General features: G+C 39.5%; 7 protein-coding genes across 8 annotated transcripts in view; 2 read left to right on the plus strand and 5 right to left on the minus strand.

Moving 5' to 3' along the window:
* si:ch211-200p22.4 (phosphatidylinositol-binding clathrin assembly protein) overlaps positions 1-36,914 on the minus strand; it is a 118,337-nt gene extending 81,423 nt beyond the window's left edge. The window contains exons 1-2 of one of the 2 annotated variants that reach the window (XM_033983587.2): positions 35,762-36,914; positions 6,678-6,820 (exon numbers count right to left, since the gene is read on the minus strand). In XM_033983587.2, coding sequence (XP_033839478.1) covers positions 6,678-6,820; positions 35,762-35,891 — 273 coding nt within the window. In that variant the 5' untranslated portion in view covers positions 35,892-36,914. The remainder of the gene's footprint in view (positions 1-6,677; positions 6,821-35,761) is intronic. The other variant, XM_055229097.1, reaches the window with a different exon arrangement.
* Positions 36,915-43,272: 6,358 nt separating this feature from the next.
* On the minus strand, positions 43,273-53,306 carry zgc:162171 (uncharacterized protein LOC565931 homolog). Its single transcript, XM_033983665.2, has 4 exons — positions 52,722-53,306; positions 46,788-46,918; positions 45,490-45,639; positions 43,273-43,488 (listed from the first exon to the last, which is right to left on the minus strand). Exons 1-4 carry the CDS (start codon positions 52,912-52,914, stop codon positions 43,291-43,293), a joined length of 672 nt encoding a protein of 223 aa, XP_033839556.1. The 5' UTR covers positions 52,915-53,306; the 3' UTR covers positions 43,273-43,290.
* A 3,736-nt stretch (positions 53,307-57,042) lies between these two features.
* LOC117386322 (ras-related protein Rab-39B) lies at positions 57,043-68,896 on the plus strand. The gene is made up of 4 exons (XM_033983667.2): positions 57,043-57,471; positions 60,476-60,889; positions 62,814-62,994; positions 64,729-68,896. The coding sequence occupies exons 2-4, from the start codon at positions 60,675-60,677 to the stop codon at positions 64,972-64,974; spliced, it is 642 nt and encodes a 213-aa protein (XP_033839558.1). The 5' UTR covers positions 57,043-57,471; positions 60,476-60,674; the 3' UTR covers positions 64,975-68,896.
* A 2,403-nt stretch (positions 68,897-71,299) lies between these two features.
* vbp1 (von Hippel-Lindau binding protein 1) lies at positions 71,300-78,225 on the minus strand. The gene is made up of 6 exons (XM_033983668.2): positions 78,090-78,225; positions 75,493-75,617; positions 74,865-74,931; positions 74,557-74,655; positions 73,584-73,722; positions 71,300-72,262 (listed from the first exon to the last, which is right to left on the minus strand). Exons 1-6 carry the CDS (start codon positions 78,168-78,170, stop codon positions 72,186-72,188), a joined length of 588 nt encoding a protein of 195 aa, XP_033839559.1. The 5' UTR covers positions 78,171-78,225; the 3' UTR covers positions 71,300-72,185.
* Positions 78,226-81,544: 3,319 nt separating this feature from the next.
* LOC129457142 (uncharacterized) lies at positions 81,545-84,303 on the minus strand. The gene is made up of 3 exons (XM_055229242.1): positions 83,973-84,303; positions 82,649-82,823; positions 81,545-82,062 (listed from the first exon to the last, which is right to left on the minus strand). Exons 1-3 carry the CDS (start codon positions 84,021-84,023, stop codon positions 81,545-81,547), a joined length of 744 nt encoding a protein of 247 aa, XP_055085217.1. The 5' UTR covers positions 84,024-84,303.
* A 5,408-nt stretch (positions 84,304-89,711) lies between these two features.
* On the minus strand, positions 89,712-106,499 carry LOC117386495 (E3 ubiquitin-protein ligase TRIM39-like). Its single transcript, XM_033983868.2, has 10 exons — positions 106,460-106,499; positions 105,224-105,378; positions 101,391-101,458; positions 98,013-98,603; positions 97,405-97,500; positions 96,668-96,901; positions 93,422-93,569; positions 93,285-93,311; positions 91,621-91,796; positions 89,712-90,931 (listed from the first exon to the last, which is right to left on the minus strand). Exons 4-10 carry the CDS (start codon positions 98,598-98,600, stop codon positions 90,560-90,562), a joined length of 1,641 nt encoding a protein of 546 aa, XP_033839759.1. The 5' UTR covers positions 98,601-98,603; positions 101,391-101,458; positions 105,224-105,378; positions 106,460-106,499; the 3' UTR covers positions 89,712-90,559.
* Positions 106,500-129,990: 23,491 nt separating this feature from the next.
* On the plus strand, positions 129,991-142,983 carry LOC117386697 (zinc-binding protein A33). The gene is made up of 10 exons (XM_055229098.1): positions 129,991-130,046; positions 133,184-133,418; positions 134,174-134,555; positions 137,208-137,303; positions 137,466-137,699; positions 138,496-138,643; positions 138,731-138,757; positions 139,264-139,328; positions 140,259-140,381; positions 140,527-142,983. Exons 2-10 carry the CDS (start codon positions 133,192-133,194, stop codon positions 140,911-140,913), a joined length of 1,689 nt encoding a protein of 562 aa, XP_055085073.1. The 5' UTR covers positions 129,991-130,046; positions 133,184-133,191; the 3' UTR covers positions 140,914-142,983.
* The last annotated feature ends 1,196 nt before the right edge of the window (positions 142,984-144,179 follow it).

The following is a 144,179-nucleotide window of genomic DNA, read 5'->3' on the forward strand; positions in this document are numbered from 1 at the left end:
TACATCTATTTACAGCCCAATTTCCTCTGACTTATCGAACTTGGCACACTAATGATATCAAATTTATATCTAACCTATTCTCTGATCTGAGTGAGGTATTCAATTCAACCTACCAAAAATGAGACAAATTAAGAACTTTGTCTGAAAGAGCTTTTCCTCATTCCCCATTCTGCCACATGATAATTTATTAGACAGCATTCTCTCATTTTCACCAGCCAAAAGAAATTAATTGGCCCGACTGACTTCTCTGTATCAGGCAACGCAGGAGACGTTATCTCTTTCACTTCCAAGAGTCATTCCACTTCATTGGAAACAGCAATCTCCATCTACTTTCGTCAGATGAATTAGAGAGTTATGTATTCTTCTAAATTAGACAAAATTAGATTAGACACTTTAAAAGAGAACCACGCAGCAGTTTTGAGAGACCTGGACTCCATCTTTGAATTATTTTATTACAAATATGTCTTAAGGGAATATCAACTCATTTTACCTGTACATTGTTGATTTATTGTTTTTTTGCTTGTTTCTTCTTGGTTTTTATTATCACTGTGCTATTATCACTATATTATTACAAAAAATATATATATATAAAAAAAATCAAATAAAAAATATAATACAAATAATACAAAATAATACAACAACAATAATAATACATTTATTTTTAATATTACCAATCATTATTTTTATCATTATTATCATTATCATTATTATTATTATTAATCCCTGCATTGCTTCTGTTTTTGTTTACTTGTATCATTATTGTATTATAAAAATGATGACACTACAATTGTAAATTTAAATATATTGGGTTGAACATGTGACTGATGTAAGGATATGTCTTGCTGGTCAGATGTACATTTTTGCAAATAAAAGAATGAAATATCCAAAATATCACTGTTATAAAATCACTTTTGTTTATTTACTGACAGAGAAAATGTTGGACTTGGTGTCAGTTTTTGTTTCATGTGAATAGGTCCAGTGATTGCAGAAATATTAACCATAAACCAGGTCAACACATCTGCACGTACATTGATTGGGTTGTGAAGTCACTCTGGAGGGGGAGTGACTTAGCACAGAGAGCGACTTAACACAGGGAGCAAGGGGACATGGCACGCAGAGCGAACATAGCATTTTCAACACAATCCAAGGTATCGTGGTGATCTATGGGGTAGTGACTGCTGACACATAACATATTTAAAAGTGTGAAATCCCGTCTTTAATAAAAATAGTAGTGAATACTCTGCTACCACTGTAGGTTGAGGGATTATCAGAAGATTAGTGCAGCTTTACATTCTCAAAAGAACACCGCGTTGGTTTGGTAACATTCATACGGGGCTTTACTTCGAACGTAATGAACAATTTTATTAGCTCCGAGCCTAAAAATAGCTCCGTCCTGATGGTGAGCCAAAGACATTATGTGCTCTGAGGAAATGCCAACAAAACTGCCACTTCAAATTTAAATATACAGTGTTTTATTTATCAAAGGTTTTCAGAATTTCTGTTTTAACAAGCTGTTTCAAATGCATAGTAAATAAGTCTGACACATCCAGACTCAAATCCTAATATAACCAGTGCCCAGACTACCGGTACACGTTGTTGTAGCTCGCCAGGCAAGAAATACGTGACAGTAGCTCGTTCGTTAGAGCATTTGTCCATTGATCTGAAGGTTGCCAGTTCGAATACCGTCAGATCCATTGACCCACAGTTTGGCAGTGCGATTCCAGCTCCCACAGACGAATGTTGTCATTGTGTCCTTGTGCAAGACGCTAAACCCACCTCGCCCCCCAGTGTCTGCGTATGTGTGTGTGAATGTCAAAGTAGTTCCTTGATGTAAAGCGCTTTGAGAGTCTTGAAGGTGGAAAAGCACCATTTTATTTATGTGTTTGTTTGTTTAATAGGGACAAGTATGTTCATTAGACGTGTAACATTTACAGCCAAGGATAATTTGCGATATCAGTCCCTAGAAGGGCTTTTGCAAATGAGAAAACACACAGGGTTTAATTTATGAATTCACAAAGGCAAATGCAGGTCCTCACTGATGATTTATCAGTGATCACATGGCTACACTTTAAGACACGTTTAAGTTCATGTTTAAAACCATTCCAGTCAAGGTCCAGTTTCAGCTCAGGGCTATACATTTTATTACAGAAAAAGGTGACCATTTAGTCTACAAAAGTATCATGGGATAGTAACACAGCATTGGCAGAGATGGATTAATGATGTTATAGTAACTAACTGTCTGGGATTGTATCATGCCATTGTTTTCTGATTTATATTTGATTCTTTGTCTTGAAATTGCACCATGACAGACAATCAAGTATCTGGGATAGCGTCAGGAAGCCGATTTCCCATGATCCTTTGGGAGCTCCTGAACAGCGATGTGACGTTCATGAACAAGTCGGCTCTTTTGAACGATTCCTTAATGTCAATGACTGGAACCGGATCGTATTTTTTAAAAGAACCGACTCTTTCTCTTTCAAATTTTTAGGCATAATAGAAGTTAGTTCTAAATTATTATTATTATAGTGCAACATTTTCTTTAGATTTTCATCATTTCTAAGGGTAAACAAACTCCCACTGTCAGTTTGAACCATGTTAAACAGGTCATTTCTGTCTGTGATTAGTTTGTAGATAAAAATGAGTTTTCAAATTGGATTCTGTCATATAAATACAGAAAGCTCCAGTTTTTTTGATCCCATAAAAGATCCGAAAGTCCCATCACTACTTCTGAATATTATTATTATTACCTGAGAAAATACTATGTTATATGAATACATTATATTTTAGTCTCATTTTTTGTCTTACTTTGCAGCTTTTAAATAAAAATCTCTTGTCTGATTCTTAGTGTATTTTCAAAAGAAACAGAAAAAGATTTGAAAACTATAAGGAAACAACTACCTTGCACTATCCCAGACATTTGTTTCTGCATCACGGTGTAATATCACAGGGACAGAAAGTACTCAAATGGGCGGAGCTAAAAGTTGAAACTAAAACATGTTCCTGACTCATGGTTTGAAATCAGGTACAAGCTCTTTAAGCACGGGTATTTTTAGGATCCTGTTTTTGGAAAATCCCATTTTCACAACAAGCGCGAGAAACTTCAAAGTGTCTGACAGTCACGGCTCCAGTCGGGAATACCTCCAAACCACAGCAATGACCTACTTAGAACGAGATACACCAGGAAATATATGAGCGAAAACTACACAGACTTCTACGCACACATCTAAAAATACTGGGGATAAATATGTTTAAAGACATAGTTTAGATTATGCAATTAACTAAAATATCGTTAACGTTCATATGACAGGTTTTTATGCTTGTTTCTTTGTGAGACACTACCTGTTGTAAATATTCATCATAGATTTAGATCAGTTAAGTGACAGTTTGCGTGTATTTTTGTTCTTTTCTTCTCAACGTTTTCCCCCACAGATGACATAGGGGGGATTCAGTTTTAGAACTCGTGAATACGTGATAAATATTTACACTATTCCACACAAAAAAACAAAAAAAAACAAGAAAACCTGCTGTATCTGCCTGAAGTTGTGTTTCAAAGCGTTGGGAGAGTTGCTGTTTAACTTTTGACATCATTTCCGATTTTGTAGTGAAAATAACGGTGCAGCAAAGAGTTCACGAGAAGCAAACGCATTTTTAGGGAAGTTTATGTTCACGGTGTAAAATCAGAAGCTACAAAGGAAGTTATGTAAGACTTGAATGAGAGAAACAATGGCTCAACAGGAGCACGGGAACGGGGGGAGTGGCACAACGCAACGAGCGACTCTTTTCAAAAGGAACGATATGGAAAGTTTTCATTTTAAATTCCATAAACATGATGCAACTGTGTCCCCAGATCCGAGGTCAACATGTTCAAATCAAATCTAGCTTTTAATGATAACAACTGTAAGGCTGATTTAGTCTTAATTACAAAAACACTGAACTTGACGGACCATTTATTTGTTATAATTTGGTGTTGTCGAGACAATTATCCAATCAGAAAGCAGAATGAGCCTCACATAAGTCTCTCTTTTGTGTTGTCAGGTTCAAAGCTGAAATCCAGTTGGTTTAAACCTAAAATGCATCTCTCTGATCTGAATCGTCAATACCTAAACCCCAGCACCTAAACCCCAGCACCTGCAGCTAGGCCTGTCACAATAACACATTTTGAAGTTCAATATATCGCTGAAGTAAATATAGACAATAAACGATAATATTAAACCTAATTCATGCCACTGACAAAGACCCAAGACCAGATTTAAACCACAAAAACTATTCTAAATCTACAATATCCTTAAAAAAACATGAGCTGCAAGAAATAACCAGCAGAATGAAACACTTTAGTACTTAGTTTGTATCTGTAATGAGTCATAGAGGTTAATAATTCAACCTTTTACATCTTAAATCTTATATAGCCAAAAAAGAACCAAAGATTTCTCAGTAGTGCAAACAAAAACGCATGATAAACTTTCATATATTGCACCATAAGTTCATATAGTGATTACTCTGACATGGATGGATCAGTGCTAGTGCAGCCTTTGCAACTCAGTGAGTGAATTCTGGAGATTTTGAGGTTCTTTCACATGAGGCTTGTCCATAAACAGAATGAGACAAAACTTGTATGTGTCTATCTGCAGGTTAAGGCTCTGGAGATACAGGTTCAGTTGTGATTTTGTTCCTGTTTGAAAACAGTAAGAGCGCAGACAACATTCAGTTCCTTTAAAAATTGCACGATATCCAACTATCTGGCTATTTCTTCGTTTTATTTTTAAAGCGGTCATCGAGTTGCTTAAAAATTAACCACAAAACATGAAGTACTTTCTAACACAAGACAAAATAGAAGAATTAATCACTTTTTGCCACTTCCAAATGAACTAACCCAGTCCCCAAGTCTTCATAAAATCAGCAGCGGGATTTTTCATTTTCAATTACAAAGTCTGAAATCCACCGAGGGAGCCATTTTTATGCAGACGCTTTGATCCATATTTTTACTTCATTTATTTGATTCCTCTGCACTTGTTTTGACTATCCCCGTCCTCCATCTTGGCTCTCGTCCCTCTGAGCTATAATTAATTTCAGTGCGGGTGAAAAATCAATTAATAAGAGAACAAGTAACAGTGATAGCTGCATATATAAATAATATGAATGTGTAATGTATTTAGGGAGGAGTGGGTTTAAGGCAGCAGGAGATATACAGAGAGATACATTTTTTCCGCCTTTCGCTCAAATAAAATATATATATTTTTTAGGTTCAGGGTGATGTTATGGATCAAATTAATATCTCAGTGTTTTGGGATAGTCACAATTTATTTAATAGTCGCCTAGTCTAGATTATTTTTTTCAATTAGTCGACACAAATAATAATTTCTATTGTGAATTTAGATTTAGACATTTCAAAACACGCTTTCAACCAAATAAAGATTGAAACATGGTGACTGAAAAATTCAACATAGAGAATATTTAGAAATAAAGTGTATTATTAATCAAAATGGTAAATTATTACATTTTTATATAGAGTTTTGCCACTTTCAAGACACTCGACGCACTTTACATCAAGGAACCACTCACCCATTCACACACACATTCATACTCCTGTGTACGCAGACGCTGGAGGTGAGATGGGTTAAGTGTCTTGCCCAAGGACACAACGACAGCATTGATCTGTGGGAGCTGGAATCGCACTACCAACCTGTGGGTCAGTGCCGCTCAACTAATGATGTTTATGTCAAGAGCAGGATTCGAACCGCCAACCTTCGGATCAGTGGTTAAATTAACTGCGCTACTGAATTCTTTTTGACATTTTGATTTATAATGTCACCATCTTTGTTATTAAAGGTCTTCGTATTTGTTTTAGAGTCTGCATGGACCAGACAACGAGTACAAAATATAACAACAATTTTTTTTTATACGTGATCAACATATTGTTCAATAAATGGATGGAACAACACATTTTGGGATCAGTATTTATCATGTTTTTTTTTTTCCTTTGTACTAGTGGAGCATTTTTTTTTTTTTTTTTTTTAACTATGATGTGATTTAAGCTGTGGAGAGTTGAATAAATAATTACCGAACTCTGCCGTACATGAGGGGTGAGTGCTGATCAGAGTGATGAATCTTAAACACTAGCTCGTGTGAATAATCTAGCTAAAGTCTAAACTGCAGATATAAGTTGCATTTTTTGTTTAGTTTTTGTTGTATTTTGGTCGTACCTCGTTGCCATACTTCGTGAGGTGGCGAGCGATGATCAGAGCCTTTAGCACTAGCTCTCTCTGTTTCTCTCTCTTTATGATCGTGGTTTGTGAAAATGTTTGTAAATAAAGTCTAAACTGCGGGTAAAAGCTGTAGTTTTTTTGTTTAGTTTTTGTTGTATTTTGTCTGTACCTTGTTGCCGTATCTCATGTGGCGGTGAGCGGTGATCAGAGCCTTTAGCACTAGCCCTCCTGTGGTTTGTGAAAATATTCGTAAATAAAGTCTAAAGCGCAGATATAGGTTGTCGTTTTTGTTTTTGCTGTTTTTTGTCCGTACCTTGTTGCCGTCCATCAGGCTCTGAGTGTTTATCAGAGCCTTTAGCACTAGCTCTTTCTCTTTATGAATGTGTTTTGTGAATGTGCAAATGATCTAAACACTATCTAAACTACAGATATATGTTGCAGTCGTCTTTAGTTTTCGTTGTATTTTGTCCATACCTCGTTGCCGTACATCATGATGTGGTGAGTGGTGATCAGAGCCTTAAACACTACGACCCAGCTGGAGTTGGCCGTCCGCTCAAACAGAGTGTCTGCGAGCTGCGGGATGTTCACGTTCATCTCATTGGTGCAGTGGATCAGGTCTGCAACAGAAAACACAAAAAGGGTGAGGTGAAATAAACACCACAATGTTCCAAAGCCAAGAAGAGTACGGCTGCACGATAAGGAGAAAAATAACTAATTGGGATTTATCTGATGTGGAGAGAAAGTGCGATTTAATATGATTCTGTTCACGTTTTAAACACGTCTAGAAGAACTGACAAAAACACTGAAATCTGAACTAACAAACTAATCCAGAAAATTTGAAGTTGGCAGTTTTTATGCAGAATAAGACGGGAGATTTTGTTGTTTGTGGAGGAAATTATTGCACCCAAATTGCAGTGTTTGCGATTTGCTAATTGGCTCTGTGCACAGCAGCGCCCGACGACCTCACTGTTAGCGCCACTACTTCCTGGCCAGTTTTATCTCTATGAGGCTTTTGCAGAGTCACACAAAAATAAATACATATGTAAAGATCAGGCAGTGGACAGGGAGCTGTGGGTGGATGTCATGAACACTTCACCACTGGACTCTTCTGCGTTTAGAAAGAGACATGTTTCTGTCTCAATTTGATGCTAGCTTTGAGACATAATACATATTAAAACAACACTGCAAACTGAAGTATTCTGCATATAAAAATAATCAGATAGCCTTTATTTGAATTCATTTGACTTTTAATGTTTTCGGATTTAATAAACGTGATTGTTAGCTTTGGGACACAGTGAGCTAGCTAGCGTTTTGCCTATTGCGTCCATTCAAATTGTAACTTCACTTCGCTTTGTAGCTCTACGGAAAAGGTTGCGTTCACGTTGATGATGTCATGATTTCAGACCTATATAATGCTATAGATATTTCTTTCAAAAACAGTCAATCAATCTCTTAAATTTATGATCCATAAACGTTTGGGATCAGCTCCAACAAACGTGTCATATTAATCTCACGTCTTAAAGTCGTTTCAACTGACAGCAATCACGTCTTTGGGTGGAATAATGGGACCACTTTGTGAAGCTAAAGTAAAACAATTCTTTGACATTTGTTTATTTATACTGACAGAGAAGACGTTGAACTTCGTGACAGTTTTAGTTCCATGTGGATAAGCCCAGAAATTACAGAGATATTAACCGTAAAACCGGGTCAACACATCTGCAGTCTGACAGTTAAACAGCAAATCCCACCGTCGAGTTCTGACCTGTCTCCAGCTCAGTTTAAACTATAGGGACTCTCGTGTTTTGATGTTTGCATATTTCATCAGATACTATAAACTGTAGGTTCATTAAGTCCTCCCCGATGGTTTAGAACGAAGCTTTTTTCTCCCACAGCCTTGACTGAAGAAAACACCATGAACAAAGAGAAAGAGAAACGCTTCAACAGAACAGAGGCAGCACAAGGACAAAAGACATATTTATATAAGTCCAGTTTGAATAAAGCGAAGGACGAGCGCTGAAAGTTAACTAACCCCCACTGCTCCTCTGCTACTCCCCTCTTTATTTCACTTTACCAGGCAAAACTATAAGATCGAATTCTTATTAACAATGTTGGCCTCTCTCCTCCTTGTTCTATCTCCTCTCTCCTTTGCTTGTCCCTTTCTTCTTTCTATATCACGTCACACAGCTTCTTTTCCCTTTTCTTCTTCTCAGCCTCCTTTTGCCCTTTTCCCTCCTCTTCCTTTCAATCTCTCCTCCTCCCCCTCATTCTACACCCCTTCCATCCATCCCCTCTTCTCCCACCTCCTCTCTCATCCACCATTCCCTCCTTCTCTCTCTTGTCATCTCTCCTTCCTCTTTCCTCCTCCCCTTCATTTCTCCTGTCTCGCCTCCATCCTTCTCATCTTTCCTCTCTTCCCCTCTCCTCCACCTTTCCCCCCTCCTCTCTCTTCCCTCATCTCTTGTCATCTCTCCTTCCTCCTCTCACCCTCCATCTCTCCTAGCTGTCTTGCTCTCTCCTTCTCATCTTTCCTCTCTCTCCCCCACTCTCCCACCTTTCCCTCCTCCTCTCTTCCCTCATCTCTTGTCATCTCTCCTTCCTCCTCTCACCCTCCATCTCTCCTAGCTGTCTTGCCTCTCTCCTTCTCATCTTTCCTCTCTCTCCCCCACTCTCCCACCTTTCCCTCCTCCACTCTCTTCCCTCATCTCTCACCCTAATCCTCTCTCTTGCCATCTCTCCTTCCCCTTTCCTCCTCTCTCTCCCTCCTCCCCTTCACCTCTCGTAGCTGTCTCTCCTCCTCCTTTTCCTCACCTCTTCCTTCTCTCCCCCCTCCCCTCTTTCCTCACCCCCTCTCCCCTTTTTCTCCCTTGGGACAAAGTTCGTGTAAGTTGAGATGTCGTTCATTTACTGAAGTAATAAAAGCTGGAACTTTCTGCCTCTTGCAGACTCTTGACTCCCAGAGGACCTCACACCGCTCAAAGCCACAACCAATGACTTAACTATGAAATATTGCCCTACATCTTATAAAATCTCAACACATTTTATTATTTCATGGAGCCATTCGCCCAGTAACGCAAAGGTTAACGGTTCAATCCCTACTACCAGGTGCTATGATACAAAACTATAACAACAAAGGTGCATCTGGAAAACTCCCTTTTTATGTCAATACTGGTATCTAAAAAGTGAGGATCCCCACTCCCCCGATTTAGCCAAGTCGTGCTAAAATAAACCAATAGTTAAATACCACGCGGTTGACAGCAAGTTACAGATGGATAAGACCTTTACTACGATGCAAGTACTTCACCGGAGGAAGCGTCTGTGTTTAGAAAAGCAGGGGTGTGTGTCTCGAAGCGAATGGCAACTGAAATTAAAATGAATTATTGATGTTAAAATAGAGCAAAAATCTGAATTTTCTTGCATACAAAACAATCGGATTATCATACATTTTTAATACGTTTTTTATGTTTCATTTTGAGATTTTGATTAAGTGGCAATGGTCAGTTGTACTGTCTCTGTCAAATACAAAAATTACATCTCTAGGAGAGTTAAAAATCAAACCATAATGTAAACAGGACCATAAACGCTCGTATTGATCACGGGCTCCTGAAAATATTTAAATCATTTTTCTATTTTCTGGCATTGTTTGCTAATGTGTGCATTATGTCACCATGGTAACTGCAGAACATTCTACCATAGACATAAATGTAGACCCCCAGCGTCATGTCACTACAAAATATCAATACAAGAGCAACCCAGTATTCACTATTAGAGTCAGTGTTGTGCCTCAGAAATGCTTTCACTTCCAGATTACTTGTTACACTTCTTCCTTGAAAATAAATTGAAATGTTTTGGTGCATTTTCGCCACCGGAGGGAGAGAGTTCAGAGTTCAGTTTGTGCCTCCTCCACTTAAACCGACTGGAGCCATTTGTATGACTTTAGGAACAGCAATTTCCATAGATCTCGTCCAAATAGTTTCAGACACGGGATTTTTCACCAACTCAGAACATTCGCTGTGTTTTTTTATACAGTTCAGCTCATCAGCTAAATGTTATATGCAGCCTTAATTATGCTGGAACAACATGTACTCTATTAGCAATGTACCACATTTTTTTCTGTCTTAAAAAATGAAAAAGAACTAGTTCATTTGAAAGGGTTTGCAGTGGTCCAGTTATCCCTCATTTACCTTATGCATTCAGAGCTTCCTAATTATTCACCACGATGAGTTTGTAAGCACTGTTCACAACTCTTAGAGACCAGCCATGACAGTATAGCTAACACATTTTGAAATGAAGAAAATATAGCTAATAAACAATAATACTGAAACATATTCGATAAAAAAACAAAACAAAAAACAAAACATGAACTGGAATATATAAAGAGCAGAAAACATTTGCATTTACACTGCATCTGTAATGATTCATAGTTCAGTTCAGACTCTGACCCTCTACAGCTCAAACCTCATCATAGTAAATAAAAATAACAAACTATTCTCCACTAGCTAAAAGAAAAAGTACCCACAATTAATATTCCTCCCCAAAAAGTATTGTTCCATTTATCATGTATTAAACACACAAACTGTATAAAGAAGTGGACTACATGAGTGTGACGTCAACCATAGTGCTTGGCTTCAGTCAAATGAAGCAGCTAATAGCAGTTAACAGTTAGCTCATCGAGGCTAACTGCTAAATGCTATTAGGATTTCCAACCACAAGTATCATAGCAACAAAAGAGCCAATACGGAGCACAGCTGGTGAAGGTAACACCGTTTTCCGCTTAACATCGCTGTGAATCAAACCTGTTGCTAACGCTAGCGGGAGCGACCTCAGGGAAAGACGGCAGCTGATTTGTCTCTTATTATTATGTTTATATCTTCAATAATGGAGACAATAGCGAAATGAAAATACCAGGAAGAGCGCAGCAATACAAACATTTTAAGACCAAAATGACAAGCCGGACAGCAGCAGTTACAAAGAGAGGGGTAATAGGTTTGTAATGTAAGAATGAGCCGAAAACACGCCCATGAGCACTCCCGATTTGGAACGCAGAGGCTAGCAGGTTAGCTCTGTCCATTTATTTCTATGACTGAACGATAAGTCGATATAGTAATGATCACGACAGGCCTATATCTAATAACAGCCAGTATGCTAACAAGCAGTTCCTGATTATCGAGACAATAAGACGCTTCTTAATGAGCGGCAGACAGCACACAGAAGACCTATTTTGACCTCAAGAGCTGCTTATACATTTTGCTCAAATACATGGAAATTGTATAAACCTTATTATTGTGAGCCACGCATTGTGTAACACATCGAATCATAACAGACCCTGTGATTCGCAAACCTTAGCGGAGCAAAATTAGCATCTCTCCTCCAGATTTCTGTAAATATCTCCACTCTTTCCCCCAGTCTATCCCTGTGTCAGATTGACGTCTTACTTCTCCTCTCTCTCTTGCTCCTTTGTTCCTCTCTGCGGGGTGTTCGGAGCCTCTGTCACCTGGTAAATACAGAAACACTCCTCATTAGATTACAGAGAGCCGCGCGAGAGGGTCCCACGGGGCGACTCTACCCCCATAATCAGGCCTGTTGGTGGGTACGGGCGCAGAGAGGAGGGGTGGTATGTGTGGAGCCTGTTTAACAAACTGTGTGTGACGGAGGGACTCGGCTTGTGTGGGGCTATTTCAGGCATGACAGGTCAACATAAAGACTAGGTCTGAACGAACTGGGAAATATATCCAATTGTGTTTTTGCTGACAAACATTTTAGATTTGTGGTTTTAATAATGGCAGTTTGTTCGAAGTTCACATTCGAAACATGTCGAGAAGAAATGACAAAAAGACTGAAATCTGAACTTAGAAATCAGAACATGTTCGTGCAGATGCAAACCAGAGGATCAGCAGTTTTTATGCAGACATGAGATTTTGTTGTTTGTGGAGGAAATTATGCTACTTCAAAATGGCAGCCTTTTTTTTTTCAGTTTGCTCATTGTGTCCACTCAAATTGCGATTTCAACTTGCCATAATGCCATACTGTGGAACATTCTCGCTAAAGCTATTACATCTTAGCGTACATCTGCAGCATTTATTTTACTGTATTCATTGTAATGTTGTTGCGATACTAAAATTTTAAATTCCAATTCAATACTAAAGGAATAGACTTGATACCCAATACGGATTCTGAAGCCACGATGATAATAAAAACAAAAACTCTTTTAGACAATAGAATGTGATTTTCAATATTAAATGGTAGTACTTTCTTTTATTTTCCATGTGTCCTTATATGTGTGTAATCCCTCAGTCGTCCAGTAGGTTCCGCAGTGGTCTGTGGGCGTCTATGTGTCTTAAACTTGTTCTGATAAAGCTCAGAATCATTCTAAAGCTATTCAGGAAAGCTTCATTTCTGTCCTGTTAGCGTGACTTTTTTTAGTATCGATACCTGCTCAAATGAGTATCTAGTATTCTAGTTTTAGTATCTGATTTTTTGGTACTTTTGACAGCCCTAAATCCTCGCCAGTGTGGTCCAGTGTGCATCCTTTCAATCCACAATCATGTCTCTTGTCACATCTTATTGTCCGCTCCTGATTAGCACAATTAGCATTAGCAGCAGTTCCAAAATGGCTGAGTGTGTTCACCTGGCTGCATCTCTCCTCCTCCTCCTCCTCTCAGGCTCTGCTCATGTTTTTTTATTAGCTGTGCAGTGGAACAAGAAGAGCAAGGCTGATGAGGTCTGTGGGGACGGGCGTGCGTGTGGACAAAGAGCGTGCGTGTGGACAAAGAGCGTGCGCAAGGCTGGATGGCTGGGCTGGGCAGTCAGTGTTGTCACGATACTGTAATTTCAAGCTTGATTTTGATGCTAAGGATTAGACTTAATGCTCTATACCAATTCTGATAGACAATAGAATGAGATTTCCAACATTAAATGGCAGTACTTTCTTTTATATTCCATGTGTCTTATATCTGTGTAATCTCTCATTGGTCCAGGTAGTTTCCATAGTGGGTAATGGTTGCATACGAGTCTATGTGGTTGTATAATTGTTCTGATACAAGACTCTTTCGAATAATTGCTCATAGGGTTGTCAAAAGTATTGAAAATCAGACACTAATTGACAGTAAAACTAGTATCGAAACTAGATACTAATTTGAGCAGGTATCGATACTAAAATGTCCCATTCACAGGACAGAAATGAACCTTTCCTGAATAGATTTAGAATGATCTTGAGCTGTATCAGAACAAGTATAAGACACAGACTAGTATACAGACATGGACTAGTATACGCCCAATTCTTTCCTAGCTTTTGACTGTAAGAAATTTGACTTCCTGGTTGGACACAGGCAGCAGATGAGACGTACGTAGATGTAATTCCATAACCACTATAGCAACCATAATGCTAACAAGCTAAAACATGTCTAAATTGCACCATATATATGTTAATAGATTAATAAAAATAAATGAAAACACCTTTATTTTGTTAAACTGTCAGAAAAATGCCTTCCTTGTGCGTAATCTGTCTGTATTTTGGAGGAGTTTTCTGTGTTGATGACATTCGTAGAGGAATTCTGTTTTAGAACTCAGTGCTACTTCCTGTTTTTTTTGTTTCTTCTCATCGTTTTTTCCACAAACTGCCACTTAAATACATATTCACCACAGGTACTACTCCATCAAATCAAGTCAGAATTTGAAAAAACCTGCCATATGCACTTTAAATGAATAATTATATAGCTGGCCACTTTAACATTTGATTATAACCTTCACCTGTATAATTCCATTGAAAGAGCCGAACAATGCATTTTCATTTTAGCTTCCTGTTTGGGATTTGCAAAATGACAATTCTTTCCCAGCCCAGGTTCAGTCTCATTGGTTTAAAATGGCTTCAAATGGCAGCTAGCTTTCAGTCAAAAATCTGCACGCACATTTTCCTGACAATAGTCGTCGATTTGAAGCGGTGAAAGCTGAAATCTCTCTCCATTCAGTGGCAGCAGTTTCACTTCTATGTAATCTACGAATCCAAAGCACTTAAGAGCCATTGGAATGAGGCACAGCACTTTTATGGGAGAACTAAACACATTTTGACAATAGTAAAATAGTGAAATATGCCTCTGAAACATGCAATACAAAAGGATAGTTAGAGTGTATTGTCTTATGTTACTACAAATTGTAAACAACAATTGTGAAAAAAAAAAAATCTAAGTAAAATAAAAGAATTAGGGGTGCACAATAACTCAAATCTAAAATGCAACTTAAACTGATGCTACTAAACTGAATAAAAGCAAATATTATTGTTTTTATATGAAAATAAAACTTGTGAATCCTGTGTTAAAGGTGTGCTATGTAACTTTTCTGGTGGAGAGTCTGCCACAAGCTTGTCTCCATGGAGATGTGACCTTTTCTTATCACCAGGTCAAACTGGAGGTCAGATACATAAAGATAGGGAATAGTTTTGAGAGCTTTTGCCACGCCCCCTTTTTAGTCGACCAGTCAATCGGCAGGATGTGTTTAGTCACCAACAATTTCTTTAGCCAAATACATGTGTTTAATGCCATTCTGTGGAACATTCAGAGCAAAGCAATTGCATCCATAGAGACGAGCAGGTGGTAGACCATCAGAAAAATTGCATAGTGTACCTTTAAGACCTCTACAAACTGCAATGCCTGGGGTTCCTGGATTAGTTTAGTTCTGATTTCAGTCTCCATGATTTTATGAAGATGTGAGTCTGGTCATCAGTGAATCTCCAGAGTTAAGATGGGCATGATTGACAAGTGGATTAGCCAATCAAGAACACGCATGGCCCGTCCGTTTCAAAACAAATATGGTTGCTTACAAGTGAAACGAAGGAGCTCATTGGTCACCCATCATTTACAAACAAAACATTCTTTTTTCCAAGTGTCAATGGAGAAACAAATCTGATTGGATGATCATGTTTGGTTCTGGCTCAAAGCTTGACTGATGGAGTGAGGACCAGACTGATATCCCTCTGTAAAAAACATGTGCACTGTGTGAATTGAATCCTTTTTAAAATATAAATCACACTCTGATTCGCCATTGTATATTACGCAAAATAGTTAATAAGCAAATTTTTTATGTAATTCTTGTATATTAAACTATTCTAACACAAACTTCAGATCTCATATTAAAGCAGATCTATTGCCCTTTCAGAGTTTTAAACCATGTTATACTTGTTTCCCTTCACCATTTACTCATCTAAAGTTGTATTTGGAATGATTTGTGTATTTTTGAGTAATCTTTAATCGCTTATTTTCAAGACGCTGTACTGCCCATCGACCTGTTTTGGCACAGCACATGGCCACTGCTCTGTACTTAGTTTTATTTTCTTAATCGGTGATAAACGTAGGATTCAGCAGCATCGTGTAGTTATTTTGGTACTAATGGTAAAAAGAAATCTGTTATTCGCTAGTGTGATGTGCAGATATCGGATATATAGGAGAGGCAGACAGCTACACGGCTTTTTGTGGTGATGACGTTTATGGCAACGTCAGCTCCCAACTATATACTAGGCACAAACGGGAAAAAAAAGGGTTTCTGTAAATTATTCCTTGTATAAAGTGTTATTACATCTCCATGGGGCATGTTCGACCTCTATGGAGATAAGTGCTTCTATAGTGGTCCATGTGAGTCCAAGTAATCATGAGCAGAACACTGTAATAAGAGGCAGACTCTGTTTCATTGTCCAGGTGTTGAAAGCTGCACTATGTAACTTTCTAGTACAGCTCTGCCCACTTGTCTCCATTTTTAATTGAAAATACCTTGAAAAATAAGTTCTGTGAGCTGGACCGCCTCTCCACTGATTTAGCTTGGCCTGGGAGGATTATTTTTCTCCATGTACATAGATATAGTTAATGCCATATTGTAAAACATTTAGCAAATCAATAATAACTATAACCATGGAGACAATTAGGTGGCAGAACTTACACCCGAAAAGTTACTATTTTCAGCTTTTTTAACAGTTAATATGTGATTTTTTTTGGCAATAAGTACACGTGTAAATGATTACTTTCAAAATATATGTGTTCAATGCCATACTGAGGAACATTCCAGGGAAAGCAATATCATCTCCATAGAGACGAGCATGACCAGAAAAGTTACATATTGCACTTTAAAACCCTTTTTTTTTTTAAAAAACAAAAGGTAGTTATATTGACAGGCAGAGAATGGTGTGGGTCAAAATAACCTGTCGTCTTATCGTTTTCTTCATTTGACCCATTCTTCAGTTTTTTCAATTCTCATTTTGGAACAGAAAGAAAGTAGAAAGTTCAAAAAGGCTTTAAACTCAAACTGCAAGACTGCCCTAGTCTGATATCATTGTAATATTATGTTTTAATAATAGGATTCTACCATTACATTACAACATTATAAACGTGTCCAAAGACTGAAATGAACACACTAAAACATTTTAAGCAGTTTTTAAGCAGAATAAAACCCCATTGAGACACAGGGAGGGCATCTGACACACAGGGACATTTCAGAACATGTTTGTACAGATCTAAACTACAGGTTGACAGTAGCAGAATAGCACAGGAGATGATGGTACTTCAAAAACTGCAGCCTTCGGGATGTGCCAATAGCTTCCATTCAAACTGTGATTTTGATAAGCGCAGCTCTATAACAAACTCTCATTTTAGTCGATAGAACGTCACTTTCAACATAAAATAGTGGCTGTTTCTTTTAATATTACAATGTGACGTTATAGTTCTGATACGGGATTCAGCTTCCTGTTTATAGGGGACATTTTGAGGATTTAAGACCATTAAAACAATGCTATATTTTGTTTTGAACCATTTATTGCCATGGCGACAGTGGTTATTTTCCACCATTCTGAAACACAGGGATATATTTATTCAATAAAAGTTCCATTTTGTCCTATGTGATTTTTTTCAATAGCGGCAATTCGCTCTAAAAGGCCTTACACATGCATAGAATTTTGAATATGTAAATTAATTTCACAAGCTAACTAAACTTAATCACGTCTAAACCTGTTCAACTTTAACATTTTGAAAGTTACAGCTTGGAAAACATGGGCTGACTTCAGTTTGACACCTTCACAATGAAAAAGACTGACTTATTACAATGTTCTGCCCTTTATTTCTTTGAATTACATGGACCCTTATAGAAGCACTTATGTCCAAAGAGCTCCAACATCCCCCATGGAGACTTAACAACACATTATACAAGGAATAATTTACAGAAACCACTTTTTTTTTCCTTTTGCACATTATAAATCCATCTGAGAGAAGAAATCTTAACCCTTAAAACAAATCCAAGACTGAAATCAGAACTTTAAAGGAATCCAAGAACCCCATGCATTTGAGAACATGTTTGTAGACGTCTAAACAACAAGAATAGCAGCTTTTACGCAGAATAAGATCCCATGAGGACACAGGGAGGGCATCTGACACACAGGGAGGTTTAGGTATCAAAGAGAACATTATATTACCCAATTAGACGCAGCTTTCGTGATTAGTTTTGAACATCTGTTTCTTGACATTCTAATCCGAAGACGGACCTAACGTGGCTTCCTGCGGGACGTGTCGGGTTTGTTCGTGTAATCTGAGTGTGTCGGTTTATACTGGAGAAGATCTGAAGAGGATTCTCCCATCGATGCTCCGTTTCAATTTAACTCCGCTTGATGAACAGAAAAAGTGAGGGAAGAGTACTGCTGGGTTTCAGATGACATCACAACATTATATACGCCAATGATATTTAAAGGTGTACAGTATAACCACTGACTTACGGCCACAATAGCAAAATAAAAACCCAAGGATCATATAGAGCAGGTTAATACGAGGCTCACTGCAGTATCGTAAAGTGAACTGGAGCCAGAGTGGATGGAGCCGGAAGCGCGCCCATGGTCACTTCCTATTTGGAGGACAGCGGCCAGCAGGTTAGCTACTGTATGTCCATTTATATACACAGCCTATGAAGGCCACATGGTAATATAAAAGAAAGTACTTCCATTTTACGTTGAAGATCACGTTCTATTGTGCAAATAAAGAATGGTATCAGAATCGGTATCAAGTATCGAGTCTATTTCTTTAAATGGAGTTTGAAATTTTAGTACTGCGACAACACTTCCTCAAATACAGACCCTTTCGAGTTTGAAAATACAGGGTTGGACCAGACATTGACCTTATATCTTCCTCCGCTCTGAGTCTATAGCTCCCGGTCTTAAATCAAAGTTTTTACTTATTCGTCACTCCTCTCTCTCTCTCTACCACCTTCACCAATTTCCCTGGAGATTTCAGCATCTTCACAAGGTTGGATTGGATTGGATTGTGGAAGAGCACTTTCTTCCATCATGTTAACGCAACTCCATTTCTGTCAAAACAGGAGACAGGACTTGAACACAGGTAGCAAACTGAGGAAAAAACGCGTAGCCAATCTCTCCGCGGAGACGAGCGCTAAAAATAACCGGGACAGAAAAGCACCGAATGTTCCCAAACACAAACATTACAAAGGGAAAGCTGCTTCAGACGTCACAGCTAACGGCGCTAAGCTAATGTCACGCAGATGTAGCACTTAAAGAGGAGTGGGAAGACACATATCCCCCTGTTTAAGAGTTTTAAAGGGGACATAGTGTGCAAAAACAACTGTTCGTCGTTTCTCTTCTCATTTAGCTACTCAAAGTTGGATTTAGAGTTCAGCGAAATTTTCCAACTTTAAAAGTGTATATTGTGGTATTTTCTGATCTATGTTATAATATTGTTTCCTCATCAAAAACAAACCTGGAATTATGTTTTTATTTTTTAACTCACAAACCCTGCATATTTAGGCTTAGTTTGTCTCTCAAACCGAAAAAAAACCCACTCTGTTCCACCTTGTGATGTCATCATGTGGTAATACAGGAAGTGCTTCACTGCGTTTTTAAACTCCACACACCTTCACTAGAATCATTTCGGCTCTGGAATTTCCCATCTTTACTTAACAAAAGGTAAACGGTAGCTGTTAACTTGAAAACTACCACTTCATGACATCACAAGGTGGAACGGAGCGTTTTGAGCTTGAGATATGTAGACAAACTAATAAACTCAAACATATGTGAATGAAACAACACAAGGGTTATGTTTTAGAAGAGGCAACAACATTATAACAAGGCAAAAGATTCACAAGAGTCATTCACAAAATTTTTGCATAATAGGGCGTTTAAAATGTCCAAATTATAACAACGATCAACGGGTGTCATAGATTATAACTGTACAGCAGACACAAGCACAATATGTCTACTTTAAGCTCTCCCATGAGTCAAACGCTGAATAAATAATGCAGATAAACAGGTTAAGTGATTGCTAGCTAGCCATTTCTACAGCGCTGCAAGATTTGTCACACTCCAAATCATAATTGGAATTTCTGGAGATGGGGCCTCCGCTCACAATAAAAATGCCATCCCTGTTTCTCAATGCATTCGTTTCGCAATAAAAAAAAAAAAAACACTTCTCAATGAATAAATGCAAGATATGTATTTTATGCCATATTGAGGAACATTCCAGACCATGCAATATCATCTCCATGGAGAAAAACGTGACTAAAAAAAGTTATATTTTGCACCTTAAAACACCCCGACTGTGTTAAGAGTCCGTTTCTAGTCGGGAGTCTGTTTAAAGCATTTCTGTACATTAAACGCTGCTTCACGACTGAATCAATTGCCGCAGACAAAGTTGTTCCGATTACTTTGGCCATAATGGAGGAAAATGAGGAATTAAGTAGCTCCAGTCTCGATGCAATAACATGTCCAGAGTAATAAAGGCAGTGGCCACAGGCTGCAGCTACAGCCCCAGTGATGAATGGCTCTAAATACACTATACCGCAGCCACTGTTCTGGACTCGCTCCATGTTCAGTGCAGATGTGGGTGATGCTGCTGAGTTTGACGATACCACAACATTCTATAGGACAATGATACTTAAAATGGACTTTTTAGAGTTTTCTGCCATGTTATACCCATGCCCTGTCATCAAAAATATGCCAGAAGAGCTTTTATTTGTACTTACAGTGGAGGAGGGTCTAAGGACAGGGGATGTTCTGGGACGCTTCTCAATTTGCTTCTTTTCTGTTGATTAATTTGCTCGTCTGTTTCCCTTTCATTGTTGATTTTCTAATTTTCTGTTGCGGTTAAATCAATTCTCATCTTCAGCCCTAAGAGGCGACTGCCGTTTTGATTTTGGGCTTTAAAAAATTGAAACTGAATTAAATTAGTTAGCAGTACGAGCCTGTATGAGATTCAATCCACGAGCGCACAAGTCACACATGCTCCCACACGAACATTTCCCCAAAATTATACAAAGCATGATATGAAACAATATAATGAAACTACTGCACATCACGTCAGATTTGTGAAGTTGTAGTAGAGGGATGCACGCTGATTGTGGAGAACAAAGGGAGGTGGGACTCATTAAAAACAACACTGAAACTAATTGTTTAATCCTTTTTTTTTGGCAAATGTAGAATTTTCAAAACAATAAAAGGAAACACTGTGATCTAAATATGTGTTAATAGAAGTGTACCTCCTCTTTAATACAGGGGGCAGATAAAATGAATATTGTAATACAGACAATGTGTACAGATCTCTACAAAGACAAGCCCACTTGAAGTAACAATGTTTTTGAGTATATTGTTGAGTGTATTTTAACACACTCACTACTGATGGCTCCAAAAGTTATCATCCAATTCTTCTTATCAGCAAATGTCTCTTTAAAATTTGTCAACTTTTGGGATGCTATTAAATAAATCTGTCACAATAACACATTTTAAAGAACAATATATCGCTACAGAGAAATACCAGGCTAAACATTTATACCTCGTTATGCCACTGACACAATACAGCTCAAATTACAACAAAAATAACAAAAATGAAATGAAAATGTACACAGGATTAAAAACTGAACTCCAAGATATAAATCGATAGTTATTATAGTGACAGTCTTCTTTTAAAAAGCAGTTTTGCCAATATCTTCCTCAGTCCTTGTGTAATTCTTATATATTGACAATATGAAAATTATAGACAAGACAATTTTCTAACTTCATAACTTATGTATATACTAAACTTATACTAAACTTTAAAATCACAATCTTATAGACAGAACTAGGCCGGGTTCTTTCCTCAGGCCTATCTGCGCTCTGCAGTCAGGGAGCAGTGGTTCAAATGTGCAGATAATTCATGACTCGCCTACGTTTAAAAAGACAACACCCACAAATGCTTTATCCGAGTCTGAATCTATGGTAACCAAAAGTACAAGGAAATACCCAGAGCACAGTATGTCAGCGAAAACTGCACTCTTACAGTTTTCAAAAAGGAACGATCACGACTGAACCTGGGCTGTCAGAGTCTTATCCTGCAGAGAGACGACGCATACAAGTTTTTCTTAGTGTCTTGACTAAGTAGAGATATAAGGAGCACTTGAGGTCAAAATAAGTCTGCTGTGTTCCGTCTCCATCTAATTAGGGAAAAAAAACATATTGTTGGATAATTAGGAAGCGCACGTTAGCATGGTAGTTGTTGTTGGCAATACTGTCAGGGCAAAACTCTGCTCTGGTTGCTTTAGAGTTGTAAAAAAGCGCTTTTAAACTCATCTCAGTGAGTAATTAGGATGCTCAGAATGCATAACGTAGGTGTGGAATAACTTTTGACAACTGCAAACCGTTTAAAATGAACTAGTTCTGTTCATTTCACTGTAAAAATCATTAACATTAGAAAGAAGACTGAAATCTGAACCACTAATACAAGAATCTCATGCCTTTCGGTACATGTTTGTAGAGATCTAAGCAACAGGTTTTATACAAATTTTGCAATAGGTCAAAAATCCTCCAACTAAGGTCATCCTTCTGACCAAGAATAGCTCAAGGTCTGGAGATGGTCCCACTCCTCCTAACAGGTTTAACCCAGAGAGGCCGAAGGATGGGTCCTGGTTGCCAGGCTTCAGCAACTCAACTCGCATAAGAGCGTCTGAAAAAAACGGCCAAATCCTGCAGGACATTGGCACAGCTGGATTTTCTGGTGTTTTTATGAAAGTAGCGCTCCTTTGGTAACACAGACCTGCCCACTCCCGTCTCTCACGCTCAAATGGAACCTCCACAGAGCGCAGATGGCTCTAAATAAGAAGATCTGTCACTTAAATTCAGGACTTTCAAGGATTACTCTAAAATCAATACATTTTAGGTGGAAAATACCTCTGGCCAAACCCATGGACAGTATTTTTCACCAACAGCAGCTCTTAAATTCCGGGGAAAAACCAATGGACCTGGCATGGATGAGTCAAAAGCAGAGAACACGTTTGCCTATTTGGACAGTGTACTTTTAGAACAAGACCGCCGTATATTTGATTGTTTGCAGAAGAAATTATGTGATAAATCAACCCCAGATATGCATTCTCTGTCTTTCAACTCAGAATAATCACATCTTTGGGGTTGGATATTAGCACTACTTTCTGAAGCTGCAATGAAAAAAATTTTGACTTTTGTTTATTTACGCTGACAGAGAAGACGTTGAACTTTGTGTCAGTTTTTGTTTCATGTGGACAGGCCCAGTGATTACAGAGATATTAACCATAAAAACCAGGTCAACACATCTGCAATCTGACAGTTTCACAGCAAATTCCACCATAGAATTCTGACCTGACTCCAGCTCAGGTTCCACTACAGGGATTATAAAAGTTTCACTCACAATTCAATGGTTTTATTCCCATGGCCTGTATTGATGAAATTTGTATGTGTTTTTCTATAGAGACGCGCCAAGGACAGAAGTACAATAAAGTGTCTGTCAAAGTGCCCTCCTCCTCCTCCCCCTCCCCCTCATCCTCCTCCACCTCCGCTGCCGAGCTCTAAACTTCCAACAGACTGAGAGGGACGACAGCAAAGTGAAGCCAATGACAAACTGCACATACAAACAAAAACATGTTTACATGCGCAGGGAAATCTTTTGTCCGAGTACACAGAAGGTCAAAAGTCAAAAGGTGAAAGAACCGAATAGGTGCGAACTGGTAGCTATGAGACCTTGAGGGCCGTCCAGTAATTTAGCTTTAAAATGAGTGAGTACACGTCGAAACGCTTGTATATTATTTTAGTCTAATGCACAGGTTTTGTGTGTTAAACATGTGTGAATGAAACAAAACACAACTCCAGGTCTGTTTGTGATGAGAACATTATAACAGAGCTCATACAACAGCGTAAATCCATCAGTAAAAGTACTCTAGTGTCCCTGTAACAGCAAAAAAAAGAGTGGTAACTTTGACTGCTTGGCCAAACGCCTTTTTCAGCAGTGATTTGGATCTTTATGGTTGTCCATAAAAATAGCGGTGTCTTTTTCCAGGGCAGGATGAGTCAGGTGGGGTTAATGGAGGTGGACAGCCCCAATCGTGATGACACTAAACGGTGTTAAATGCAGAGACTCAGCCATCAGGCCATGAAAGACACAGCTGCTCCCAAATCAAACAGGAGACTCGCAGCTTATAGGCATCACACATTATAGAGCTAAACGATTTGGGAAAACTATCCAATGGAGATTTTCCTAACAAGCATTGCGATTAGATCCACAGTTTATGTTTTAAAGCAGACCTATTCAGCAAAATCGATTTTTCACAGCTGTTAACCATGATATAGTCGCTTCCTCTTCTCATTTACCCTTTTGAAGTTGTATTTGGAGTTTTTTATACATGTTTGAGCAATCTTTAATTGCTTATTTTCAAGATGCCATAATATCGACCTACCCCCGTTTTCACCACCAGCCGCGCACAGCCACTCCTCTGTACTTACTTCATTTTCCAATTTTATTTTCTTAATCTGTGATACGTGTAGGATTCGACAGCGTTGCATAGTCATTCTGGAACAAATGAAAAAAAATCCACTGCTCGCTTGTGTGATCTACAGCTGTCCTTCAGAGGTGCCGACTCTCTGTTGTGATGTTTACGGCGACGTCAGCTCCCATTGGGCACTGCAGTTTTCCAACGCAGAAGTCAGCGACCTTGTTTCTTTTATTAAGTCATTTTATATGAATATTGTGATTGAAAAATGCGCAAATTAATACATAACGATCCACCTGTGTCACAGATTATAACTATAGAAAAGTTCACATTTTAAACAAGTCCAGAAGAATTGACAAAAAAAACAGAACAGTTATCAGTTTTTATGCAGAATAAGACAGGAGATTTTGTTTGTGGAGGAAATTATGGTACTGGAAAAAAATTGCAGCCTTTTTGATTTGCTAATAGCGTGTTTTTGTGTTTTGTTCACACATGTTTGAATAACCCTTTAAAGTATCAAAACGACTGTAGCAAAGGTGTATGGATTTTAAAAACACAATTGAGCACTTCCTGTATTACCTCATGACATCACAAGGTGGACTAGAGTACAGTATTTGCAGTTTGAGAGAAGAACTCAACCTAAATATGCAGGGTTTGTGTGTTAAACGTGTGAATGAAACAAAACACAACTCCAGGTCTATTTCAAAAAATAAGTGTAACATGGGCCTTTTAAACTGTCAGCTCAGACCATGCTTAGATGGAGTGATAAAAACAGACACTAGTTTTTGATGAAGTTGTAAGTCTTTATGAGTTGAGGGAATAAACCGTAATATCTTTAATCCCTTTGGCATTTCATATTGTATTTTATGTTTTCCAATACTGCTTTGTACAGTGTTCTCTTTTAAACTAATGCTATTTCCTGAAGTGTATTGTGTTGAGAGCAGGTCGGTCAGTGTTGGGAGACTATAGCACACATGATAAAATGATATGAGCCATCAGCAGGTTAAATGCTGACTGCTGCGTTCAGTGTCTGCAGAGCCCAAAGCCGTAAACTAAAGTCTCGTGTACAGGGCGGTCTTTTGGGCGGTAATAAACATCTCCACGGGTGTTCGGATGCACACGCACAGGAGGCCTGCAGGGGGCGCTAATGGGGGGGAGGAGAGGCTGCCAAACGATTCCCTCTGATACTAGATTAAAGAGGAGGTATTACGCAAGATTGATTTTTTTTTTGCTCATCAAAAACACGCCTGAAGAGGTTTTATAGGTCATCCTTGCATGTGTGAGTAGTTTAGCGATCTCTCCTTATTTGAACCCTTCTTACGGTGAGGAGTAAGGTTCTGTGCAAGGCTCCGCCCACACGACAATTCTCCAGAAATATACAAAAACATGATGCAAAACTGTACACAACAACTTGACAAACCTGATGCGATGTACTGTTTTGTTAGTGGGATGCACACCGATCGTAATGTGATGGCGCTCTGAAAGGGGAGCGACTTAGTGCGGAGAGCAAAGGGATGGGAGACTCAGAAAATGAACATGAAACCTATAAAACATGCAAATATAGGATTTTCAAAATAACAAAAGGAAACACGGTGATCTAAATATGTTATGTGTTAGCAATAAATACCCCAGAGAAGTGTAATACCCCCTCTTTAAAGATTATTTATCAGATCATCATAGTGGTGGTAGAGCAAATGAAAGCTGTTATGGTGGACATTGCAAGTATCAGTGATGGGAATATCGAGGAAAAGAGATAGGAGGAACTAGAGAATAGCTTTTTTATGATGCTAAAACCATGATGATAATCAAAAACACTCTTTATTTAGACAATGAAATGTGATTTTCAACATTAAATCATAGTACTTTTTATATTCCCATGTGTCCTTATATGTGTGTAATTCCTCAGTCGTCCAGTAGGTTCCATAGTGGTCCATGGGTGTATACTCATCTATGTGTCTTATATTTGTTCTGATACAGCTCAAGATCATTCTAAAGCGTCTCAGGAAAGGTAAATTTTTGCCTGGGGATTAGGGATGGGACAATATTAAATTTTAGACTCACGATTATCATGGTCAAAATAATCGTGATTAACGATATTATCGTATATCGTCCCATCCCTACTGGGGATGTGACTTTTTTATTGATATGTGTTCAAGTAAGTATCTAGTTTTAGTATTGACAAGTATCTGATTTTCCATACTTATGACAACACTAATAGAGAAATCCCAGGAACTCAGAGAAGAGTTGCAGAAATCCTGGAAGGTGAAGGGATGCCCGTGGTCATCGGAGCACTCGGAGCAGTAACCCATAAACTGGAGGAGTGGCAATAGCAGATCCCAGAAAAAAACTCGGGCATCTCAGTCCAGAAAAGTACAATACTTGGAAGCAAAAATACTCAACAGTTTTAGCCACTTTTCGTAGTTTTCCTCAAACGATAAGGAAAACGTGAAGCTTTAACATGGTGCGTCCAAAGTGGTGCAATAATAATAAAGCCCAGACAGTGTCCCTGAGAGTGGATGGGGAGACCACTCAAACTGATGTATGGGCTTTTTATGAGCGCTGGGACAGAGCCAACGAAGAACAAGCTGCACACGGCATAGACATAGGACACGAGTTAGAGAGTGTTAAAATAACTCCAGAACATCATTAGATTAAGAGGAATTACACAGATTAGAGATAAGAGGAGAGTGACGATTATTTGTGTAATTCCTCATTCTTACAAATAGGGTTCTGTTAAATGAACAAAGTTTTAAGTTTGAATATGTTACGCAACTCAACTGCTGCTGTCAGACTCTTCATTTTGATCCTAAATTGTCCGTATTAACCGGCTCTACATGATCCTGGGATTTTTAGCATGCTATTGTGTCTGTAAAGCATATGAACATTAATAATGGACAAATTAGGCACCTTGACGCTAGCGTTAGCAACAGGTTTGATTGACAGCGTAGCTAAGTGCCCGCTCCCTGCTAAACCAGTGCTGCGGACAGGAAGTGGCATTACCTTCAACAGTCTCGCTCCGGATTGGCTCTTTGGTTGCTATGATACTCGCGGTCACAATTCCAAACATGATACTCTAAGGTTCTGACTAGATTATTTTAGTAGTCGACTTGTCAGCAATTATATGTATTACACAGAGAGATTTTTGAAATACATTTTAGCCAAATAAAGCTTGACATATGCTGAGTGAGATCAAAAATATTTGTGAGTAAAGCTCTTTATTCAGGGGTTGAGATCGATAAAATGCATTATAATTAGATACAGAAAGCATAGTGATCTGATTTTGTCACAAAGTGCTGCTTTTATAAAGGAGAAAAACATGAAATGGACTTGTTTACAATAAAAAGTAACGTAAGCCAGTTTTAATATAGAAGGATGCTGAGGTTTGAGTTGCCAGGAAACAGGAGGTCTACAGGAAGAGCAGAGGAAAGATTTATGATGTAGTGAAAGTTAACGGTTTATAAAGCACGTTATTCTATCTAATAATGTCTAAAAAGAAAGTTACCAAACAGAGAGTGGTCAGGAGGACATAAATAAGGCTGCGAGATTAGTCACAATCAAATCGAAATAGTAATTTGAATGAAGTACCAACATATCCTGCATAAACAACAAGGTTTCCTGTCTTATTCTGCATAAAAAAACTGCTAACTTTATAGTTTAGATTTTTAAAAACATGTTATTCTTATACAAGTTTGTCAGTTCAGATTAATCTTTTTGTTCTTCTGACGTGTTTAAAATGTGAACTTTGAACAGAATCTGAATATTAAAGCATAAAAATGTGATATTTTTCCCAAATCGTCCAACATAAATAAACTTATACAGGATTCCTCAAAATAGTTCATTCACAAAATTGACTTTTCAAACTGGAGTTGAGTCACATATTTAACCTGTGCCCTCCATTTTGTCTGATCACCTTTGGGTCTGTGCCAGTCTAATGCCCGCTCAGCTGATTCATCATTTACATTTAAGAGAGGACGAAAAACAAGGACATGCACCCGAGCTCTCCTCCTCTGACCGGTGCCAAGGCTGTGCCCATAAATCCCCCTGGTTTTACTTACGCCAATGAATTTAAACAAGGAGGCGGAGTAAACCAGGCCGAAACCAGGACCAAAAAAGGACTGAACCAAGAGTACACCAGGAAGAAGCAGGAATAAACAAGAGCTAAGACTAAACAGACTAAACCAGGAATGAACTAGGACTAAACCAAGATTAAAACCAGGATTGAGCCGGGTCTCAACCAGACCAAAGCCAGGACTGAACCAGTTCTAAACCAGGACTAAACTGAAACCAGGACTAAACCAGGAGTAACAAAGCTAAACCAGGAGTGAACTAGGACTAAACCAGTTCTAAACCAGGACTAAACTGGAAACCAGGACGAAACCAGGACGAAACCAGGACGAAACCAGCACGAAACCAGCACGAAACCAGCACGAAACCAGCACGAAACCAGCACGAAACCAGCACGAAACCAGCACGAAACCAGCACGAAACCAGGACTGAACCAGTTCTAAACCAGGACTAAATTGAAACCAGGACTAAAACAGGAGTAACAAAGCTAAACCAGGAGTAAACTAGGACTAAACCAGTTCTAAACCAGGACTAAACTGGAAACTAGGACTTAACCAGGACTTAACCAGGACTTAACCAGGACTTAACCAGGACTTAACCAGGACTTAACCAGGACATAACCAGGACTTAACTGAAACCAGGACTAAACCAGGAGTAACAAAGCTAAACCAGGAGTAAACTAGGACTAAACCAGTTCTAAAACAGGACTAAACCAGGAGTAACAAAGCTAAACCAGGAGTAAACCAGTTCTAAACCAGGACTAAACTGGAAACCAGGACTTAACCAGGACTTAACCAGGACTTAACCAGGACTTAACCAGGACTTAACCAGGACTTAACCAGGACTTAACCAGGACTTACCTGAAACCAGGACTAAACCAGGAGTAACAAAGTTAAACCAGGAGTAAACTAGGACTAAACCAGTTCTAAAACAGGACTAAACTGAAACCAGGACTAAACCAGGAGTAACAAAGCTAAACCAGGAGTAAACTAGGACTAAACCAGTTCTAAACCAGGACTAAACTGGAAACTAGGAGGAAACCAGGAGTAACAAAGTTAAACCAGGACGAAACCAGGACTTACCCAGCACAAAACCAGGACTTAACCAGGACCTGTACCCGAGCTCTCCTCCTGCGCCTGGTGCCAAGGCTGTGTCCATAAATTGGCCTGGTTTCATGTCTCCATTTTACTCTGGCCAATGAATTTAAATAAGAAAGAGGCGGACAGTGTGGGCGATGTCTGCGTTTGTTATCTGGCTGGTTGACTGGTTCACTGAGTAATGATCGTGCTCAATGCCATCTGGCTCCACTGCTTTCCTAACCAACTCTCAAATGAACTCTCCGCTCCAGTGACGAACCGTATCCTGTGTGTCCTCTCTGATAAAGCTAACAATGCGCCAGACAATATGGTCGCCAATGGCCTTTGTACATGACAAAGACAACACAGATAAATCAACACACAACACTCAACCGAAACTAAGAATACTTTTTAAATATTACCCCCATAGACTGTATAAAGAACTGGACTAAGTGAATGTGATGTCAACCACAACATTCGGCTCCAGTCAAATGAAGCTCATCAAGGCTAGCAGTTATAGCGGCGAATATGGAGACAAGTTCCGTATTTGGAATTTTGACCACAAGTATCATAGCAACCAAAGAGCCAATCCAGAGCGAGGCTGTTGAAAGTAATGCCCTTTCCCGCCCGCATTATGGTTTAGCCAATCAAACTTGTTGCTAACGCTAGTGGGAGCGACCTCGGGGAAAGAAGGTGCCTGATTTATCTTTTATTAATGTTCATATATTGATATACGGACACAATACCAAAATAAATACACCAGGATCAATTTAATACGAACATTTTAAGATCAAAATGATGAGCCAGACAGCAGCAGTTACAGAGAGAGGGTCGACAGTTTTTCAATAGAAAGTGAATCGATGGAGCTGGAAGCACGCCCATGCTCACTTCCTATTTGGAACGCAGGGGTTAGCAGGTTAGCTATGTCCATGTATATATACAGTCTATACCATGTGTTCTTCTGATCAAATATTCAGGGATGGTCCTATTTTCATTTAGCTCAGCCTTTCATAAAATGTTTTACACTACTACTACTTAATCGACTAAACGACTAAAGGTCTACAGCTCTAGTAGTAGTAGTAGTAATAGTAGTAGTAGTAGTGTTTTTGTGAGTAAATGTTGAGTAGGTGTATCTCTTATCGATGAATGATTAACCCATTGTTATCGTAGAACACACAGATCTGTGGAATTCAGAGGCAAATATGAAGCAGAGAAATCAATGGATCAAACAAACAACAGCTCTCCTCAAATCACCCTCACTGTCTGCGAGCACTGGGACTAAACCAGGACTAGACCAGAACTCAACCAGGACTGAACCAGGACTGAACCAGGACTAAACCAGGACTAAACCAGGACTAAACCAGGACTAAACCAGGACTAAACCAGGACTAAACCAGGACTAAACCAGGACTAAACCAGGACTAAACCAGGACTAAACCAGGACTAAACCAGGACTAAACCAGGAGTAGAGCAGGACTGAACCAGGACTAAACCAGGACTAAACCAGGACTAAACCAGGACGAAACCAGGACGAAACCAGGACGAAACCAGGACTAAACCAGGACTAAACCAGGACTAAACCAGGACTAGAGCAGAACTCAACCAGGACTGAACCAGGACTGAACCAGGACTAAACCAGGACAAAACCAGGACGAAACCAGGATGAAACCAGGACGAAACCAGGATTAAACCAGGAGTAGAGCAGGAGTAGAGCAGGACTGAACCAGGACTAAACTAGGGCTAAACTAGGGCTAAACCAGGTCTAAACCAGAATTTAGCCAGGACTGAACCAGGACTAAACCAGGACTAAACTAGGGCTAAACCAGGTCTAAACCAAAAATAAACCAGGACTAAACCACAACTAAAACAATGACTATACCAAGACTAAAACCAGGACTAAACCAGGACTAAACCTGAACTAAAACCAGGGATAAAACCAGGGCTAGACCAAGACTAAAACAAGGCAAAGTAAAACCAGGACTTAAACTGGTCTAAACCAGAACTAAACCAGGAGTAAAACAAGGACCAGACCAGGACTCTATTTACATTACTAGCACTAAATTATTAATCAAGCTTGTCAAAATAACAAACGCATCCGAAATAAATCTTTTTTACTTTTCCAAAAAACATTTCAGTCGGCCGGAGAACCTTGTGTTTTTATAATGATTTTCTTGTGATTGTGATTCGTGCATTAGCCGCTATTGTAATATTCATATTATTGCCATAACTGGACTGTTTCATATCCGTGTTCCTGCCCTGGTTTTCAGTGATCGGCCCCAAACCAAAAGTTAAACCCAGACGTTTGAGAGTGGGCTGGCTCCTCCTCAGAGCCCTGGACTTTGCTGCTCACACAAAAAAGAAAAATCAATATCGTGCAATGATTTAGGCCGCGCTACTGCAAAGTGAATGAGCTGAGAGGAGTCTGAGCCAGGTTCACCAAGAGGGGCGTACAACGAGGACTTCTGTAGCACCACAGCACCTGATGGAGAGGCCAGCGGGTCACACACATGTAGTCCTGGTTTAGTCCTGGTTTAGTCCTGGTTTAGTCCTGGTTTAGTCCTGGTTTAGTCCTGGTTTAGTCCTGGTTTAGTCCTGGTTTAGTCCTGGTTTAGTCCTGGTTTAGTCCTGGTTTAGTCCTGGTTTAGTCCTGGTTTAGTCCTGGTTTAGTGACTTCTGTATGTGAGCATCTGATGGAGAAGGCACTGGGTCAGAAAAGCATAGTTCTGGTTCAGTCCTGGTTCAACACTGGGTTAACCTTGGTTTAGTCCCGGTTCGGTTCCGGTTCAGGCCCGGCTCAGACCCTGGTTCAGCTCTGTTTTAGTCCTGGTTTAGTAATGGTTCACTTCCAGTTGAAACCTGGTTTAGCTCTGGTTCAATGCTTCAGACCCTGGCTCAGACCCTGGCTCAGACCCTGGCTCAGACCCTGGCTCAGACCCTGGCTCAGACCCTGGCTCAGACCCTGGCTCAGACCCTGGCTCAGACCCTGGCTCAGACCCTGGCTCAGACCCTGGCTCAGACCCTGGCTCAGACCCTGGCTCAGACCCTGGCTCAGACCCTGGCTCAGACCCTGGCTCAGACCCTGGCTCAGACCCGGTTCAATACTGGCTCAGCTCTGTTTTAGTCCTGGTTTAGTAACGGTTCAGTTCCAGTTGAAACCTGGCTCAGCCCTGGCTCAATGCTTCAGACCTGGCTCAGCCCTGGCTCAGTCCTGGTTCAGACCCTCACGTACACTCTTTCATAACAGCTGGGGTGTGTGTCTTACCGGATTCGTTTGCTCCATTGTGGAGTGAGCAACAGGAACTTGTTGTGTAGCTGTGAATTCTCATTGATTTAATAGAGACTGAACTGAACACTTAAACTGCAGCTGGCTCTTTGACAGGATCCCAGCTTTATTTTAGTTTCATCTCTTTTATCAGATGCTTTTATTGGACTATGAATGCAACACTTTTCGATGGATTTAAATAGAAAACCATTTGAACTATTTACTTTCACTACTGAGGCTGAACAGCCTTGCCTGAAATGTTGCGCAGCATGATATTAAAAGGCGCTGTACCTGAATTTTAAAGAGTTTGCAGTGGTCCAGACTTACTCCTCACTTACTTTAGCATTCTAATTATTCACCATGATGAGCTTGTAAGTGATTTTCATAACTATCAGAGACCAGAGAAGATAAGATAACTTGAAAAACATGTTCAAAATGAGAAAGTTCTAAAACAAATAAATGAAATTACACCACGGAGAATTCTTTTCAAAAGTTTGGCACAAATTACACTTGAGAAGCACATTTTTTGACCCTCCACACAAAAAAGCAACAAAATAAAGATGTTTTCATTTATTTATATTTGTTAAAGTAATATTTCTGTGTACATTGAGGGGTTTTGGCCCAGTGTACTGCATGGTTGCTAGGTAACGGCTCTGGAATTCCCTAGTCTGATCTCATGATTTTCAATCAGGAAGTAAAATTATAAACTTAAAGAAAATGCCAAATTGGGTAGAAATATGTAACAATGACTAGTCCAGTGTGTCATAGTCACTTTAAGTCTACAGGGAGGAACACACAAGAGTTAGTGAGCCCTGTTTGTTTTTCTTATAACTCAGACAAAAAAAAGAACATAATCATATCATTTTGGGCTGTGTTTTTAGCCTGACTTTTATTTTTTAAAAGGCCTTTATAAGTAAAAAATGAGCAATTTAGACCCTCAAAATGTCTTGTAACTGTTAATTTCCATCACTGTACTGAACAAACACTATGTGGTCATTTGCCAAGTGGGATTTGTCAAAATTTTCTGGATTCTTTTTTATTATTATTTTAACTGGAGAGCAAAAAGTTTCTCTGGGGCCAATTTTGTTTCTCTTATAACTCGACCATAAAATAATCTGTATTTTCAGCCTGACTTCAGACTGACACCACGTTTACCTTACATTTATATGTTTAACAGTTAATACCCCATAGAAGCAAAATACCCCGTCTTAAACACTACTGTGTATTTAAATGGGATTTTGTGTCTCGGGACTCTGATGCTGCCCAACCACACAAACACATTGAGGGAGACAGGACTGCAGAACTACACCTACAAATAACCTACAATGCATGGTGTAGTCCTGGTTCAGTCCTGGTTCAGTCCTGGTTCAGTCCTGGTTCAGTCCTGGTTCAGTCCTGGTTCAGTCCTGGTTCAGTCCTGGTTCAGTCCTGGTTCAGTCCTGGTTCAGTCCTGGTTCAGTCCTGGTTCAGCCCTGGTTCAGCCCTGGTTCAGCCCTGGTTATTATGACATTCATGGTTCAGCCCTGGATTAGTACTGTTGTAGTCTTGATTTGGTCTTGGTTTAGTCCCGGTTTAAACCTGGTTAAACCCTGGTTTTCTAGTTTAGCCTTGGTTTAACCTTTTTTTAGTCTCGTCCTGTTTTAATTCGTGTCTAGTCCCAGTTTAGTCCCAGTTTAGTCCCAGTTTAGTCCCAGTTATTACAACCTTTCCACTGACAACCAGCCAACTAGCTCTCAAACATTATTGGTACTATTAACCAGACTTCTCGTGGACACACCATTACAAAACATAGTAAAACATTAATTTCAACGATTACCCAACTTTTTTGACAAACCTATTCTGACTGTGAGCAACTATTTCACTTTCAAAGAGAATGCATTATGTGAAGCCACCTTAACGTTTAACCATGTCATAACAGTGTGCCCTCATCATGTTTGAGTAACCCTGTACTGTCCTGTATTTGAAACGTGAGAACTCAGAAAATTCTTGCGTTCACCTACTCTCTATTCCTGCCCACATCCCCTGTTCTTATTATTTAAAAAATGTCACATAACCATTTTTCAACTATAAAAACATGTAAATTAAAAAAAACAAAACCACAGCTGGTTGCTACAGTGAAATGCCACTATGAGGAGGAGGGACTTGTCAGCTCTGCAGTTTTGAACAGGAAATCCATAGACCTATTTCTATTAGCAAGCAGTTATAGATCAGTACTGTGGTTTACAATGCACACAGTATAAAACTATGATCTGCTTACGATATAGTTCAATGCAAAATAGCTGGAAAATCATAATAAGTCTTCTTTAAAAGGTCCTATATTACACAAAAAGCATTCTTGTGAGCTTTAAGCCATGCTATAACGTTGTTGCCTCCTCAAAAACATACCCAGACTTGTGTTTTTCATTCACACATTAGTTTATCTACATCTCTAAACCTCAAAACACTCTGATCCACCTTGCGATGTCATTTAGTGGCAGTTTTATCGCTTTAACCACTAAATTTTCACCTTCAGTTCAGTAGATATCAGCAATTCCAGGTCTGAAATCGCCCAAATGATTCTCTATTCTGAAGTGAAGCGGTGCATGGAGTTTCAAACCACAGTGGAGCACGTCCTGTATCACCACATGACATCACAAGGTGGACCAGAGATCAGAACTGATGGTAAATCTGCAGGATGTCATTTAGTGGAAGTTTTACCGCTTTAATAACAAAATTTTCACCTTTAGTTCAGTAGAGATTGACAATTCCAGGTCTGAAATCACTCAAATGATTCTGTATTTTGAAGTGAAGTGGTGCATGGAGTTTCAAACCACAGTCAAGCACATCCTGTATCACCACATGACATCACAAGGTGGACCAGAGATCAGAACTCAGCCTAAATCTGCAGGATGTCATTTAGTGGCAGTTTTACCACTTTAACCACTACATTTTCACCTTCAGTTCAGTAGAGATTAGCAATTCCAGCTCTGAAATCACCCAAATGATTCTCTATTCTGAACTGACGCAGTGCATGGAGTTTCAAACCACAGTGAAGCACGTCCTGTCTCACCACATGACATCACAAGGTGGACCAGAGATCAGAACTGATGGTAAACCTTCAGGGTTTGCGTGTTAAAACATGTGTGAATGAAACAAAACACAGCTCCAGGTATGCTTTTTTTGCAACAAGCTGAAATTACCCAAATGATTCTGTATTCTGGAGTTTCAAACTACAGAGAAGCACGTCCTGTATCACCACATGACATCACAAGGTGGACCAGAGAGAAGGACTAATGATAAATCTGCAGGGTTTGCGTGTTAAAACATGTGTGAATGAAACAAAACACAGCTCCAGGTCTGGTTTTTTGCAACATAGATCAGAAAACAGGCTCATATAGGCTCTTTAAGGACATTTTGCATGACAGAAACAGCCTACTCACAGTCTAGGTGCTTCTTCTTGGGCCCGCTGACTTCGTGAGTAGTCGCCTTGCACACTGCTTTGCTGATGGCGGAGCCGGTCATGCTGTGCTGAGCTGCAGCGATCCGGTCCGTGAGGGATTGGCCTGACATATTTCTCCTTTCTTTCGCCTTATTTCGCTTTCGTTTGGCCTTTTGCAATCAGCTAAAACAGCCCAATAATCCCTCTGATCGATACTTTTGACTCCTGTGCAAAGCGAGCGAAAATAATTCCCCAAGTGCGTCCAAAAATCTATGCAATTCAATGTAAAAAATACGTGTAACTGATCTGCAGTTTCCCTGGTGACTGTGGAGGATTCTAACTGCCAAACTAAAGCTAGCTAGTTGATGTTAGCTACAAAAGCAACTGTTTTCTTTGCACAAATAGTTAAGAGTTCCCAAGTAAATCTTATAAATACTTAAATTGACTTTTTGGCCACAATTTAACATAGCTATTTGGCTGGTTTGTAACTTTTGAAACGTCAAGGCAAAGAAAATACGTGAAAATATTGAAGAAAATTCCCAAAATTGAGTTGCAAAACAGTTGAGTTCCTCCGCGTTGAAGTTCTAAGCCAAAAAGATTGCGAGATTTCACAAGTAACGCGATAAAAACGAGCAAAAGTCTTGTAAAAAGTAGTTAAAAATTGAGCAGCGCATTGTCTGAAAAGTTTAAAAGGGTTTTAAGTGTTGACAGCCGGGACAGGTGGCTTTTTAACCCCGCGAAAACTGACGCAAAGACGGGGTGGGTGCTCGTTAGCAGCGCGGCTAGCAGCTCCAGCCTCCAGACAGACAGCGGGGCAACGTCAAGGCTGTGACCGAGCAGAGAAGCCGGCAGACGGGGTAAGTTCAGCCAGACGGTCCCCCCTCCTTTCCGTGTTTCTTCTTCTTCTTCCTTTGGGTGCTGTGGTTGGAGGTGCTGGCCCGGGGGCTGGGGGGGGAGAGGCAGGGCACAGTCTTCCCCGGGACGGAGGTGTGGTTGTGCGGCTGTCAGAGGGGGTCCACGCTCCGGTGCGGTGGCGGTGTCTGGGTGAAGTCTAGCCCGTGTGGGAGCTCCGTGAGTCGGACAGTGGCGGGTGCCTGGTGCCTGCTGCCTCTGCCGGAGCCGGACAAAATGGCAGCGTGAAAAATCAGCTGATCTCACAACTGTGCGGCTTCACGGGCTCTGCTGCGGTCGGAAATGACAGTTTTGGGTAATAACAGCTGCTTTTATCCAAGTATTTGTCCATGTTTTGGCTGTTGGGTGTATTTACTTTAAACTACTTGTCTGTAGAGCTTGTTTTATCTATGGATTGCACATTTTTTTGGGTAAGGTTCTACATAGGCATGATTTAAATAAAAAACTTCCAAGATGTGTAGGTATTTGTACATTTTACAGAGGATACATGGGTAATAACAGCTGCTTTTATGCAAGTATTCGTCCATGTTTTGGTTATTAGGAGTATTTATTTTAAACTAATTGTCTGTAGACCCTGTGTTATCTATAAATTCCACATCTTTTATGAGTAAGGCTGTACATAGGTATAATGTAAGTGAAAAACGTTCAAGATTTGTAGGTATTTGCACATTTTACAGTGTGTACTTTTTACTTTTACTTTTCTACATTTGAGAGCAGTATTTGTACTTTCTACTCCACTACTTTTTAACTAGATTGAAAGGTAAAAAGTACTTTTCGTATGATTTGAGGGGTTATTTGTACCATTTTCGTGGAAACAGTCTGAAGAAATTTTCAAGTTCAAGCTTCAACTTTGAGCAAACATAAATAACTACACAAAATTCATGAGAAAAATTGCGTTGTTCATTTGTTAAAGTGTAAAATACAGTGATAATGATTAAAAAAGATACATATTTTGGTATCATTTCTCTGTAAGGAGGTTTCCCAGGCATGTCCCACTAGAAGGAGGCCCCAGGGAAGTTAATTTAATTGTTAATTTTCTTATGAATATTGTGCATTTATTTTTGTTTTGTGCTAAGCCGAAGCTTGAATTCGAAAACTTTAATCATGATGTTTTCCACGAACGAGGTAAAAATAACCCCTCAAATCATATGAAAAGTACTTTTAACCTTTCAGTCCTGTTCAAAAATGTAGTGGAGTAGAAAGTACAGATACTGCTCTCAAATATAGTGAAGTAAAAGTAAAAAGTATCCACTGTAAAATGTACTTAAGTAAAGTACAGACACCTGCTTTCAAATGTGGTGATATCAGGGATGTAGCACCAAATTCTGAGCCTTAGTCTGCAGTAAATATTGTCTTATGAAAAACAGTTTCTTCCCCTCTGCTGTTTGTCTCATGAACACTTTATAATATCTGTATCATTGACACTTTAGAATATCTGCACAAAACTGGACACTTTACAACACCGATCACCTTAATAAGCCACGTTTGCACTGTTGTTATGCTGTTGTTGTTGTATATATGTACCTTTAAGTATTTTATTTCATTTTTAAGCATATCTTTTTAACTGTATACAGGCCCTTATTTGTACTTATTCAGTGTTTTTATGTTGCACTTTATCACCAAAGAAAGCTCCTAGTTTGTGAGCTGTGTTCTCTGACAATGGCAATAAAAAGTCGTCTGATTCTGATTCTGAAAATGCATATTACAGACTTGGTGAGGGGCCTCTCCCTGCACTGGGCCCTGGGTAAACTCTCCTCAGGCTGACCTTCTCGTGAGTAGTGTACATTTTGTGTCGACCTCTCAAAAGACATTTGTCATTTCTTTCACCTTAATCTTGGGACAGTGAAGTATACACAGTAGAGTATTTTCTTGCTTGACGACTTAAATGATTTGTGCGTAAAAGTACACACAGTGAGCACAGGTGACAGAGGAGCCATCCATCAGCCCCATGTGTAGAGTGTGTGTATGTGTGTGTTATAATGTAAAGTAAAGCCAGTCATAAATCAGAGCAGTTTGTCCTTCAGGAAGAGGCTCCGTGATGACAGCTAATCTAATATAATATAATGAAAACTGCACAGGTTTTATCTCTATAGATGTCTACAGACTGAGAGACTTATGGCACGGAACAATATCAGAATTTTATGGGTTAACCGATATAAAAAGTAAAATTCATTATAATTTGCATTTTAATTTGTTTTGACCTGGTTTATGGTTAATGTCTCTGGGCCTATCCCGTAGACTGTATGTATAAATGGACATAGCTAAACGACTAGCCACCACATTGTAAAAAGGAAGTGATCATGGGTCGAGTTTCCGGCTCTATTGACCCTGGTTCCAGTTTATTTTCCACTGAAAAACTATTGCTCCTCTCTCTACATGATCCTGGTATTTTTATTTCACCATTGTGTCAGTAAATTAAGATATGAACACTAATAACAGACAAATCAGGTGCTTTCTTTCCCCAAGGTCATGCTCGCTAGCATTCGTAACAGGTTTAATTGACGCCTTTGCTCAGCGCAGACTCCCCGCTAAAGCAGTGGGAAGGGCCGTTACCTTCAGCAGCTTCGCCCCAGATTGGCTCTTTGGTTCCCTAAATATGTAACTCGCAAAAACTGGTGCAAGGTTCTTCTCATTCAGTGTCTGTGTTCACTGGTGTGTGAATGTGTGTGTGAATGTGTGTGTGAAGTGTGAATGTGTGTGTGAATGTGTGTGTGAATGGGTGAGTGGTGCCTTTGATAATAGACAAAATGCATAGTAGTAGCAAAGTAGTAGCTTCAGAGTATCATTCCTACAATATAATCATTATGGTACTATATGGTTATTAATGTAGCGTGTCCTTGGAACATTACACATTCTTTTATATGTTTGTTATGTAAAAATATAGGCTGGTCAATACAATACAGTACAGTGCAATCTATAATCAATATTACTCTCTGTGTTGTAATGAACAGAGCATTTTGAGACCTTTATTAAGCTTATTCAACTACATTTTTTAATCTGATCTGTAACCTTCTTAAATGTAAGTTACAGATCAGATCACATGTGTTTAAATCCAGGCTCCAAACAGTTCTGTTTAACTGTGTGTATGACTGAAAGGTTTTTATTCTGCCTCTTCTCTTTTAATGTTAATTTTATGATGATTATTTATGTTTTGATTAGCTGTATTGTGATTATTATTAAATTTAATGTCTTTCTTATTCTGTAAAGCACTTTGAATTACTTTGTGTACCAATTGTGCTGTACAAATAAACTTGCCTTGCCTTTTTCAAGACATTTTTAACCAATAAAAACACCTGTACTCGAATAACAGTAAGACTATTTAAATGTAATACTGTGGAACATTTTAGACAAAGCAAAAACATCTCCATGGAGACAAGCAGGTGGCAGACTCCTATCGAAAAAGTGACACAGTGCACATTTAAAAATACTACGCTTATTTCAACAGTTTATATTTTTTGCAACCTGCCACATGAAGTCTACTTTGTCCCACGGTCCTTGAACACACCCCAGAGCCTTGGATTGTCTGTGAGGCGTCCGGATTTCACTCAAGCGGCATCTTTAGGTCATAATTTGGATCTATTTCTGTCATTACACAGATTATCTCCACTCTTTAAGATCATTTGAGCAAAGACACATGATTTTGTTTGCTGAATAAGGACAAACGTGAGGTATTTCTTACATATCTCTCCTCCTCTTTTGCAGGACGTGCCCGAGGAGCCCTCAGACGCCGTGTCCTCGTTTGACTCGGGCGCGTGGGGGGAACACGGTGTGCAGATGTGGGAGAGACGCGCGCTCCCGAGGCTATACGAGCACGCTCCCAGCAGACGGGAACCATTTAGACACACGGATGCCCTGCCAGACTGGAGGAAGTGCCTTATTGGGTGAGCATTTTCAGACAATAGTGGTTCAGACAGAAGTGGATCCAACTCCCCAACCTCACAACACAAGTACTACAGGAATGAGTTTGATACACAGTCAACTATTACCATTCATATGTCCCAAAATGTATTATTTACCACTACTATTTAAGCTTTGTGTTCAAATACTTAATGCTACTTACTTAATTTGAAAGCATTCCAGTGATCAATATTTAAATACCCATAATTCCCTGTGGATCCTGTGTCCTTAATGAAGTTTGAATGAATAAATAAACGCTGTATTAACAGATAAATAGGTAAACACAGCCTGCAGCATGTTTTTAATGGGCTGTTTTAGTGTCTATGGAGAGACAGAGGCAGCGCCAGACTGAACATGGTGCATGATGGGAGCGTGTAGAGGAGAGGGAGGGTCATGCGAGGACACGAGGAAGAGGAGAGCGATGAAGAGGAGACTATACACGTGTGGGCCATGTATGAAATGGTTCACGATGAGACTACGACCGCTGTGGGGTTCGATGTAGCGCGCTGCACACATTACGAGTTATTTTGCTTAATAAATCTTGTGTGAAGATGAAATGACTGAAAGCACCAGGCGTAAGGAGTGAGGATTGTATTGAAAGTAATAGCGTTGGTGGGAGGGGCCGTTGGCGCGGATCGGCAGCCTCGCTTCTGTCAGTCTGCCCCAGGACGGGTGTGGCTACGATATTAACTTACCACCACTGAGTATGAAGTGAATGAATAAAGCACAAACATTGCAAACGATATTATCATTATCGCTAGTAATAGTAGTACTGTAGTAGTAGTGGTAGTGGTAGTAGCAAAGATAAGAGAAGTAGAAGCAGTTTAGTAACTACAGTCTGTAAAAAGTAAAGTATATTTAGACCATCCCTAAAAAAATCAAACAATTGCTCAACACTGTACAAATATGAGTTAAAAAGTACTTCACGCTGACTAAATGTCTCTAACATACAACATACAACATTGTGTATTTTATAATTCGAACCTAATACAATCTGGCAGTCAAAACATTTAATGGCTAAATTCAGGTATTTTCAAAGAACAGACATCAAAAAATAAAACTGAATCACATCTGAAGGAGCATTGCAAAAAAAAAACGCCCTAATGTTCAAAGCTTTTGTCACTTGTAATGTAATTCTATAATGTAAATCTATGGCGCCCTCTGGTGTCGAACAGGTGATACTTCCACACAGCGTAAAGTGCAGTGTAAGGAGGACCTCTAGTGGTCAAACAGAGAAACGTCTGCACTGTATAATTCAACCACAGAGATGTAATAAATGTATAAGGATTATCTCTGTATTTGCATATTTCTACATATTTAAATTAATTTCCACAAGCACAACTGAAGCACAGACCTGGTTACTCTGCAAAGTGTTGATGAATTAACACAAAATAGAGTGTGGTCATGAAAATAGGCAGTTTGAATTGACAGCAGTTGATTTATTTTAAATACTTAAAAACAGCTATACATTTAAAATATAAGTTATGTGTTAAAATGTCCATGTTTCTCTAACTATCACACATTTGTTAATATGAGACTGTAATTACATCTTGTATAAAAGAAACATGTTTGTTATATTAAAGTACATTTAACAGGTTATATTCCTAATTATGACTTTGGTGGGATTGTGCCTGTGCTAAATATTTATCATAGTTTTACATCAGTTAAGTGACAGTTTGTGGAAAAATGTTGAAAAGAAAAGTACAAAAATACAGGAAGAGGCGCTGAGTTTTAAAGTAATCCTTCTGTCTATGTCGTCAACACTGAAAACTCCATCCAAAATACAGAGAGTTTACACGCAAGGAAGGCATTTTTCTGACTTTTTAAACCTTCATTCAACAAAATAAAGGTTTCGTAATTTATTTTTATTAGTCTAATCATAACTTTTGTGTAATATAGACTGTTTGTCCCTTCTTAACATTATGGTTGCTCGGTAACATACATCTATGTCATATCTGCTTCCTCTGTCCAACCCATAGACTGTTTATATAAATGGACAAAGCAAACCCACAAGAGGCTGTGTTCCAAATAGGAAATGATCATGGGTTGCACTTCCAGCTCCATCAGCTCTGGCTCCAATTCACTTTCTATTGAAAAACTGTCTCCCCTCTCACTGTAACTGCTGCTGTCAGACTCGTCATTTTGGTCTTGAAATGTTCATATTAACCCGTTGTATGTGATTCTGTTGTTTTTACGTCGCTATTTTGTCCGTGGTTCAAGATATGAACATGAATAACAGACAAATCAGGCGCCTTCTTTCCCAGAGGTTGCTCCCACTAGCCTTAGCAACAGGTTTGATTGGCAGCGTTGCTAAGCCCCTGCTCCTTGCTAAACCAGTGGGTGAGAAGGGGCGTTACCTTCAACAGTCTCGCTCAGGATTGGCTCTTTGGTTGCTATGATACCCCCGGTCGGAATTTCAAATGTGGAACTTGGCTCTAAATCGGCCGCTATAACTGCTCTAGCCTCGATGAGCTTCATTTGGAGCTGAACGCTTCACCAAAATTTCAAAACTAGAAAAGACAAGGCAGAAACTTTTGTTAAATCCACTATGTTTTAGAGAAATGCGCAGTCTAATCTGTCAAATGCACTTTAATGTTTCTGTTTTTCTTGTTGTTGTTATAATTTCAAACAGCATCCATTGGGAATAAATACACCTGATAAATACATTAAAAGAGTTTGAAAAAAGTCGAAAGAACCAGAATAAAGTTCCCGAGCGTAGCTTTAATCGTCCAAGTCGGTGGCTTTGAGGGAAGGGCATCCGGAGCAGCTGCTGTGCCTCCTCTCTTGGGAGTGATAGTCGAACTGTGGCAGCACCAGCACAGCGCCCTCTGGTGGTGGGTCAGAGTTAAGACCGTCCTCCTGCAGTGACATGATGTGCTTCACCAAACAGGACATGGCGCTGTCGATGTTTGTGTTGTCCTGGAAACAAAGGAAAAAACAACATGTCAAACTGGATTAAATTTTTTTTTTTAAAGATGTTTATGTTGAGAGCGGGATTCAAACTGCCAACTTTCAAATTAGTGGATGGATACTCTACCTACTGTCGTTTTTACATGTTTTAAAATCTCTAACTTCATGTATTTTTATATCTCCGTGTCTCACTTCCAGCTGACAGAGGAATTCATGAACACATCAGGAGAAATTCTAGTTTTACATCAAAATTAGTGCTGTCGTTTAGAGCCGATAAATGAAATACATGTGTAAATGTACAGCTCCCTGCTCCTTCACAAACACAGTGTGGGGTCTGTGCTCAAAACAAAGAACAACGAGACAATAGTGACGACTGCTCCCAATGTCAGAACAGACGAGTACAGAGAGGGAGACAAGTCAGAACAGACGAGTACAGAGCTGGAGACAGGTCAGAACAGACGAGTACAGAGCTGGAGACGGGTCAGAACAGACGAGTACAGAGCTGGAGACGGGTCAGAACAGACGAGTACAGAGCTGGAGACAAGTCAGAACAGACGAGTACAGAGCTGGAGACAAGTCAGAGCTGGAGACAGGTCAGAAGAGATGAGCTGGAAACAGGTCAGAGCTGGAGACAGGTCAGAGTTGGAGACAGGTCAGAGTTGGAGACAGGTCAGAGCTGGAGACAGGTCAGAGCTGGAGACAGGTCAGAGCTGGAGACAGGTCAGAACAGACGAGCTACAGACAGGTCAGAGCTCTGTAGAGTTTGCTGTTTAACTGTCAGATTACAGATGTGCTGACCTGGTTTATGGTTAATATCTCTGTATTTCCATAAATAAACTACAGTGTTTTATAAAAGTGACATCTGCTTGTCTCCATGGAGATGTTATTGCTTTAGCTGGAAGGTTCCACAGTGCATGTGCATCTATTCAAGTATAAATGTTTCTTTGTTTTTAGATTTTAAGAAAAACATTCACACTAACTGTGAGTGGGGTGGCCTCTCCACAGATCTGGAGTGTCGTTTGTGCATGTACAAAACTATAATGTTTGTGACATTTGAGAACAATAGCAGGGTCGTTAAGGGCTGAATAGGGTAGTTTCATCTGAAACTGGAGACAATAGATGTTTACAGTTTCAGTGTCTTTAGCTCCTCCCCCCAGACAGATATAAGACAGTGTCCAGCAGTGAATCTGACCAGAACTGAAGAAGTGACTTGGATGAGCAGAAAAATGTACAACTTACAACTTTTTATCCAGTTGACAGATTTAAACTTCGTCTTTTGCTGTGGATCAGACCTGGACGACTGAGGGTTTACACAGACGTCTTTGTGACTTTATCTCTTTATGAGCTGGAATAGAAGTTTGCCTAAACTTTAGTTTACACTTTTGCTCTGGAGTAAATATGTTTACAACACGATTACATCATAAACTCATTGTTTATTTGTTGTTTTGATGTGTGTGAATTTTTACATTTTCTGTGAGAAAATCCGGCGACAGAAAACATCACAGAATGAAGTCATGAATGTTTCTCTTGAAAGATCATTTTGTCCACTTTTATGTACAAAAACAATTATTGTTCTATTTTTACTGGTGTCTTTTCTGTAAGTAGTTAAAAGGAAACAGGAGGGTTTTAAGTTTGATCTATAAAAAGAAACAAGATGTGAAAATGAGCGGTTTGGTTCAAAATTCTGAGACAAAGGCGATGTGTTCTCAGGGGAATGAGACGTGAGCGAGGCTGAGGACGTGTGTGGGAGTCTGTTTTGTGTCGTACGGTCACGTTTAATAAGACTTTTTATAAATGAGACCCCAGATCAGTAACTCGGCCTGGTGCTCGTCCCACAGAAGAAGTTACAGAGTGCCCCTTTAAAGGTTATAAGATTAATATGAGAAGAGCCAGTGCCACACAAATAATGATCAGGTTCAACATTTGTGGATCATAAGTTTGGAGATTTCTTTAAAATTATGACATCATCACCGTGACCTATGAACCCTGTGTGTGAGGGTGACGTTAGACCTTTGCAGAAGTCTCAAACCAGCCCACGAAGCCGTACTGCTGCGAAAAGCTCTCCAGTTTGGGCACTTTGGAGCAGAGCCCGAGACGACGCTGGTCACTTTTATTGGCCAGAAGAACCGCAGGAACAGGACGGCCGTTACTCAGCGCCACCTGCAGGACAAACACGGGACAGTCCATGAAAAATAATTTAAAAATCACAGATAACAGTATTAAGTTTATGATCTTTAACTGATTTTAGAACAATGTTAACTGTCTTTGCCCCATTTGAGACTCTTCTTCAAACTGAGCGTGCCCAGATACTTTGGCTCAAGTGCTGTAGTTGCTATAGTAACCGTACTGCGGACAAATGTCGTTTTTGACATTCATTCGATCAAATTTACTCTTGGAATATAAACTGTTTTACTGATAAATACTTGTTCAAAGTTCATGAGGATTCTGTATTCAAACTGTTGATTGACGTTAGAAAAAGGAGCAGGGCTGAGTTTGAAAATAAAATGGTTCTGGTTAAAGACGGTCATTTTAGTTTCTATTTTAGTTTATTTTTTTACAAATAAACACTGAAATTGTTTAACTTTGACGTGAATATATTTAGCGACACATAAGAAACTTGTTTAAAAATGAAAAAGGTGCCAAATCGGGCAGTGACAGTAAAGCATAGGTTCTATTTATGCGTTTTAGACATCTGATACAGGCGCCATTTTGAGGACTTTTGACATTTTAAAAGATGGAATATTTTTGTTTTGATTACTATAGCAACAGTCCTAATTGCTCAATCAGCTCTCATGGACACACAAACTTTTTATTCATAAAAGTAAAAAAAAAAAAAAACAGGTAGACTGCATAACTTATTATATCTGCCAATATGTTCCACAGTATGGCTTTAAACTCTCAAAACAAGACAGTGACATGACAAGGCCAAGTTACAAGTCAGATCTGTGGAGAGCGAACCTGCTAACACTAATGTCAGTTATACAAAAAATATACAAAATAAAATAAAATAAATAAATACAAAATAAATAAAATAAATAAATAAAAATAATAAAATAAATCAATAAAATAAAATAAAGTTAATGTTCTGATGGTATAAAAAAAACAACAAAAAAAAAACAGTACTGTGCAAGATACATGAGTTTAATCCCATACTGTGGAACCTTCCAGACAAGGCAATATCATCTCCATGGAAACAAGCTGATGATCTACACTCTACCAGAAACGTTCCATAGTGTATCTTTAAATTTCAACGAGTCAAATATTAAAAAAAAACCAAGAGAAAAGTGAGGTTTGGAGTCACTTTGTACCTTGGAGTCGAGATCTCCCTTCCATTTGAGCACAGCCTGAAACGTGGAGAGCCGCGTCATGTCGAAGACCACTAGCGCCCCCACTGCCTCGCGGTAGTAAACGCGCGTCATGTGTCCATAGCGCTCCTGACCTGTGCAGAGGAGCAAACAGAGGAATTAGGCTGAATGTTTTTTTTAACGAGCTCAAACGCAAATACAGAGGAGACATGTTGGACAGTAGACTTCGATACTTTAAACTCAAACTATTGTCTATAGAAGAAAATGACCAAAAAGCTGCAAAAACAGACGCTAAAAAAGTGCTCTAGCTCTCACTTTTGGTTAAAAACAAACCAAACTTGTAGCCATCTGTAAATATTGTATTGTGTGGTGTGTTGTGTGTGTGTTTGAATGTGGAATGTGTCTAAAGATTGTGCTTTTAAACTGTTTTTGAACCGTTTAGTCCATTTTCTGGGTCGGATATCGGTTTCCAAATATCAATTCAGCCGATCCTGTGGTTGAACATATACATAAATAAACAAGTTCATGTATAAAGTGACGTTTCTGCTCTTTGTTCTCTTTGTTGGGTCGTTCTACAGTCTGTTTTTGTGTCATACTTGAATCTCAGACAAACACAAATACATTCCAAGATTTCTACAAATTGCAAAAATGTGATTTCATTATTGTTGTTTGGAAAATCCCCCTAAACACAAGTGCATCATGAGCTTTTATGATCTGACCTGTGACGTGACCTGATTGCATCACCTTCTTCTTCTTTTTGATGGAACTGGCTAAATTTAATGCCATATTGTGGAACGTTTCAAGCAAAGCAATAACAATAACCAAGCAGGAGATGGACCCTCCACCAGAAAAGTGACACAGTGTAGCTTTGGCGCTGCAGGTTTGGTTGGGTTGAGGTCACGGTCCAGTCGACTGTGTGACATGAATCAGCTCCATTCTCTGGCCACATATTGAGATCATGAGGAGGAAGTTAGCGCACTGAGATACATTGACTCATAGCTAAACGGGCTGATGCTAAAAAGCTAACAGGCTAACAGGCTAACGCTAATTACAACAGAGAAGCTCCAGACCAGACCCAGTGTTCATGATTTAGCAAAAAACGTCCTTCTACTTCTGCAAAAGTCGTTCAGAGGAGAGACTGCAGCTGATGTGTTGTTAGTGCAATAACAGCTCCAGTTACAGACAGAAAACATACTGTAACTTTATGATTATTAACAATATAAATTAAAGCTACAGTATGTCACTTTCTGGAGATGGAAAGTCACCTGCAGGATTCCATGGAAACAGAAAGTTAAAACCTTACTTTGGCTCATTTTCTATGGAAATATATGCATTTTATGTCGTCCTGTGGAATATTTCCATGGAAACAAGCAAATAGAGGCCCTCCACCAGACCAAATAAGAGTCAGGTTTGTGGAGATGCAAGCCAGCACAACCAACCTGAAATTAATGTGCTTTTAGTCTATTGCTTTTAGGCTAAAAAGTTACATTTTGTGGCTTTAAAGAAGTATACTTTGGTATTACTGTTTTCCTTGCAAAGCCATAACAGCAGGTCAAGCAGAAATGTTACATAGTGCACATTTAATTTCCTTCATTCATGCAGGTTATTACAGCCACACTGTCTATATGGTTTTAAAATGTCTCACTCGTTTTTGCATCTACAAAACCATTTATAAACTCATTCATTATTATTTTTGTAAGTTATAATGGGATAAAATACTGCATTTGACACGTTTATAGTTTTTGTTCCTTCTCTGACTGTTTGCTGTTGATATAATGGAATAAGTGGAAGATTTTTTTGTTTTTTTGCGGTGTGCACAGTTAAAGTCAAGGATCTAAAAATACTAACTTCATTTTGAGTGTTTAGGTGACGGACTGTGACTTCAAACATCTCAACTCAATTTGGACTTGAACCAGTTGTTAAGTTAGGCCCCTGCTTTGAAGTTTAACCTGGTTTATAGTTTAGTCTGGGTTTATTCTGGGTTTAGTCCTGGTTTAGTCCTGGCTTAGTCCTGGCTTAGTCCTGGTCTAGTCCTGGTTTCACTTAAGTTTACTCTTGGTTTAGTTCAGGTTTACTCCACCAATAGTCCTGCTTAAGTCTTGTTACTGTATTTACAATGTGCATTTTAGTTTATTAGTGTAGTCTGGTTTTAGTGTTAGTTTAGTCCTGGTTTCACCTTAGTTTAACCTTGGTTTAGCCCATATTTAGTCAAGGTTTAGTCCTGGATTAGTCCATGTTTAGTCCTGGTTTAGCCCATATTTAGTCCTGGTTTAGTCCATGTTTGTCCTGGTTAAGCCCATATTTAGTCCATGTTTAGTCCTGGTTTAGTCCATGTTTAGTCCTGGTTTAGCCCATATTTAGTCCATGTTTAGTCCTGGCTTAGCCCATATTTAGTCCTGGTTTAGTTCTGATTTAGTCCTGGTTTACTCCTGGTTTAGTCCCGGTTTAGTTCTGGTTTCATTTTGGTTTAGTTCAGGTTTAGTTCTGGTTTATTTCTGGTTTAGTCCTGGTTTAGTCCTGGTTTACTCCTGGTTTAGTCCCGGTTTAGTTCTGGTTTCATTTTGGTTTAGTTCAGGGTTAGTTCTGGTTTATATCTAGTTTAGTCCTGGTTTAGCCCTGGTTTAGTCTTGATGTAGTCCTGGTTTAGTTCCAGTCTAGTCCTGGTTTAGTTCCGGTTTAGTCCTGATTTAGTCCTGGTTTAGTTCAGGGTTAGTTCTAGTTTAGTCCTGGTCTAGTCCGGGTTTAGTCCTGGTTTACTCCTGGTTTAGCCCTAGTTAAGTCCTGGTTTAGTCCCAGTTTAGTCTTGTTGTAGTCTTGGTTTAGGTCTAGTTTCATTTAAGTTTACCCTTGGTTTAGTTCAGGTTTACTCCACTAATAGTCCTACTTAAGTCTTGTTACTATATTCACAATGTGCACTTTAGTTTATTAGTGTAGTTTGGGTTTAGTCCTGGTTTAGTCTTAGTTTAGTCCTAGTTTAGTCCTGTCTCAGTGTGGTTCTAGAGGGCACTTCTTGTTCGCTGTAAATGACCCAACGCGAGACACATTACATCACATTGAATAACTGTCCGTCTAATCACTTCCCCGTGACCTCCTGAGCCGCTGCGTTGCCAAATAAAAACATTAAATCCCATTCACTGTCTGTAATTATCCAAATTAGATCGAGAGAGCGAGTTCATCTTTTCAGTGTGCGCTTTGTGTCCAGCTCCTCTGACCTCCGCCCTGACCCGTCCCTATGTAAATGCTGCTGTTATCAGGAGGAGGCGTTGCTCAAAGGCACGCAGGCAGGGCACATAAAGCCTTCAGTGTGCGGTATGTAAACACTCGCCTTGTTTGCATAGCCGGCTGCACCGTGTTGACACTGCAATAGCGATACGCACTATCTCGACAAAGTGGTTTTAAGCTTCCTGTTCTGTTCGATTTTCTATAGATATTTTGCAGTGACGTCAGGCTGGGGGGGTTTGCATTTGTGTCTATGGAGGAATGTTAAGGAGCTATCACGGTGACACAGTGCATACATTAGCAAACACTGCCTGATAAGGGTCTAGATTGTCTGAGAAACTACAAAATTAAGATTAAAGAGGAGGTATTTTACTTCTACGGGGGGTTAACCGCGAACACATAACATATTTAAATCACCATGTTTCCTTTTATTGTTTTGAAAATGTTATACGGCGTGGCCCAAAAGTCACTGACACTTTTAAATCTTCAATAGCTCCTATAATTTTTAAGTTATACTCGCCAACTAAACTGAACTTTCTGAGATTTTTGGCAATATATACGGTTATAATTGTTCACTTACACTTGAACTTATCACTACTTAAATCAGGGGAAGTAAAAATGACCTAATTTTTTTCCGTTTCACCCTGAATAGCCCGATCCAACACGCTTTACATCACATTTAAAGCATTTCCGGGCTTATTTCTCTTATTTGATCCTCGATATTACGTTTTAAGTCGTTTATTGTCTGAGGTTTATTCACAAACACCTTTTCTTTATGATCGCCCCACAGAAATCAGGACTAGTCAGGTCTGTGGAGATCACATACTGCCCTGTCTTTGAAAACCACTTATTATTCCTTTAATGGCATTTACGCTCGGGACATCTCTGGTATTAAAATGTCGACGGTAAAACTCGCTGGGTTTGTGAATTTGACCCATGTGACTCAAAGTACCACTGTACAATGAGGGTTCGTTTCTCGGTGCTGGATTTGCTCAGATTAATGTCGGAAGGGTCGTTTTGACGCTCTAAGTCCCTCCTTTCTATGCCCCCTGCACTAAGTCACTCCCCCTTCAGAGCGCTATCAAAACACAATCAGTGCTTATCCCGCTAATGAAACTACTGCACATCGCATCAGGTTTGTGAAGTTGTAGTGTGTTGTTTTATATCCTGCTTTTGTATATTTATAGCTTTGCACAAGCTCACACTGCTAACCATAAGGAGCATTCAAATAGGGCCCAAGAGAGATCGCTAGATTACTCAAACATGCATGGATGACGTCTAAAACCTCTTCAGGCGTGTTTTTGATAAAAGAACATTATAATATGGTGAAAAGACATCAATTTTGCTCTCACGCCACTCCTGAAGCCACTGATTGATGCGAGTGTGGCTGCCAATCTGCACCATCTGCCCTTCAACTCCAATAACTCCAATAAAACTGGGAAAAGTGCCTTGCTCAACGACATAATTATAGTAACATCGTAAATACACTGTTAGTTGAGAAGAGGATACGACCAGTACAAATCGCTTTTGAGAAGATTAAAGCTGCACCGACAAACTTTTTTGGTGGCGGGTACACTTCACGCTATCTGCCCGTCACCGTGGAGATGTTATGATGTGCTTTGCCAAGAAACTTCCTGAGTACGGCATCTGTCTCCATGGATACAAGTAGGTAGCGGCTCTAGACCAAGTTACAGGTCAGAGCTGTGGAGAGGTGACCCCGCTCACAATAAGAAAAAACACCCTTAGGCCTAATTAAATACCATAAATGTTAGTCAGATACGATTAATGCTGTACTGTGGAACATTTCAGGCAACGCAACAACATATCCATGGAGAAATATGAAGTATTAGTATGAGTATATTGGAGAATTTTTGTTTACCCCAATTCAAATTACTATCAGAGGTGAGTAGAGTAGCCAAAAATTGTAAACAACTAAGAGTAACGCTACTTCAGTATTACTACAGTACTACAACAGTACAAAGTAGTGCTCGGAGAAATGACTAAAGTAAGAGTAAACACATCCATCCATCCATTTTCTTCTGCATTATCCAGGGCATTAGTCTAAGCAAGGATTCCCAGACTTCCCTGACCCCAGACACGTCCTCCAGCTCCTCCATTGGGACCCCAAGGCGTTCCCAGGCCAGAGAGACATAGTCCCTCCAGCGTGTCCAGGACCTCCTCCCTGTGGGACATTCCCGGATCCGGAAAAGAGGCCGGGCATTTGTCACTGACCTCCTCACCCTATCTCTAAGGGAGCACCCAGCCACCCTGCAGAGGAAACTCATTTGAACCGATTGTGTCTGTGATCTTATCCTTTCCGTTACGGTTTGAGTAAAAAAGTAACAATAACTTTACGACTAACTGTAAGGACGTGACAGCTGATTTATAATTAATAATATAAGTGAATGTAGTTGGAAGGATGTTAAATTATGCACAAAAGCTGGACTTTTCAAAGGATAGACACAAAAATGAGCCAAAGTAAATCATGTCTGAAGGAGCTGCAAGAAACACAAATGTTCAGATCATTTCATATTGTTACATAAAGCTTTTGTCATTTGTAGAAGAGGAACCACAACTTTTACTCAAGAGTACTGTTACTACTTCAATAACACTTAAGAAGTAAAAATATGCAGTTAAAAAGTGCAATCCTTTAGGAGATTATCACTGCATATGTCCAGAAAAAAGGTTGTACATATATTTTTTTTGTCCTAAACTCACCAGCAATGTCCCAAAGCTGCAGCCTAATCACCGTCTTATGATCCCAATTGAGCACTTTGAGAGCGAAGTCCACGCCGATGGTCGCGCGGTAATGCTGGGAGAAAACCTGATGCACGTAGCGCTTTATGATTGAAGTCTTCCCCACTCCCAGGTCCCCGATCACCAACACTTTGAGAAGCCGCTCCTGCTGCATCTCTGCGCGGCTCCAGAGCTCTCCGATGCGCGGTGGATGGAGCTGTGCCAAAAGGTGCCCCTACTCCAAATAAAACTGTACGTGCGTTTTAATTATACCACCACAATCCCGCGCGTAATTCCACAGTTATTCCAGGTAAAAATCGATGCATTACTTGTTGTTACTGCGCGTTGCATCATAGGAAGTTGAACAATACACCGAAAGGAGAACTCAACGTGTCAAACGCTGTCGTGGCAAAAGAAAAAAAACACTTCTTAGGTCCTTATCTTGTTGGTTTGTGGTTTTTCTGGCGTCCTCTTGTCTTGTTCGCGCTCTGTCACGGCTCTAAACACGATACAAAGCTGAACATGCCCGTGCGTAAAAGTGCCAAACTTGGATGAAACTCTTGTCAGCGGTTTTGGGGCAGATGAACTGGTGTCTGTGAGAACCACGCCCCCTTCAGGACAGATTGGAGTTTAGAGTGGCTGCTGCCTGACTCGAGATGTTGGCTTTTTTTTTTTTTTTTTTTGGCTAAAATGATAATTAATTGTGAATACGATGCTCGTGCGTAAAAGTGCCAAACTTGGATTAAAGCCTTGTCAGCGGTTTTGGACAAATTAACTGGTGTCTGTGAGAACCACACCCCCTAAACTCCAATCCCTCCAATACAGGAGAGATTAGAGTTGAGGATGGCTGCTGTATCACTCCAGATGTTGACTTCTTTAGGCTAAAATGATAATAAATTGCGAAATCAGTCAATGGCATGGACACTAAACTGATATGTTACACAATACATGCTGAGAGGTTTCAGCTGTTTGCATCATGAGGATAAACCAGGAGCCAAATGTGGATTTTTGGTCTCTTTTATTCAATATTATTGATTCTATTGATTTAATGGAGGCCTAAGACTATTCTGCAGTGGTGGATAAAGTACTCAATATTGTTAGGTAAGTAAAAGTACAGATACAAAGAGAAAAAAGTAAACGTATCACATCCAAAAATCTAATATTTTAAGAGTAAAAAGTATTTTACACAAGTCTTTATTTATTTATTTATTTATTCTTTATTTGTCAGGGACCATATACAAAAGCATTACCTCCTGCTTGTTAATGCAGTGATACTGATTAAAAATGATACATATTTTGCTCAACAGTAACAATATGAATCATTTTCTTATTTTTTCTTATAAATATTGTGTATTATTTACCTGCTCTGTGAAGTAAAAGTAAAAAGTATCCGCTGCTAAATGTACTCAAGTAGATTTTTTTGATGTCTGTATTTTATTTCAATACAGCACTTTACTAATTGTACTAATTGTGCTGTTTTGTAGGTTTTATGATGCATAGACAGTTTAGAGACGAGTTAGTATTTGGTATTTCTAGGATGAACGTTAAAAACAGCGAGTTCCAGATAATTCACAATAAAATGCTTTGACTATTAGGAAATATAGTGTTCAGCTGACGTGCTCAAACACTTAAACCTGTTCCAGTGGTAGTAAATAATAATACACTCATTTGCTCAAGTTCTTTGTCACAGCAGCTGCAGTTTGTAGTTTGACCACATGAGGGCGTAGTAAGATACAATCTGTTGAACAATGAGGCTGGGTTCGTGGCACTATAGTGAGACAAAGATACAATTTCCTCAAAATGAGACAAGATTTGAACATAATTCCCAATAAATAAAATAAATTGCGCATTTCTGATTTTGATTTCACTTTTTTTTTTTAATTTATTGTAGTTAATATTCGGTTGCAAATCTAGTTCTTCTTCTTCTTCTTCTTCTTCTTCTTCTTCTTCTTCTTCTTCTTCTTCTTCTTCTTCTTCTTCTTCTTCTTCTTCTTCTTCTTCTTCTTCTTCTTCTTCTTCTTCTTCTTCTTCTTCTTCTTCTTCTTCTTCTTCTTCTTCTTCTTCTTTTTATTTTTATTTTTATTATTTTTATTTATTTATTTTATGTAACTCACCAACACGTGACCCTTTTTTGTCCAGTCCAAATCTTGTGCCCACACTCTTAAAACCTGGTAATGAATCAATCATAATTTATTAATACAAAACATTAAACTTTTAGGAGGCTTGATTTGTTTACCTGAGTAATAAGTAACAGGGTGCTCTTACTTGAGTAATATATTGTACAGTGTGCAAATGAGTTAAACATGTGTTATATATTAAATATATGACATTTTTATGTAATGTACTTTACTTGAGTAAACATTTTTGGCTGCTCTACCACCTCTTCACCCGTAATCATAAAAGGCACGAGTTAAAGTGGATGTGAGCCCCGCCCAAAGCAGCTGTGGGACAGATGGACTGAACCATGTGAACAGAGACAATATTGATCATTCTGCTGTATTCAAACTGGAACCTGAGCCTGACGTATGTGTGACAATGTGGACTGGACATTTTGTATGTTTCCTCCTGGTTCAGCCCTGGTTTAGTCCTGGTTCAGTCCCGGTTTAGTCCTGGTTTAGTCTTGGTTTAGTTCTGGTTTAGTCCTAGTTTAGTCCTGGTTTAGTCCTGGTTCAGTCTTGGTTCAGTCCTGGTTTAGTCCTGGTTTAGTCTTGGTTTAGTCCTGGTTTAGTCCTGGTTTAGTCCTGGTTTAGTCCTGGTTCAGTCCTGGTTTAGTCCTGGTTTAGTCCTGGTTTACTCTTGGTTCAGTCCTGGTTTAATCCTGGTTTACTCTTGGTTCAGTCCTGGTTTAATCCTGGTTTAGTCCTGGTCAGTTTTATTAATGCCAAAGGCCTATAATTTATTAAATAGATGTAAAAAATATAGTCCATGGCTCAGGATGACTGCAAAATCTAAATAAAACAAATAGTAATAGCAAACAAATAAGTAAACAAACTAAGACATGCTATGTTCACAGTTTTAAAGGCTCACGATGTAACTTTCCCAGTGACCCAGTGGTGTGTGGGGTCCGTCACCATGGAGATGTTAATTCTATGTTAAATAATACAGTGTTGAACAAGCATCAAACAAACATTTACTCAACTGCAGGTGCTTTTATTGTGAGCGGTGTCGTCTCTCCACAGATGTGACCAGTAACTTGGCCTCGTAGCGTTTCCTGCTTGTCTTTATGGAGATAGAAGTTTAAAGTGGATGTAACAGTTTGGATTATTCCACTAAAACACGGATAAGATGACCGTTACCTATAGCAACCGTAGTGTACAGCAGGGCAAAACTCCTCTAATGCACACACACATTGTTAGGAAAAGTGATATTGTTTAAATCACGTTTAAAGGATCTGAATAAAAGTTTTCTAAATGGTGTTTGACTTTTGGATATATTTGGATATTGGGCATTTTTCAACTTTTCTTTGCAAATTGCTACTTGATTGGTATAAAAACCTAAGTCATCCTAAAAATTAATTTCTATTTACAACAAATATTAGCTTATCTCACCAAATTAAGTCAAAAGTGGAGAATCATCAAAACCTGTAGCATCTCCATGGAGACAAGATGGCGCGCCCTCGACAAAAATGTTCCATAGCGCACCTTTAAGTGAGCTTTGGAACAATGGAGTTTAAAGCTGGGATTCAAACTCCAGCCTGAATAAGTGTGTTTCAAACTGTCATCTTACAGACCTGCGTTTGAGAAAGAGTGAGTTCAGTTGTGCGTAAAACCGTGCGTAAAAATGGCATCTAATTACCATATTTAGCAACAGCCAGTCTCAAACGGTGTTCCTTTTCATTTCTAACATTAAGTGCAATGGTATGGTCGGTTTAGTCAAATAACCCCAAATCTACCCAAACTACAAATCCCATATCTGTGTCCGAGTCTGCGCAGTGGCCTCTGAGCGCCAAACACGAACAAAAAACGCGCACCAAGTTTTCATAGAATCGTTTACAGATTTAAAATAACTGCGTCTGTTTTTTTAAAACTTAACTGTCTTGTGGTATAACTTTGAAAAATAATTAAAATGGATGAGAAAACGCCGCCAAAGCGCATTAAAACGTAACCAAAGCGCATTAAAACGTAACCAAAGCGCATTAAAACGTATCCAAAGCGCGTTAAAACATCACTGGAATCGATTATAGTTTGATTTTGATATTATTACTTTACACCATTAGGCTTTGCTGAATGGTGGCACATTGCTAAAACCCCAGACACAGCCGCTTTCCTCGTAGTTGCTGTCTGGGTGCGCCTCTCCGCGGTGCGTTACGGTAGTGGTACTGATGTGGGATGAGTCAGGCTAATGATGCTCCCGCTGCCATTTCATCTGCAGCAGCCGTAGCCGCGGACAGAGCGCGATCTTCGGCATGACTTCACGGGATTCCCCCCCTACACCGACCGCCCGGGCTCCACAAACCCCGCGCATCGCTCCGTTTTGCGCGTAAAGACGTGCGTTGGCGCGTTTATTCCCGGGATCGCACCTGCTTCGGAACGACAGCGGTGACTGCCCGGGCCTAGCGCAGCCTGTTGTTTTCGCTCCTCGTCCACTCCCTCTTTTCTCTTTTCGGCTTTGTCACGGTTTGGGGGAGGTGGGGGGACTGGTTTGTGCAGAGGTTTTTTACGGGAAAACGACAGTGCCATGACGGAGCCCGTGTCCATAGAGCGCTAAAGAGGAGGAACAGAGCGCAAACCACGTAAGAGCTGTGCACATTTCGGACACAATAGCAGCGTTTACAGTTTGGTGGCTGGGATTATAGCGTGCTGTGGTACGGAGGGGATTACGGGGAACGCGTGGGCTTTGGGCACGGGGGCTATGATGAAGCTCAACGTTAAGAGACATGTTGTACTGAAGGCTACTGCCCACTGACCACTCCAACTGCGTTTAGAGCATAGGTCAAAGGCAAGCAGCTATTTTAACCACGGATTCTATGAAATATTAACCACATCCTGACTGTACTACGAGTGGAACAATTATCTCAGTGAATCTATCAAAGTTTAGTGCCCTCCAACAGCCTAATGAGCGCACGAGACGCTTTAAGAATACAAATCAAGAGCAGATAATCAATACAGGCTGTCATTAAAATACCAATATGTATAATAAGAGGGACAATAGAAGCTGGGATTCAAACTCCAGCCTGAATAAGTGTGTTTCAAACTGTCAATTTACAGGTCAGTGTTTGAGAAAGAGTGAGTCCAGTTGTGCGTAAATCCGTGCGTAAAAATGGCAGCTAATTACCATATTTAGCAACAGCCAGGATCAAACGGTGTTCATTTCTAGTGGTTTGTGTTTGTGGTCATTTTAGATAGGCTTTTCAAAAGTAGGACACGTTATAGATTGAATTAAGAACAGATTTTCATGTTTTCTAAAATGTATTCTTAAATTAAACTATTTTCTGATCCATGTTCTAATATTGTTTCCTCCTCACAAACAGACCTGGAGTTGTGTTTTGTTTCATTCACACATGTTTAACACACAAATCCTGCATATTTAGGTTGAGTTCTTCTTCTCTCAAACTGTAAAACACACTGTTGCACCTTGTGATGTCATCGTGTGGTAATACAGGAAGTGCTCCACTGTGTTTTTAAACTTTGTGCACCTTCACTAGAATCATTTGGATGATTTCAGCGCTGGAATTGCCAATCTCTACAAAACTAAATATTAACATAGCTGGAAAACTACCACTTCATGACATCACAAGGTGGAACAGAGCATTTTGAGCTGTAGAGATGTAGTGTGAACATGTGTGAATGAAACAAAACAGAAGTCCAGGTGTGTTTTTGAGGAGGAAATGACATTCTAACATGGTTTAAAGCTCACAAGGGTCCATTTTGTGTAACACATACACATTTAAATTCAGTTTTGCGTCATGTTTTTGTATATTTATGGAGAATTGTCATGTGGGAGCATGGGTGACGTAGGCTTGTGGGTGGAGCCTTGTACAGAATCTTACAGCTGACCGTAAAAAGCGTTTGAATAGGTCCTGAGAGACAGCTAAAAACATGTGTGGATGTCATCAAAAGCCAGACATGTTTTTGATGAGGGAACAACATTATAACATGGTAGAAAGCAAAAAAAATCGATTTTGAATTCATTTCAATTTATCCCCAAGCAAACATCATTTCCCAGACGTTGCAGTAAAAGTTTATATAAACCCACGTGCAGGTAGACGCCAAATGATTGTGTTAACTTGTGTGTTACGAGATATTTATGAATTTAAGGATAAACGTAAATAGATTTGATTCACAGGGGACTGAGCTAATGTTTGCACGACCACGCGATGCAACCTGACTCCACACGGACACATGGGGAGGGAGGTGGAGCGATGGAGCGATGGAGGGATGGAGGGATTGGTAGTAGAAGCCAGAAGAGAGGAGAGAAGGGGGAGGAGAGGGGAAAAGAGCAGAGAGGTCAAAGAGATTAAGTCGAGATTTACATTTTTTGTTCTAGCACTGCTTTTTTGGAATTATAAAAGATATAAGTCACCGACACATAGCATAACCTCGTATTTTTATTTGGGATTTTTACTATTTTTGTTCTCCTCTCCTCACATAAAAGGCATGACTCCACATTTTGACAGTAGGCGGTAAAGTGTGCGCATTGATTTGAGCTTACAGACTGGGGAGAGATCAATGAGGGGTAGAAAGGAGGTGAAAAAGAAGCGAAAGACAGAAGAGACACAGGGAAGAGGAGGGGTAAAGAGGCTTTTCACCTGCTTGTCTACTGCTTGTCAATCTACGTTCCTACCCTCAACTCTGGTCAGGAGCTTTGGGTAATAACTGAAACGACAAGATGGCGGATAAAAGCTGTCAAAATGAGTTTCTTCTGCAGAGTGACTGGTTCCTTCCCTTAGAGGAGGAAGTGTCTCGGGTGAGGGAAGTCTGAGGGTGCCTGCTTTGACCTCTGTCCTCGTGATTTGTCCCAGAAAAGCAGGAGAAAATGGATATATTCATTCTACTGATAACAAATATAACGTTGATTTATTCAGAATCACACAAAAACTTCACAAGCCAACTATCCAATCAGAAAGCAGATTAAGCTCTTTATGTTGTGTTGCCAAATACTACGACTGAATCCGTTCGTACTAAACCAAAAAAGGGCTCTCAAGGGTCAGAGGGGGTTGTAATTACTTTAAAGAGGGGGTATTCTGCAAAATTTACTTTTTTTTAAGCTTTCTACCAAGTTATAATGTCGCTCCCTCATCAAAAACATGCCTGAAGAGCTTTTATATGTCATCCGTGCATGTTTGAGTAGGACATGATTCGAACCTGCCTCATGGTTAGCGGTATAAGCCAGTACAAGGCTCCGCCCACAAGTCTACGTCACTCGTGCTCCCACACTACCATTTTCCATAAATATACAAAAGCATGATACAAAACGATACACTACAACTTCACAAACCTGATGTGACGTGCAGTAGTTTCATAAGCAGGGTGCGGGCTGATTGTGTTAGCGCTCTGAAGGGGGAGTGACTTAGCGCAGAGCAAGGGAAGGGGGACTCAGAGGATCTAAAACAAGACTGAAACTAATTACACGCGTTAATACATTGTTGTTTTAGTCGAATTTAGCATTTTCAAAACTATAATTGGCAACTTTGTGGTTTAAATATGTTACGTGTTAGCAGGTAATACCCCGTAAAAGTGTAATACCCCCTCTTTAAAACAACTTTTACCTTTAAATGTACTTTTTTTGTTTTCCAGACCCATTTGCCATCCCACCTGGACTCACCTGGACACACCTGAACAGTAGTCGGACACACCTGAACACACCTGGACACACCTAAACACAACTGGACACACCTGAACACACCTGGACACACCTGAACACAACTGGACACACCTGAACACACCAGAGCAGTAGTCGGACACACCTGGACACACCTGGACCCATCACCTGGACATGGAGGCGATCTGGCTGTATCAGTTCCGGCTGATTGTGATTGGCGATTCGACCGTGGGGAAGTCGTGTCTGATTCGCCGGTTCACGGAGGGGCGGTTCGCTCAGGTGTCCGACCCCACAGTGGGCGTGGACTTCTTCTCCCGCCTGGTGGAGATCGAACCCGGGAAAAGGATCAAGCTGCAGATCTGGGACACGGCCGGACAGGAGCGCTTCAGGTCAGAGGGCGTGGCAGTGTTTAAAGGGCCCGTACGATGCTTTGTTTCTTTCACACGTTTAACTCACAAACCAATTTCCAATCTCTACTGAACTAAAGGTAAAAGCAGCTGTTAACTTGAAAACTACCACTTCATGACTCTCTAGTTTTAGTGTTGATTAGTATCTTGTTTTTGATGTTTTTGACAGCCTGAGCCCAGTCTATGAAAATGAAAGAAAATGACACTATAATTTGGTATTGATTTTCCTGACAGTTGTAACTCGTCGTCTTTGTCGTCTGTGACTCCATCTCATTTTCTGTTTTGGCAGCACAATGTTCTGAGTCCTCATTATGTTTCTGTTAATCTCTACCCCACACCCTCTCCTCTGTGTGTGTGTCTGTCACTCTTTGTGTCTCTCCCACTCTCACCCTTTGTGTTCTCGCTCTCTCTCGTTTTCTCCTCCCTTCTCTCCCCTCCTTTCTCACACTTACTCCTCCTCTATCGCACCACCCTCCTCCCCTCTCTCTTACCCTCGCTCCTCTCCTCCTTCTTTCCCCTGTCTCTTCCTCCTTTCTCCCCACTCTCCTCCCCTCTTTCTCTCTTCTCCCCCCTTCACCCCCTCTCCTCTCCTCCTTCTCTCCTCTATCCTTCCCTCTTTCTCTTCCTCCTCTCTCCTCTCCTCTCCCCCCTCCTCCTCCTCTCCCCCTTCCTCCTCTCTCTCCTCCCCTCTTTTTCTCCTCCCTCTTCCTTCCTCCTCTTTCTCTCCTTTCTCACCCTTCCTCCTCTCCCCTCCCCTCTGTCTCTCCTCTCTCCTCCCCTTTCTCTCTTCTCTCTCCCTCTCTCTTTATCCCCTCTCTCCTCCTCCCTCCTCTCTCCCCTCTCTTTCGTTCCCTTCCTCCCCTCTCCTCTCTCTTTCTCACCTCTCTCTCCTCCTCCTCCCTCTCTCTTCCTCCTCTCTCCCCTCCCTCCTCCTCCTCTCTTTTCCTCCTCTCTCCTCCCCTCTTTCTCTCCTCTCACCCTCCCTCCTCCCCTCTTTCTCCCCCCTCTTTCTCTCTCTCCATGTGGCTCGTGAGTATTTATAAAAATGATGTGTCAGTCTTGTCAAATCTGCTGCAGTTTTGACATCAACAGAACAGCAGATTGTCACAAGTCATAACATCAAATTTTAGTGCTGTGATCACTGTCGACAAGAAGAAACACCACCATTTTAATGATATACTGTGGAATATTCTCGGGCTAACATCTCCATGGAGACCAGCAGACAAGTTCCATAATGCACCTTTATTTTGTCTACTTTGGATATGACAACATTATGGATTCAGCGCATCCTAAACACTCACCATGATGAGTTTATAAGCACTTTTAACAATTCTCAGAGACCGAAGAGGAGTTTTGCCATAAGAGTAAAGCCGACAACTAGCATGCTAACAGAACACTTCCTGAAAACGCTTTATAATTAGATCCAGACAGCACACAGCAGACTTATTTTGACCTCTAGAGCTGCATATGTAAAATATCTGTACTGGAGTAAGACACATTTTGCTCAAATACACGTTTTTGAAAGTTTTGTAAATCCGATAAAAGTCTCAGGCGTCTTCTACACTTGATAATGTACATCTCAGTACGCAACGATAATCCACAACCTCTGAAACTCCCATAAAGTTAGTCAGTTTTTTATGTGATGCTATGCTGCTCCACTGTCGGTATGGGGGTCTAGAGGTGCATGCTGGGATTGACTGACAGCTGCCGGAGCGCTACAGTAGGCTCTATGCTCGCTAATTCTCGCTTTCATTAAAACGCAAAATGAAAAAGGAACAACCATCAGCATGGAGACACAAACATCAGAACATAAAAGAGACATAATCAGTCAAGTGTCTTTTAATGTGTCTGATATGTTGCCAGTGACCAAAAAATAACCTGACCCCTCCGTCCCTTGCATCCTCAGGTCCATCACTCGGGCGTACTACCGTAACTCCGTGGGCGGGCTCCTGCTCTTCGACATCACAAACCGCAGATCCTTCCAGAACGTTCACGACTGGTTGGAAGAAGCTCGAAGCCACGTGCAGCCACACAGCATCGTCTTCCTCCTGGTGGGACACAAGTGCGACCTGGAGGCGCAGAGACAGGTACGAGATCTACCTTCCTCTTCTCTCTCCTCTCCTTTCTCCCCTCTTTTCTCCTCCTTCGACCATTACGGGTTAAAAACACAGCTGTTAGATCTCCTGGTTTAGTTTGACATTCTGCAAATTGCCGCCTTTCAGGTTTAGCGAGGGCTTATCCAATCACACGTCCAGTTCAGCGTAAGACCAGGCGCTGATGTGCAGAATTGAGATCTGATTGACAAATGAAATTTACCTGACAACACATATTTCGCTCGCTGAAATATAATTGGATAAAAACTCTACCACAATAAACAACATTGAAAGCCACTCAACTAAATGGGCCCCCCCAAAAAAAAGTCGCCACCAAAAATACTATTTGTTTGGACCACCTTTAGCTGTGGCATTGTTTTGATTTCGCTTCTGCAATGTCACAAGATTTATTTCCATCCAGTGTTGCATTCATTTCTCCAAGATGTTGCATTGATGATGGTCGAGTCTGACGCTGCACAAAGCTTCTCCAGCACATCCCAAAGATTCTCAATGGGGTTAAGGTCTGGACTCTGTGGTGGACAATCCACGTGTGAAAATGATGATACTCCTGATCCACTCTGTCACAATTTGAGCCCGATGAATCCTGGCATTGTCGTCTTGGAATATGCCCGTGTCATCAGGGAAGAAAAAAATCCATTGATGGAATAACCTGGTCATTCAGTATATTCAGGTAGTCAGACTGTTGCTGAACCTAGACCGGACCAACTGCAGGAGGCTCGAACATATTTGCTTAGTTAAATCCAGGTGACGACTTTTCTTTTTTTTTTTGCCAGACAGTGTAATATGACATAAAAAGAACAGAGAATAGGGAATATTTTTATTTAAATTTTACTTTTAGTTCCGCAGATATGGGCAATTCCAGAGCTGAAATGATCCAAATGATTCTAGTGAGGGTGTGCGGAGTTTAAAAACACAGTGGAGCACTTCCTGTATTACCACGTGACATCACAAGGTGGAACAGGGTGTTTTCTGTCTGACTCAGTCCAAATGTGCAGGGTTTGTGTGTTAAACATGTGTGAATGAAACAAAACACAACTCCAGGTCTGTTTGTGACGAGGAAACAACATTAGAACATAGATCAGAAACAGTGTAATGTGGGCTGTTTAAATCGGTCGAAAGGCAATGAAAAAAAGGAGGAATGGGGAGTAGACAGTGTTATCGGTTGAGTTTATACCACAGTAAATGTTACCACAGTCCGCTCGTCGTAAAGTCTTGTAAAATAAGCGTTACATCAGCACAGTTTCTGCCTCTGTCAAAGTCCCAGGAGACGAGACGAGAGGAGGCAGCAGAAAACAACATCACAGAGACACGCCACCGTGACGAAGCAAAAACCATCTCACTTAGATTCACTTATAAATACTCATGAAGACGGAGGAGCGGTACTGGCTCGTCTCTCCACAGATCTGACGTGTAATTTGTCTCCTTTCTGTCTGTTTTTCTTCATGGAATTAGGTCAAAGGAACTGTACGCAAGATTTTAATTTCAAAATTTCATAAACTTGACCTAACTGTGGTCTTTACAAAAACACTGGACACGATGGAGATTGGAGTACTTTTGCTTTAAGTTTAATGCCATATTGCGGAACATTGTAAGCATCTCCACGGAGGCGAGCGGGTAGCAGACGCTCTACGCGAAGTTACATACTGCTTTTTTTAATCCTACGTAAATTGTAAAACTTTAAAATCCTTCTTTCTCGTTCTCGCGCAGGTGAGTCGTCAAGAGGCGGAGAAGCTAGCCGGAGCGTACGGGATGCGCTACGTGGAAACCTCCGCCCGAGACGCCATAAACGTCGAGCACGCCTTCACCGAACTCACCCGGGAGATCTTCGCTTTGGTTCGCTCCGGCGACATCACCATCCAGGAGGGCTGGGAGGGCGTCAAGAGCGGGTTCGTCCCCAACGTCGTGCACTCGTCCGAGGAGGTGACCAAGAGCGACCGCCGCTGCCTCTGCTAAAACCACAGCTCCAAAAAGGTCGAAGGTTTAGAAAGACGAGGCCGATGGACTAAACGCCGGTCTGAAAAAGGAACACTTTTCTAAGAGGTTTTTAACAGATTTGAACTAAAATGTCTTGGAAATTGTGCCCACCTTAATCATATATTGAATCAAGGAAGACGGACATTTTGGGAACTTTTAACCCCTGATAACCCCCGATTCTAACTGATTTCCGAAGCATTTGGAGCGCAGACAAAAGGATGAGCTCTTTGTGAAGCTGAGGTTCTGTAGTTTTGGCCTCTGTCTGATCTACTCTCATTATAAGTGTGAATAGGCTCTGCGAAGAAGAGGAACACCAGATTTCAAATTCAGCCTCGATTATGTTGGTAAATGTAAGGATAGGTAGCGCTCGTGTCTGGAGGAATTGCCCGATAGACAAGAGATTGAGTATTTGTTGGGTTTTGATGTTTCCCATGTCAAAGCTGAAGCAGATCTCACTAAAAATGACACTTAGGGACTTGTTATTTGGTTAAAAAGTCCAGGCAGAATTCCAATAAAAATCATCTTCAAATTTTCTGAATTCGTGGGCTTGGAGAACAAAGTGGTCCAGATTCTTCCCAGAGTGGCTGATTTGACTGAAAATAAGCAGGTTACAGTTGAAATAAAAGCGTAAACAAAGAAAAGGTTCAAGGGCCCACAGGTTTTAAGTTGTGTTAAAATGTCCGTCATTTTTTCTTAAGGATTTGAGTTTGGTTCTGGAAAAATCTGGAAGTTGATGTCATCTTAATCAAATATTAAATCGAAGCAAAAATCACGCTACCAAGAAGGCGGCCATTTTGGGATTCATTTCTAAGTTCAGTGTCAAAAATGTCTACCAGGTTTTCTTAAATGCACTGAGCTGAAGCAAGGATCAGTGGGAAAGGAGGGTTTTGTTTTTTTCCCTTCATTTCATTTGGATTTACTTACACCATTTTTATAAGTTTCAAAAATTTCAAAAAGCTTGTCCATCATAACTATAGATTTAAAGCTAGGATTGTTGACAAAGAAGGTGGCCATTTTGGACTTAATTTTTAAAATGTCTACCATGTTTTCTTGGATTTAAAAATTTTGAATTTGGGAATTCTACTTAAATGCACTGAACTGAAGCAAGGATCAGTGGCAAAGAAGTGTTTTTTTTTTCATTTCATTTGGATTTATTTAACCATTTTTATATGTTTCAAGAAAAGTCCATCATAATTATAGATTTAAAGCTAGGAATGTTGACAAAGAAGGCGGACATTTTGGACTTTTAAGTTTCCCAAAATTGGATGGGACTAAAATTATAAAGGCTTGGAAGTTTTGCTCACCAATCACGTATGAATCAAAGAAAGGATCGTCAACAAAGAAGGTGGACATTTTGGAATTTTCTTCAACTTTTTTTGATTTCCAACGACACAAGCCCCACTCCTTGTAAACTGTCTACAATATGCAATTTCATATCACTTATTACATTGTTGTTTTTGCACATCTACAATTGAGATTCCTAAAAGGGCAATTATTTCAGTTAGCGCAGAATTCCACTAAATCTCGGAATCAGAATAATTAAATTTTCCTCCAAAGAAAAAGACTTGTATCCAATGTTATCTCATCTATTTCACAATAAGCAGGACACGTGTACAGCTAAAATGGCCAAGGATGAAGACTTATTAAAAATGGACCAAAACTCACTGTCCACCTTCTGTTATAAACTAATATGGATTTTTAAGGTGGATACGTGGAAAGGTTGATAGTTCGAAGCCAGAAGCACCTTAGTTCGATCTCGAAATGACATAAGGGAACAAAGAGGGACTGCCCCCAAAACTACATTACCCACGATGCACGGCACTCAGAGGCTGGGCGGACCACGCTGGAATTATGCAAGAAGAGAACACACAAATACAGGGGGAACACTGCGAGTACTTTTTGTTCTGTGCTAAAGTGCATGTGACAGGTTTGACTACGCCTTTCACTAAAACACAGTTAACGTCATTATATTTAAGATTTTAATTACAATTTTGCCACATTTTTTCTAGTTTAATTTCGGTGAAGGATATAGTTTTACTTCTTGGTTGGACACGGGCAGCAGATGCGCCATATGTAAACGTAATTCCATAACTGTTACCTAGCAAACATGATGTAAACAAGGGCCAAAACTTGTCTAAACTGCAAAATATTTATGATTAAAACATAGACTGTATAAACTAAGTGAGTGTGACGTCACCCACAGCGTTTGGCTCGAGTCAAATGAAGCTCATCGAGGCTAGCGGTCATAGCGGCTAATTTAGAGCCGAGTTCTATATTTGGAATTCAGATTGTGAGTATCATAGCAACCAAAGAGCCAATCCGGAGCGAGGCTGTTGAAGGCAATGCCCATCCTGCCCACATAGCTGGTTTAGCAACGCTGTCAGTCAAACCTGTTGCTAATGCTAATAGGAGCGACCTTGCCTGATTTGCCTGTGATTAATGTTCATGTCTTGATTTTTCATTTTAAGACCAAAATGACGAGTCTGACAGCAGCAGTTACAGAGAGAGAAGCCACGTTTTTTCAATAGAAAGTGAATTGGAGTGAGTGGAGCCGGAAGCGCGCCGATGCTAGCTTCCTATTTGGAACATGGTGGTTAGTGTGTTAGCTATGTCCATTTATATATACAGTCTATGGATTAAACACATTTAATCTTGTTAGTTTCTATGTTGTTGACAGAGGCAGAGTGATTCTGTTTAAGAACTCACCACTACTTCCTGTATTTTTGTAGTTTTATTTTACACTTTTTTTCCCCACAAACTGCCTCTTAACTGATGTAAAACTCTGATAAATATTCACCACAGATACTATCCACCAAACCAAGTCACAATTAGAAAAACAAACACCTGTCATATGCACTTTAAATATGTCTTTAATTTATTTGTCCAATAATACTGTAGATATAATTTTAGTTAAAGGCGCGCTGTGTAACTTTTCTGGAGGATCAGGTCTTCACGGAGATGTTATCACTTTACCTGGAATGCTCCACAGTATGGCATTAAACTTATTCATCTTGGATTTATTCAATTACACCTCTTTGTATTACTAAAATACACTGATAAACATGCATTTTTACCGTGAGCAGGGCCGCCTTTCCACAGATTTGACCTGTAGCGTGTGTCTCAATGGAGATATACAAGCTTAATGCTAAATTGTGAAACAGTTCTCCATCAGAAAAGTTACATAGTGTGTCTTTAAGCTTAAAAGAGCAATGCCACAATAGTAAAGGTTAAATTGTAGTTTATTCAGTAAAGGGCTGTTAAAATCTGAATTTACATGTGATTAAAACTTTTGCTCCTGTCTCAGTCACTGAAATTATTTTAAAAAATCCCTCTAAGATTTATTTTTGACAGTTCAACTTTCGATATTTAAAACAGTTGTAGTCCTGCCGTTCGATTGGTCGTCTAAAAAGGGGGCGTGGCAAAAGCTCTCAAAACTATTATGTATCTCTCAAAACTGCACTTACAAGACTACAACTGCAGGGGGAGTTCATGCAAAAACTACTATTTATGCAGGAAAAAAGAATTAGAAATGCATAGACAAATTAAACGTCATGAGTTTATCTGACTTTTTACATATAAATATAAATAAAAAAAACAAAATCTGCTAATTCACTTCTTTCTGCTGTTGTCTCATATAAATCCTTATAATCTAACAGACTCCACCGACCGACTAAACGACTCAAGTACAGCCCTGCACGGTTGAGTTGTTGCTAGTCCCGGTCTAGACTAGTCCAGGTTTAGTCCATGTTACTGTTGTGGCATTTCACTGTATGTTTGTGCCTTTTGATTCATTTCGACTTGTAACTGTATTTTGGTTTGAATGTAAAGAAATGTGTAAAACTTTGAGAGTCCCAACTGGTGTTTTTCAGTTGAAGTTATAATTAAATTAAACTCAAACATTATACCAGAGCCAATCTATTTCCCCCAAATGCTTTCAGGAAAGACGGGAAAAAGCTTTGAGTTCATACGACGTTACACAGAGCTACACGGTATGACCCGCTGCCGTAGAACAAATGTGCCACAGCTGCACCTTTATATTTGTGCATGCTCTAGTGTCATTTTAGGGGTTTTTAGAGTCTTAAAAAACGTGAAAAACACAACTACTTCATTTTAAACGCTTTGCAGTGGTCCAGAGTTATTCCTCACTTGCCTTACGCATTCAGAACATCCTAATTATTCACAGTGATGAGTTTATAAGCGCTTTTCACAACTCTCAGAGACCAGAGCGGAGTTTTATCAGTGCACTTCCTGATTATCGGACAATAAAACGGTTTATAATTGTGCAAACAGTAGACGGTGGACTTATTTTGACCTCAGGAGCTGGTCGTACAATATGTTGATACTGGAGCAAGACACATTTTGCTCAAATACGTGGGAGGATGTGGAGTTTGGGGGGGGAAGTGTAATCAAATGTGACCATAATTAATACTAAAAATAAGCAAAATGCCCAATAATTCTCTCATAATGGTGGTCGTTTTTAGATGTCCCAGATTAGACTTTTATCATTTGATCGAAATGTTCATTCATAAAAAGACCAAAGAAGAATCTGTTCACAGCGCCACACCTTTACAGCAGTGTTCACATGTTTTGTTGTGTGCGCGTCACGGCTGCAACATTAATCACATCAATTTGAATAGAAGCAATTAGTAAATCACAAAGGCTGCAGTTTTGAAGTAGCATAATTTCCTCCACGAACAAAATCTCCCATCTTATTCTGCATAAAAAACAGACATGGGTCATAAAGGGTTAATATGCACTCACTTCATGTTTATGTTGTATGTTTCAAAATTGAACATTGTGCCCTTTAATTTCATTTTTCCAGTGTTTAAACATCACTGCAGCCACAAATAATGAGTAGATATATTGCCAGTGAATATATATCGATTTAATTTATATGCGATTATGGGGAATTAAGGGGAATTTCTACAATTTTTCACCAACTAAAATACAAGCGTTCCACAAGTTGGTTGGGTTTCTAAGCAAGTTATATCCGACTGGACAGTTCTGGGTCATCATGCAGCTGACTAAACTATTTAGATGCAAGAAAGAGCTGTACTAAAGCAGGAGTACAGCAGGGCTAAACCAGGACTGAACCAGGACTGAAGAGTCATAACCACAACTAAACCAGGATAAAACACAGGACTGAACCAGGGCTGAACCGAGTCATAACCAGAGCTAAACAAGGACTAAAATACGACTAACCAAGTATTGAACCAGGAATGAAGAGTCATAACAAGAACCAAACCAGCCCTTAAATGGTCACATTTTTATATAGCGCTTTTCCACCTTCAAGGCAAGCTTTACAAGGAACCACTCACCCACTCACACATTCATACACCAGTGTACACAGACACTGGGGGTGAGGTGGGTTAAGTGTCTTGCCCAAAGACATGATGACAGCATTCATCTGTGGGAGCTGGAATCATACCGTGGATGAGTGGATCTGACCACTCGACCAATGACGTTCATGTTGAAACACTCCCACTGAGCCACTGTCACATGATTAATACTGGCCACTGCTAATAATTCTATTGGTTCACTTTGGAATGGATCTTTTCGAAAGTGTCTCCATAATTTTAAGTGACTCACTTTCTCAGGAAGATGGCAGGAAGATGGTGCCAAAGAGTAAATCAGCGGTGAGACGTGTCAGAGGAACATCATGAGACTCTGAGGATGACATCAGACAGGAAGTCCAAACATGTGGTGGTAATCAATCTGGTCTGTTAGAACAAAGGCCTATATCGCTTTTACTGATAACAATTCTAATGCAGATTTATTCTTAATTACAATTTATTTGTTATAATTTGGTGTTTCGGTTCAAGATGATTATCCAATCAGAAAGCAGAATGAGCCTCACATGGGTCTCTCATTTGTGTTGCCGGTTCAATGGAGAAATCCAGTAGTTTTAAACCTAAAATGCCTCTCTCTGATGTGAATGGTGACTACCTAAACCCCAGCACCTGCAGACAATCATGAATCAGTGCTAGTGCAGCCTCTGAAGCTCAGTGAGTGAATCTGGAGGTTCTTTCACATGAGGCCTGTCCATAAACTGAGAATGAGACACACTTGTGTCTCAATCTGCAGGTTCAGGCTGTGGACACAGGTTCAGTTGTAAGAGCACAGGATACATACAGCTCCTTTAAGCAGAACCACACCAGGTCTAAACCAGGTCTAAACCAGGTCTAAACCAGGTCTAAACCAGGTCTAAACCAGGTCTAAACCAGGTCTAAACCAGGTCTAAACCAGGTCTAAACCAGGTCTAAACCGAAGGACATAATATAAAAATGAAAAAAACGTGACAATATTGCTTTGCCCAAACGTTCCTTTACTTCATTCTTCATTTAATGAGACAAATAAATACAGTTTGAACAGTGGCAGAAAGAAGTGACAGCAGAGAGATGTAGAGAGAGTGAGAGAGACAGAGAGGAGTACAGGGGTCCAAAATGGTCAACAAGAAACAGAGAAATTTAGTGAATTCATCTAGTATTATGAGAAAACTAATATCAAATGAATCTAGTTTGTGGTTCTAGTTTTTTCCCAGATAGGAATATGAGTGCTGAAAATGAGAAGAAAGAAGAAAAAACTTGAAAAATGAACGTATTAAAATGATACAAAAACATCTCGTAGCATTTTCTTTTACTTGAAAAAATATTTTTAAAAGTAACTAACAAAAACGACTGTGATTGTAGATTTGAGCTAAAGTTTCAAAGACGGTGAATTATAATCTAAAAGGAGTTGCCCTTCATTTGCTCGAAAGACTTGATTTTCACCATGGCAACTTTTGAAAAACAAACCTAAGAGCACTAAAGCTGCACTAGGTAACTTCTCTGGTGGGGGCGTATCGCTGGTATTGCCTTAAACGTCCCACAGTATGGCATTAAACGTATCAATGTCCATGAAGGGGCGATGCCAAATAGTATCTTATTTTTTGCAATGAAGGCACCTGTCACTGAGTAAATTCACGATCGATAAGTTTAATTCCGTACTGTGGAGGCTCCCAGGCAACAATAACATCTCCACGGAGACGAACAACTGGCGAACCCCTCCACCATGAATGTTACATAGTGCAGCTTTAACCGTTTAGATGCTGGATTCACCGTCTCTGCATTAGCTCAGGATGTACATGCGATTTGGGGCTGTTATGAAGACGATACTTGAGATAAATGTTTGTGTCACTGGAGTTACTGGAGTTAAGATTTTTCCGCTGATTTCGAGAGGGTTTCTTTTTGTCGTCGTTTCACGTCCCAGTTGTAAACTCGTGCCATGTCTGAGGGGCGGAGCTTAAGGACAAACGCTGGTCTTGTACTTTAAATGTTAATAACTGCACAATCACACAATACACATAAGATACAGCTTTAAATATTAAGCATTTCTTCAAAAAGCTGCAAAGAACTGAAGAAGCGGCTTGGATGAGCAGCGAAACGTCTTCACTCCTACAAGATTTGTCCAGTTGACAGATTTAACTTTGTTGTTTGCTATACAGATTGAGATGAGTCAAATGAGACTCATCTGGTCTTCTGTTCATTTATTTGAATAGATTACTTTTCCAGGCCAAGGTTTAGTGTGTTTTCCTTTAGTTCCGTCGGACACGATGGATTTAAATACAGACTTCCTCCTGATGGTGTGAAAATGGGGTAATGCAGCTATAACGTGCTGTGTAATCTTTTAGGGGTGAGCTACAGCGTCTTTGTTTACATGCACACTTAAAATGCACATTTAAATCAGATAACCCTAAAGTTCAGACTATAAGCCGCTACTTTTATCCCATGCTTTGAACCCTGTGGCCTACACAACAGTGCGGCTAATTTATAGATTTTTACAGACACCAGGGGGCGCTCTCTAGCAGTAAACGCAAAAGCGAGACAGACGTGGGGAAACACTATGTGCTGAAGAATATGCTAGTTTTGATTTTGAACTGTCATTTTGCGCATCATGCACACAAAAACACACGAAGAAAAGCAAATTATGCAGCTTTCAAGTTAAAGGCAATGGATCTGGCATCAAAGAAGGAAATAGAGCCACTGCACAGAAGAAAAATAGTTAATGTAAAAACATGACAAAACCTTTCAAAGGAAATAAAAGCAGATGGCCCGTGTTGGTGCTGTTTTATTTTCTAAACCTGCAGGTATGTTCATCCCATGTTGACATCGTGTTGGTGCCGATTTTTCAGGCAGTTTGAAAAAAAGCGTGTCTTAAATTAAAACTCAAAAAAACCTTCATGTACCATCTTTCTGTCTAAATATATTCATATATTCAGGTGCGCTCATAAGTCCGAAATTTACGGTAATATCAGATTTTTGGGAATTATACAATTAATCAAATGACGCGTAAAAAGCAAAATCATTTGTTTTCCTTCTGACCATGGTCCCACTCATTACTCACATCTGATTTTGCAGTTTACATGCAATTTATGTAATCTTAAAAGGTCCACAAAATAATCAGATTTTGGTGTGCATGTGAACAAGGCCACTGAAAAAAATTCATCTTTAATGTTTTTTTTGTTGTTGTAATTATCCCTGTGCACTGTAAAACATTGTCTCCCGCTGAGAGAGGGTCTACTTTCTCACTGAGCAGCGGTGGAAGGATACTGACTTCGGTGGTGGTGAACTGGTCTCGCAGGAAGTCCAGGTCTTCCTCCACAGTGTCCAGGCTCCTGGAGGCGGTCGAGAGGTTTTTCTCCAGAAGAGCTTGGGCCTCGTCTATGTCGTACTCCAGCATCACGTTGGCCTGGACAGGAAATGTAGTTTTTATTATCGCTAAAAAAACTACAAACTTTATACCTGTACTTTTGCTTCTGGAAGTGCTCAGACAGATGTTTACGATTCTTTATTTTTACTTTTTGGTGGGATTAAATGGTATACAATTTTACACAGATCAAAAACCAGATTGCAAAATTGAAAATAACACTTTTTTCTGATACTTTAACAAAATAAAAAGGTGTTTTCTCATAGTTTTACTTGTCAAATAATAATTTCTGTGTACATTAAAGGAGTTTTGGCCCAGTGTACTACATGGTTGCTAGGTAACAGTTATGATATTCCCTAGCGTCATGTCATTTCCAATCAGGAGATAAACATAAAAATTACCGAAGTGGGAAATGTATTTTAATAAAAGGAGTGGCCCAATCCAACCATAGGGACTTTTCTGGTGGAGGGTCACAGTCACCACCTGCTTGTCTCCATGGAGATGTTATTGCTTTACCTGGAATGTTACACATTATGGCGCTATGATTATCCATCTCCATCAAGGCAAGCAGGTGACGACACTATGCCAAGTAACAGGTCTGTGGAGAGGCGAGCCCACTCACTGTAAGAATGCATGTTTATCAAGTCTTTTTAGCAATAAGACTACCCAATATTAAATACATGCAAGATACAGCAGTTTAATGCCATATTAAAGATACTTTTGCATAATTTAGAGTTAATTTTATCTTTTTTTTGGTACTCCTTTTGATAATTTCTTGTTTAGAAATACAGTGGAAATTATGTAGTCCACTTTTAGATCTGGTTTAGCCCTAGATTTGACCTGGAAAAGTCCTTTTGTAAAAATAACTGGACTTACCCCTAGCCATAAGCAGACTTTTTCGGTGGGTGGGACGGAAGCCTTGCAGTAAAGATTATGAGCCAAAACAAAGCGAGTTTCCATCGGTTCTGTGGTCTCCTGCAAAAATATCAGATTATTTATGACATCAACAAACAGGCAGAGTTGTTATAGTCCAACAATAACACCTTTATTTTTAATTTATGATACTAATAACACATGAATTAGGTTAACAAGCTGATAAATGCTTCAGAAGCTAAAGTGGAGTTTACAGTCAATTTTAAATCTTTACAAAAACATAAATGTAAAAATATAATCTCATTCCAAACCTTTTTCTTCTGCATGTGCCGGAGGATTTCTAGTGTCTGTGTCATTTGAGGAATCTGATTTTTCAACCTGCACAAAAGAGAAGCAGTTACAGAAATGGCATTACACATTACTAAAACAGAATTCCATCTTTTCAATAAGTTCTGAAATTGTGCAATAAAACATAAGAAAATAAAAAAATATAATAATAAAAAACAACATAATTCCTCTACATTGTTAACATCATTACATTATTTTGACAAGTTTATTTTTATTCATTTATTTAGTATTTTGGTGAAGTTTATAACTACTTCATGATGGGATGCTGGTTAGTCACAGGCAGCAGATGTGACATATGTAGAGGTAATTCCATATAATTCCTTTTAACAAGGGCCAAAACTTGTCATTTATTTTTATTTACCTAATCCAAACTATTGTGTAATTTTCAGTTTCTGTTCAAGAACTCACCACTACTTCCTGTATTTTTGTACTTCTCTTTTATAGTTTTTTCCCCACAAACTGCCACTTAACTGATGTAAAACTATGATAAATATTTAACACAAGTACTATCCCACCAAACCAAGTCATAATTTAAAAAAAAGAAAACATGAACACCTGTCCTCTCAAATTAAAATACTCTGTGTGTCTAACCTGAGTTTCTTCTGGGACAGGTTGAGCTCCATATATTTGTATTTCTGGTATTGTTCCTCCATTTTCCTCAGAGCAATGTCGGCCGTCTCGTTGCCGGGCTGCTTCATGTACGTGTCCACATCCTCCTAAACATGCACAGAGATACAGGAGTCGACACATGTGACAAACTGTAATGCTTGTGTATGCAGAAAATAAACAGACTGACCCTTTAAAAATGAGTAAACAGCAATTCTGGAAAAGCAGCAGCTGGAGGCAAAGGTGACGTGAACATAATGTGATTTCAATGGGGAAAGTGGGATTAACCTCAGAATATCATAAACATTGAGGAGTTTGGTAAACGATAATACCGTATTTTCCGCACTATAAGGCGCACCTAAAAGCCTTTAATTTTCTCAAAAACCCACAGTGCGCCTTATAATCCGATGCGCCTTATATATGGATTAATATTGGTAAATTATGACACCTGTAGTCAGGAGGCGTCGCTGAAGTAATAGTGGTAATAACACTTTAAGGACTGAGCACACTATGGGCCAGTATAACTCACCTAGACCTAGACTTTTATTGTTTTTTAGCCATAAAAATCATATTAAACGAAGTATCAGCATTTGCTGCATTTTTTCCACACAACTACTTCTATTTTACTCATCCATCCGTATTTTTTCTTTTACGCGTCGAATAAATGAGTGAAAATCCCCGCAGCCCCGCGTTCTCATTCGTCACCTTCAGGACAACAGAGGCAGATTTACCGTAATGATGGTAAAATATTTAGATAGCCCCATGTCTCCGCTTTGAGACGCCGTTTGAATTTACATGAAGCACGACTGGACGGAGTTCAGTTCGGAGTTCTGATGGAAAGTCCGCAACCCGCTCTATCAGCGACGATAGGATCCGACACTATAGGGATAACGGGGAGACAGCGCCGGGCGACATACGCCACAATCTGCCAATGGATCGCGGATGCCTGGGCTGATATATCAGTCTCAACTGTGGTCCGAGCTTCACGGAGGCAGGAATTGTCACTGAACTGTTGAGACAGCAGCGACACGGATAATGGCGATTTTGACGAGACGGAATCGGGCACTTTGAATGAGCTCGACCAACTGTTCAACTCAGACACTGAAGAGGAAGAACTCGAGGGATTCGTGAATGAGGAATAAACTGAAAAAGTGAGCTTTACGTGTTTCTTTCACGTGTTTACAACTAAACTAATATGGACATTAACGTTTGAACAACGTTGAGTTATTGTTATTACGTTGCACTATTTCGAGAGTTACTATATTGTGATGCATTAACTTGTTTTGTGAGTTTGACTGACTTATCTGACTGTTTTGTTGACATTCCCTTCAGCGCAGCTCCATCTCGTGGATGCGTAACACAACCCCAGCTACTATAGTAGTTTATATTCTATGCGCCTTATAATGCGGTGCGCCCTATATATGGAATTTGTTTTAAAATAGGCCATTCATTGAAGGTGCGCCTTATATTCCGATGCGCCTTATAGTGCGGAAAATACGGTAACTCAGATAACATGTGGGATATCAGAGCTTATGAGATATTTATTATTAGCATTTTAGATCTGATATCAGTTCATCATTGAAAACATATTTTTTTTGCTTCATTTTGCCTCCAGTCGCCTCCACTTCGGAATTTTGAACATTCTGATGACACAGGATTTTAAAGAATCTATCTATGCTATACTTGATTTTCTCGTGGAGCGTCTGCAACTTGCTTGTTTCCATGGAAACGTTATTGCTTTGCTCTGCAGTGTCCCACAGCATGGCATTAAACCTATCCTGCATCCATTTATTCAACTGCACATGTTCATTTAAAATAACATGCATTTGTACTGTAAAGCGATCCAATCTGTAACTTGCCCTGGTGCCTTTGCCAGCTTGACTACATGGAGATAGATACATTTAATGCCATACTGTGAAACATCATAGGGAAAGCTATAATATTTACATGGGGACAAGCAGATTAGGACCCTTCACCAGAAATGTTACTTAGTGCACCTTTAAGAGCTTTTATGGGGAGTGGGACTTAATTTTTCTGGCGGGTAAAATAATGAAAATAAAGCTAACGAGTAGCATGATTAAGCAAATGACACCGACTCTATACCAGACAGCAATAAGACTTCTTGACACTTTTAGAAGCTTTTTTCCATTTCAATCTAATCTAAAAAAACAACAACCTAAATCTAACTATGGAGTGTTTTTGAATCTATCACATTAATTTTACTTTCTCATTCATAAAGTGTGATCTGATAAAGCTCACACAGAGGACTGTGAGACAATGTGAATCAAAGTGAAGGATCTAACTGTAGTTTAGTCATGGGGCTCAATAATCGTGAACAAACATAAAATCGTGGTGTTCCTTCTCACAAGAACAGTCTAACGAGACATGCTGACTAAATAACCCTCGTGCCTGTCAGAGCGCGTTTCTTCCATAGATGGACGTGAACAGGCGCAGCATTAAAACACAGTTAGCATCGTTAGCGTCTCTGGGCTAAGCACCACAAAACGCGGCCCAGAGCAGGTCACCACAGCACGGGTCCGGTGCGGGAGGGGAGCCGCTGTGAATGACTGCCTTGTACCCACCACAAACACGGCCTCGGGGATGCCCAGGTGCTTTTTCTTGGTCGCCTGTGCAGCATTGCTGTTGTCTATGGTCGTCGCCATCTTGGAGAGAGGCCGCGCCCTCCTTCTTTACGCACAAGTCTGTGTGTGCGTCATTGCGTCATCAGGACACGTCTGAGGCTGCGCAGAACATCAGTGAGTTTCTCCCCTTTTTTCTTTTTTTTTCTTTTTATGAACTATTATTATTTAGTTTCTTTTTATGTATTTGTTTCTTTATTTACTTTGTCTACCCCAACTACAATGTTTCTAACTTTTGTTTTAAATTAACTATTATTATTTAATTTCTGTTCATGTATGTGTTTCTTTATTTACTTTGTCTACCTCAACTACAATATTTTTCCCTTTTGTTTTAAACCATTATTATTTAATTTCTGTTCATGTATTTGTTTCTTTATTTACATTGTCTACCTCAACTACAATGTTTCTCCCTTTTGTTTTAAATTAACTATTATTAATTTCTGTTTATGTATTTGTTTCTTTATTTACTTTGTCTGCCTCAACAACAATGTATAGCCTAGTGCATGTTACTCATTCTTGTTGTTGCCTAAGTTACAGCAGTATTTCTTTGTTACACCATCCATCCATTTTCTTCCGCTTATCCAGGGCCGGGTTGCAGGGGTATCAGTCTAAGCAGGAACTCCCAGACTTCCCTCACTCCAGACACGTCCTCCAGCTCCTCCGGTGGGACCCCAAGGCGTTCCCAGGCCACTACACCACTACATGCACATTTTGTTTATGATACACTTCATTTAATTCATTTAATTATCAAAAAGTGAATATGCCAACTACAATTACAACGTACACGGCCTGGCCAAAAAAAAGTCATCACCTGGATTTAACTAAGCAAATAGGTTGGTGTTGCTGCAGTTGGTCCGGTCTAGGTTCAGCAGAATGAGGTCAGCTGACACCTGAATATACTGAATGACCAGGTTATTCCATCAGTGGATTTTTTCTTCCCTGATGGCACTTTATGTTTCAATCTCTTGCTCCTCTTTGACGTTTACACCAGAAATGAACATTCTTACACATTACACAATATGTCTACTTTCTCTTAAAGCAAACCTACTATGAAAAATTTTGAGCTTTAACCATGTTATAGTTGTTTCCTTCTCATTTGCCTCCTTGAAGATGTATTCAGAGTGATTCATGCATGTTTGAGTAATGTTTATTCTCCTGTATTCAAGATGTCATTGATAGGATTTGGCAGTGTGCTTAGTCATTTTGGTACAAATTTTAAAAATATCAACTGGCTTCTGTGATGTGCAGCTATCATGGAAGTGTAATGGCAGCTGTCCATCAGAGGTGCCAACAACTGTGCTGCTCTTTGTTGTGATGTTGTTTACTTTACAGCAGCATCAGCTCCCACTGGGCACCGCAGTTTTCTAACATGAAAGTCAGCAGAATTGTTTCTTTTATTAAGTTGTTTTAGATGAATATTGCAATTTAAAATGTCCAAATGATAAGATAATGATCCACGGGTGTCACAGATTATGACAAACCCATGCTTAACCAACCATTTTTTACTTTTTATTGAACATGGGTTGGAAAAACATTAAATACTCTGCATACAATATTTTGTTTTATGATAACTTTATTATTTTATGATGCAAACCTGTGACACACAAGCAGATTCGGATACTAAATATTTACTTTCGGATTGTCAAATTTTTGTTGTTATTTTCAATTTATTTATTCATTCTTTACCCATCAGTCAGCGTGAACAGGAATCTGATAAAATAGTGGATTATTTGTTTGACCTGTCGCTCTCTACCGCCCTCTAGGTCAGAATCAGAGCGGACCAGAGACTTTTTGTGGACGTTTTTTCCAGGTCAAACGTATGTCTTTGTCCACGCCCAGGTCCTTCAGTCTGCTCTGAACCTGCAACAGAACAGGAGGAGGTTGTGTTTTCCAGCGGCGTTTCAGGGTCTTTAGGTGATATTGTGAGAGAGAAATCTTCTAAAACATGTGGATCTTTTCTATATTATAAAAATCTCACCAGTTTAGTCAGAGAATCAGCAGCAGAATCAGCAGCAGCGCTCTGTGCAGCAGAGATGGAGATCTTCACTATGTGTTTCTTTAATGGAACTGAAAGAAAAACACAAAAATGACTTGAATTGAAAATGAGATGATTAAAAAACAGCAATATGTGATAAACAAGAGATTTCAATGCACAGAAAGGCTTTGTTTTAGAACATATTGGGTAGATATCACATCAAACTAAACTTGTTAGTCTAATTTATTCATTTATTTGTGTGTTTTAGGTCATATTATTCCTTGTTAGTTTAACTGATTGTATTATTTTTCACAGTGACCAACAACTCTGGTTCTGGAAGTAAATTTTCCATTCATTTTTCCCATAGACTTTTCTAAGAATTCAAATACTAATAGTTCAAAGGCATCAGGCATCAGGCAAAGGCGACAGTGGCTCAGTGGTTAGAGTGTTGGTCCCCCAACCCGAAGGAGGATCGAGTCCCGCTTGGACCAAGTTCTGTCATTGTGTCCTTAGGCAAGACCCTAAGGACACTCACATTGCCTAGTATGAAAGTGGTGTGTGCGTGAATGATGGGTGGTGGTTGGAGGGGCCGATGGCACAGATTGGCAGCCTGTCAGTCTGCCCCAGGGCAGCTGTGGCTACAATAGTAGCTTACCATCACCAAGTGTGAAAATGAATGAATAATGACATGTGTAAGCCATTATTATTATTATCGTGGAGGCTAACCAGCTACGTGCTAACTAATCTCCATAATGTGGTTGTTTTAAGTCCACAAAGCACATTTAAAACACAAGATCTGGAGAAATGTTTTAATAACTTAGCACTTTATCAAGTTTCAGAAGCAGATTCTAAATAAAATGATAGGTCTTGTGGTCATTAGTACAAGCACAGCTGATTATCCCGAGCTTTCAAACTATTAATACCATTTTTTCCCACAAAGTCTATGGGGAAAATGAATGAGAAATGTACTTCAAGAACCGGGAGGAGGGTGGTCACAGTTGCGGTTCTTTGGATACTCATCTCTGGTTAAACTGTGTGTGGTTTTAAAATCCTTTTTCTATGCAGCTCTTTGGACTTTCAGGTCCTGGTTTGAACCTGGTTTATTCCTGATGTAGATGGTTTAGTTCTGGTCTAGTCTGGTCTAGATTGAGTTTCTGGTTTAGTTCCAGTTTTGATGTAGTATGTGTACTAAAATGTATATATATATATATATATATATATATATATATATATATATATATATATATATATATATATATATATATATATATATATATATATATATATATATATATATATATATATATATATATATATATATTTTATCAGTCATGTAGTCAAATTCTTCTTCTTCTTATTATTATTATTATTTTTTTTTTTTAAATTTATTTATTTTTTTTACCTATTGTGATTTGTCAGTTAATCATTGCTGTCCTACTTTTAAATAAATGTTTATAAAATCTGAAACACGCTCACAGGAGTAGCAGAAGAACGGTAGTTGATCGTTGCAGTTCCAGGGGACGAACCCCATCGGCTCCCCGCTGACGTGGAGGGCGGCGCAGGCCTCCGCTCCTCCAGCTCTGGGCTCCTCTGGGACCCACGGGACAAACCCTGGGTACATCCTGTCAGACCAGCTCCAACTCCGCTTGGTCAGGCCGATCCAAGACCCGTTCCAGGTCTCGTACACGGTCCCGTTACTGGTCTTGTTCCAGGTTCCGTCTGGGGTCTCGTTGAAGGTCCCGTTCTTGGTTCCTTCCCTGGTGCCGTCCTTGCTCTCATTCCAGTTCCCGTCCGAGGACCTGTCATAGAGGTCCACAAGGAGCTGGTTCTCCTCCTGGCTCCGGATCCTGGCCAAGTCAGTGTGATGAGTCCTGCAGTAATTCCTGGCCTGGCCCCAGACTTTAGAGCCGTTTCCCTTCACGAATTTGTGAGCCACGTTCACTGCACAAAGGACAAATACAAGAGACGTGAAAGAGTGAAAACGCAGAAGGAAGGACCTACATTTTATAAAGTTTAACAATGTTACTATTTCCTTATCCAAAACGCACCAGGAGTTGCTTTTTATTCAGTTTGCCTGGTCACCTGTTGTTCTCGAGACCTCCAAATCTTCAATGCCCCTACTGATGTCATGAGGTGGTGCGCTTTTCTTCACTTTAGCCTTATTTAAACAGCTTTACTCGTGTTTGTGACTGCACTCATAAACTCCTGTCCCACCTGCTGATGTCACAAGGTGGTGCTATCCCTTCTCTTCTCAGTGTTTTTAAAGTTGCTTCTTCACTTTCTGAACTCAAATTGGCTTCACGACATTGTGTGGCGACATTAGAAAATAGCTAAGTAGGACGTGGCTGGGTCAGGACCAGGAGCCACAGGGGGCAGCAGTGATTCTGTCCCAGGGCAGCTGTGGCTACAATAGTAACCTATCGCCACTGACATTTTGTAACAATTTTGATTATAGGTTTATATCAATTATTATACTATGGACTGTTAGAAAACTGTAAGTCCTGAACACCACAGTCTTGTATCTGACCATCGAGGCAGACGAAGGGCCATTTCGTGTTGCAGGTCTCCGTCCTCCACTCTCCTGAGGCCTGGATCATCCCACACTCGTGCTCCTCTCTGGGCTCTCCGGCTCCAAACGCCTCAAACCCGATCTGGGTCTGTCTGTGGTCCTCCGAGTCCAAGACCGTCCACTCCCACTCTCTCTGAAAACATACACCATTTCTATTTAATATCAAATTTAATGCCGTACTGTGGGACATTCATGGAGACAAGCGGATGGTAGATCGTCCTTATTGAGTAAACAAAATTTAAGCTTTAGCTAGTTGCTTAGTTTTTTTCAAATTTGAACATTTTGGTGAAGTTAATAATGAATCCTGGTTGGACACTGTAATTCTATAGCTGTTACCTAGCAACCATACTGTAAACAAAGGCCAAAGCTCATCTAATTTATACAATTTCTGTTATAATCTGACAATTTAATATATGAGGATAACACTATATCTCTTTTTGTTAAGTGAGTGATATACTGTTGAACATAAGAATAATATTTACCACATGAACTATCCAACAAAACCAAGTCATCTGAAAAATGTGAAAACCTGTAATTTGCACTTTTAATTGGCTCTGTGCACAACGGCAGCTGGATAGGTCCAATCAGAGGAACAGTCGACACAACCATTTCAGGCGTAATGTCGAGCTAAAATCAGTAAATCCCGACTGATCAGACAGTGCACAGAAATATACGTCTTTGTGTATCAAGGCTAATGCTAATGCTAACTTCTATTAGAACGTTAAATGTAACACAACAACAAAATTAAATGTTATAGTATGTGTTGTCAGTGGCTCTTTGTCCACTCTCTGATCTGTCTGGATTTCCTGAGTTTAGCTCGACTCTGCAAAAAACACTACTCTGGAAATCTGTCCCTGTGATCTGAATCTTTAATTGTTCTCTTTGTTCCTATTTGTTTTGGGTCTGAGGATAGAGTTGTAAATCGGTGAGAGATTATGTTTCAGGTTCACCGATCTCACCGAGCTACAACTTTATCCTCAGACCCAAAACAAACAGGAACAAAGAGAACAATAGGCAGCCATTACAGGTTGAATTGGGTCCTTAAGGCTGAAACTGGAGACAATAGCTGTTTACAGTTTCAATGTTGTTAGCTCCTCCCTTCAGACAGATATAAGGCAGTGTCCACCAGCAATCTGACCAGAACTGAAGAAGAGACTTGGATGAACAACAAAACGTCTTCACTCCTACAGCGATTTGTCCAGTTGACACATTTAATTTCGATTACACAGACCTCTGATTAGAACTAGAACGTTGTCATGTGAAACCCTGGAATATACTGTACCGTTAACCCCACAAAGACGTGTTCATCCGCAGTGTTGACCAAACCGCTCATCTCCGCCAGGTCCTTCACATCTGCGACAGAAGCTACATCCACAAAGTGTTTCAAGCAGTGGGTCCGAGCGCTGGGCCAGTCCAGTTTTTGTGGGATGAAATGGAAGGTCTTCTGAGGATAAGCTAAGGCCAGGCTGAAGAAACCTGCAGAGAGATAAACAGATAAAGAACAGTCTGTGGTGTACGCAAACGTCTGTCTTTTTAAACACAGAACAGTCCGGTGAAGTATTCATTTTATTTGTGTAGTGTTTAACATGAATCACATCCACCCGATGACAGGTGATGTTTAGAACAGTTTTAGAACTTTGTGTTACTTCCTGTATTTTAGAACTTTTTAATTTTTTTTATTTTATTTAATTTGTATCTATTACATTTATTTATTTATTTTTAATTGACTTGAATTTAATTATTTTTTTAATTTAATTTTAATTTTATTTTTTATTTATTTATCTATTTATTTATTTTTTATTTTTTAGCTTATTTATTTTATTTAATTTTTTTTTTACAAACTGCTACTTAACTAAAATGAAATTATGATAAATATTTACCCCGGGTACGATGTTAACAAACCCAGAGGTGGAATGAAGTAAAAGTAGAAAAGTACTGTATAAATTTTAGGTATCTGTTAAGTACATTTAAAAGTGTACTTTTTACTTTTACTTTCCTACATTTGAGAGCAGTATCCGTACTTTCTACTCCACTACATTTTTGAACTGGACTGAAAAGTAAAAGTATTTTTTATTATAGTTCAAGCCCTGCTGAAAAGGCTGAGGGTTTAATTTTAACACGTTCAGAATTTGAGCAAAATAAAAATATACAAATAAAAACAGCCAGAAAACATCATATTTGAAGATTTGTTACATCTCAAAATCTGTGTGAAATACTTTTACTTTGTACTTTGTACAGTTTTAAACATGTACTGTAATACTTTAACTTAAGCAGATTTTTTCATGTGATACTTTTACTTGAGTGTTTTTTTGCTCTGATATGTGTATTTTTACTTCTTCCACCACAGCATTTTACTTATTTTTACCTCACTTTTGCTGCATTCTGAGAACATAAAATAACATTACAACTTCTTATCTCTAAACATATGAAATAATACTGTCGTACCTGGAAATAACAAAAGACCCGCTCCTGTCCACTTCATATCTGCTAAATAAACTCATACATTAATTATCACATTTAAATGTAGTTTGTTAATAGATTCTTTAACTTAAATGGGTAAAAATTGAAACGTACCTGACCCTGAAGTCCTCACTTGGCTTATGGTTGTGTCCTGCTCTGGTCAGTTTATGGTTTGTTGGCGTCGCTCACGCCCACGACATTCAAATTCTCCTCTTTCATCTTATATAAATGAATACAGCTGTTTGGGAATCGATCGGATTACAAGACCAAGACTGTCTCAGTATAAAAAACATTATATCCACCTTATAATCCGAGGTGGGTAGTGCTCAGTTACATTTACTTAAGTAACTTTTGTACTTTTCAGAGTACTTTCATAGCAGCGTACTTTTACTCCTATTTAGTCACAACCAATGATGTTCATGTCGAGAGCGGGATTCGAACCACCAACCTTCCGATCAATAGACGACCAAGTGAGCTACTGCAACCCCTACTAGTTTAATATTTGTATTGAAGTAACAGTACTCTTACTCGGGTAAAAGTTGTGGTTCTTCTTCCCACTGTGAGTAAATCTAAAGTGGCAAAACTTTATGTCGACAATATGAAATGATTTGAACATTTGTGTTTCTTGCAGCTCCTTCAGATATGATTGAGTTTGTTTCATTTTTGTGTGTTCTCTACTTTAAAAATACCAGATTTTGTGCATTATTTAATGTTTTGTCCTTCAAATTACATTCACTTCATGTTATAAATCTGATGTTACGTCCCAACAGTTGCTCTTTAACTTACTCTTAGTTAAGTAGTAGTTTTCACAAATACTTTTTTACTTTTACTTGAGTAATTTCTCGGACCACTACTTTGCACTTCCACTTGTGAGATACTATTTTGAAGTAAAGTTACTCTATTTAGATTTAAAAAAACAAACAAACAAACATCTTCCCAAAAGTTTATCATCTATACCACATATGTCAAACTCAAGGCCCGTGGGCCAAATGTGGACCTCCACATAATTTTATCCGGCCCTCGACATGGTAAGTTGAAAGGTATGATGGTCTTAAAATGTCATTTTATCAGGAGATACACAGTTACACAGCCATATTTTTACATCTAGACAAATGCATACGTGATATTTGTAACTTATATATATATATATATAAGTAATAAATACAGAAACACTTAATTAACAAGTTTAAAAAGTAGTTACATTTATTTTACATCTGACCCTTTGAGGGTGGCCATTTGCCTCGGTGAAAATGTGTTTGACACCTCTGACCTATACCATTTAGTTTTCCATTTTACACTATATTTTCAAATAAATTGTTTACATTTTGGCCCTTTTTTCAGTTTAAAATCATACTTCCTGGATGGAAATTATGATTAGGGAATTTCATAGCTGTTACTTAGCAACCATGTCATAAACCGAGCACAAAACACTTCTAACGCACACAGAAATTATGATTTGACAAATAAAAATGTAAGAAGCGTCTTTTATTTTGTTGAATTAATGTTTAAAGTATCAGAAAAATTGTTACTTTTGGACATAATTCTCTCTAATGTGATGCCATCATGTGTGTTACTTAAGTAAAAGTACGAAAAATACTCAAGTAAAAGTTTAAGTATCACATGAAAAAATATACTTGAGTAAAAGTATTTAAGCACCTGTTTGAAAATGTATAAAGAGTAAAAAGTAAACGTGTTTTGTGCAGACTTCGAGGTCTAATAAAACTTCAGATGTAGTGATTTTGATAAAGATTTGAGCTGAGTTTTGTTCAGTGGAAACAACTGAATCGATCACTTTTTCTAGTTTTTATTTGTATATTTTTGCTCAAATTGTGAACATGTTAAAAATAAACTCAGACTTTTCAGCAGGTCTCAAACATTAATAAAAAATACTTCTACTTTTTAGCCCAGTTCAAACATGTAGTGGAGTAGAAAGTACAAATACTGCTCTCAAATGTAGCGAAGTAAAAGTAAAAAGTATCCACTGTCAAATGTACAAATTATAGGTATCTGTACTTTAAGTGTAGTACTTTACTTCTTTTGCTTTGTTCCATTCCACCACTGATTGTCATCTACATGTTTTAAAACTCTACTTTCTGTAACTTTCAACATATTTTTCAACTTTTCTTCACAGATTGCTTCATGATTGGTATAAAATGCAACAGGTTAAGTCGAAATGAGAGAATCATAAAAACCTGTTATACGCACTTTAATTCAGAATAACAATATACTTTTAAGATGTATAATGTGGTCACTGTGACGGAGTACACGTATTAACTTCTTAAATGTCTCCGTTTCTTCAGGATGTAAAGTGTATGTAAAATGGTGTATTCAAAATCATGCAAAAGTCCAAAGGTTTCTCAGTGGAGGGTGTAATCGGCTTTCATTCAAAATCCCATTTAATCTGTACAAGGAAATAAGCACCAACAATTCACAAAATAACATGAGATTTCTGTAAAATACACCGAATACAACAAAAAATGAATAAATTAAAAAAGAGGATTCATTTCTGCAGATCGTTTAAAGAGAGTATCGTACAAAATGAAAATATTACCATTTATTTAGACCGTAAAGAAATCCCATATGTAATGTCTTAAAGCTACACTGTGTAACTTTTCTGGTCCGGTTTGTCTGCCACCAGCTTGTCTCCATGTGTGAAATTACGATGACAGCACTAGGCCAAGATACGGGTCAGATCTGTGGCAAGGCAAGCCCACGGACACTGAGAAGGCATGTTTTTCAAGGTATTTTCTTAGCAATATAAACAGCAGTAATTGAATAAATGCAAGACACATAAGTTAAATGCCATACTGTGGAACATTGGAACAAAGAGAGCAGACTACCCTCACTAGAAAAGTTACATAGTGTGGCTTTAATGTGCATTTCAAGATACCCAAAGCATTTTACAGTGTATAATTCATTCCTGAAGCTGCTCTGCCCTTATAAACACACACAGACGCACACAGACACACACAGACACACACAGACACACACGCACAGACACAGAGGCACACACAGACGCACACAGATTACATTTATACTAGGCAAGGTGAAGTGTTTTGCCCAAGTGGAGCTGGATTTCAACCACCAACCCTCAACTACTTCAGCCTAGAGATCGGAGATTTATGAAAAAAAAGGATAGATATTGCAAATGTTAATTTTTTCATTTTCCAGACCAAGGTTTAGTTTGTTTTCATCCCTGACAGTTTGAACTGCTCATTAGCGCCTCAGAGTGGTCACGTGATGCTGCTGTGACGTGTCCGGTCAGCTGATTTAAACAGGTTTTGGCGCCGTCTTTCTATTGGCGGAGGCAGGACGACAGCGCCATCTGCAGTCCGACTTCTTCAGGACAGTTCCCAGGTGTGTGAGAGTAAAAAGGCCCCCTCGTCCCGGTTTACAGTCCCGTGGGCACATTTCTGTATTTCCATTGCCTGCTTAATCCAGCATCGATGTTTCTTTTCCTCTGTCCCAGTGATGTTTCCTCCGTCCCAGTCCATAATGTGGTTTTCTCTTTTACACTGATCCAAAATGGCTGATTTGAGTTGGCCCTGTTCTGAGGCGCTAGTGAGCCGTCCAAACTGTCAGGTATAAAAACAAACTAAACCTTGCTCTGGAAAATGAATCCACTGAAATAAATAATCGGAAAACCAGATAAACCTCATTGGATTATTGCAATTGTTGTTTTGGAGATATGTAAAATTATAATAAAGTATATCGTCTATGATTAAAAGTATTAAAAATTACCTCAGAAATTGACAGAAAAGTCTAAAGCAATCTCCCAAACAAAGGTATAAAGTGATATTTCTTCATTTTGTGTTTAATTATATAGAGACGGTTTCAACGGTGTTCATTTGGAGACAGATTTTGTGATTAAGACGTTTTAGCTCCCGCCCAGAAGCCATTTTCAATTTGATGGAACTGGCCTGAAACATTTAGACTTTATCCTACTCTGAGTTCACCAAGTCCAGCCCAAATGGAGTTTTAGAATGAAACTGCCGATTACTAGCTAGCATCATAATGTGTCGCTCTGCTCCTAAAAGCCCCTGCATAGTATAAATCCTAGTGCCTCAAGCCAGTACCAACAAACTGTGAACGACTCCTGCACGAATTAGCGATATTTCTTCCATTTGTGTTTCATTATTTGTTCATTTTTTTATGTGATACTTGAACATCAACCAAGAAATTAAACAGGCACAATTTAGCACATTCCTGATGCATTTTCAAAATTTCGTCTGAAAATTACTCTGAATAAATAAAAAGAGAGATTAGGGATGGGCGATACTGACAAACATGAATATCTAGATGTTCTCTATGGAGCTCAACAGTCCCGCCCACTTCGAAGTCTGCTCTGGTTCCGCAAGTGCATTTCCCGTTCATTTTTCCCATAGATTTTTCCAAAAACTTGAGTTCAAAGGCGTCACAGAGGCTAACCAACTATGTGGTGGTAACTTTTCTCCATAGCTCAGTTGTTTTAAGTCCAAAAAACATTTAAAATGCAAGATTTGGCAGAATGTTTTAGTAACTTTGCACATTTTAAATAAAGTTATTGGTCTTGTGGTCATAAATAACCACAGAGATGATGAGCCCTGAGCTTTCAAACTTTTAATAGACATTTTTTTCGGAAAGTCTATGGGAAAAATGAACGGAAAATGAGTTTTATTCAGACGATAATTTAAAAATGCACTAGGAATGTGCTGAAATCTGCCTGTATATGTCTTGTTTGAGGTTCAAGTATCGCACAAAAGCTAAATGGAGCGTGAAGTTGACCGCAAAAGGTGCCGAAATATCACTTTATATACTTGTCTGGTAACTATAGGCGATATACTATTTTTAAATTCAAATGATGTGTATATCTCCAAAACAACAACTGCGATATTATTCATTCTTTCAATATATATCTAAAAGCTTTAATCGGTTGTGTTTACGTGACTTCACAACATTCTACGATCCTTATAGTTTAAACTGAGCTGGAGACAGGTCAAAGGTCTAATTTTAATACATCTGTAATTACTGGGCTTATCCACATGAAGGAAAATGATAAATAAACAAAAGTTAGAGAGTTATATCCATTTGTCTATCCATTTATATCCATCTGAAATCATGACATCATCAAATTTGTAAATGTGATGACGTTATTCTCCCAGATGGGGGCACAAGACCTGGTTTTCTCCATTGATTACATTGCGCTTTGCCATGAAATATCCAAAAAGTAAATGCACAAATGTTGAACCTGACCATTTCTATCAGTGACTAGACTCAAGAACTCACTGCATTACAACAAAAACCTGCATTTGACCCATATTTATTTCAGCTGTCTCCATCTGCGTTAAACATTATTGGCTTATAGAATGTTGTGACGTCATCCGAAGCCCAGCGATTGAGATATCACTTTTTGTCACTATACGCCCATCTCTACCTCTCTGGTTTAACAGGTACCACTATTAATGGAGCTACGTTCTTTCCGTCGTCACAAACTCCCGGACTGAAGAAAGGATAGATTTTCTCCGTGAAGCCGCACCCGTGGAAACAGTAGAGCAGAGTTTTGGAGCCGACGTCATAGAAGGAAACGGTGCCTTGGTCGTAGTCCGTGTACACGCCCACTGTCTGAGGCCTGGTCTGCGGCTTCAGCAGGACCGAAGGGGAGTCCAGAGCGCGGTACTCGCCTCCTCCTCGCAAACGCACCGTCCAAAAACCGTTCTCCGGCTTCGATGTGATCATGCCCTTACGGTTCACAGACTCCAGAACTACACCCAGGTCCCAGTAAGTCTTTGAGCCCACGGAGACCTAATGAGAGAGGGAACTTTTAAGATAGATAATAAAAAGGTGAAAATTTACTAAATATAACCAAAAGATCTTGTATTGCAAAAGAAAATTCTGGCAACTGAACAAACACTTCACAAAATCCCAAACAGTGCCATATGAACCATCTCACACTCTGAGGACTTCTGCGACCGGCCTTCTGCTGGTCTCAGAGTCAGGACTAAAACCAGGACTAAAACCAGGACTAAAACCAGGACTAAAACCAGGGCTAAACCAGGGCTAAACCAGGGCTAAACCAGGGCTAAACCAGGGCTAAACCAGGGCTAAACCAGGGCTAAACCAGGACTAAACCAGGGCTAAACATGGGGAATCAGTGTTTCAGTTTTCTGCCGTTTAAACCTGAAACATTCTTCCTGTAGATGTGAGACAGGCCTCTACTTTCACAATGTTTAGATCCAGGCTCAAAACAGTTCTGTTGATCTCTGCATGTGACTGAAAGGGGTTTATTCTGCGATTTTCTCTTTTAATGTTAATTTTATGATGATTATTTATGTTTGATTAGTTGTATTGTGATTTTAATGTCTTTCTTATTCTGTAAAGCACTTTGAATTACTTTACAAATAAACTTGCTTTGCCTTCAGCCCTAAAGTGAATTAATGTGGTGAACAATAATCAAACTTTGTAAAGATGGCCGCCACACTGTGACCTCTGACCTGGAAGTAGAAACGTCCTGACACGAAGCCATTCTTGGCGAGGACGCAGATGACCGGGTCGAACCTCTGGGGGTTGTCAGGGACTAAGTGGAGCAGCTCTCCCCGACCCGCCTGCTTCCCGTCTGGAGAGAGCACGATGTTTGGGTGGGCCGTGTGGGGGTCCAACTGCACATCCACTGGGGACACGCAGAGAAGGACATGGTTAGGTTTAAAGCAGACCTGTTCTGCAAAATCAAACTTTCACAGCTTTTAACTATGTTATAGTTGTTTCCTTCTTATTTACCCTCTTGAAGCTGTGTTTGGTGTGATTCGTGCATGTTTGAGTAACCTTAAATCGCTTATTTTCAAGGCGCCATATTGCTGATCAATCCCCATTTTCAATGGCACACACCCACTGTGAAGTATTTACTTTGCTCTCCAATTAGATTTTCTTAATCTGTGACACGCGTACAATTCATCAGCATTGCGTTTTCATTTTGGCACAAATAAAACAAAAATACTACTACTCCCAGCTAACCATAGGGGGTGCCGACAGCTTCACGGCTCTTTGTCGTGATAACGTTTACGGTGACGTCAGCTCCCATTGGACACCGCAGCTTTCTAATACGGAAGTGAGCAGACTTTTTTTTTTATCAAGTCGTTTTAAATGAATATTGTGATTTAAAATGTGCACATTATAATAAAATAATCCAGAGGTGTCATAGATTGTAACTATATAGTAGTCACAAGCACTACAGGTTTTCTTTAACCTGTCATATGTGCTTTAGACTATTTATTTCACAAAAAAACATGGTTAACATTATTATGACAAATATTGTACAGTGGCCCATCGCTATATCGCAGTCCATCTTTCGTGGTCTCGCTGTTTCGTGGATTTTTTGTACAATTTCACATGCTTTTTTACATCGTATGAACGTGCATTGTGTTCTGCGTCCTGATTGGCTGTTGGACTGTAGACCATTGTCCATCAGTCTCCTCTGTGCCGTGTCTCCTGTACAGTACAGAATGTGTTCAGACAAATTTACATAAATGTTGGATCGCAGTGTGACTCTGAAGTGCTGTATGTTTTCAATTTGTTTTCTCCCCGACAAAACCCACAATGTCGATGAAACGTTCAAAGGCGCCTACGAAGGTTTGAACTTTGAGAGTGTTTAAACGAGAGACAAATGTGAGAAAATATTAATGCTTGTGTGAAAAAAGTGTATAAAGTGTGTGGTGAAGGGTTTTACAGTCAAAAACACAGAGAATAATTGTAAAAAAAAAAGCTGACTCCTTCGCGGATTTCGCCTATTGCGGGTTATTTTTAGAACGTAACCCCCGCGATAAACGAGGGACCATTGTACTAAAAATCTTTGTTTTAAATTTTGGGGAAGTTTATAATTTCACTTCCTGGTTGGACACGGGCAGCAGATATGACATACATAGAAATAATTCCATAATTGTTACTAATAGAAACCATAATGTTAAAGAGCACATGACACTGACACTTAACTGATGCAAAACTATGATAAATATTTAGCAGAGGTAATCCCACTGAACCAAGTCAGAATTAGAAAAACCTTTGATATGTACTTTAATTCAGTTATAATAAATGAGAGAGAAAAGGCTACATTTTCAGTGGTGGATGGATATTTGAGCCTTAAGTGAATATGTAAAGTACATACCTGCATATTTCTGCACCATCTTCAGTTCTGTCAGTAAGAAAACAAACATTTATTTCACACCACATTGATTGAGCCCTTTATATGTTTCCATACAAGCGTTTTAAACCAGATGCCCTCCTGCTCCTGTAGTGTATTACCTTGGTTCCTGAGCAGGTCCATTTCTTTGTCCACTGTCTCCTTCAGTTTAGACAGAGCGTCTCTCACTATCCCCACGCTCTGCTCTGAGGGAAACCGGACCTCAGACCAGTCTCTGGAGACCGGAAGAGCAGTAACCAACGGCAACCGCTGAGAAAAAAAATGACACCAAATTAGTTTATCTCAAGCTCTTTATTTATGGCTATTTGAATGTTTGCTGCAAGCTTTAAAACAACCTGTGCGAGATTTTATTTTCTTACATCAGAACCGTGCAATAATCCTGTAATGATGTATTAAAGGTCCTATATAATGTTGTTACCTCCTCAAAAACAGACCTGGAGTTGTGTTTTGTTTCATTCACACATGTTTGAGTAACTCTTTATTATTAGTCTGTAACATCTCCAAAGCTCAAACTGCCCTGTTCCACCTTGTGATGTCATGAAGTGGTAAATTTCAAGTTAATAGCTCCTTTTACCTTTTGTTTGGTAGAGATCGGCAATTCCAGAGCTGAAATGATCCAAATGATTCTGGTGAAGGTGTGTGTAGTTTAAAAACACATTGGAGCACTTCCTGTATTACCACATGATGACATCACAAGGTAGAACAGAGTGTTTTCAGAGTGAATGAAACAAAACACAGCTCCAGGTCTGTTTGTGGTGAGGAAACAACATTATAACAGATGAGAAAGTTCCGTAATATGAGCCCTTTAATGATCAGTAATATGATATGCAGCCAATATATACGTCTAATTCATATTTTCACCAGCAGGGGGTGTTATTCATGTCCTGAGTGGGGCACAAGGCTGGAGGACTCACTAAAGAAAAGGTAAAATACGCTTGGTGATACAAAGCTTTCATTGTGCAGTGGTGTGTGTGTAATGCGTTTATATCTCCAGGCAGCATTATGTCATGTTCTCAGAGCTGTGCAAACACACTCAAGACTAAAAATGTGTTTTATTGAAGACATGTCCAGACATCCCAGTCCTTTGTATATGTTGTGCAAAACATTTGGGACGTGCAGAATCTCATAATCCCCCAAGGTTTATGGTTTGATCCCAGATCCAACCGAAGCCTAGTGTTGCTGTGTCCTTGAACAACACACTTCTCCCGTGCCTGTACTACCCCCGGGAATTAGCCTCCGATCACCTACTCTAGTAATTTGAGACGCTTGTGAACTGCAATCTACTTAAATACATATTTTTAAACAGCTGAAGCAACTGGTGGTTTTCGATTTGTTAAGTGTGATGATGTCACAGTCCCAGACGAGGCCGGAGTCAGTTCTCACTATTATATTTCATTAGTACTGCGCTGTGCTTTCCCATGAAATATCCAAAATGATTTCTACTTGTGACTAGACCCATTAACTTATCTTATACCATGGTCAGTGAGAATTCTAATGCTAACTGTCATGCATTATTTTCGTAAAACTGCACAGCTAGTCTGGCAACAACTAATCACTGTTCTATTGATACTTTGCAGTGACATCACGCTGGGGGTACTGCATGTATGTCTATGGAGGAGTGTTCAGTAGTTACAATAGAGACACAATGTACATATTAGCAAACAGCCTGATAAGTTTTTAGATCTAAAGCGTGTCATAATTCAATGGCTGCATCATTCGGAGGCGACATTTGAAGGCCAGTTGCGTCCCGTTTCACAGTGTTTTGATGGAGATCGGCCGTGAACTAAGGACACATCTGAGTGTCCTTCTCGTCCTCCTATATCCCATCATGCACCGTGCAGAGTCAGATGTTCAAAAAACATGTAGCGAAAAGCTCGTCCATAAGTACACGCTTTTACCTTGATGAAATAATTACTAAGACAACTGTAAACATGAAATAAAGACATAACGCCAACAGAACCGTCAAAGAAGTCTGTTATTAACTGCATAAACGCTAAAAGTCTGGGTAATCTGAAGCTATTGCAATGAAAAGTCCACTCCACCTTCGAAATTCAAGTTTTGTGTGATCTACATATATCTCTATGGTGGAATGTTCAGCAGTTACCGTGGCGACACAATGCATACATTAGCAAAGACTGTCGGAAAAGTTTGCAGAGTCTTAAAACTCTACAAAAAAACAAAATAGATTTAAAAAACACATTTTCAGGAGCCTGGGTTCAATTCCAGCATTCATGGTCCTGTTCAGGTGTTTCAACAAAAATCTGACAGAGTGGCTGACTGAAAAACTGTTTGCTAATGCTAACTAGTTTGTGACTGTGATGTTTTTTTGAGAGCGAGACTTGTTTAACAGCACAAATCAGCTCGCCTGTCGTAGTTCCAGCTAAGTCAGTGTTAAAATAAAGCTCAGATTAAAGTCTAACTTGAATAACCGAGCTTCAGACAGAACATGCCCTACACCCCCAGGGAACGTGAATGACATCAGCGGCAAAATATCAATATCACTACACTGGGCATCACCGTAACAACGGGTAAACAAATAAACTACGGTTCGGAGAAAGAATTCTAGAAATCATAGAAGTTGCATCAGTGTTCTGAGCCTGTGGAGCACAATCTGACGGAGCAGTTGGGACGGGACACTTTCTACCATTTGATTTTACCATAAGAATCAGAGCCATTAGAGTTCCACTAAACTTTTTTTTTTGTAGATTTTATATATATGTATATCTTTTATACAGTAGTGTTGGTTTGGATTTTTATGTTAGAAATGCATTTTTTTTGCAACATGTTTCCACATATTAAATACAAGTAGCTGCTAACATACAATACACTAATACAGAATAAACCCGTTGTCAAAACAGATTTAATCAAATAATTTATGAATGACGATGGGAACAATAGTTTTCTGCTACACATGTTTTGTTATTGTCTTTATTACCAGTATATACATTTATTTTGTGGTCTTAACTGGGTTTTAATTTTATTTTTTAAGATATATATACATTTATTAGCTGCTAGGTTATGTTAAAGTACAATCCTTTTTTCCTGCTTAATTATTTCTTGTAATAAAATGACCAAAAAGAGAAAATACAGTCTCTGTCTTTGCGTTTTGGGACTACATTAGTTGCTGTTGCTCAAGTCCCATCTGAGCAGCCTTCCATGGGACCAGCTTCACCTACAACAGAAATAACTAATGCCTTGAACAGCTTTGGACCGCCAAAAGGTTGTCAGATTTAAAAGCCAACTATTTTCAGTTTGTGGGACGATTGTAAAAGCAGATTACAGCAAAAATGTGTATTCTGACTATAGAATATTGTGACGTCTGAAACCCAGAGCAGGACTGTCCAAACCTGTATGAGATGCAGATGGTCGTCGGACTCTCTGAGCTCCTGTAACTCCTCGGTCCTCGTCTCCAGTTCTTGGATCTCTGCTCTCAGGTCCTGGGTCAGTTGTTCCGCTTGTGTCTCTGCTGACGTCTGCTGTTTGAGAATCGCTTCCTTCACTTCAGTTTGTCTTTCTTTAATAGAGTTGATTAGAGACGTGAACAGGATGTCGCTCTGTTCCAACTCCTTCTCTGCGCTCTCCTTCAAACGGAAAGGTAAATAAAGATGCACTTAAAGGGACTAGGGTTTCAAAAATATCGAAAATCAGATACTAATCAACACCAAAACTCCTGTACTGGTTTAAGATGACACGGTATAATAAACAAATACTACTGTTTTGTGTTGAAATATACAATTCTGTCTAAAAAAGAGCTTTTGAAATCATTGATATTGAGAATTGAGACTTTTCTTTAATACTGAAATTGAGTTTAACACTAAAAGGGACACTATGTCACTTTTTTGAGTGAGGGTCCACCACGTGCTCATCTCCATTACTGTTTTGCCTTGAATGTTCCACTGTCTGGCATTATATTACTCTCCATGCAGGCTAAGTTACAAGTCATATCAATGAGGCGAGCCGCTAAGAAAGCATGTTTTTCAGTGAGTTTTTTGTTATGAAAATTCATTAAAATGAATAAACAGAAGGCAGATGGAGACAAGCAGGTAGCAAACCAGAAAAGTTTGGTAATTTTGTATTGACGTACCTTTCTTTGCTGAAGGCAGTTTGAAATCTCCTCCACTTTCTTAAGTCGCTGCTCGATCATGTTTTTGAATTCAGCTTCAGTCTTTTCTATTTGAGCCTGAAACATGAAAAAAACATTAGATTTAAAAGGCCGATAGTGTGTAAAACGGACTCGTGTGAGCTTTAAACCGTGTTATAATACTGTTACCCCCTCAAAAACAGACCTGGAGTTGTGTTGTTTCATTCACACATTTGAGTAACTCTTTATTATTAGTCTGTACATCTCCAAAGTTCAGAATGCTCTATTCCAACTTGTGATGTCATGAAGTGGTAGTTTTCAAGTTAACAGCTCCTTTTTACCTTTAGCTCAGTAGAGATTAGCAATTCCAGAGCGGAAATGATCCAAATGATTCTAGTGAAGGTGCATGGAGTTTAAAAACGCAGTGGAGCACTTCCTGTATTACCTTATGACATCACAAGGTGTTTTCCGCTTGAGTGTGTTAAATGTGTAAATGAAACAAAACACAACTCCAGGTCTGTCTGTCATGAGGAAACAGCGTAACACGGACAGTTACTCTAAATTGAGTTGTAGTTTACGTTGATAAATTTTTCAGTCTTTTTTCCCCTCACCTTCCTCTGCGCGCTCTCCTCTTCTAAACTCACGGCCTTGTGGTTCTTGTGCTCCGTCTCCACGCAGAACCGACAAACGCACTTCTGTTCCTCTTTACAAAACATCTCGAGTAAACGATCGTGCTTTTTACACAGCCTCTCCTGCAGATCAGCCACGGGGTCGATCAGCTTGTGCATCTGCAGAGCCGCCACTTTCTGATGCGGCTCCAGGTGAATGGAACAGTACGACGCCAGGCAAACCAAACACGACTTCTGGGCTTTCACTTGGACCGAAGCAGCCAAGCAAACGTCGCAAGTTATCTCTCCCGGTTGGACATTGTTAAGCGGCGTAACTTTCTGCGGAATGATCATGTTTTTGAAGGTGTCCGCGAGCTCCTTGAACGCGGTGTTGATGCTGATTTCCGGGCGTGGGGAGTAGGTTTTGTCACAGGTGGGGCACTGGCACATGTTGTCACATTTGACCCAGGTGTTTTGGAGGCAGGCGTGGCAGAAGTTGTGTCCGCAGGGAGTGGTGACGGGGTCGGTGAAGATGAGGGAGCAGAGCGGGCACAGCAGCTGCTTTTCTGGGAGTGAGGAGCGCAGAGACATGGTCTAGACGGGGAGGAATAACAACAACATAACGTGTGAAAATAGGACGATAAACCATGACATAGAATAAGACTGATTATAAAAGTATTCATATTAGCTTTGCACTGAAAGTTATCATGGATTTATTTAATATTGCTAAACCCCACAATGACACTCAAAGACCATAGACCAGGGGTGTCCAAACTATGGCACGGGAGCCATATGCGGCCCTCAGACCAGTTTTTATCGTCTATTTCTACCACTATAACCTCAAACATCACATTGCAGTGTGATACAGACCTAAAATGAATGTGTTTCAAGCCTTATTAATACACAGCGGCTCGGTCAAGGCTGTGTATAAATCATCGCACTGCATTAATCACTTGTCTGTGGCCCTCTGCTTCCAATATGTTTTGAGATGTGGCCCTCGATAAAAAAAAAGTCTGGGCACATCTGCCATAGACTGTATATTTAAATGGACATGACTAACTCGGAAGCCGCTGCGTTCCAAATAGGAAGTGAGTAAGGGCGCACTTACGGCTCCATTGGCTATAGTTCTGATTCACTTTCTATTGTAAACGTCACGTCTCTCTCTGTGTAACTGCTACTGTCAGACTCGTCATTTTGGTCCTAAAATGTTCGTATTAACCCGCTCTACATAATCCTGGCGTTTTTATTGCGCTATTGTGTCGGTAAATCAAGATATGAACTTTAATAACATTCTTTTCGCTAGCGTTAGCAACAGCTTTGACTGACAGCATTGTTAAGCGCCAGTTCCGGGCTAAACCAGCGGTGTAGATGGAATAAAGCGTTGCCTTCAACAACCTCGCTCCGGTTTGGCTCTTTGGTTGCTATGATACTCGTGGGCGGAATTCCAAATATGGAACTCGACTCCAAATTGGCCTCTATAACTGCTAGCTTTCAATTGACTGGAGCCGAACATTATGGGTGATGTCACACTCTCTTAGTCCATTTCTTTATTCAGTCTATGGGTAAAAACACTCCACCCACATTGTCTAGTATGAAAGTGGTGTGTGTGTCGTGGGATTGGCCGATGGCGCTGATTGGCAGCCTCAGTTTGTGAATGAATAACGCAGTGTAAAGAGCTTTGGGAGTCTTGAAAGGCATTGTATAAATCAAATGCATTATCATTTTATCTTTAGATGCATTATGTAACTTTTCTGATGTACCACTTCCTTGTCTCTGGAATGCTACCCGGAATGTTCCACAGGATGGCATTAAACATATCTATCTTGCATGTCTTGAATTACAGGCTTAAAAGGAACTAACACATGCATTCGTACTGTGAACAGGCTTTTCACAGACCTGACCTGTAACCTGGACTGGTGGCAGTGTCTCCATGGAGATAGGTAAGTTTAATGCTGTACTCTGGAACAGTAACTTCCACCATTTGTTTCCTGATCCTGATTTTCCAGCCCCATCCACCCATCTATGTTACAGCATGAGTCAGTGGTGCTTAAACAGACACACCCGTGCACCACACAGTTACTACACTCTGCACACGCATTAGGCAATGTCTGCACTGTGATAAGGAGAATGTATCTGAAAATGCTTTGAAATCTCATTAATTATTATTTATTCATTCACTGATTATTAATTATTATGATGCCATTTGGAATTTTGAGGTTACATTTCATAATCTTTAGTTTTAGGATGTGTTCACACTTTCACCACGTCAAAAATGAGACTAAACCAGAATCAAAACCAAAACTAAACCAGGACTAAACCAAGATTGAACTGTCTACATCAGGTTAAAATGGGTTCAATTTAGGACCAAAAAGCGACAAGTGTGAACACATCTTTTATTTTCTAATGTGAGGTTTTCATTTTTACCCTCGAGGGCTGCCGTATAGTTCTGGTTCTGACATGTGTTTACTTTTTAATTGCAATTTTATAAGGCTGGGAAATATGGAAATGCAATACAAGACGAATTTGGTCACGTTTTTTTCATTTTCAAGCTAAAAAAATATGAACTGATAGACAACATTTTCTTATTTCACTGACTTTAAATACAGGGGGTCCAGATTTTCTAAATTTAAAACTGGGACACAGCCGGGTTGTAAAATGGTCCATTCTCGACTCACTTTTGGGTCAGTCATAATCTGAGGGACTTCTGTAGGTGCATTTTTTTGACTCATGCTCATTTTCAAGCATGATTTTCTGTAGGTGCAGAAACAAATGACTATATATTTCCCTCTTTACCGTTGGCAGGGATCGAAATAGGGACATCTGTGACTTTTCTTGCATAAAACTGGGACAAATCACTGGTTTTGCATAAATCTGCTCTGACACAGGACTCAAAACTGGGACTGTCAAATGAGTACAGATGATCAACCTTCAAACATATAAAACAGATCTAAACTAGTCAAAAGCAGATAAATCTTAATCCTTGTTTGCACGCATATACTTTTATTACGCGGTACTTTCTTATCCTAAGGGAGGTCGTTAAGTTAGAGCCACCTGGAGGTAAATGAGGAAGTTGTTCAGAAATGCTCAGTGTTGCTCATAATAAAACATATTCACTGATTCAAAAATGTGTGCCAAAACACTGAAACACTGAAGCAAAACTTACCAAATTTGCAAAGAACTCATTCCAAATTACCAGGTGAGCAAAGCAGACTTCACAACACTCTAGCTGCATGTGATAAGGTAAAGTGCTAGTTGTAAAGTAGAGCCAACATGTCATTTACCCAGGTCCAACCCAGGCTAAACTTGAACAGGAAATCTGGTCTAAAATGTGTTGCTAGTGTGTTTTTGGTGGTATTTTGTGTGTCAAATGCAGTTACTTACGGTAATGGAGTCTTGGTCACACGATCAAACAGGTGACACAGGTTTATGAATGAGGTCGAGCTGTGCAACTGCGAAAGGAAACGTCAACAGTTATTCTACTGCCTGCGCCCTCCCTCCTCCGCTCCACTCACACCTGCTACTGTGTGTGTGTGTGTGTGTGTGTGTGCGCACCAGCTCAGGGGAAGCTCAAATCTCTGTACCTAATTTTTTTCTGTCCTTAAAAAACATGAAAAACAGAACTAATTCAAAGGTCTAAAGTTGTTCCTCATTTACCTTATGCATTCAGGGCATTCTAACTATTCACAATGATGAGTTTGGCTGGACAGCTAGCATGCTAATGTGTACTTCCTTATTACCAGACAATAAAAGGCTTTATAATTAGATGCAGACAGCACACAGCGGACTTATTTTGACCTCAGGAGCTGCTTATACAATATATCTGTACTTGGGTAAGACACATTTTGTTCAAATACATGAGGAAAAATCAGGTACTGCACATCTTTAAGTTTGACAATCTAGACCTGTTAGTGTTTAATTGAACTTCGGAGTAAGAGTAAACTGCATGAAATAAGGTAACGAAATGTAGGTAGTACATAGTTTGTCAATACAGTTCTTATTTTGATTCTGTGAGATTTTCTGACCAGGTGCTATTTCCAGTTCCAGGTGGATGAAGTACTCAATTTTGTTACTTAAGTAAAAGTACAGATGATTCAGAGATAAAACATTAGTCAAGTAAAAGTATCACATGAAAAAAATCTATTTAAGTAAAAGTATTCAGATATCCGTTTAAAAATGTACTTTAAGAATAAAAAGTAGAAGTATTTCACACAGATTTTGACAGTGTTTTAAATTTGTTAAAGTTACACTAAGTAAAAATGACACATATTTTGGTCACAGTAACAAAATGAATCAATTTATTAATTTTTCTTATGAATTTTGTGCGTTTATTTTTATTTTCTCAAAACTGAAGCCTGAACTCGAAAACTTCAGGCAGAAAGTTACCACGATGGTCAAAATAACCTCTCAAATCCTATGAAAAGTACTTTTTACTTTCAGTCCAGTTAAAAAATGTAGTGGTACTGCTCTCAAATGCAATGAAGTAAAAAGTATCCACTCTAAAATGTACTTCAAAAATGTAGTAGATACCTAAAAATTCGACTTAAATACAATACTTCACTACTTGTCCTTTGTTGCCTTCCACCTCTGCTGCCAGATAATCTTACAATAATTAAAAGGTGCACTGCGTAACATTTCTCTCCATGCAGGAATGTTCCACAGCATTAAACTTCTCTATTTAACATTTATTTTTTAGAACTGTGCTCAGAAATACCTTAAGAAAACAAGTGTTACTGTGAACGGGCTCGCCTCTCCACAGAGCTGACCTATATCCTGGTTGGGTGGCAGGAGTTTTTGTCTCCATGGAGATAGACAGCCTGAATGCTATACTGTGGAACGCAAAAACCAAACTGATAATGAAGCCTCCACAAGAAAAGTTACACTGTGGACCTTTAAATATTTAAAATCAGATCCTCCAGCCAAACTTGATGATCAAATCAGGTGTAAAAAAATATGTTCCGTTGTTTTGAATCAAGTTATTTTCAAGTTTAGCAGGCTGCGTACTCGTTAAGACTAATTATAAATACTGTAGTAGTGAATGTATACTTCGAGTGCCAGATTATAGTTTCATGTTCAGTCTTTGGCAGCTTAGAGAGAGTTTGTTCGTGGGTGTGTGCGGTGAGTCCGGTGGTGAATTTTTCCATTGTTAACGCGGTTACGAGGGTTCAAACTCCAAACGGCCGCATAGGAATGCTGCCGCGCCGCATAACTACGACCAAGCCAAGCCAAAAGTACAGTCCTGTCAGCTGCAGGTGAAGTACACAGGTGTAACCGTGGAGACGGGGCAGAGAAAGGTCGGAGGTGACACACAGGACACACGACGGGAGAGAAGTTATAGACCCCGCAAAAAGAAACAAAAACATTTTATATTTCAGAATAGAGGCAAAATATCATCAAATAGCAATACAACATGTGAAAAATGAAGTTGTGATATCAGAGCTGTGTGTGAACCTGGCACTAGAGTCACATCTGAACCCGCAGATAGAGACACAAAAAACATTTTTCTCATTCTCAATATTGATCTTATTCTGCCCCGCCCTCTTTTGCTTCTGAATGTTCCAAACTGTGCTTTCTTTTTAGTGGCACTTCCAGTTAGGCAGGAATCCCATTCATTTAAAAAGAGAATTTGGAGAAGTTTTGCTGCTGAAATCTGATATAAAGTAGGCTGATGTTCATGTGACCAACAAGTCAACAATGCACCAATTCTATGAGAGGATTTTTATTTATTTTTAATTTTTTTTGTATGTTTTTGGTTGTTACACATTTACTGTGTAATGATTTCTTTCAAATTGTAGCCACAATCATCTTTATTTTGTTCTATATATTTTAATTCATAATTAACACAAAAACAATATCTAAGCAGTACAAGACAACAAGACAACAAAAACAACAGACACAAGGAGGTGGAGGATGCTGCATTTACCTTATTTCATATTCAGACACCTATCTTAAATATATAAATATGTAATTATGTAAATGCAACTGATGATCATGATCAACATCTATGTATGGGCATTGAGATCCATATGATTATTATTATTTTTTATTTTTTATGTTGTACTGTATTAAAGCATCATTTTGATTATTTCATTTCATATTTCATTATTTAACACAATTCACTTATAGTTATTACTATAATTATAATTACTATTCATGTATAATTTGTCCATTTTAACTGGCACCTAGCAACCGAGGTGTAAACTAAGAATGGATCTATTATTATTTTTTTTTTTCTTATAGGAATGATCACAGCCTTATAGATGTGATATGTTCTAATCACTTCACACTTTCTGTGAGGCTTTAAAACACCTCTGTGGTCCCTATATTTTGCCATCAAGAGCAGCAGCCCCATGTAAAATAATACAACCCCAATGATGATGTCAGCGCCCACGGCTACTATAAAGTGAAAATGTGGCCATGCACTGACACTGATTCATGGTTGGCTGCAGGTGCTGGGGTTTAGGTAGTGACCATTCAGATCAGAAAGTCCTTTCAGGTTTAAACAAGCCATTCAGCATTTTCAATCAGAGCTTCTAAGGAATGGAGCATATCATTTATGTCACACCTAACTAATAATATCAAACCTGTCAAATCCCTGTCGCTGCCCTCTTGTGGTAAATCGTGCTTGTGTGTCTTTGTCCTGCTCTTTTTTAATCACTTTCAAACTGTTTAACTGAAGTGTCTGTAAATAATGCATGTTTTGTCCTATGTCTGTTATTACTAATGTTTCTTACCTGAATGTTTTACTGCTGTTTATATTCACACTGCCTCTTACTCAGCCTAAATCTGCAGGTTTGTGTGTTAAACATGTGTGAATGAAACAAAACACAACTCCAGGTCTGTTTGTAATAAGGACACAACATTATACACAGATCAGAAGATGATGTAATACAGGCCCTTTAAAATTTGCTTCTGCTGCTGCCCATGTTTCACTGTGTTTCTCTATCTGGACTTTTAACATTTGCGTCTCTGTCTAGAGGTTAAGGGTTAGGACTGCCTGCTTTGTTGCTGCTGTGCAAACTGACCTACATTTTAATCTATGAAGCGTGTGATTGTTTTATCTTATTGTGATCCCTCTCTCTGGGGTGACTTGGAAACTGGCACATTATGCAGTTGGTCAATTTGCACTGTCTTTGCTATATATATATATATATATATATATATATATATATAAATAAAACAAAAAACATTTTTATTTCCACAAAAGCCGCACTGACCTCTCCTTACCATGGAGTTTGCATCTGGCTGGATCCTGTTTGCATGTGATTTGAATGTCTGAAAAACAAGAGTTTATTTTTCAAACCAACCATGATGGACAAGAAGACGATGCTATCAGGCCAAGTTACAGGTCAGATCGGTGGAAAGGTGACCCCTGCAAAATGGGGAAAAAAAAAGATAAGTTCAATGTCATACTGTGGAACATTCCATAGTGCACCTTTAATCAGGTAGAAGGAAAAAAAATAAAACAAAACACACAATTAGCTACTTATGTTATAAAATAATACAATTACTAATAAATAAATAAATCCAGTGTGTTATCAGTGCTTCAGATGTATAATTAAAATGCACTGTCTAAGTTTTCTTGGTAATGCCACTTGGCATTAAATGTGTACATCACCATGGAGATGAGAAAGTGACCCTATAAGGTCATGTTACAGGTCAGATTTATGGAGAGGTGTCCACACTCACAGTCAGTATGCATGTATTTTGTTGTATTGATGAGCAGTAATTGGCTCTGTGCAAAAACAGCGCTCTCAACATCACTGTTAGCGTCATTACTTCCTGTCCAGTTTTTATCTCTGTGAGGTTTTTGCCAAGTCACACTAAAAATGAATAAATATTTAAAGATCAGAGAGTGACAGGAAGCTGTGGGTGGATGTCACTGACAATATAAAAAACTAGGCAAATAAAATGAATACTTCACCAGGAGATATGTTTGTGTGTCAAAGCTAAAGCTAATACTAATTTTGACACTACAAACCAGAAATATTCTACATTTAAAAACCACTGGGTAGTTTTTAATTTATTTGATTTTTAATTGTTGATTTTATATCTTCGCTCTGAACTTGGCAGTGCTAAAGTCCACGTTGGTCACAGGAATAACCCGCCTGTTTGTCTTTGACTGTCATATAGTTTATCTGTTGTGAATAAATGACCAGGTCACGGGGCTGTTTTGTGGTTTTAATCTGTATGAAATAAAATATGTACTGGTCAAACCTCGACTCCACACGGACAGCAGCTCTTCTCAGCCAGACTCTCATCTTCATACAGTTATAATTACATATATTATACAGCACTTTCCAATGTAATAACTCACACCTTGTACAAAATATAAGCTCATAAATGTCCTTAATGGTATAAATAATAATGTGTACTATTAGGCAGTGTCCATATAATGAATAATTAAACAGAAATCCACATTTTTAAACACAGAGCTAAAGTCAGTGACCCACCTCGTGCTCAACAGCAGAGCTTATTACATCCGGTCACCACAAGAGGGCGCTACTCAACCAGAACATATGAGCATAAATACAAAGAATAACAAATGGAATCAAATACCAGCTAATCTCCGGCCGTGTCCCAATTTGCCAAATGAAGTAACCATCGAAGTACTGTCTAAAGTGCACGGCTGAAAATGTTTACGCCTCAGTGTAGCCGCCATCTTGCCAAAATGGGACAGGCCTACGCCACAGAGCGTGCGTCAACCGCCGTCTGCGCGCTTACGTCACGTACGTTATTTTGAATTCTTTATTATTTAATAGAAGAAAAGTCAAAGTGTCGTCGTCGCATCGTTTATTTCTATTTAAATTGATTGAAGTAAGGAATTAATCTTTCTTTTGGAATATCAATAGGCAAAAATATAAGCTTATAATATAGCTACTACATAACTTTAACAAAATACATCTTGTTAAAACGTTATAAAAGAGACAGCGGTAACCAACATCATTTTTATATTTATAGTCTATAAACCAGAGATTAGTTGTACATAAAGTGGGATATTGCAGTTTAACGATTCTGTATTTGGGCCTGGTTTCATTTGATCTGTGGCTCAACTACTTTAATACCAGCAGAGGGCGCTGTTTACCTTCTATACTATGAGCCAGATCTTTCCATCTTATTATTGTATAGTATTTTCTAGCAGTGCAGCACTACATCAAACTGGTATCTTGATTTACTAACGCTGGTATCTTGATTTACTAACACTAAGGTAAATGACACGTGCCACCAGGGGGCGCAAACCTATGGAATGCACCTGAACTCATGAAGATGTTGTGCAGACCAATAATAATTTCTAATGATAATAATTCTTATTATTATTGTCTGGGAATCAGTGCACATTCCTTTATTTAATGTAATTTCTTTTGTTTCCTCAGACCAGCCCAGAAGAATGTACTGCAAAATAAACCTGAGTGTGTCAGTGCTGGAAAGGTTTTTAATCATCAAAAACATAATTAGTTAGATAATCTTAGTTTGAAAAAAAAAGTATTAACAGGACTGTGCCCTGTGCCCATCCCCTCTGCCCCTGCCGTGCCCCTCACCTCTGCCCCCGCCATGGCCCTCCCCGCTACCCCCGCCATACCCATCCCCACTACCTCTGCCATGCCCCTCCATGCCGCTCCCTCTATTTCCCTCCCTGCTCCTCTTGCTAACCTCATCCGTAATTGTCTTGCTAAGGCCCGCCCTGTTCCTGATGCAAAACCCTGCATTGCTCCTCCTGCTACACCCCTCCCTGCTGCTCCTGCCATTTCCCTCCCCACCACCCTTGCTATGCCCACCCTCGCTGCCCCTGCTATGCCCCTCTCCGCTACCCCCACCATGCCCCTCCCCATTACCCCTGCCATGCCCCTCCATGCTACCCCTGGGACGGGGGTAGCATGGCCCCTTCCTGCTACTCCCGCTATACCCACCCGTGCTCCTCGTCGGTGGCTCAGGCTCTCACCTCCTTCTCCAGCTGAGCTCCGGCCAAAGCACCTCTCTGCTTTTCCTCCTCCTCCCCTTAACCCTCGCTTGGATCCTCTTCCTATGGCCCTCTTTGCCTCTCTCACTCCTTGCCCAAAGCCCCCCTCTGCTCCTCCTGCTAAGCCCTGCCCTGCTCCTCTTGCTAAACCCCTCCCTGCTCCCCCTGCTTTTCCCCGCACTGCTCCTCGTGCTAAGCTCCTACCTATTCGCCTTGTTGACACCCGCCATGTTCTTTTTGTTAAGCCCCGCGTGGCTCCTCCTGCTAAGGCCCTCTCTGCTCCTCCTGCTAAGGCCCTCTCTGCTCCTCCTGCATGGATATATATATTGCTTTTGAATATATTTAAGTTTGATTAAATAGGCTAAAAACCAAAACAAGGTGAGGCAAATAGGAAAAAAACCTTACATTTTACTATATCAATGTGAAACTTTTTCTTGTTTACTTAGCGTACATAATTATGTTTTTCATCAGTTAGTATTTTCCCATAAAATATATAGGCTACATAAATAATCCCAATAATCCTAAATTTAAAAAAATAGAAAGATCCTGATTTAAATATCTCCTTTTATTTTGTTGACATAGGCCTTTTAGGGTATTTAGGATATTTTTAGAAATTGTTTTTTAAAAATTGCCTGGGATCCAGAATACACTCTTCAGCCGACGAAGGGGAGTTCTCTGTGTAGCCGCCTTTGTGCTGAAATGGGACAGAGTTTGAGCTAATGTACTACTGTGCACAGAGCCAACTGACTACAAGACAAGAATGCAAGGTAGAGAAGTTTAATGCCATAGTGTGGAAAATTCCAGGCAAAGAAATAACATATACATGAAATATTATTATTATTATTATTATTATTATTATTATTATTATTATTATTATTATTATTATTATTATTATTATTATTATTATTTTATTTTTTTATTTATTTTTTTTATTCAACGTTTCATTTACAAAATATGTAAATTCAGTTCAACATTTTGTCAAAGAGTTAAACATGCAACAGTGATTTATGTTTTAATACTGAACTATCCACCAGGGGGCAGTATTACACACACTGAAACAGCACTGTCTCTGTCCTCTGTCCAGGCCTGTACTGAAGAATAGTTTTAATCTGCACATTCTGCAAACAGTTGTGTTGTTTTACATATTTATCTGCTAAATTAAATCAGTACATTGGAAATAATTAATGTGGATCGATATCGGGCGCATATAAAACTCACTGTTTTGATTCAGCTCAGGATCATTCTAAAGATACTCAGGAAAGACTCATTTCTGTCCTGTGAATGTCTTTTCACTACTAATACCTGCTGAAATGAGTATCTAGTTTCAATACAAGTTTTAGTCTCGATTAGTACCAGATTTTTCGATACTTTTGACAATCCTAGTGCTGACAAGATGTTGTACAACTTTAAAATGACTCATACAAAATAAACACCATAATAATGCAGTAAATACAGGAAGTAATAAATACAAAAAAGTAATAAATACAGGAAATAATAAATACAAGAAGTAATAAATACAGGAAGTAATAAATACAAGAAATAATAAATAAAAAAAAAATGTATTTATTTATTTATTGTTTTATTTGACAGGGACAGTGTACATTAATAGCATTGCTGCAAATGCACCAGAATTAGCCAAAAGGCTCTTTTTCATCTGTTGTCCCTGGACAGATGGCAGACCCGTCTCCCTAAAAACAAGAGTACAAATATTATACAGCGAAAATTACAATATAAATAATAAATACAGAAAATAATAAATACAAGAAATAATAAATACAGGAAGTAATAAATATAGAAAATAATAAATACAAGAAGTAATAAATACAGGAAGTAAAATCAGCAGGGCAAAAAGGTGAGTTTTTAATAGATACTTATACAAAGGTTGGTAGTTCGAATCCCGCTCGACATAAACGCCACTGATCGAGCGGTCAGATCTGCTGACCCACAGGTTGTCGGGTGCGATTCCAGCTCCCACAGATTAATGCTGTCATTGTGTCCTTGGGCAAGACACTTCACCCACCTCGCCCCCAGTGTCTGTGTACATGAGTCTATGAATTTTTATTTTATTTATTTATTTATTAGTTTATTTGAATAGGGACAATGCACATTAATCAACATTTCTGTAAATGCGCCAGTATTAGCTATACAGATAGTTTCCAACTGCAGTCCCTATGGCAAGATGTAAAATGCCACCACACATAAAATACAAAGTTTGTATAAATAGTTAGTTTGGTTATTAGTAAAATGTTCTAAAAGCTAGTGCAGCTAAGCAGGCAATTAGTAAAACACTGTAACAAAGACAGACAAAATCTACAGACATAACACAGAACAGATGAGGCCAGCAGGCAGCACATGGCAGCACAATTTCGCATTTGGTGATCACAGGCTTGATTCAGAAATAACCTTTTTTTTTTTACCATGATTTTAAAAGTCCTGAGTGACTCCACACTTCTGATGTGAGGCGGGACAGTGTTCCAAAACTGGACCGCTCCAACTGAGAAAGCAGACTGGCTAAATGAGCTTTTTCTCAGAGGCACAACTAGATTGTTTGAGGCAACAGCTCTGGTGTTTGTACCACTCTGTGTAAAAAATTTAGAGAGCGGAGGAGGAGCAAGGCCATGAAGGATTTTGAAGACCAAGTTAGCATCCTGAAATTTTACTAGATTGTCCCAATTTAAAAGTTTATGTTTGCTCAAGACTTTACAATGGTGATGGCGAAAAGGTTTCATATCCAGGACCTTAAGAGCCTATAGAGTTTATAGACCGACTGGATTGGTTTCATTGTCGTCTTGCAGCCCTGAGACCAGGAGGTGACACAGTAGGTCAGGTGTGGCATTATCATTGCATTAAAAAATAAATTTGCAGCTTCTTGGTTTAAATTATGCCTGATATGTCTAAAATTTGCTATATTTAGTTTCACTGTTTGGGTGGCCTTCTTTACATGTTGTTTAAAGGTAAGGTTTGAATCTAACACAACACCCAAATATTTATATTGTGCCACGATGCTTATTTTTTTACCCGAAACAACATCAGGATTTGTGGAAGTTGATGATCTTTTTGCAAAAAACATGCATTCAGTTTTTTTAACATTTAGATGAAGACATGTGATGTGACATGTGAAGATGTGTGAGTGAATGTGTGATGCAAAGAGCCTTGAAGGTGGAAAAGCGACGTATGAAAACCATTTCCGTAAAACTTTCACTCTTTGCAGCAGATGGAATGTTTACAGTGAGGCTGCTCCAGAGTTTAGATCCAGTGGCCCAGATGCAAATAAATAAATAATTAAATAAAAGACAAGTAGGTCACGAAGATGAGTAATGTTTGAATCACAAGATGAAGATAAAGACGTTAGTATTTGATGGATGCTGTCAGTAAAGTAATTAGTATTCGCAAGAAATTAGTAAAGACATTATAGACATACTGGCAGCGTCGAGGTCACATGGCTGTAAAAAAAGCTCTGGATTGGCTCTGGCTCTGGCTCTGGCTCGACAGTGACTTTGAATCGCGGTTTGGACCAAAAGCTAGGTCATAAATAATCTCAATTAAATGAGTAATAGAGACAATACACAGCTTTGTCATCAGTGAAGAATCATTTCAATCCAAACCTGCTTTTGTATCAACGGGAAATGTATTTATACTTCATGTAATTACTGCTTTTACTGCTTTGTTTAAATTGTATAGGCCCACAGAAGACAGTCATGAAAAGTGCTTATAAACTCATCACTGTGAATAATTAGGATGCTCAGAATGCATAAGGTGAGTGAGGAATAGCTCAAAAACAGACCTGGAGTTATGTTTTGTTTCATTCACACATGTTTGAGTGACTTTTTATTATTAGTCTGTTACATCTCCAAAGCTCAAGATGCTCTGTTCCACCTTGTGATGTCATGAAGTGGTAGTTTTCAGTAGAGACTGGCATTTCCAGGACTGAAATAATCCAGATGATTCTAGTGAAGTTGTATAAACTCAGCCTAAATATGCAGGTTTGTGTGTTAAACGTGTGTGAATGAAACAAAACACAACTCTAGGTCTGTTTGTGATTTATGACTTTAAATGGCAGGTTGGATCAAAGTTAGTCTAATAATAATGTCTCAATTAAATGAGTAACACAGCCAACACACAAAAAGCAGCAGTGAAGAACCGGTTCAGTCCAAACCTGCTTTTGTATCACAGGGAAATTTATCTATACTGCGTTTAATTAATACTTATACATTTATATGCACAGAACACAGGAGTAGCTTTAATTTCACATATGTGCAGTGGTGGAAAGTTTGCAAGTATTAAAGTACTGTACTTAAGGAAAGTTCGGATACCTAAACATTCTATTTAAGTACATTTTACAGTGGATACTTTTCACTTTTACTTCACTACATTTGAGAGCAGTATCCTTACTTTATACTCCACTACATTTGAAAAGTTAAAAGTACTTTTCATATGATTTGAGGGGTTATTTTTACCATGTTCAAGGAAACGTCCGGACTAAAGTTTTTGAGTTCAGGCTTCGGCTTTGAGCAAACATAAATACAATTAAATAAAATACATTAAAATATATACTTTTATTTTTATTCAACACAGTAAATCTTTGTGCATTCGGAAACTGTGTAGCCTAGTGTTTGAAAGGCCCAGATGTTGTGGACCTAATTCTTGTGAACACTGGTATACGTTTCACCCATTGCTGGACTTCTCAGACTCACAGACTGAAATTTTACCTGGAGGTTTAGTTATAGGTATGTTGGTGTCACTCCCAGCTGCAGATTCAAATGAGATCTGACAACTTGCAATGAAAATAATATTGTCTTCTGAAGCACAGGTGACTGGTTTAGGAAATATTATGCCTCCATATCTATCATCTCAACATCTTGGTCATATTTGTAGCTGTCTTGTTGTGATGGTCCAAACTCTGCCTCAGTAACACGCATTAACTCATGGGCCATGTTTGTGTAATCATCTCCTTCAGGTAAACGGTTCATGGTTATAAATGGGTGGCTTAAGGCTTCACCTGGCGCGATCCTCTCCTCCGCATTCAATTCAAACATTTTACGGAGCAGATCATGAAATTGTTCCATGTCTCTAGACTCCTGATCAGACACAAACATCCTTGGAGTTTTAAGTAGCTGTTCCAGGTTTGTGGCTGGAGGCTGGTAAGAGGACATTTCAGGAGTCATCCCAGTCGTTTCCTTAAGCTGCTGTAACTGTGTAGAGCAATCAGGAGCTGCTTTGCCATTGGGCGAATTTGGCTCAGCGTAAAAATCTTCATCTTTTTCATGAGATCATAGACACTACATCTAGCATCTCAAACACCAGAGCCTGACAACTGTTGTGGTCAATGGAGTCTATCATTTTGACCAGGTTGAAGAGATCTGGATCCAGCCCTTTGATGCGACCCAGCATCTCCAGCTCTCTGTGGAAGTTCTGCAAGAAGTTGCTATTGTATTTCAGACGTTTTAAAGCAACAAGCTCTCGTTATTCGATTACGGCACTTTGCAACCATGCCGTATAATGTTTTTTTGTTTGAGAGAAGAACTCAGCCTAAATATGCAGGTTTGTGTGTTAAACGTGTGTGAATGAAACAAAACACAACTCCAGGTCTGTTTGTGATTTATGACTTTAAATTGTGTTTTGGACCAGAGCTAAGCCAATAATAAAGTCTTAATTAAATGAGTAATACAAACATTTAGGAAACAGCAGTGAAGAACCGGTTCAGTCCAAACCTGCTTTTGTATCACAGGGAAATTTATCTATACTGCGTTTAATTAATACTTATACGTAGCTTTAATTTCACATATGTGCAGTGGTGGAAAGTTTGCAAGTATTAAAGTACTGTACTTAAGTAGAATGTTTAAGTATCTGTACTTTAGTTAACTACATTTTACAGAGAATACTTTATACTTTTACTTCACTACATTTGAGAGCAGTATCTGTGCTTTCTACTCCACTACATTTTTAAACAGGACTGAAAGTAAAAGTACTTTTCATATGATTTGAAGGGTTATGTTCAAGGAAACATCCTGACTAAAGTTTTTGAGTTCAGGCTTTGGCTTTGTGCAAAAATAAATACAATTAAATTAAAAATGATAATAAAAATAATAAAAAATAAATAAATAAAATAATAATAATAATACATTAAAAATAAAAATACAAATAAATAAATAAATAAATACAAATCAGAAGAAAAATTAAGAAATTGTTACTGTTGAGCAAATATGTATTACATTTAATCGATGTCACAACATTTACACTTTAACAAATGAACAAAACTTTTACATTTTACTCTTAAAGTACATTTTTAAACAGGTACTTAAATACTTTTACTTAAGTCGCTTTTTTTCATGTGACACTTCTGTATTTGTACTTTTACTTAAGTAACAACATTGAGAACTTCATCCACCACTGCATATGTGTTAATGTATGTGATTTTATTTGTACTATTTTTACCATTTCTATGTATTTGATCAAAGTACAGATATATTGTATAAGCAGCTCTTGAGGTCAAAATAGGTCAACTCTGCTCTGGTCTCTAAGAATTGTAAAAAGTCTTATAAACTCATCATGGTGAGTATTTACGATACTTTAAATGCATGTGGTAAGTGAAGAATAACTCTGGAGCACTGCACACCCTTTAAAATAAATGATAGTCCTGTTTTTTCCTGTTTTTAAGGCTGTAAAAATCAGTTCCAGCGCCTTTAATAACGATGATAAGTATGATAAACACTCTCATTAATCCTCCAGTGTGCATGCAGACCAGAGGCATTGTGGGTAAAGTGTCCTGCCTAAGGACTGGACTGGCAGCCTGGAGGTTTAGACTAACGCTGGGTCAATAAAAAATATCTGTAATTAAAGGAGTAATAGGACACGCACCTGTCTCGTGCGGGAAACACAGTCCAAACCTGCTTTTGTATCGCAGGGAAACTTATTCATACAACATTTAATTACTGCTTATACCAACAGAGTTTTTTTCTTTGTTTGCCACTTTCTCCTTTTATGTGCAGACAGAAGACATTAAATATGTTAATTTTTTTGTTTGTTTCTTTGGAGATGTGTCCATTCACAGTTTGGACGTGTTCAGTGAGAATCTACCGTGTAAAAGAAGAAAAATAAATGGAAAAGTGTGTCCAAATGTGTGACCGGTCGGATATAAACCGGAGTAAAGTTGCTGTTGGAGGTGTGGACGTACAGTAAACTGAGAGTTCCTTTTTACATCCGAAAACAAAATTACTAAACATGAGATTTAGAGACTTGAAATAAAGTTAAAAAAATAAATAAAAAAAATAAAAATTCTGACAAAGTTTTGGATCAAACACAATATTCTGTTTGTGCTCATTTTGTGAAAGGACCAGGACTAAAGCAGAACTGAACCAAGACTGGACCAGGACTGGACCAGGACTAAAGTAGGACTGAACCAGGACTAAACTAGGACTGAACCTGGACTAAACCAGGACTAAACCAGAACTGAACCAAGACTGGACTAGGACTGAACCAGGACTAAACCAGGACTAAATCAGGACTAAACCAGGACTGAACCTGGACTAAACCAGGACTAAACCAAAACTGAACCAAGACTGGACCAGGACTAAACCAGAACTGAACCAAGACTGGACCAGGACTAAACCAGAACTGAACCAAGACTGGACCAGGACTGAACCAGGACTAAACCAGGACAAAATCAGGACTAAATTAGGACTGAACCTGGACTAAACCAGAACTGAACTAAGATTGGACCAGGACTAAACCAGAATTGAACCAAGACTGGACCAGGACTAAACTAGGACTGAACTTGGACTAAACCAGGATTTAATCAGAACTGAACCAAGACTGGACCAGGACTAAAATAGAACTGAACCAAGACTGGACCAGGACTGCACCAGAGCTAAGCCTATAACAAACTAGGACTAAATAGGACTAAACAAGAACTAAACCAGGACCAAACCAGGATGAACTCGGCCTGAACCAGAGTAAACCTGTACTAAACTGTGAGTACCCAGAGCCCTGAGGTCAGCCGAGGTGACGGAGCCTTTTTCTGTGTCAGCTCTGACTCTGTAACAGCGCTCTCTGTCTGTCAGTTCCTCTCAGTCAGTTTTTAACACAGTTTAAGAAATAAAGTTAAAAAAAAGTCTGAAAACCCACCTCTCCTCCCTGGCATTTAACACTAGCGAGGCAGGAGATGTTGGTATTTTATTGTTTTTTTCTCTATGTCTCACATTTTTAAAAGAGTAAAAAGTGCCTTAAGTTCAGATGGTTCATACTGACTGAAGGTGTGGTGCTGTCAAATGTCACTCAAAAACCAAGTCCACTTCATTATTATGTGATTATGATGCTGGATTACTGAGACACTGAGGCGTGCTACGAAACAACGCCTCATTTTTACAGTTTTAGTGTGAGCCTGACAGGAAAGCATGACAAACTGTTAAAATGACCAAACTTTCCATGAACAAAGAACGGAACTAGTGCAGTTTAAACAGTTTACAGTGGTCTAAAGCAATGGTTCTCAAATAGTTTTCTTCTTTATAGGGGGGGCATGATAGAAAATAATTAAGAAGCACTGGTCTAAAGTTTTACAGTGGTCTAAAGTTTTACAGTGGTCTAAAGTTTTACACTGGTCTAAAGTTTTACAGTGGTCTAAAGTTTTACAGTGGTCTAAAGTTTTACACTGGTCTAAAGTTTTACACTGGTCTAAAGTTTTACAGTGGTCTAAAGTTTTACAGTGGTCTAAAGTTTTACAGTGGTCTAAAGTTTTACAGTGGTCTAAAGTTATTCCTCACTCACCTTATGCATTTAGAGCATCCTAATTATTCACCAGGATGAGTTTATAAGCCCTTTTCACTACTCTAAAAGACCAGAGAGGAGTTTTGTCATAAAGCTAACAATAAGACTAGAACTAAACCAGGACTAAACCAGGACTAAACTAGATCTAAACCAGGACTAAACCAGGACTAAACTAGAACTAAACCAGGACTAAACCAGGACTAAACCCGGACTAAACCAGGACTAAACTAGAACTAAACCAGGACTAAACCAGGACTAAACTAGAACTAAACCAGGACTAAACCAGGACTAAACCAGGACTAAACCAGGACTAAACTAGAACTAAACCAGGACTAAACCAGGACTAAACTAGAACTAAACTAGAACTAAACCAGGACTAAACCAGGACCAAACCAGGACTAAACCAGGACTAAACCTGGACTAAACCAGGACCAAACCAGGGCTAAACCAGGACTAAACCAGGACTAAACCAAGACTAATCCAGGACTAAACCAGGACTAAACCAGGACTAAATAAAACTAAATTAGAATTAAACCAGGACCAAACCAGGACTAAACCAAGACTAAAGCAGGACCAAACAAGGACTAATCCAGGACTGAACCAGGACTAAACCAGGACTAAACTAGAGCTAAACCAGGACTAAACCAGGACCAAACCAGGACTAAACCAGGACTAAACCAGGGCCAAACCAGGACAAATCCAGGACTAAACCAGGACTAAACTAGAACTAAACCAGGACTAAACCAGGACTAAACCAGGGCCAAACCAGGACTAAACCAGGACTAAACCAAGACTAATCCAGGACTAAACCAGGAATAAACCAAGACTAAAACAGGACCAAACAAGGACTAATCCAGGACTGAACCATGACTAAATACGACTAAACTAGAACTAAACCAGGACTAAACCAGGACCAAACCAGGACTAAACCAGGACCAAACCAGGACTAAACCAAGACCAAACCAGGACTAATCCAGGACTAAACCAGGACTACACCAAGGCTAATGCAGGACCAAACCAGGACTAAACCAGGACTAAACTAGAACTAAACCAGGACTAAACCAGGACTAAACCAGGACCAAACCAGGACTAAACCAGGACCAAACCAGGACTAAACCAAGACCAAACCAGGACTAATCCAGGACTAAACCAGGACTACACCAAGGCTAATGCAGGACCAAACCAGGACTAAACCAGGACTAAACTAGAACTAAACCAGGACTAAACCAGGACTAAACCAGGACTAAACCAGGACCAAACCAGGACTAAACCAGGACTAAACCAGGACCAAACCAGGACTAAACCAGGACTAAACCCGGAATAAACCAGGACCAAACCAAGACTAATCCAGGACTAAACCAGGACTGAACCAGGACTAAACCAGGACCAATCCAGGACTGAATCAGGACTGAACCAGGACTAACCCAGGACCAAACCAAGACTAATCCAGGACTAAATAAGACTAAATTAGAACTAAACCAGGACCAAACCAGGACTAAATACGACTAAACTAGAACTAAACCAGGACTAAACTAAAACTAAACCAGGACCAAACCAGGACTAAATTGTTGTTATCATAATATTATCATAATATCAACCAACCAAAACCAGACCAGGACTAAACTGGAACTAAACCAAGAATCGATTAGGACTGAACCAGGGATTATCTGAAACAGGACCAAACCAGGACCAAACCAGGCCTAAATTAGTAATGAACCAGAGCTAAACCTATATTAAACCAGGACTAATCCTCACTAAACCAGGACCAGCCTTGGACCGGAATGCAGTCTTGTGTTCATAGTTCTGTTTGTGTTTTGTCTGCACACAGGATCCCCATAATCCTCTCTGTTTTTTAACTGACGGGCACATTGTTTAACCTGTCACTGTTTTACGTCACTCTAGGTCACATCCATTGTAAAAACTGCTGGCTGCGGTTTGCGGTTCATAATTACAGTAAATATGAGCAACATTGTATGATCTAATTGTTTTTATTAAAAAGATTGTTTTTATTAAAAAGATAAGTGGATTTGTCTGAGGACACAGAGGTCATGAGTTTAGTCTCTTATGTCACAGTCAGTCACCTTATTGTCCTCGTGAAGCAAATTTACAACTGTGCAACACAAAAGAATTATTACTAAAAGTGGAATATATTCTAAGGTAAAATAAAGGCTATTTACTGCCAGAAGACATCACCTGTATTAAACCAGGGCTAAACCAGGACTAAACTAGAAACTAAACCAGGACCAAACCAGTACACAAAAGAATCGTTACTTAAAGTTAAATATAATCTATGATCAAATAAAACATGCATAAAAATTGAAAACTGACTTTGACTAAATGTGCAGGACCAGACCAAAGTTTGGACGCACCCTCTCATTCAAAGTTTTTTTCTTTATGTTTACTACTAAAAGACATCATATAATCAGAATCAGAAGACTTTTATTGCCATAGTCAGTGAACACAGCTCACAGACTAGGAACTTACTGCAGTGATAAAGTGCAACATAAAACACACTGAATAAATACAAATACAAATAAGGGCATGCACAAAGTTTAAAAAGGATATGCTTAAAAAATAAAATAAAATACTTAGAGGTAGAAAATATATACAACAGCAGCATCAGAACAACAGTGCAAACATAACTTATTAAAGTGACTGGTGTTATAAAGTGTCAAGTTTATCGCAGATATTATATTCATGTGTTCATGAGACAAATGGCAGAGGGGAAGAAACTGTTCGTATGACGAGAGGTTCTGGTCCCAATGGACCGTAGCCTCCTGCCAGAGGGAAGTGGCTCAAATAGTCCATGTCCAGGGTGAGAAGTGTCAGCTGCTATACGGCCTGTTCTCCCCCGAGTCCTGGAGACGTACAGGTCCTATAGAGATGGAAGGCTGCAGCCAATCACCTTCTCAGCAGAGACAGACAGAGACTGCGCTGCAGTCTCTGTCCCTGACAGTGGGTGGAGGCTGGAGGTGCAGGGAGAAGAGCAGGGAAGAAAGTACACAGCCCTGTGGAGATCCTGTGCTAATAGTCCAAGTGTCCACTTCTTCCCCAGCCGCACACACTGTGTCCTGTCCATGAGGAAGTCAGTGATCCACCTGCAGGTGGAGTCAGGCACATTGAGCTGAGCGAGCTTGTCCTGGAGCAGAGCAGGGAGGATGGTGTTGAACGCAGAGCTGAAGTCCACAAACAGGATCCTAGCAGAGGTTCCTGAGGAGTCCAGATGCTGGAGGATGAAGTGAAGGGCCAGGTTAATGGCGTCGTCTACAGACCGACTGGCTCTATAGGCAAACTGCAGAGGGTCCAGGAGGGGGGAGGTGAGGGACTTGAGGTGGTGCAGGATCAGACACTCAAATGACTTCATGACTACAGACATCAGCGCCGTGTATGATGCAAGATATATGGAATTTATTTATAGTAATATATAGTAAAGAAAAAAGTGAAATGCCCAGGCCATCATTGTAAATAAGAATTTGTTCTTAATGTTTTGCCTGGTAAAATAAAGGTAAAATAAAAAAATAAATAAATAAAATAACTCAGGTGAATATGTTTTTATATTTTAGTTTCAAATTCCTCAAAGTATCTCCCCTTTTCTTTGCCGACAGCTGCAAACCCTTTGTCCTTCTCTCTATGAGCTTCATGATGAAATCTCCTGAAATGGTTTTCTCTTCACAGTTGACCACGTCAGGGTCAGGAAATGCCAAAAGTGCAAACCAAAGCAAAGTGTAAGGGGTATTTTTTATGTAATTAATCTATAACCAGTTTTGATTTATTTTGAGTAGATTTTTTGTTTGCCACATTCCATATGTGTTCATTCAGTTTTGAATGTGAGAATGTAATGTAAATGTACATAACCATGAAAATAAAGACATATGTGGCGCTGCAGTGCTATAGCTGTGAGGGAGAAAATAAGACAAGAGGCATTAAATATGTCTTAAATAGTGAGGCAGATATGAATCCTACTGTGACTTTCTACTCCTCTGTGACTTTATGGACTTAACAAAAGTGTGGAGCAGTGAGGTTTAAAGAGGGTGAGCACAGATTCACTTTTCACATTTGAGTTTGGAGCAGATTTCATTCACTTTTTCCTCTTATCCTCCATTCTCTCTGTGCACCAGACAGGGCTCGTGAACATAAATGTTGCGCGAGTGCGTATGTGAGCGACCGTGATGTGCTCCACCTCCTCCAACCGAGCCAACGTCCCAATCGAACCGGTTCATTTGCACTCACACCGGACAAACGGACCACGCTGTTTGATCAGGCTAATGTGAGTGCAACCTAAGTTTAATAGCACTGCACAGAACAAGTTAAAACATTAAAACAGCTGAAAAACACACGATATAATACAAAACTGGCTGATGAGTGAAACTTCAGCTGTTGTTTTGATGCTAACCACACCCGTCAGCAATTTGTATACAGTGTAGTTATGTTGTTTATCCAGTCACTGTAGGTCTATGTCTTGTGTAACATATACAGGTTAATGAATGCTTTATTTAGGCACAGACATTTCGTCCTGTCACCATGCATGACAAAACCTTTAAAGCAAAGGAAGAATAAGACTCCACCCCAAAACGCACAAGGCTAATAACCACCTGTGCGCTGAAAAGACGTCATCCAACAATGTAACATGTAATATAAAAAAGAACAGAAACAACTACGACTGATCAATGGTGGTGCGAATAAAAGTGAACGAGTCGACGAACACTTGTGAATTTTGAATCGTGAATGAGTTCATTAAATCATGGAATCAGTTGGAATCTGTCCAGGAATATTTGAGCGAAGGCTAAAATCTGGACTTTAAACCAATCCAAGAATCTCCTGTATCTCAGAACATGTTTGTAGAAGTCTAAGCTACAGGGTTAGCAGCTTTTACGCCGAATAAGACGCCATGGAGACACAGGGAGGGCATCTGACACACAGGGTTAGCAGCTTTAACACAGAATAAAACCCCTTGGAGGCACAGGAAGGGCATCTGACACACAGGGACAAGTCGAAAAACATGGTTGTAGAGGTCTAAGATACAGGATTAGCAACTTTTACACCGAATAAGACCTCGTGGAGACACAGGGAGGGCATCTGACACGCAGGGACATTTCAGAACCTGTTTGCAGTGCACATATTGATGAATACTTTCTAAGCAATAACAAATCACCTTCAAACTGGTTTAATGCCCCGCTGTGCAAATGCCAGGAAAAACTACAACATCCACAACATCAGGACAGACAGGTATGACACAAGCTCCAACTCTGCGGTTATGATGACGAAGACAATGGCTTAATTGCTCTCGGAGGTTTAATTCATCGTCCTGAGGCAAATTTGTTTCTCATTTTTGCTGATGGTGATGTCAATCTCTCAGGCGGCTCAACAGGCAAATTTCTCTGTCAATCAATTGTCAATTTATTTGTCCCCCAGAGGCAGTTTATGCAAATAGAGCAGTAAAATACAATAAGAATAGAAAGCGCAAGCAAACAGTGTGTGCGCTCTGGAAACACAACGGGAAAGTCTCTTCTTTGCTTCACGCTTTCTCCACTCTGTTGTTTCAGTTGATGATGAGACCATTAACTCAAAGTGTTTCTTCTGCAACGTCTTCTGTCATATTTGGTTTAGAAAGCCTGTTGGATTGTTGTAAAAAGTTCTGTAGCAGAGCTGGTTAGTCTAGAGAGCTACATGCATTGAATAAGACCCCATGGAGACTCAGGAAGGGCATCTGACACACAGGGACATTTTAAAACGTGGTTGTAGAGGTCTAAACTACAGGGTTAGCAACTTTTACACTGAATTAGACCCCACACAAAAAGGATATTTGACATGTAAAGAGGACGTACAAGAAGGGCATTTTGACACACAGGGACATTTCACATTTGTTTCAGTCAAGATCCATTAAATTGATGTATTTTTGATGTATCACTTCTGCCATATTTGGTTTAAAAAGCCTGTTCGATTTCTGTAAAAAGTCTGTAACGTTTCAGAGCTGGTTAGCTTAGAGAGCTCCATGCAGGGTGGACATGGATACAGGAAAAACAAGCGTCTCAAATCACACAATCCATGAAATATGCAAAAGGTAAACGCACAAATGTTGAACTTGATCAATTCTATCAGTGACTAGACCCAAGAACTCACAGTGTTACAACAGAAATCTGATATTTGATGCACAATTTTCATTTTATCGTTGGCCAATAGAACGTTGTGTTTTCATCTGAAACGCAGCAGTTGGCAAAGTAAAGCTAAACTAGAGATGTAACTTTTCTGGTGGATGGTCTGATGGTCTGTGCTTGTCTCCATGGAGGTTTTAATGCCTTTTCTGTTCACACTGTGGCTTTAAGCTGATCTGTTTCTGTGGTGACAAGCAGGTGACGCATTGAGGCAAGTTGCGGGTCAGATCTGTGAAGAGGAGAGGCTGAGAAGTATTTTTGAGCGATAAAAACTAGCAATTTGAATGGACACAATTAGTAAATCACAAAGACTGTTTTTGAAGTACCATAAATACAACCAAACAAAATGTCCTGTCTTATTCTGCTTAAACACTGCTGACCCTGTAGTTTAGATCTGCACAAACATGTTCTGAAATGTGAAATGTGTTTGTTTGTTTTCAGTCTTTTTCTCAGTTCTTCTAGTCGTGTTTAAAATGTGAACTTTGAACAGAATCTTATCATTAAAACATAAATCCTAATGCAATGCTTGTCAGGTATTTTCCTAACTCGTTCAGCCCTGACACAAACAGAATTGCAAGTTTGATATGCTTAATGCCGTGCTGTGGAACATTCAAGCCCAAGCTGTAACATCTCCATCATGTGCAGTTTTCTGTTTTGCTGAATGTGTTTTTTATGGTTCACCCACAGACTGTATAAAGACGTCATCCACAGCGTTCAGTCAAATGAAGCTAGTCGAGGCTAGAGCAGTTATAAGTGGCTAGGTTGGAATTCCAACTGTGAGTATCATAGCAACCAAAGAGCCAATCCGGAGCGAGGCTGTTGAAGGTAACACTTCTTCCTCCACTTCACTTCTTCTTGCCCCACAGGTTTAGCAGGGAGCAGGCGCTTATCAACACTGTTAATCAAAACTGTTGTTCACACTTGTGTGAGTGTTTTATAACATTTAATTCATATATTTATGCAGGATCGTTAGAGGATCGGCGGAGCAACAAAACACAGAAACCACTTAGTGCTAGAATAATGTGTCTTTTATTCCCCGCACAAAAGCAGCATACAAAATCACTTCTTCAGACAGCAACTTTAATCAACCAGCGCCTTACCTTGACACAGGACTGGAGAGCCAACAGTCCAGTAGAGCGCTGGGCCGTCCGAAAACAAAGCTGGGCGACCGTACGTATCCCACAGCAGACTCTACCGAACCAGGGGCTACCCCGTCTTTATAACATGAAACAAACAAGGCCTGCGTGGGGAGAGGAGCGGGCCAAGCTCCTCTCCCAGGCATTCCCCGGATAAGATTTTCCCATTTCACTACCAGTTTCATAAACAGATAGTGAAAGGGGCCCTACTGGCGCTCAAAACATTCATAACAATCCCAACACTCTGTTTAAACAGCACAAGGTCAGGGAAGAGGGCAAACGAGGACACACTACACAGGGCTATAACCTGTCACTCCACTCTTGGCCTTGTTAGCCATCTTCACTTCAATTTAATGCATTATAACATTATATATTTTCTTGTCAATATCTCGCCGTAGTGAGCGAACATACAGACAGGTCAAGACGTTAATAATTGTTACCAATAACACAATAAGACACACAGCTATAAGAGGAGGCATTAATAGGCCTCGAGCAAAGGGAGATACGCCATTAAAGATATCATACCAATGGCTAGCAGATTTTTGTTCCACCAGTTTTGCTACTGCTAATACCTGTTTCTGGGCGATCAGCGTGGACACATGTAGGCGAGTGATGTTATGATTATGATCAGCTATAAGTTTTTGCAAGTCCATGGAGTGGTTCAGTGCGCTTCTGAAATGCTCCAGAGACACGCCCAAATTGGCGTCGTGCAGGACTTCCCACTGGATCCGAGTGTAAGCCTGCTCGTCACTGTAATTGGTCAACCTATATGTTTGGTTATGCCAATGCCACATGTGAACACCTTTCACACACCCAGAAAAAGGGGCGGTTGGGAGCTGCGGATGCTGATCCATGGTGGCTACACACAGAGTGTGGGGCCCCACTTGATACAGCATATCGCGTGGTGGTTCCCAGTCCCAATCACACAAAGCATTTTCCTCTTTCAAGCATGGGTTGGTGTAACCTTGTCTCAAGGAACACACAGCTCCCTTAGCTGTATGTTCACAGTCCGTCAAGTCAAAGGTCTCATTCGTCGCTGGCGCTAACCAGTCACCTCTTACTCTCAAGATCCAGTATGATTTTGATGCAATCACAGGTAATACATGAAATCGGCACACTGTCAAAGATTTTGTCACGTTATGTTGTATCCAAACACCGGTACATACCGTATTAGTGAGTGACCTCAGGGTCTGTTATTAAAGTTCATATCTTGATTTACAGACACAATAGTGAAATAAAAATAACAGGATCATGTAGTGCGGGTTAACCTTCTATGACCTGAGCTCTTACATAACATGCTTTATTCATTTGTCTTTGTTTTTTGGGCTGATTGGACCTGAAGATGTAAAAACAAAGAATTATCTTTTTATGTTATGTAGTTTCTGAAAAAAATTATGTAAAATGAAAGTCCTCATATGTGGACATTTTAATCATTTTGATAAAACATTTGAATAATAATTTTTAAAACTATTTATTAAGACCCTGAACACAGCAACATTTGCCCTGAGTAAAAACAAAATGAGAAACAACAATTGTGCCTCTTGGAACAATGTGTCTCATGTGAAGAGCTGCAGACAGGAGCAGGAAGACATATGTCTTTACAAAAATAAAAATAAATAAATAAAAATATTCTGAACATTCTAAACCCTTAAAAAGATTCTAAACTGAACATTTTTGCATTGATGCTGTTCTTGTATGCTTGTATACTCCTTCTTCTTATAAAAGTGATGCCAGGTCCTACAAGGTTAATATGAAAATTTATTATTATTATTATTTTTATTTTTTTATTATATTTGTTTTTTTTTCTTCTTTTCTTTCTTCCCATCTACATTCTCTATACCTTCCTTTCTCACTTGTGAATGACTAGTACCAGCACTCTCCTCACACATCTTCACCTTACTCCCCTCCAAAATGACACACACACACACACACACACACGCACACACCCCCCCATACACACACACACCTACACACACACACCCACACACCCACACACACCCACGCACACCCCCCCACCCCCACACAAACACACAGACTTGTCACATACATTTGTAAATAGCTGTTACCTTCACAAACCATGTTATGTCTTGTACGTCGTATCACTGCTTGTCACTATTGTATATGTATAGTGACTATGTGTGTATGTTTTGCATTAAATAAAAAAAAACAAAAAACATTTTAACACCAAAATGACGAGTCGGACAGCAGCAGTTGCAGAGAGAGGCGCAACAGTTTTTCAATAGAAAGTGAATTGAAGCCAGATTCAATGGAGCCGGAAACGCGCCCGTGACCACTTTGCACGTTGAACACCGCGGCTGGCAGTTTAGCTACGTCCATGTACGTCCACAGGGGGATGGGCTCACCAGAAAGCTGCCAAATGAACCGCCCTAGATTTTGAGCTAATTAACACTGAATGATTGATGGCTAAAGTGACTTGAAGTAACCTTCCCGATGAAAGAACGGCACTGACTATAACCGCACCAAAACTAGGCTACATCGAGGCTAAAACTTGGTCAAACCAGAACTAAACCAGGACAAGTGTGAGGTAGTGTTGTCACGATACCAACATTTCAAACTCGATTTCGACTTTTGATAAGGACTAGTTAAAAAAAAAACATTAATTTTAGTTTCTCCACTTAGTTAGAGGACAAAGAGCAAAAGCAAGCACGGCTGATTTTTAATAATATGTTGCGTCTTTACTCTATAATTTAAATGCTGTCTTGCGTGAAAGCGTTCGAAGTATTCAGATAACAAACACGAGCATGATAACAACAAGCAGAGGATCTTGCGTCGGATTACGAGATACATTTTAATTGGTATATGCAGCTTTATGTAACTGAATACATTGAATACATTATTCTTGACTCACTGCTGACACTATTAAAACACTTATAACTTCATTTTGTGAGTCGTCAAAGCAACTTCATAAACATACACGACGTTTCTGATCAATATTTGTCTTAAAAGTGGGGAAAAAAACACAAAAACAAACTGGTATTTCTCCATCGAGGGGCGTCATTATCATTAAAGCTCCGACATTACACAAAATGGACTCGTGTGAGCGTTAAATCGTGTTATATAATGTTGTTATCTCCTCGAAAACAAACCTGGAGTTGTGTTTTCATTCACACGTTTGAGTAACTCTTTGTTATTAGTCTGTCTGCATCTACAAAGCTCAAAATGCTCCGTTCCACCTTGTGATGTCAAGTTTTTTTTGTTTTTTAGAGAAGTACTCAGCCAAATGTGCAGGATTTGTGTGTTAAACATGTGTGAATGAAACAAAAAAAACACAACTCCAGATCTGTTTGTGACAAGGAAACAACATTATGACATAGATCAGACCCTTTAAATTTACTTCTCTTTCTGTAACTGCACCATAGGGGGCAGTATACAGCGGTGTGCAGTAAGATATTGTCACATTACTTGTATAAATATTACGTTTTCATGCCAGTGTACTAGCACATGTGTACAGTTTGCAGTACTGCTCTGAACATCAGCATCACCAAGACATGTGACTTTATCCCACAGACTGTATAAAGTGAGTGTGACGTCAGCAGTAATTTTCCAATGTAAAATGAATTGGAGCCAGAGTGAATGGAGCAGGAAGTGCGCCCAGAATTGCATCATATTTGGAGCACAGCGGCTAGCAGGTTAGCAGGTTAGCTATGTCCATTTATTTATACAGTTTATACTTTATCCACAACCACCAGGACTAAAGCAGGACTAAACCAGGGCTAAAGCAGGACTAAACCATGGCTAAAGCAGGACTAAACCTGGACTAAACCAGGGCTAAACCAGGCCTAAACCAGGGCTAAATCAGGACTAAACTGGGACTAAACAAGGGCTAAACCAGGACTAAACCAGGTCTAAACCAGGACTAAATCAGGGCTAAACAGGACTAAAGCAGGACTAAACCAGTATTAAAGCGGGACTAAAGCAGGACTAAACCAGGACTAAACCAGGTCTAAAGCAAGACTAAACCAGGACTAAACCAGGGCTAAACAGGACTAAACCAGGACTAAAGCGTGAATAAACCATGGCTAAACCAGGACTAAACCAGGACTAAACCAGGGCTAAACCAGGACAGAACCAGGGCTAAACTAGGACTAAACCAGGACTAAACCAGGACTAAACCAGGACTGAACCAGGGCTAAACCAGGACTAAACCAGGACTAAACCAGGGCTAAACCAGGACTAAACCAGGACTAAATCAGGACTAAACCGGGACTAAACCAGGGCTAAACCAGCACTAAACCAGGTCTAAACCAGGACTAAACCAGGACTAAATCAGGACTAAATCAGGACTAAACCGGGACTAAACCAGGGCTAAACCAGCACTAAACCAGGTCTAAACCAGGACTAAACCAGGACTAAACCGGGACTAAATCGGGACTAAACCAGGACTAAACCAGGACTAAACCAGGACTGAACCAGGGCTAAACCAGGGCTAAACCAGGACTAAACCAGGACTAAACCAGGGCTAAACTAGGACTAAACCAGGGCTAATCCAGGACTAAACCAGGACTAAAGCAAACCATTAACAACAGGACAGTACAGGAGTGCACAGTAAGGAATAACTTTGGACCACTGCAAACTTTTTAAAATGAACTACCAGATAGTTTTCTTAGAAAAAATCAGTAACACATTTAATAATACCCTAACTCCTTAATAGGTAGTTACTAAACCTGATAATTATGGAAGTCTTTGTCTGTGCTTTATTACAGAGTAGTTATTGTAAAGTGGTAGCAGCATTTTGTATTCACAGATACTAACATTTCAAACTCGATCTCAATATCAATTCCAATACCACTTTGATAAAAACAAAAACAAAAACACTCTTTCTTTAGACAGTAGAATGTGATTTCCAGCATTAAATAGTAGTACTTTCTTGTATATTCCCATTTGTCTTTATATCTGTGTAATCACTCAGACTAGTATACAACCATGGAACTCTATGGAGAACTAAAGCAGGACTAAAGCAGGACTAAAGCAGGACTAAACCAGGACTAAACCAGGACTAAAGCAGGACTAAAGCAGGACTAAAGCAGGACTAAACCAGGACTAAACCAGGACTAAAGCAGGACTAAAGCAGGACTAAAGCAGGACTAAAGCAGGACTAAAGCAGGACTAAACCAGGTCTAAAGCAGGACTAAAGCAGGACTAAAGCAGGACTAAACCAGGACTAGATCAGGACTAAAGCTGGACTAAAGCAGGACTAAAGCAGGACTACAGCAGGACTAAAGCAGGACTAAACCAGGACTAAAGCAGGACTAAAGCAGGACTAAAGCAGGACTAAACCAGGACTAAAGCAGGACTAAACCAGGACTAAAGCTGGACTAAAGCAGGACTACAGCAAACCACATTAAATTACAACAGGACAGTATAGGAGTGCACAGTGAGGAATAACTTTGGACCACTGAAAACTAGTACTTTCTTGCATAATCCCATGTGCCTTTATATCTGTGTAATCCCTCAGACTAGTATACAACCATGGAACTCTATGGACTAAATAAACTAAACCAGGACTAAACCAGTACTAAACCAGTACTAAAGAAATCCATTAACAACAGGACAGCATAGGAAAAAATCTGTAACGCCTTTAATAATACCCTAACTCCCTAATAAGTAGTTACTAAACCTGATCATTATGGCAGTCTTTGTCTGTGCTTTATTACAGAGTAGTTATTATAAAGTATATGTATCAGTCCATAGATACTAACATTTAAAACTCACTCACTCTTTTTTTTAAACAACCCACGACTGAAAGACAGGTTTTGCTTAACTTTCCCACAGCCAAAAACAGCACAATTCACTTCCTCGTTTTTTACAATGATGCCATTTTTCAAAATTCTGCCGTAGCTTTGACAGGTTCCTTGTGAAATTATGTTTTGTCGATGAGCGAACTGGAATATCAGGTTAATCCGAATGGGAGGAGCCTTGATGTCATTTAAAATCAAGTCAAATGGGCCACGCACACTTTTTCACTCAGAATATTTTCAAGCCACAACTTGCATACAAGGAAAACTTAAAGGTAAACAACTTTATATTCTCAAAAATATGGATTATGTTTGGGAAATTAAGTCTTTTTCAACATTTAAAATACAACTTAAGATGCCCACATAATAAAACACTGAGATATCCTGTGTAGCTAGTGTTAAATACCAGGGAGAACAAGTGTGTTTTCTGCGTTAAAGAGGATCTGATGGGCTGAGGGAGGCTGGTCCATAGTCTACGCGCTGCTACAGATGTTACATAATTAACCTATTTACTATGTTACACCAAACTAACTGCTAAAACACATGGAGGAAAAATAATGTGTAACTTTTTAGCCAAAAATAGACAAAAAAAGGTTGTGCTAAAACATAAAACATGCGTCTTTATGGTGAGCGGACTTGCATTTCCACAAACCTGACTCTTATTTTGCATGGAGGAAGTCTGTTATTTGCTTGTTTCCATGGAAATGTTGTTCCTTTGGCTGTAATATTCCACAGTGTGATATTAAACGCATCTATCGCCGAATGTTCCGAAGTATGGTTTTAGCTTTCAATAATGCATGCATGTTTTTTGTTTGTTTTTTGTTTCTTTTGCTCATGCTAATAATGACAATACATTTCAATTTGTTTTCATGGTGATTAAAAGCTTTTAGAGGTGTTAATTCTCCTTGAAATCTGTGTCATCTGCAGCGAATGTGTTTGAATTGTTGTTTAGACCCGTGTTTCTCAAACTGTTTGTGGGTTTGGCTCATTCTCAGTTCGTTTTATCCACTTTTATGTCTCAATTTGGGTAATTTCTTGTTTAAAACTGCAGTGGAAATGTTGTACAGGCCTGGGACAGTCCTGTTTTACACCTGGTTTAGCCTTTTTATTCATTTCTTGTATGTTTAACTTGACATTTTTGAGGATGTTTTGGAGGAAATCTGTTGCGTGCATTTTTAAAACAAGAGCAAATCACGTGGAAATGATAATAAACAGTGATGGAACAGATATTAGACAGAGGTTAGACTGTTAAAATAAAAATTCTATTATAATTTGCATTTTTAATATTAATCGGAAGTGAACAATTTGAGGAATAAAACTGGATTTGCGTCACTTTTAACACCTGGATACAGCATAATGACGGTCAGACACTTACAGTTACAGTTTGTACAAGGAAAAAGTTTAGTTGAGAAACTCTATTCATACATTTTGTGTTGTGTAATAAAATAATTATTGGTTTCGCATGACCTAATTACCAGAGACCGTCATGTTCCAGGTCAAATACAAGACATCACGTAGCGTTTAGTCTCAAAAGGCCATTGTACTGTAACTGTAATACAAAACCCAGACAAAGCAACACTTTTACTCCTCTGTGTGTTTGTGAATAGAGGAGAGGGTGGGGTCAGAAGGAGAAGAGGAGAGGGGCAGAGGAGCGGAGGATGCAGAGGAGAGAATCAGAGGAGCAGAGGAGGGGGTCAGATGGAGTAGAGGATGCAGAAAAGAGGGGCAGAGAGTCAGAGGAGCAGAAAAGAGGGTCAGAGGGTCAGAGGAGCATATCTTTAACTGAGTGCCAACAGCTTGCTCCTTAATCTAGAGCAGACTTAATTACCCCGGAGCTAAAGTACTCATTGTGCGTCCTTAGTTTGTTGACAGCTTATGTTGCCCGGTGAAGGGCTGTAATTATCTGGTAATTGCCGCATGTCCACACCTACGTATTATCACAAACAATCGTGACCAAGCTCTAACCTCTCGCATTAACGTCATGTTTTTTTACCGCACAAAATCAAATGGGGGATGGGGTGTTTTGGGAATCAAACACATACACATCACCTCCCAAACTCACGTCCAGGATCAGTGGTGGGAGAAGTACTCAACTATGCTACTTAAGTAAAAGTACAGATACTGGAGTAAATAAGAGTAAAAGTATCATGAAAAAAGCTACTTAAGGAAATGTATTAAAGTATTAAGTTTAAAAATGCATCAAGCTTCAAATGTATTGATTTTGATAAAGATTTGAGCTGAATTTTGAACATAAACTATTTCATTTGTACATTTTTGTTTTGCTCAAAGTATGAACAGCCTTTTCAGCAATTCTTAGACTATAATAAACATACTTTTTACTTTTCAGTCCAGTTCAAAAATGTAGTGGAGTAGAAAGTACACATCACTACACCTGCATGTAGTGAAGTAAAAGTGAAATATATCCACTTTAAAACGTACTTAAGTATAATACAGATACCTAAAATATATACTTAAGTACGGTACTTTACTACTTTTACTGGTCAGGATCAGAATTAAGTTCACAAGCTCATATTTTGAACAAATGTAGGAGCAGAATCTAATCTTGCATTTCAAAACTACAGGCTTTTACACAGAATAAGACCCCATGGAGACACAGGAAGGGCATCTGACACACAGGGAGGGCATCTGAACACATTTGTAGACGTCTAAACTATTGGGTTACAGTGGCGCGCTACTCACTGTGTCTCAAATGTGATGCTAACTTTGATTAAAATGTAAAATATAGAGAAAAACAACCAATTCAAATTCAAAGTAAAAGCTACACAGTTGTTTTGCGTAAATTACTTCAGACTTTGGTGTTATTTTACTGTCCATTATGCCTCGAAATTAGCATTAGCATTGAGTTTTTATACACAGATGGGTCCAAAGTGTTCACCACATTTGTTCATACATTAAAGGGCCCATATTATGTCATTTTCTGATCTATGTTCTAATCGTCGCAAACAGACCTGGAGTTGTGTTTTTTCATTCACATGTTTAACACACAAACCCTGGATATTTAAGCTCAGACAGAAAACACTCTGTTCCACCTTGTGATGTCATGTGGTAACAAAAGGTAAAAGGTTCAGTGAGGTTCATCTGGTTTTCTGTTCATTTATTTCAATAGTTTATTTTCTTAAACATGTATGAATGAAACAAAATACAACTCCAAGTGTGCTTTTGAGTAACTAAATGCTCACAGGAGTCAATGTTGTGTAATACAGGACCTTAAACACTGACTAAAACTGCACAGAGAATAAAACTGGACAGAAAACAGTGAGGTAGACATACACTGTTATGGATTAACCTAAACCGATTGTGAATAAACCTTTAGCTCTATGAAAGAATAGTCTATAGTTGTTCTGGCTATAGTTACTGACATGTGTTTTGGTTGTGATTTTCTCTTTTGCAGTTTGAAACATGTCTAATGCGTTCTTGGAGGACCAACTCCGCTGCATCATTTGCCTGGACTTTTTTAAGAGCCCGGTGTCGATCCCGTGTGGACATAACTTCTGCCTGGGATGCATCAAACGCTTCTGGGACACGCGGCACAAAGCCGAGTGCCCCCTGTGCAAAGAGACGTTTAAGAGCCGACCTAATCTGCGTGTCAACGTGGCGCTCAGGGACATCGTGGACCAGTTCAAGAAGTAAGGGCCGTCCCATACTTTTTCGTCTCCATGAAGATCCTTAGGGCTTAGAAAGTATTTCATGAAATCAAAACGCGGGTAGGTGGGGGTTGTCGAAAGCAGTGGTTCCCAACTTTTTTCTCCCAGAGACCTCTATTTTATCCATGTACAGGTTGGCGACCCCCACATTATTGTCCTACCTGATAAGCTACAGTCTTGTTAAGATGGTACAGAACAGTAATCGTCATAAAATACTTCATAATGGCAAAAAAACATTAGTCTAGCTTGGACCTCTTTTCTAAGAACCCTTAAGTTTGGGAATGACTGGTCTAAAGAACGCACTGATTTTTTACATACACCATTTTAAACTATTTATAATACTGTTTCTATGCTGCAGATAACCTGGGTGTGAGTAATGTTTAGTTTCTTCTTAGTATTTTCCAATGCCATACCATGAAACATTCCAGGCAAAGCAGTAACACCTTCGAAGCAGGTTCCTATTTGTGAGTTTTACTGACAATGCTGCGTTTCCTGTTAACAGAATAGTCTATGTTGGCCCCCCCATAGTCTAAAACTGTCCCATAAAGTCTAAAAAAACAAGCTACACAATGGCAAATCTCACTTTGTTGCGCCAAAAATAACATAAAATATAACTACACTGTTCAAAAAGACAAAAAAACTTAATGTGGAAGGTATTTGTGCCACCATAGTCTAAACTAAAACGATGGGAAACACTGCAACGGCATTAAAACATATTCTGATATTTTCACGCACAGGTTGAACAAAAACCCCAGTAAACCCATGCCACCTCGTCGCCCTCGTCTCCCGAAGGTGCCCTCCAAATCGGACGACGTTTACTGCGATAAGTGCGTGCGGGAGGGTGCGAGCGAGCGAACGCAGGCACTGAAGTCGTGTTTGTTGTGCCGAGAGTCTTACTGTGAGCAGCACCTGGGCCCCCACCTGAGGGACCCGGTTCTGACCCGACACCTGCTGACCGACCCGGGCACCTTCAGCTCCAGCCACACCTGCCGTCGACACAACTTCCTCTTCCACATGTTTTGCCAGACGGACCAGACACTCGTTTGCCCCAAATGCACCGAGCGCGAGCACAAGAACCATGAAATCATCCCCATCGACCTGGAGAGCCGCCGCATCAGGGTGAGGATTTCTCTGTGTTGTACCTGCATTTAAAGTGGGACTAGACACATAAACTCCGCCCACAACTACATTTCAAATAGAGCTGCTAAACTAGACAATACCTGGAGGACTGAAGAAAAGAGTAAGGGGGGAAGAGGGGCAGCACAAGTTCCATGTGTCCACTCTGTCATCATAATGGCACCAAACACTCGAGTTGGAGTCTTTGCATTTGAGGGCTGACGTTTGAAACATGACAGACCCTAAATTTAGACTAAAGTTCAGATTTTTCAATGCTGTGAATATCTAAACTATTGAATTTCTATAGCGCATTTAAAAACAACTTCACTTGCCCAAAGTGCTTCACATAAAAGTCAAGAAAAAAGACTAATATACATCCATCCATCCATCCATTTTCTTCTGCTTATCCGGAGCCGAGTTGCAGGGGTAGCAGCCTAACCAGGGACTCCCAGACTTCCCTCACCCCAGACACGTCCTCCACCTCCTCCGGTGGGACCCCAAGGCGTTCCCAGGCCAGCCGAGGGACATAGTCCCTCCAGCGTGTCCTGGGTCTTCCCTGGGGTATATACAGATACAGTGAGGCAAATAAGTATTTGAACACCCTGCGGTTTTGCAAGTTCTCCCACTTAGAAATCATGGAGGGTCTGAAATGTTCATCTTAGGTGCATGTCCACTGTGAGAGATATAATCTAAAAAAAAAATCTGGAAATCACATTGTATGATTTTTAAAATAATTTATTTGTATGTTATTGCTGCAAAGTATTTGAACACCTGAGAAAATCAATGATACAGTAGGCTTTGTTTGCCATTACAGAGGTCAAACGTTTCCTGTAGTTTTTCACCAGGTTTGCACACACTGCAGGAGGGATTTTGGCCCACTCCACCACACAGATCTTCTCTAGATCAGTCAGGTTTCTGGGCTGTCGCTGAGAAACACGGAGTTTGAGCTCCCTCCAAAGATTTTCTATTGGGTTTAGGTCTGGAGACTGGCTAGGCCACTCCAGAACCTTGATATGCTTCTTACAGAGCCACTCCTTGGTTATCCTGGCTGTGTGCTTCGGGTCATTGTCATGTTGGAAGACCCAGCCACGACCCATCTTCAATGCTCTAACTGAGGAGGTTATTCCCCCAAAATCTTGCAATACATGGCCCCAGTCATCCTCTCCTTAATACAGTGCAGTCGTCCTGTCCCATGTGCAGAAAAACACCCCCAAAGCATGATGTTTCCACCCCCATGCTTCACAGTAGGGATGGTGTTCTTTGGATGGTACTCATCATTCTTCTTCCTCCAAACACGGCGAGTGGAATTAAGACCAAAAATGTTATTTTGGTCTCATCTAACCACATGACTTTCTCCCATGACTCCTCTGGATCATCCAAATGGTCATTGTCAAACGTAAGATGGGCCTGGACATGTGCTGGTTTAAGCAGGGGAACCTTCCTTGCCATGCATGATTTTAAACCATGACGTCTTAGTGTATTGCTAACAGTAACCTTGGAAATGGTGGTCCCAGCTCTTTTCAGGTCATTGACCAGCTCCCCCCGTGTAGTTCTGGGTTGATTCCTCACCTTTCTTAGGATCATTGAGACCCCACGGGATGAGATCTTGCATGGAGCCCCAGTCTGAGGGAGATTGACAGTCATGTTTAGCTTCTTCCATTTTCTAATAATTGCTCCAACAGTGGATCTTTTTTCACCAAGCTGCTTGGCAATTGCCCCGTAGCCCTTTCCAGCCTTGTGGAGGTCTACAATTTTGTCTCTTGTGCATTTTGACAGTTCTTTGGTCTTGGCCATGTTAATAGTTGGAGTCTTAGTGATTGTATGGGGTGGACATGTTTCTTTATGCAGGTAACGACCTCAAACAGGTGCTTTTAATTTAGGATAATAAGTGGAGTGGAGGTGGACTTTTTTAAAGGTGGACTAACAGGTTTGAGGGTTCTAGCTGATAGACAGGTGTTCAAATACTTATTTGCAGCAGTAACATACAAATAAATTATTTTTAAAAATCATACAATGTGATTTCCAGATTTTTTAAAAATTATGTCTCTCACAGTGGACATGCACCTAAGATGAACATTTCAGACCCCTCCATGATTTTCTGCCTCCTCTGGTCTTGAGTTTGGCTTTGGACACAGCAGGTGGTGCTGGTCAGCTAATCTCAGGGCTCTGGGTGGAGTAAAGGGCTGCAGTGACTCCCTCAGATAAAGAGAACCCATAGAGTGACACATTTAAACACAATCAGGAACATTTTGGACCTGATATGAGACAGGAGCTGCAGTGTTCTGGACATTCTGTGTGCGCTGCAGTGAGCTCTGGTCCAACCCCACAGACAAAGAATCACAATAATGTAGATGTCACGTTACAAATGTGTGGATTGCTTTTTCAAAATACGCCTGTGGAAGGTAGAGCTTTAATTTAGCAAAGAGCCAAAACTGAAAGATGCTGGACTTTATGACAGAGCTAATGTGTTTGTCCAAAACTAATTCTATAAAAACACAGGTTTGGTTCGATGCCGGGGACATTCTCTTGTCTATTGTGACTTTTGCGATTTGATAGCTGCACCTCAACTCAAACTGCTGTGTAGATTAATTTGAAGCCTATTGTTCGGCTCTCACAGATGGACTAAATGCCATATTTGCCAATGTTTTTTTACAGAATGAAATGAAGAAAGCTGAGGTGGACTTTCTTCACTTGGCCCAGGCTCGAACAAACAAGATTCAGGAGATTAACCAAAGCTTGAACATGAGCAGAGTGAGTAATGTTTAGGGATATTTAAAGGTGCACTATGGAACTTTCCTGGTGGGAGATCCACTATCTGCTGTTCCACAGTATCCCATAAAGCTTATCTATCTTGCATCTATTCAAGCTGATGTTTACCAGCAATTAATGTTGATTTTTCTTGATGATTTAAAGCACCAAAAAGAAGAGGAGTTGCAAAGGTCTTTGCAGGTTTACTCGACCTTGAAGACAGCCATAGAGAACCACCAGGGGGCACTGATCATGGAGGCCGAGGCCAAACAGGAGGACATTGCAAAGAGAGCCCAGGACATGCAGAAGGAACTGAACCAGGAAATTAACGATATCAAGAGACGACGAGGAGAAATGCACCAACTGGAGCTCATCGACGACCCCCTGCATCTCATACAGGTATAGAGTAAGACAGATGCCCTCCCTATGTGTCAGATGCCCTCCCAGTGTCTCCATGGGGTCTGATTCCATATAAAAGCTGCTTGTCCTGTAGTTTAGACCTCTACATATAGGTGGGATTCTTGGATTTTCATATTTCAGTCTTCTCTCAGATGTGAATGCTCCTGGATGTGGATGAGTTTAAAGTGTAAACTCTGAACTGAATCGTATTATAAATGATTATTATTATAAATCCTGTTAAATTGCAGTATTGTCTAATTGCAACCACAGCTCTTGATGGAAAAATCACATTTAGATGTTTTTTTTCCAAAATGGTTCAGTCCTGATGCACTGAAATACAGAATTAGTAATATTTGTTTTGATTGATGTCAGAAAAAAAGTTTATGTAATAGGTTATAGTCTAATAATTAGGATGCTAGAATATGTTAGGAAAAAGAGGAGCTTTGTTGCCTGAGATTTTCAGATGGGCGTGATTGACAGGTGGATTAGCCAATCAGAGACACGCATGGTCCATCCATATAGAAAAAATAAAGAAAAAAATATACATAACAGGTGGGTGAAAAACATGGTGGATTTCTGCAGAATCAGTCAGCAACGCACTAAACTCTGAGAGAAATTAGATTTTATTTGGGTGACCAATGAGCGATCAGTCTAAATTTGCCAGATAAGGAACTTTGGGCACTGCAATCCGTTTAAAATTAAGTAGTTCTGTTTTTTTATGTTTTGAAGACAGTAATAATCAGGTACAGTGCTTTTAAACCAGGACTAACTAAAATTCCCATCTTACTTCTTCCAGACTTTTCCATCTCTCATGGTCCCAACTTTCACTAATGACTTTTCCCAAATGAAGCTTCAGACGAGCACCCCTGTCAGTGCTGTGAGAGTCGTCTTCTCCAAGATGGTGGAATTCTGCCAGGAGCTCCAGAAACAGCTGACTGCAGAGGGTCAGAATGTCAATCTAAATATCACATATATCACAAAATAAAACAAGTAACTGACAGTTTTTTCTTCTTTTTTCTTTTCCATTCTAGAGGTCAACATGATCACTCAGTATGCAGGTATGCTCATCATACTCTATACAATTGCATGTAAATAGAAAGTTAAAACCATACTCTGGAACATTCTTCACTGATAGATGAGTTCATGCTGCACTGTGGATCAGGGACAGGCACGCACACTCTGAGGGACAGGTGCTCCGTCACCTTTGGTACTTTTCCATGTTGCTTTTTATATATCAGCTAAGAAATATTACAAAAACTAAAGAGAGGTAAAGGGTAAATAAAAAAACATGTGAGGAGGGTCTGGGGATTCTTCCCTAAGATTTTTTTTTTTATAAAATAAATGTAATTTCTTGTAATCTGGGTTATTTTAGGTGAAGAAATTCTAATTTTTATCAGTCTGATACAGAATAATTAGACTTAGGCTTGTGATCCCTCGTCCAGGTCAGGTCCGTAGCAACAGAAGGCTCATTCAGTCAAATGAAAACGTTTTAGACAAAAATTGCAGCCTTATGCACACTTAAAAAATCATTTTGCAAGTTTTAAATGTTCCATTTCTTCTTTAGTGGACGTGACTCTGGACCCCTTCACAGCGGCTGGGTGGCTTGTCCTGTCTCCAGATGGGAAAAAGGTACAAGTGACAGTGTATTTTTCTAATAATAACAATGATTGATTACAATTTAATTACACATTCCATTCTATGAAGCAGCACCAAAGAATGGAAGCCTCGCCCCTTCAATTGACTGGACAGACCAGTTAAATGATAATTGTTTGAGAAACATATTCTATGAAGGTGATGCTAACATAGTGAACGCAATGTACAAAACAAACATCTAAGACACATATATCTTAGATGTAAATTAAAATGTACAACTATCTTAAAATGTCAGATATGCAGTTACACAGTCATATTTTTTATATCTATGCAAATTTGAGGGCAACCATTTTGCTGATGTGGCCCTCGAAGAAATTGAGTTTGCCACCCCTGATCTAAGATATAGTAATTTATTTTAAAAAATGCCTCCTTGTGTCTTCAAGTTGTCTGTGTAAAAGCTGCTAACCCTGTAGTTTATCAAGTTCTACCAATACTGACATTTTTATAGAAAGTTATCAGTGTCCACACAAATGAGCTAACACTTTTTCCTCAAATTAATGGGATTTAATTGGATTTATGAAATTTATTTTTCTGTTTTGTCATTACGATCATGATTAAACATAACAAAATTTTTAAAAAGTACCAGTATTGAAACCAACTGAACCACCACACCCCAGTGACGAAACAACACGGATGTCCTAATCCACTTTCATCACTTATAAACTCATCACTGTGAATATTTTAGATGTTCAGAATGTGTTAGGAAACTGAGGAATAACGGTGGACCACTGCAAACCATGTGAAATGAACAATAAAAACAAACATGTCGTGAAATGCAAAGGATTAGTCCAAAGTTCAGATTTCAGTCTCTCAGTCTGTGAATGCTCCTGGATGAGTTTATAATAGTCATCTGATCACTGATGCTATCGTTTTAATTGTGTTCTTTTCTTCCTGGTGCTTGTGCAGGTGAGCGTGAACGAACAGCAGAGGCGCAGTTCTCTTTATGACGACCCGAAGAGGTTTGACTCCTGTGTTTCTGTTCTGGGCAAACAAAGCTTCACCACAGGCCGACACTTCTGGGTGGTACAGGTAAACGGACGTGGTTTTATATACGACCATTTTCATTTTTTAAACTGATCGCAGTAGTTTAGCTTATCTTATTTTCGTGTGGATACAGAAGCAAATTGGATTTTCAAGTGGATCATTCCTCCCGTTTCCTTTTGTCCCATTTCAGGTGGGCGATAAAACCGACTGGGACCTGGGAATCGCTAGAGAATCGATAAACCGCAAGGGAGCGATCACGGTGCGTCCCGATTACGGCTTCTGGGCCATCTGTCGCCGTAAGAGCGGGAATCTGAGCGCGTGCACCAGCCCCTCTGTGGCCATCCCCCTACGGGACACCCCCCAGAGCATCGGCATCTTCCTGGACTACGAAGAGGACGAGGTTTCGTTCTACGACATTGAGAACAAAGTGCACATCTACACCTTCACCGAGTGCGGCTTCAACGAGGCGCTATACCCGTACTTCAACCCCTGTCTCCGGGACGGGGGGAAGAACGCCGGCCCCCTGGTCATCGTCCCTGTGGAGATGGTGATCACAGGTGGAAATTTGATACTATGAAAAGCCAGTGCTGGGAAGAAGTAATGTATTTAAGTTACAGAATACCAAATCCATGAGTAAAGTGTGTTTTGTACCATACTTCGTTACGTGGTCCAAGCAGAGTAATGTGTCTGTTCTTACAAGACGACTTTCTCATTTATTTGCATTATTTTATAGTGTAACATAGAATTGGGACAGCTGTACGTTTATTCTGCATTTATTTATCACTGATTATATTAAGAAAAACGCACAAGGAGTGTTTTATTTCTTCAGATTATCTTTTTTACGCGCGTTCGAAGGAGCGGACGTATTATATAAGGACTCATCACACTAGCATCAGTATAAAAACACAACTCCTGGCGTGTTTTTGACGAGGAAACGATGTTATTTATGCTCGTATATTCTTTAAAATCCTATCAATATTGGCACCACAATTGGATTTATGAACTTTATTCTCCCGTTTTGTCATTACGATCGCGATTAAACAAAACGAAACGCTAAAAAAAGTACCAGTATTGAGCGACGAATCAACAGGGACGTCCTAATTCACTTTCATCACTTATAAAGTCATCCCTGTGAATATTTAGGATGTTTGGATTGTGTTAGGAAATCAGGTACGGAGCGTTTGACAGGAGTAAAAGGGTTCAAACTAAAAAATTACTACAATTCCAATGCAAAATTGTCTACCTGTATGTTCAATGAATCCTCAATAAAATAGAATGGCTGGGGGTCATTGCGCCCCCTGCTGGCGCGGGTAGTTGTGTAATATAGGTGAAATATCCTTTTTGTGTTGCTTCGAGCTATGCATGTGTTCAAAAATAACTTGTTTAGTCTTTCCTGGTTTGAGGAATTGAGTTTTTGTGTGTAAAGACATTTTTATATCGACTTTGGTGATTATGAAGTGTAACTTTTTATTTTAAACCTAATTCTGACCTCAAAAATTCGAAATGAAGACTAGAGATAGACCGATATATCGAGCCGATATTTGGGCTTTTTAGCTTATTGCTATTGGGCTTAAATCTCCCATCACAGGTCGATATTTTTGTTTTGGTCGATCTGCTGCCTAAAAATACACACAAAACTTTAAATCAGCGCTTTAAATACAAAAGGATAACTGCACAAAACATGACTCCGCAGCTCTTTTATAGGTCTGAGATTTAAAAAATGAGCTGCGGGTGAGTTTAAATGACATAATTTAGGGGAAATAATCAAAATCGGTCCCACATATCAGCTCAAAAATATCTGTAAATCTGATCGATTAGCGGTTGCTCTGGATTTTAAACAATCAGTTCTCTGTGTAAATACATTTATATTGTTTCATAAATACTTGGTGATCGTGAAGTGTAGCATTTTTTTTGTTGTGACATATTTAAAATCTTATTCTGACCTCACGAAATCTAAATGAAGACAAGAGATAGACTGATATATCGAGCCGATATTTGGACTTTTTAGCTTTTAGTTTCAGCTATCGGCCTTAAATCTCCATCACAGGCCGATTTTTAGGGGTTTTTTTTGGGACAGCTACCTAAAAAATCCACATAAAGCCTTGTCTGTGTAATCCCTTAGTCGTCAGAAGTTGTTGATGTCCAGTTACAGATTTGACTTTTGGCTTTTACTGGACACAAAGAGCTGCACAAAACACGACTCCACCGCCCTCTTATAGGTCCGTGGTACAAAAAGGGCTGTGGGTGAGTTTGTAGTACATTTAAATGACATAATTCGGGTAAAAATAATCAAAATCGGTCCTGCATATCGGCTCAAATATATCTGCATAGCTGATCGGTCTTTGGTTGCTATGGATTTCGATATGGGCATCTGCCATGAAAAAACCCGTATCGGTTGATCTCGATGAAGACGATAAACCACAAACCCACAACCGCCAATGAAGCTCGTCTGTTTTGAACTTCTGTTAGTTTCAAACGTTTCATAGCATGTTTATATCACTGTTTCAAATGTTTAAATATTCAACTGTACAAGGTTTTTGTTATCAATAAAGTATCACATATGGGCAAACGCTGCATCTTTGTCTCTGAATGTTAAAGTTTGTTATTGTTCCATTATAGTAACTGTGATTAAACCATTTCTGATGCCATTAGTGACTCATTTAATCGCGAATAAACATTATCTGGACGATTTAGACTCATGTGGAAGACGTGCTGGGTTCAAATCAGACCAGACACAGGGTCAAATATAGATTGAACGGCGCAAAAAGGAAAATTGGGTTAAATTTTGGAATCACAATCACAACTGAACCTGTGAGTCCAGAGGCTTGACCTGAAGACAGAGACATATACAAGTGTCTCATCCTCAGTTTATGGACAGGCCTCATGTGAAAGAACCTCCAGAATTCACTCCCTGAGCTGCAGAGGCCACACTAGCGCTGATTCAGGGGTTTAGGCAGTCACCATTCAGATCAGAGAGAGGCATTTTAGGTTTAAACCAACTGGATTTCAGCGTTGAAACTGATTCTGCAGCAGGAGACGACAGCAGCAGCGCCAACTGTCAACACCAGTGCCTAAAATAACTGACTCTTAGCTTCATGTTTCTAGTGATTATGTCACAGTTCTGTCTGTTTGCATGTTTTTCCTCAGTCCGGCTCTGTTTTCCAGCGTGTCCCGGCCCTTCTTTTGTTACCTCCCTGTTTTCCCTGCAGCTCGCTTTGATAATCAGCCCAGGGTCATCTATATAAACTGCTTCTGTCTTCTTCTTGCTGGATTGTTGAACAGTCAAAAGCAGCACTCAAACTCATCTGACATACTCTGAATTTGCATTTATATCAGTTTGAGTTACTTGTTCCTGAGTTTATTTCTCCAGTCTGTGTCCCTTATTGAATCCCAAGTGTGGAAGAGATTTTTGTTGACATTAAATAAAACACTATTCCCCATTAAAGAACACTTTCCGCTGTAGTTTCTAACACGTTTCACTGCTCTTTGTGTTTCACCTGAGTCCAGTTCACCTGCGAAATAGATCAGATGTTATAGAGTAATACAGACAGTCATGTGATCAAACACGAGCTGGTTTCAGGATTCGAAAGACGAGGTTTTGATCTGCATCTGTGAGGTGAGTGTGAGCGCACTGTTCTAACGCAGGGCTGTGTTTAAGGGGATGTTTGTGACACGTGAGGATGTATTTTAAGTGCACCTGTCTGACCGGTGCACTGTTGTTGTTGTTGTTGTTGTTGTATCTCTTGATGAATGTACATGTTTTGTAGCAGTACACATGTGTAGAGCTGTCACATTTCATTCATGTGTCTGCTGCCTAACCACAAAAGTCACTGCACACTACTG

Source organism: Periophthalmus magnuspinnatus, chromosome 18, assembly GCF_009829125.3.
Source record: "Periophthalmus magnuspinnatus isolate fPerMag1 chromosome 18, fPerMag1.2.pri, whole genome shotgun sequence".
NCBI classification, from domain to species: domain Eukaryota; kingdom Metazoa; phylum Chordata; class Actinopteri; order Gobiiformes; family Gobiidae; genus Periophthalmus; species Periophthalmus magnuspinnatus.

What these genes read in the sequence shown, in the direction of transcription:
- zgc:162171 (XM_033983665.2), bottom strand. Translation starts at nt 52,914, where the DNA reads ATGCAGCAGGAGCGGCTTCTCAAAGTGTTGGTGATCGGGGACCTGGGA. An exon ending in GCAGCTTTGGGACATTGCTG is followed by an intron (nt 46,919 to 52,721) that starts GTGAGTTTAGGA and finishes TCCTCTGCACAG; the next exon opens with GTCAGGAGCGCTATGGACAC. An exon ending in GGTTTGAGACTTCTGCAAAG is followed by an intron (nt 43,489 to 45,489) that starts GTCTAACGTCAC and finishes CTTTGTTTCCAG; the next exon opens with GACAACACAAACATCGACAG.
- LOC117386322 (XM_033983667.2), top strand. Translation starts at nt 60,675, where the DNA reads ATGGAGGCGATCTGGCTGTATCAGTTCCGGCTGATTGTGATTGGCGAT. An exon ending in GCCGGACAGGAGCGCTTCAG is followed by an intron (nt 60,890 to 62,813) that starts GTCAGAGGGCGT and finishes TTGCATCCTCAG; the next exon opens with GTCCATCACTCGGGCGTACT. An exon ending in ACCTGGAGGCGCAGAGACAG is followed by an intron (nt 62,995 to 64,728) that starts GTACGAGATCTA and finishes GTTCTCGCGCAG; the next exon opens with GTGAGTCGTCAAGAGGCGGA.
- vbp1 (XM_033983668.2), bottom strand. Translation starts at nt 78,170, where the DNA reads ATGGCGACGACCATAGACAACAGCAATGCTGCACAGGCGACCAAGAAA. An exon ending in CTGTCCCAGAAGAAACTCAG is followed by an intron (nt 74,932 to 75,492) that starts GTTAGACACACA and finishes TCTTTTGTGCAG; the next exon opens with GTTGAAAAATCAGATTCCTC. An exon ending in GGCACATGCAGAAGAAAAAG is followed by an intron (nt 74,656 to 74,864) that starts GTTTGGAATGAG and finishes ATATTTTTGCAG; the next exon opens with GAGACCACAGAACCGATGGA.
- LOC129457142 (XM_055229242.1), bottom strand. Translation starts at nt 84,023, where the DNA reads ATGAGCGGTTTGGTCAACACTGCGGATGAACACGTCTTTGTGGGGTTA. An exon ending in ACGTCTTTGTGGGGTTAACG is followed by an intron (nt 82,824 to 83,972) that starts GTACAGTATATT and finishes GTATGTTTTCAG; the next exon opens with AGAGAGTGGGAGTGGACGGT. An exon ending in GCCCTTCGTCTGCCTCGATG is followed by an intron (nt 82,063 to 82,648) that starts GTCAGATACAAG and finishes TCCTTTGTGCAG; the next exon opens with TGAACGTGGCTCACAAATTC.
- LOC117386495 (XM_033983868.2), bottom strand. Translation starts at nt 98,600, where the DNA reads ATGTCTCTGCGCTCCTCACTCCCAGAAAAGCAGCTGCTGTGCCCGCTC. An exon ending in AGGAGAGCGCGCAGAGGAAG is followed by an intron (nt 97,501 to 98,012) that starts GTGAGGGGAAAA and finishes TTCATGTTTCAG; the next exon opens with GCTCAAATAGAAAAGACTGA. An exon ending in GGACCTGCTCAGGAACCAAG is followed by an intron (nt 93,312 to 93,421) that starts GTAATACACTAC and finishes TCTTACTGACAG; the next exon opens with AACTGAAGATGGTGCAGAAA.
- LOC117386697 (XM_055229098.1), top strand. Translation starts at nt 133,192, where the DNA reads ATGTCTAATGCGTTCTTGGAGGACCAACTCCGCTGCATCATTTGCCTG. An exon ending in ATCGTGGACCAGTTCAAGAA is followed by an intron (nt 133,419 to 134,173) that starts GTAAGGGCCGTC and finishes TTTCACGCACAG; the next exon opens with GTTGAACAAAAACCCCAGTA. An exon ending in TGGAGAGCCGCCGCATCAGG is followed by an intron (nt 134,556 to 137,207) that starts GTGAGGATTTCT and finishes GTTTTTTTACAG; the next exon opens with AATGAAATGAAGAAAGCTGA.